General features: G+C 47.5%; 1 protein-coding gene across 2 annotated transcripts; it reads right to left on the reverse strand.

Moving 5' to 3' along the window:
- Positions 1–9,213: 9,213 nt before the first annotated feature.
- Positions 9,214–101,400, reverse strand: VEZF1 (vascular endothelial zinc finger 1). 2 transcript variants are annotated; one of them, XM_075335834.1, is made up of 7 exons: positions 100,832–101,400; positions 69,851–70,575; positions 44,068–44,149; positions 30,394–30,580; positions 17,596–17,646; positions 11,964–12,017; positions 9,214–11,758 (listed from the first exon to the last, which is right to left on the reverse strand). In XM_075335834.1, the coding sequence occupies exons 1-7, from the start codon at positions 100,862–100,864 to the stop codon at positions 11,328–11,330; spliced, it is 1,563 nt and encodes a 520-aa protein (XP_075191949.1). In that variant the 5' UTR covers positions 100,865–101,400; the 3' UTR covers positions 9,214–11,327. The 2 variants fall into 2 exon arrangements, with proteins under 2 accessions (XP_075191949.1, XP_075191950.1); XM_075335835.1 differs by having other exon boundaries at positions 44,086–44,149; positions 100,832–101,399.
- Between the last annotated feature and the right edge of the window lie 42,779 nt (positions 101,401–144,179).

The following is a 144,179-nucleotide window of genomic DNA, read 5'->3' on the forward strand; positions in this document are numbered from 1 at the left end:
CACAGTCGGTCATTGTTTTTCAGGGACAGGGAGGACAAAACCAGTATGGCCCCAGGAACTTGGAGTATGAATTTATCTACCCTGAAAAGCTTAGGTATTCACAGCTCATTCACCCCAATACTTCCCACCAGCCTTAAAACTGCACAATTGCTGTTGTCTGCTCTATTGGATCAAGCACGTAGCCATGATAGTTTGTGTATAGACAAACTATCAGTCTTAACTTAGGGTACCGTCACACTAAACGATGTACCAGCGATTCTGACCACGATACGACCTGGTCAGGATTGGTGGTATGTCGCTACAGGGTTGCTAGTGAGCTGTCAAACAGTCAGATCTTCCCAACGACGCAGCAACGATACGGTGACCCATAACGACCTGTACAACGATATAAGATGCACGCCTACGTGTGTCGTGAACGAAGTCGTTGGGTAAGGTGTCAAACACACCGATGCGTGCTGCCCTGTGGGAGTCCGATGACCAAAAAATGAACCAGAACAGTGTGTAACGATCAGCAATTTCACAGCAGGGGCCAGGTTGCTGCTTTAGTGTCACACACAGCGAGATCGCTGATAAGGTCACTAGTACATCACAAAACCTGTGACTCAGCAGCGATCTCGCTATTTGAGAAGTACTATTTAGTCTGTTGGATTTTTTTTGTTTTTTTTTTTTATCAGACCACCTATGAAGTGTATGATATTGTATTCTTGTTTTACGCTGCAGTCTTTCTATAATTTTACAGGGGTAACCCAGATTTCTGAGATAATGATGAGTGGTAGAACAGGAAATGTAAATGGCTTTGTCTCCTCTAAGTTAAGTAGATGCGAGTAGATCTTTTGTATTAGGAAAGACTGGTAGGAGTTAAGGTACCGTCACACATAACGAGATCGCTAGCGAAATCGCAGCTGAGTTACAATTTCCGTGACGCAGTAGCGATCCCGTTAGCGATCTTGTTATGTGTGACACCTACCAGCGATCAGGCCCCTGCTGTGAGATCTCTAGTCATTGCAGAATGGTCCAGGCCATTTTCTTCAAAGGCGATGTCCTGCTGGGCAGAACACATCGCTGTGTTTGACACTGTGTGACAGGGTCACAGTGACTGCTGAGATCGTTATACAGGTCACTACTGCGACCTGTATTGTTCCTGCATCGCTGGTAAGATCTGACTGTGTGACATCTCACCTGCGACCTCCCAGCGACTTACTGCGATCCCTATCAGGTTGCATCGTTTTCAGGATCGCTGGTAAGTCGTTGTGTGTGACTGGGCCTTTATATATTAGGAAACTTTGTTTTTATGTCTTAACTTCATCAGGAAAATAGAGAATTTTGTTTACTTCCCGTAAATTCTTTTTCTTATAGTTCCGTATTGGGAGACCCAGACCTTGGGTGTTTAGCTTCTGCCTCCAGAGGACAAACAAAGTACTACACTTAAAAGTGTAGCTCCTCCCTCTGAGCTTATACACCCCCTGGTGAGCCAGTCCCAGCCAGTTTAGTGCAAAAGCTGAAGGAGAATAGCCACCCACAAGTAGAACAGAGCAAGAGCCGGAACAACCGGAGACTCTGTCCACGACAACAGCCGGTGATAACACGCGGAACAAGAATTTGCCAACAGGCAACAGGGAGGGTGCTGGGTCTCCCAATACGGAACTATAAGAAAAAGAATTTACAGTAAGTAAACAAAATTCTCTTTTTCTTTATCGTTCCTTTGGGAGACCCAGACCTTGGGACAATCCAAAGCAGTGCCTGGGTGGGAAATAAACAGAAAAACTAAGAAGTAGGCAGAACCTAACTTCACAAATGGGCGACAGCCGCCTGAAGGATGCGTCTGCCCAAGCTCGCATCTGCCGAAGCATGAGCATGCACTTGGTAGTGCTTCGAGAAGGTATGCAGGCTAGTCCAAGTGGCAGCCTGACAGACTTGCTGAGCCGTAGCCTGGTGCCTAAAAGCCCAAGAGGCACCGACAGCTCTGGTCGAGTGTGCCTTGATCCCCGGCGGGGGAGGCACCTGAGTACTCTGGTAGGTGTCCGAAATAGTCGATCTAATCCAACGGGCTAAGGTCGGCTTAGAAGCAGGGAGGCCCTTGCGCCGACCTGAGGTTAGCACAAAAAGAGAGGTGCACCGCCTGAGCGCAGCGGTGCGAGACACATAGATCCGGAGAGCACGCACCAGATCTAGAGTATGCAGCGCTTTTTCAAAGCGATGAACAGGGGCCGGACAGAAGGAAGGTAAGGTAATGTCCTGGTTAAGGTGGAAGGGAGAGACCACCTTAGGAAGAAAGTCCAGAGTCGGACGGAGAACCACCTTGTCTTGATGAAAAACTAAAAAAGGTGACTCAGAGACTCTCCTGAGAGAAGTTATGGCAACCAGAAAGGCCACTTTCTGAGAAAGACGATACAAAGAAACCTCCCTAAGAGGCTCAAAAGGGGGTTTCTGCAATACCGTGAGGACCAAGTTAAGGTCCCAGGGATCCAAGGGCCGCCGATAAGGCGGAATGATGTGAGACGCGCCTTGCATGAAGGTGCGGACCTGAGCCAAGCGAGCGAGACGCCGCTGGAACAGAACTGACAGAGCTGAGACTTGTCCCTTGAGAGAGTTGAGGGACAGTCCTAGCTGCAGACCGGACTGTAGAAAAGACAGAAGGGTCGGCAAAGAGAATGGCCAAGGAGGATGGCCGGTAGAGCGACACCAGGACAGGAAAATTTTCCAAGTCCTGTGATAGATCTTAGCGGAGGAAGACTTACGGGCCCGAGTCATAGTGGAGATGACTTCAGGAGGAATACCAGAAGCCGTCAAAATCCAGGACTCAAGAGCCACGCCGTCAATTTGAGGGCCGCAGAATTCGGGCGGAAAAACGGACCTTGCGAGAGTAGATCTGGACGGTCCGGGAGATGCCACGGCATCTCTACGGACAGTTGGAGCAGGTCCGGATACCAAGCTCGCCTGGGCCAGTCCGGTGCAATGAGGATGAGTCGACGGCCCTCCACTCTGATCTTGCGCAGGACTCTGGGCAAGAGAGCTAGATGGGGAAACACGTAGGACAGACGAAACTGGGACCAGTCTTGAACCAGAGCGTCCGCGGCGAAGGCCTGAGGATCGTGGGAGCGAGCCACGTAAACAGGAACTTTGTTGTTGTGACGGGATGCCATTAGGTCCACGTCCGGAGTGCCCCATTTGCGGCAGATTGACTGAAACACTGCCGGGTGCAGGGACCACTCGCCACCGTCCACGCTTTGACGGCTGAGATAATCTGCCTCACAGTTTTCCACGCCTGGGATGTGGACTGCGGATATGGTGGACTTGGAGTCCTCCGCCCATTGAAGGATGCGTGGTACCTCCATCATTGCCAGGCGGCTGCGTGTCCCGCCTTGGTGATTGATGTAGGCAACCGCTGTCGCGTTGTCTGACTGGACTCGAATGTGCCTGCCCGCCAACAGGTGGTGAAATGCTAGGAGAGCTAGAAGCACGGCTCTGGTTTCCAGCACATTGATTGAAAGGGCTGACTCTGACGGAGTCCAAGTGCCCTGCGCTCTGTGGTGGAGACATACCGCTCCCCAGCCGGATAGACTGGCATCCGTGGTGAGAATCACCCAGGACGGGGCCAGGAAGGAGCGCCCTTGGGACAGGGAGAGGGGCCGAAGCCACCACTGAAGAGAGCTCCTGGTCCGTGGCGACAGAGCCACTAACCTGTGTAAGGAGGAAGGCCGCTTGTCCCAACAGCGGAGAATGTCCAGCTGCAGGGGGCGCAGATGGAACTGGGCAAAGGGAACAGCCTCCATGGACGCCACCATTTGAACCAGCACCTGCATCAAACGCCTGAGGGTATAACGGCAGGGCCTCAGCAGAGAGCGCACCTCTAGCTGGAGTGACTGCTGTTTGATTAAGGGCAACTTCACAAGTGCCGGCAAAGTCTCGAACTGCATCCCTAGGTACGTGAGACTCTGGGTCGGAGTCAGAGTGGATTTGGGAAGATTGACAAGCCACCCGAATTGGGCTAGAGTGGCGAGAGTGAGCGAGACACTCCGCTGACAGTCTGCGCTGGATGGAGCCTTGACTAGAAGGTCGTCCAGGTAAGGGAGCACTGCCAACCCCTGGAGGTGCAGAACCGCAATCACTGCTGCCATGACCTTGGTGAATACCCGAGGGGCCGTGGCTATCCCGAAGGGGAGAGCCACGAATTCGAAATGATCCTCTCCTATTGCAAAACGTAACCAACGCTGGTGTGAAACTGCAATTGGCACATGTAGATAGGCATCTCTGATGTCGATGGACGCCAGGAAATCCCCTTGGGTCATTGAGGCAATGACTGATCGCAGAGACTCCATGCGAAAATGCCGCACCCGAACATGCTTGTTGAGAAGCTTGAGATCCAGGATGGGAGGAGAGCGGGAACTGGAGGGCCATAGAGACCTGCAGGGGAGGAGACACGCCCCAGCAGTGGGGAGTGTCCCTCCCCTGTGCAGGACGGCCGCCGGGAGGAGCAGTGCCTGTCCCTCTGCATGAGTGACATGCGAGGGTAGTTAACAGAAACTAGGCCTCTGGCAAAGCCGGAGCCTAAATTTAAGCGGCGAGGCCGACGCGCAGGCACCATCGGCGCGGTTCTCGGGCGAAAGCTAGAGAACCCGCCGGAAATGCCAAAATAAATACATTCAGCATACTCTCCCCATACAATAAAGAACAGGGACCCCCAACATATAAACGTCTCAGGTACTTAGCTGCTGAGACGCAGGGCCAGGTCCCTGGGGATGAGTGCTCCGGTCCAGCAGAATCCTCAAGGGGCTGTGGATGGAGACCGGTCTCCTGCCAGGCATGGAGACCGTGCTGGCTCCCACTTCAAGCCAGAGCCCAGGAGGGATGGTGAAGGAGCACGGCATGTAAGGCTCCAGCCTTGGAAATCAACCTTACAACACCGCCGACACAGTGGGGTGAGAAGGGACATGCCGGGGGTCCAGACGTGGACCCGCACTTCTTCAATCTCTTCCAAAAAAGGAAAAAAATCATGAGAATGCATGTGTGGATGTATGCCTCCTGAACACAAAGCGATAAACTGGCTGGGGCTGGCTCACCAGGGGGTGTATAAGCTCAGAGGGAGGAGCTACACTTTTAAGTGTAGTACTTTGTGTGTCCTCCGGAGGCAAAAGCTAAACACCCAAGGTCTGGGTCTCCCAAAGGAACGATAAAGAAAATCCCAGTAGCGTATTTTACCCTTCTTGTTTTATGTTGAACATACACTCCTGTGATGCTCCAGAAAATCCTTTGTGGGTTTGGCAATGAACAAAAAACATCTGTCAGATTTCAGCCATGAGGAGGAGACTGGGAATACGGAGTTGGAGACTCGTGCCCCAGCCAACAAGAAGCATGATACAACACACTATAAAGACTCCAGTGTCATGGTAGGAGGGTGGGAGAGTCTGTCCATCTACAGCCCCAAAGACACCTCACTCTTAATATAAATTTATTGATTGTCCTCCTTGTCTTGATCATTAGATACTGGACTGTCTCAGATTTTTATCATTATATACTGGACTGCCTCATTTCAGAAGGACCAAAAGACTGACTACCCAACAGGACAGCAAAAAGAATGAGCATCATAAACTTAGCCAGAGATGGGCACCTTAAGGACAGAAGATGAATCCAGTCCTTTACCCCAGATCCAATATATTTACAGTGGGACTTTGGTTAACGAGAACAATCCGTTCTGGGAGTGTGCTTGCTAACCAAGGTACTCGTTCAGCAAAGCAAGATTTCCCATAGGAAATCATTGCAATGCAGACAATTCGTTCCACAACTTGTTAAATATCCCATCCTGGTCCCCTATTGTGTCATTCCACACATGCACAAACACATACAAACACACACAAACTCACACAAACACACAAGCACATATTATGCTCACCTTATCTTCCGTTCCATCGCTGACCTGCTGGGACTTGCTGTTCGCTAGTACGGGCTGTGTATTGGGTTACCATCACGACGAGGGAGGAACTTCTGCTGCCAAAGCGCTGACGTCAAAAGGCAGGAGCCGCTTGCCTCTGATTGGCCAGCGCGCAGCCTTTGAGTAACGGTGACAAAGGAAGTTCCTGCTTCGTCACTATGGTTGCCGATGCACAGCCTATACCGGCGAACTACAGGACCCAGGAGGCCGGCGACGGAATGGAAGGTACACATATTATGCTCACCTTACCTTCCCGTTCCATCGCCGGCCTCCTGGATCTTGTAGTTCGCAACGAGGATTCTTCCCTCGTCGCGATGTACCGGGGAACTACAAGAACCATGAGGCCTGCGATGGAACGGAAGGTAAGTTGAGCATAATACTGTATGTATGTGTGTTCGTGTTTGTGTGTGTTTGTTCAGACTGCAAGTGCGGCTTAGAGCGCGGTGGATGTACGGAACCAGAAGTGTGTGCGATGAGTATTTTGCTCGTACAGCAAAGCTTTCTCGTAAACAGAGTTACAAATTTACAGAAAGCTTTGCTTGTTAAGCGAAATTCTTGTTAACTGGGTTACTCTAAGCGAGGTTGCACTGAATTTATTTATTTATATACATGAGATTTCATATTATATATATATATGATAATGTTGTTTGTGTTTGGGTACTCCACCCCTACTAAATTCATAAGTGTGCATAGACACTTTAGGTGTAAGTGCAGGTCTGCCTACACATTGACATACTCAGGTCACAGCCTGCGAGTGTGTTCATGTGAAGGTGATCATGCATTTATGATCGGAAGGTAATCCATGGATCAAAAGATATATGCAATTTTAGCTTCAGTCTCTATATGCACTCGTACCAAAAAGGTATATATTTTGTGTAATAAAGCAGTTTGTGTTGTGTGAGTGGGGAAATTAGGGATAGCTCCCCTCATTTCTTAGGTATGTCGCACTTCAACCCTAACAATTGGTGATGTTCATAAAGGATGGATTGAAAGTCGGTTTTATGGACAGTGTTTCTATCCACTAGTCAACTTAGGTATGGTGACATCACGCCCTACCCTAAAAATTTGGACCTGCTGGGCATAAACCTATGTATCTATTCATGGATGAACCTCATCAATGGTAAGACTAGCAGGGTTAGGGATGTACATGGGATAATGTCGTGGGCCGACCTACGGTCTATGAGGGTGCCCTTCGATAGTCTGACCAGGAATACCAGACTTTGGCAATGATGTAGTTCGTACCCACTCACGCCAGGATGGAAAGACTGGAAGGGTGAGGGGGTGTAGACAAGCCATGATTAATGGTACTTCAGAATGAGGGAGGGGCTCCAAGTGGCCAGGCCCAACTACCAGTTGTAAACACCAGGTAGTCCCATCACGCCAGGATGAAGATAGTATTGTTATGATTCAGGGACCGAGGAGGATAAAAAAAAAATACGAAAACCCAAATGGTAAAAGAGTGGCTGGAACCTTAATGGATTGCAGACCTAATCCTGACACACAACTAGAAGTAGCCGTGGGACGAGCCTACGATGACCTAGTCGTCTTGAGACAGCCGGAGAACTAAATTATTCTCACAGATAGAGATATAAGAAAGCTAATCTGCCTCAGATCAGTCCTCAAAGACAGATAGATAGCCCCCCACATGTAAAGGCTACGGTGATATAGAGAAACATAATACAAAGCTAGAAAAGACAGATTCAGCAATGGTGAGGCCCAAACTATCTTTATAGGAAAGGATAGGAAGGAGCAACTGTCTGTAGCCATAAAAAACCCTAATATATACCAGAACTTCTGATATGGAAAAATCCTGAGGTCACACAACCTCTCCCCCACTGTATCAGCACTCTGATGTTACTGGGATCCAAAAATACTAATACAGATGAGGGACTGAATTAATACCAAGCATGACAAACACAATACCTTGCAGAATCATGGAGCTAAGTATACAGACACTCCCAGCAGGGAATGATCCCATTCCACCAAGAACTCCACACAGACAAAATAGGAATCAAGCATTAGTATCAAAGCAGAAAAAACAACCAGAAAGTGGAACACAAACACCAGAGGTACAAAGACCACTTATCTGAGAGTTCTGGTAGTGAGAAGAGCTGGTTACAGAATGTCCTTAACACAAAGGAGACCATTGAACACCGGCAAGTAACAAAAGAAAACTACTCAGTTAAACAGCCCAATCTGACCCTGATTGCCAGTCTTCCACAGGTGTGTAGCTTTCATTCCACACATCAACTGCACCGCCAGCACTGACCACAAGAGGGAGCCCCGAACTGGAAAATGTATTCACAACATGGTATATTCTGTGGATTGACACAGTTACGGTAGGGCAGGGACGTGTTACCAGAAAGTGTGAGGTCTATATACCTATATATAATACTTAATTCCATCCTGAACTATTATCAATTATAGGGTTGAGCATTAATCCCAGTTCAAAACGTACCGCAACTGTATTGTCTTGATCTCAACAACAGAAGCATTGTAGCAGGGAAGTAGTTGTGCATGATCTATACGTGTATAATCTCTCTTGTGCTAGCTGGCTGATCAAACAAAGGAGGCCATGTGGTTTGACTTCTTTATCTTTTTAGATGGGAGGAGTCTTCAACACCTAGCTATACACACGCCTCCATGACATAACATGTTACAGCCAATGACAGGGGAAATTAATCTCCTATATAATGTGATTTCATACCATGTGAGACCCTCTTTCTCTTCTTCTATTGCCTCACAAGGAACAAAATGGCATGTGACCAACATGGCCGAGTATCATCTCAAAAGGATAATGTTAAGTGTAGGGTGGGCTGTGATATGGTGTGTGTGTGTGTGTGTTATAGTCAAAGTGGGTGGTATGTAATTGTGGGTTTAATTGTATATAATCTAGTATATGCTTATATTGATTACATGTGCTTGTATTCTATTGTGTAAGAAGCATAGTCTTGTTAGTGAATAATAATCTGTTATATTTTTTTATTATTATTATAACAAAGTGTTTGGAATCTGCTCGTGTTTGGGATTCACCAGATAGAAAGCAGTAAATCAATAGTAACAGAGGAAATATATCCTTGGAAAAATATACGGTATATCTGTGGTATGGGAATAGCTAGCTCTTATACATAGGCAGTGTGGTATGCCCCTTGGACAATAGAAGGAGGTCGTTTTTATCCCGATATTACAGTACTATTAATTGATGGGGGGACTAAATGAAACTATTGTGTCTATTTACAAATGTTTTGAATGAGGAATCTACTAGTATAAAAATAACCAAAGAAAACGCTCTACATTTTGTTTATTGAGACAAACTAATTAAAAAGGCACAAACATGGGGCATGTGTTTACATGGACAATATAACAAACATATACATTAAAAGTGTAGGAATGTGGCTGCTTTCTGCTACACAGAAAGTACCTAAGCTTTTGTATATACAAAAGATGTACAGTTAATGTCCTACAATACAAAAGATCAGTTATAAAATATTTTTACACTGAATTCTATTTATTGTATATATCAAGCCCCTACACGGTCTGTAGTTTTCTATCCGGTCTTCTCATGTGAGAAGTGTCCTCTTTTTAAAGCATGCCATTTTTCTACTGCAATGGCTGAATAGGCCTTTAGTTTTAGAATACTTGATCTATTTAATCGATTGATCCCATTTATCTGCTAGCATAAAACTATTCATGCAGCAGAAAATAGGTTGAAATGTATAAATAAAAATTACTCTCAATCTGATAAAAAAGTAAATGTAGAGTTTTGTTTTTTGTTTTTTTTTTTTTAGTATCGCTAAACTGAATGGCTGAAACAGTCTGCAACACATTGCTTATAAAATGTGTTCGCTAGTATCTAGAGCAATTTAAGAATTTAATGCATATCTATAATGAAAATAAAAATTCAGTTCACATAATGCTCTAAAAGCAGAAATCTGGTATTCTTTTGGTTTACTACAGTACAGGTAACATTTTGGATGAGGAATAAAATATATATATATAAAAAAAAAATATATAGCTGAGTAATTAAATGGGGTAGCCTTAAAAGTGTGTTCTCTGACCAAAAAAGCAAATGCTATTGGGGACAGACCAGAATAGGCATAATCCCACTGTCATTAAAAGAATACTAGCAAGAACAAGGATCTGAATATAAAAAACGCTAACATATTTACACATTGAACACAGATTTCTACAGCACACACTTAAAAATTCCATAAAAGAAGAGAGGGGGAAAAAAAAAATTAAAAAAAAAATGTAAATAACAAAACAAAAACCACACATACATCTCGATATAATCTTGGCTTGTCTTGTTGGGCTCACTACCTTGTTAGTGGTTAGAAAACAAACTGTATACAATTTTAATAGAAGACAACAGTTCCTTGTTAACTTTCTGACCCATCAGCAATCCAAAGGGGCAAAGAATAACACATTCAGTTCTTGTGCTTCCATACCCGTCATTGATTTTCTTTTCAGCTTTGTTTTTTATGTTTTTTTCATGTGCTGTTTACTGCTATCATTTTCATCACTTAGGCAGCAGTGCTTCAGACAGCATTCCTGAAGGGATTGGATGGAACCGCCAGCTTCAGAAACACTTCTCAAAAGTATGAAAATACTGAACCCAAACATCTTTGCAAATTGAATGCTGACATAAAGATGCCTCCATTTTTGCCGTTCTCTGCCCAGATTCGTGATCACATCAAATATTCCATTCCGGTTATACACTTAAATATATTTACATTCCAAATGCTGAGGATTCAGGAAGTAAAAGGGACAAGCGTCTTGGAAACTGTTAATTGTTCAGAATGGTTTCCGTATAATCCTGGGCATTAGTATTCATTCGCACACATGTGACAGACCATATTTTGATGTGCTTTCCAGCCCAGTATAGGGAATTCTATCTTCCTATGGAATACTGTTTGCAAACTCAATTCATCACTGTTGAATACAAATTCATGTGAAGACATTTTATTATTGTGCAACCTACAGATTTCATTTACTTTGAATATTAACAGTTAAAAAGCACAAAGGATGCCTAATTGAACATCACAAAAAAAGAAAAGAAAAAAAGCGATTTAAAAAAAAATGTATCCCACTTGGCATACAAATTAAGAAAATGAAATACCTTGCTAGTGTTATTAAAATCATTAATAATCATGTAAAATACTAATGCAATTTCATGACATCTGTTATGGAAACAGTCTCCTAGCCTATATCCAGTCTTCGGTTATGGTTTATCCCTCTCCTCCTTTAATAGATGTGGTCCAGGACAAACAATTCCCAAATACTAAAAATGACCAATGAAATTGGATCTCCTTCTTATATCAGAAGCAAGTTGCTTGTAGAGACGTACAAAACAACCCAATAATACTGCTGTAAATTCATGAATAAATCCATTTTTCCTTTACCAAGGTGATGTAGAAGGTAGAGCTTGGGATAAGAATGGCATACTCTCCACTGGTCTCATTGCTATATTTAATGGAGCAGCTAAAGTCATTGGTGTGGGGAGATTCATAGGGCTTGTTATAGTGACTGGGTGTGCTATATTAACAGGAGCAGTAACTGACGTAGGCAAATTAACCGGTGATGTCAAAGACAAAGGTGAAGTCATTGAAATTGGTGTTGTTATGGTCACTGGATGCCCCAAATTCATGGGCGAAGTGATATTAACAGGACTGGAGACATTGACTGGACTTCTCATACTCATGGCTGCTGCCACGGTCACTGGGTTAGTCAGGGTTCCTGATGCTGCCACGGAGGATGTAATATTGAAGGGAGAAGTAAGCGTTACAGACGTCTGAGGTGCAGTCGAAGTTTGGCACATATTGCTTGTATCTGCATTAAGAAAATAAGAAATGGGTCATCCACAGACAGTTCAGAAAAGAGTAACTTATTTTGAAATTGGGAAACAAATAGCTTTCAGACTATGGTTTATACAGTACACTATTTTAGGAAAGCAATAAGCCCTTTGAAATGACTATAGATATTACAGTGCCATTTGTATGGCTTCTGAGTCAACTGCTATGAAGACATAAATCACCTATTGAAAAGGTCCTATGATTCTGATCCACAGCACAAAAGAGTGAGTCTGGAGCTGAAACAAGAGGAAAAGTAACGTGTCAAAGTCCCAACATGAGGCATGACAAATGGTTCAATAATATTTCAATTTGTGTTACATTATCTCACTGTCAGGCCAAGTTCACACAACTGTATTTTTGGTCTTAGTGCGGTCTGTGAAAAAACAGACAGCACTCAGACCAATGTTATTCAATATGGCAGCGAGGACGAGCAATTTTATTCATGGACTGAATCTGCATGTGAACAAAATCACAGCATACTCTGGCTTCTTTCATGTCAGATGAGATACGCCCATTCAAGTATATGGGTGCACAAAGAAAACATGGATTCCATAGAGCAGAGGTCCCCAACTCCAGTCCTCAAGGCCCACCAACAGTGCAGGTTTTTGGGATTTCCTTAGTATTGCACAGGTGTTAATGTAATTACCTGCCCAGGTGCTGGTTCCAACAGCAGTGCAATGCTAAGGAAATCCTGAAAACATGCACTGTTGGTGGGCCTTGAGGACTGGAGTTGGGGAACCCTGCCATAGAGCATATGATTTTTGCACATACATTGCAATTCTTTAACATAGAAAACTATATTTAGTCTTAGTTATTTTTAATAAATGCTGATGTATAAAAACAGATTGCACATGGATGGCAAATAAGAAAAAAAATGGTCTCAGTTTTCTGGATGAAACTCAAACGATATTTTATACAGTCGTGTGAACTGTCGTAGATGGTTTCTAGAACTTGCAACAACAATGTTAAAGGAAAAGCAGGTCATGCACTACAAGCGATCTATGCATAATATGGGTTTCAATAAAAAAAATTACTTCTGAAGAAACAATTCATTGATTGGGTTTATGTTATTGAAGGGAACCTGTCACCTGTAAAAATGCCATTAACCTGCAGATATAGGGTTAATCTACAAGTTAATATTGAATCCTGTCCGACACCTGCATATTGAACCCGGTTGTCGTGAGGAAATGAACTAATCCTCCCAGCTGCGTTACGGTTTCAGTCATGGGGATTGCGCTGGTGCCAGTTGCTACTGCTCTGTGTATGGATAGTGGTGGCTGTAACCATGCCCCTGTACGGCCTGACAGAAGACTCATCATTAGAACCAGCTGTCAGTCAGGTTGGCGAGTGGGCGTGGTTACAGCCACCGCTATCTATACACTGAGCAGTGACTGAACCCACAACGCTGCCAGGAGGATTAAAGTTCAATACTTCCAAGCAGTGGCAGGGTTCAATATGAAGACGCCGGGCAAGAAGACTGAAACACTACTAAAGGGGTGGTTCACCCATATTTTTTATTGTCTAGATCAATATTATATTGAGAAACAATGTTTCTCTCATATACCTTGTGTTGTCAATAGTGCCTGTGAGAGGCGCTATTGCAGACCACTGCTCCCCGTCCAGTGACGTACCCGTCAAATGCTGCCACGTCACATCCGTGCAGCCGGCTACAGTCTTCCAGACTCTGAGCTGTGAGCGGTGTTTCACTGCTGTCACAGCCCATTTGCTCCCCCCTCCTAGCACGGCGCATCTCCTGCTCCCCCCTCCCTCCTCCATCCTAGCACGGCGCATCTCGTGCTCCCCCCTCCCTCCTAGCACAGCACGGCGCGTCTCCTGCTCCCCCCCTCCCCCCTCCTCGCAGAACGCTGCAAGCAAGAGACGTGCTGTGAGGGAGGAGGGAGGAGGAGCAGGGAGCAGATGGGTTCAGAATGTAGCCGGCTGCACGGATGTGACGAGGCAGCATTGGACGGGTACGTCACTGGACGGGGAGCAGCGGTCTGCAATAGCGCCTCTCACAGGCACTATTGACAACACAAGGTATTTGAGAGAAACATTGTTTCTCAATATAATATCGATCTAGACAATAAAAAATATGGGTGAACCACCCCTTTAAATTTGAAGATTACAGATGACTGATTCCTTTTAATATACACTTAACTGCATCACCATTCAGGGAAGGACTAAGTCATTACATTATTACAAGTACCTGGATCAGTGAAACATTTTTTCTTCTTTAAAATGTAATATTTATTTTAAATTGTTTCTTAGGTATTTCCTCTAGATTGGCTGCAGTAGAAGGGTTGCCCTACATAGCTGGACAGCCTGAAACTCTAGGGACCGCAACCACGGCATCTCCTATACTCTGTCATGGCAGTCAGGGGCTGCCATGTTGGTCCCCCTATGTTATGCCGACAGGCACAATACACTGGGGCATTGAACGGTGTTATACAGGCGATCAGGACCATTTAAGTTCAATATGCAAAGAAAGACTAAAATTATAAAAAAAAGCCCTTTTCTCACTTCAGTAATGTAAATATATCATTTGTATCACTATATTTGCAAAATTAAAGAATTGCTATTTTTTAATTCATCCCCTCCCAAAAATTGGAATAAATAACTATCTAAAAACTCATGAATGAGTTGACAAACTCAAAATGATCACCTGAACAAAATTATGAATCCTGCAAAACATAAGCCCTTACACACCCGTTACTGGGAATGTAGAGTTATGGCTTTCAGAATAAGGGGACACAAAGAGAAATTATTTTTTTTAACTGATTTTATACAACAAAAGAAAATAAAAAAATTAAAAAAATTAAAACTATATAAAATGGTATCTCCATAATCATGCTGGCCCACAGACTAAAGTTAATATGCAATTTATCTGTAGAGTGAACAGTGTTTAAAAAAAAAATACAACCAGAAAATTGTTGCTGAAATCCTCCTCACCAAAATAAAAAAAAAAATTATATACATATATATATATATATATATTATATATATATATATATATATATATATATATATATATATATCAATTAACCCCAGTACAGTACCATTAAAAAATAAAACTGAAGAATTAAAGGCAATGTTAGTTTTGGAACTAAAATAAAACATTTTCTGCATCCTCTAGGCCTAAGATACTAAAAGGTTAATATTTTAGTTTCTGGGTTAGGCTATGTTCACACTAGAAAAATGATTTTTCTTAAGAAATTTCTTGAGAGTGAAGGATTAGCGCACCTGCGTTAAAAAACGCACCAATAACGCAGGTGCGTTTTTGGTGCGTTTTTTTCATGTTGGTCCCTGCGTTTTTTAATGCCTTTACAGCAATAAAGCACATTGAAAATGAAAAAAAAAAAAAAAATAGATAATACAGAGATATGATAGATAGATAGATAGATAGATAGATAGATAGATATAGATAGATAATAGATATTTAGGGGAATAGCTAGATAATAGATAGCTAGATAATAGATATTTAGGGGTATAGATAGATAAGATAGAAAGATAGATAATAGATAGATAATATAGAAAGATAGACATATGATAGATCGACAGAAGGATAGATAATATAGAAAGATAGATAATATAGAAAAATAGATAATAGATAGATATTTAGGGGTATAGATAGATAGATAATAGATACATAGTTAATAGAGGGATAGATATTCCAGCTTTATTTATGAGGTTTCCCCCCACACACACTGCACTTCTCGCGGCCGGTGTTCACATCAGCGGCCGTGAGAAATGTCCTGGAGTCACCTCTGCACCTCGCTCAGGAGTGCATTCAGCACTCGCTCCCTGACCCGTGGAGAACTGTCACACGCGGCTGGAGCAGGGCTGGAAGCGCCGTGGGACATCGCTGTGGATTACGTCGGAGCTGTGTTTGGGAGGGGTTAATACACTGGAGAAAGAGGGGCTTTTTGTCTTTTATTCAAAATAAAGGATTTTTCGGTGTGTGAGTGTTTCTTTACTTTCACTTTCAAATTAGTGAAGGCGTGTCATAGACGCTGCCATCACTAATCTTGGACTTTGCGGCAGCTATTATTGCCGTTCACTCCATATTACCTGGATTGCCCCCGCATCACGGCATCTGGAAGAGCCGGTAACACGCCGGGACTGTCGCATAATGGATGCGACAGTCCCGGGGCAGCTGCGGCTGATATTCTCGGAGGGGGAGGGGGCATTAACCCTGTCCCTCGCTCTCCCCAGCCTGAGAATACCGGGCCGCTGCTGTGTGTTTACCCGGCTGGAAGGTAAAAATACAGTGGAGCACATGCTTTTTTTTTTTTTCTCTTCTTCTTCCTCTTCCTGTCCTAGTGACATCACTTCCCTGCAAAACGCAGTGCAGGGAAGTACACTATGTCCTGAAAACGCGAAATAACGCGGGAATAATGCAGGTATAACGCAGGAATAACACAGGAATAACGCACATCACTTGCTACCTGCGTTATTCCTGCGCTATTTCATGATTACATTACAGTCAATGGAGTGAATAACGCAGTTAGCTGCAGAAAAGAAGTGACATGCTCATTCTTTTTCTTAAGAAAATCTACTGAAAGAATTTTCTTAAGAAAAAAATGCAGTGTGCGCACAGCTAATTTTTTTCCTCATAGGTTTTGCTGGGGAATGTCTGCAGAAAGGTTACAAGAATTTCTCAAGAAATTTCTGCAGCAAAAATGGACCAAAAACACAGATAAAAAACGCAGTGTGTGCACATAGCCTTATACTGTATAAGTACTGTATTTTTCCGATTATAAGACACACTTTTCCTCCCAAAAATTTGGGAGGAAAATGAGGTGGAGACTGTTGGAGAGGGGTCGCAGGAGGCCAGGGGAATGCTGCAGCGTGGGCAGTGCTGGATCTGAGGCGTGGGTGGTGAGGACTTCAAATAAATGGCACACTGAGACGGCGCATGCACATATGGAGCTCTCGGAAAAAGAAAAGGCTAGCAAAACGTACGTAGGGGTTAATCTGTTTGCTGGGAAGAAGCCTTTGTTCGTGTGGGAGATATACTTTTTAATGGTCACTTTTTGATAATTTGTATTTGGAAAGAGACGTTTGTTACAAAAGGAAAAAAACCTCTTCTATTTTTACCATTGGATCTGTTTTGTCTATACCCACATATAACAATTTCTCCTTTCCTTTCTAAATATACTGCTTACCATCATCAATTGATTGTATACATGGGGTTAATTTGTTGGTTCATATACATGTGGGAGACCTATTTAACATGGCCTTTCTCCAAGATATTGCACTTGCACTTTGAAAGATAGATTGTTTTAGAAAAAACTTTTTAATCTCTGCTGCTAGATCCGCCTTGTTCATGTCCACATATAATAATTGTTTATCTTATTACCCCTTCTGTTAATACATTTGATACCCCCATCAATTGATTGTATATATGCATAAATGATCAGTCAATATTTATGTTCAACTTCATTGTATTTATATATCTAATTGTATTTACTTGTTGGCTATTAAATAAAATCTTATTTTTTTCATTCTATACTCTAGTTGATTATTAAACTAGCACCTACTATACATATTTCACAGCACTGTACAGATACTGAAGACACTTTCATCAGTTGTTGTTCCCATTCGGTCTCCGAAACTAAATTTACTATCTCAACCACATGTGACACACTGAGAACATACAAAATCCTTGAAGATTTAGGTCTCATTCAGAGGTCTGTATCACAGGTACAGAATATACGGTAATATAATATATACAGCATCTATACACACACACACACACACAACTTTAGTATTTATTGTACGTGCAATGTAATTTATATGTAAGCACTGAAATACCTTCATATTTGATTCTACAATGAACTGGAGTCTGAAGTTCATGAAGTTGTCCTGGAAAAAGACAGACATGTTAGGTTACATCCTGAGAGGAGACCACCACAATCACAATTTCTGTAAACATACACGGCAACGCAACATTATAAATATGGCTTTTAATTAGTTTTCATTCTGAAAACAGAGAGAAATTGAAGACATCAAAAGAACTATATACAAAGTCACAGCTCCAGAGTGACTTTAAAAAAGAATAATTGTCCTTTTAATATTTATTTTATAAATCAGTACTGCACATGAAAATTAGAAGCTTTAATATATCTTGTCAGAGAAATCTGCTTCTTTCTCCAGGGCTGATCATTCTTTATCAAAGAAGGGAATTTTGTTTACTTACCGTAAATTCCTTTTCTTCTAGCTCCAATTGGGAGACCCAGACAATTGGGTGTATAGGCTATGCCTCCGGAGGCCGCACAAAGTATTACACTAAAAGTGTAAAGCCCCTCCCCTTCTGCCTATACAGCCCCCGTGCTCCCACGGGCTCCTCAGTTTTGGTGCAAAAGCAAGAAGGAGGAAAAAATTATAAACTGGTTTAAAGTGAATTCAATCCGAAGGAATATCGGAGAACTGAAACCATTCAACATGAACAACATGTGTACACAAAAAAACAGGGGCGGGTGCTGGGTCTCCCAATTGGAGCTAGAAGAAAAGGAATTTACGGTAAGTAAACAAAATTCCCTTCTTTGTCGCTCCATTGGGAGACCCAGACAATTGGGACGTCCAAAAGCAGTCCCTGGGTGGGTAAAATAATACCTCGTAATGGAGCCGTAAAACGGCCCCTTCCTACAGGTGGGCAACCGCCGCCTGAAGGACTCGTCTACCTAGGCTGGCATCCGCCGAAGCATAGGTATGCACCTGATAGTGTTTCGTGAAAGTGTGCAGGCTCGACCAGGTAGCCGCCTGACACACCTGCTGAGCCGTAGCCTGGTGCCTCAAAGCCCAGGACGCGCCCACGGCTCTGGTAGAATGGGCCTTCAGCCCTGCGGGAACCGGAAGCCCAGCAGAACGGTAAGCTTCGAGAATTGGCTCCTTGATCCACCGAGCCAGGGTTGATTTGGAAGCCTGTGACCCTTTACGCTGGCCAGCGACAAGGACAAAGAGTGCATCCGAGCGGCGCAGGGGCGCCGTACGAGAAATGTAGAGTCTGAGTGCTCTCACCAGGTCTAACAAGTGCAAATCCTTTTCACATTGGTGAACTGGATGAGGACAAAAAGAGGGTAAGGAGATATCCTGATTGAGATGAAAAGGGGATACCACCTTGGGGAGAAATTCCGGAACCGGACGCAGAACCACCTTGTCCTGGTGAAACACCAGGAAAGGGGCTTTGCACGACAACGCTGCTAGCTCAGACACTCTCCGAAGAGAGGTGACTGCTACTAGGAAGACCACTTTCTGCGAAAGGCGTGAGAGAGAAATATCCCTCATTGGCTCGAATGGTGGTTTCTGAAGAGCCACCAGCACCCTGTTCAGATCCCAGGGTTCTAACGGCCGCTTGTAAGGAGGAACGATGTGACAAACCCCCTGCAGGAACGTGCGTACCTGTGGAAGTCTGGCTAGGCGCTTCTGGAAAAACACAGAGAGCGCTGAGACTTGTCCCTTAAGGGAGCCGAGCGACAAACCCTTTTCAAGTCCAGATTGAAGGAAGGACAGAAAAGTGGGCAAGGCAAAAGGCCAGGGAGAAAAACCCTGAGCAGAGCACCATGACAGGAAAATTTTCCACGTCCTGTGGTAGATCTTGGCGGACGTTGGTTTCCTAGCCTGTCTCATAGTGGCAATGACCTCTTGAGATAATCCTGAAGACGCTAGGATCCAGGACTCAATGGCCACACAGTCAGGTTGAGGGCCGCAGAATTCAGATGGAAAAACGGCCCTTGAGACAGCAAGTCTGGTCGGTCTGGTAGTGCCCACGGTTGGCCGACCGTGAGATGCCACAGATCCGGGTACCACGACCTCCTCGGCCAGTCTGGAGCGACGAGGATGACGCGGCGGCAGTCGGCCCTGATCTTGCGTAACACTCTGGGCAACAGTGCCAGCGGAGGAAACACATAAGGGAGCTGAAACTGCGACCAATCCTGAACTAAGGCGTCTGCCGCCATAGCTCTGGGATCTTGAGACCGTGCCATGAACGTCGGTACCTTGTTGTTGTGCCGGGACGCCATGAGGTCGACGTCCGGCACCCCCCAGCGGCAACAGATCTCCTGAAACACGTCCGGGTGAAGGGACCATTCCCCTGCGTCCATGCCCTGGCGACTGAGATAATCTGCTTCCCAGTTTTCCACGCCCGGGATGTGAACTGCAGAGATGGTGGAGGCCGTGGCCTCCACCCACATCAAGATCCGCCGGACTTCCTGGAAGGCTTGCCGGCTGCGTGTGCCGCCTTGGTGGTTGATGTATGCCACCGCTGTGGAATTGTCCGACTGAATTCGGATCTGCTTGCCTTCCAGCCACTGCTGGAACGCTTTCAGGGCAAGGTACACTGCCCGTATTTCCAGAACATTGATCTGAAGTGAGGACTCTTGCCGGGTCCACGTACCCTGAGCCCTGTGGTGGAGAAAAACCGCTCCCCACCCTGACAGACTCGCGTCCGTCGTGACCACCTCCCAGGATGGTGGTAGGAAGGATTTCCCCTTCGATAATGAAGTGGAAGAAGCCACCACCGAAGGGAAGCTTTTGTCGCCTGAGAGAGAGAGACGTTCCTGTCGAGGGACGTCGGCTTCCTGTCCCATTTGCGAAGGATGTCCCATTGAAGAGGACGCAGGTGAAACTGCGCGAAAGGGACTGCCTCCATTGCTGCCACCATCTTCCCCAGGAAGTGCTCTGGGGCTGGGATCCGTGTCAGAGCCCCCAGCCTGGGAACTATGAGATACCCCGGGGGGACATTGTTGGTCCAACTGAGGGGGGCCAGGGAACAATGATTCAACAGAGTCCCGGTGCTGAGATACCGGTCTGGACTGCAAGGCTTCTAGTATCTTAGCCATAGTTTCCGAGAGTTTATCTGTAAAGACTGCAAACTCCGTCCCTGTCACCTGGAGAGTGTCAGCAGGTGGCTCCCCCTGGGCCCCTCTTAGCAGAGGCTCCGGCTGAGCAAGTGCAGTAGGTGCCGAGCAGTGCACACAATGAGGGTCAGTGGAACCTGCCGGTAGCGGCGTCGTACATGCGGCGCATGCAGCATAGTAAGCCTGTGTTTTGGCACCCCTGCCTTTTGTGGGCGCCATGCTATTGTCTTCCCTGAGCAACACAATAGAGTATATAGCCAGAAAACAACTGTGCACTATACAGTGTAAAGTATATACCATAAACATATAATTACACCTCTGCACAATGGGGCTAGCACCACAGGTGCTGCTTACCACCCGCTTAAAGCGGTTGTGAGGCCACCAGAATCCCTGCCTGGGTCTCCCAGAATTTGTCCCCCTCTGCAGCGTCCGAGGAGCTGACAGGAATGGCTGCCGGCGTCCTGAGGAGAGGAGGGAGCCGTGGGCGTGACCCAGAAAGTGCGGGAACTGGTGCCCCACAGTGCACAGTGAGGGGGGTGGAGTATGCAAAGCATTCTCCAGCCCTCATTGCTGCTCGTCTGAACAGCGTCCCGCCCTTCCCCTGCTTGTCAGGGCTGTGGGCGGGAGGAAGAAAGACTAGGCCGCAAAAGCCGGGGACTCGAGTAATAAGCGTGGCCGCCGTAAAAGCGCGGCCGCGCGGAAGTCCCCGGCGCACTACAAGTCCCAGCCGCGCCTCAGTGTTAAACATGGCGGCGGCGGTCAGCGCGGTAGTCCCCCTACATAAACACACTCAGCGACGCTGAGTGTGTAATGGCACATTTAACCCGGTCAGCGCCGCGGTCCCCGGTGCACTAGCACACCCAGCAATGCTGGAGTGTTGCTGTGCTCGGTCCCCACGGGGACACAGAGTACCTCCAAGTAGCAGGGCCATGTCCCTGAACGATACCCGGCTCCTATCCAGCAGGCTCCCAGGAGTTGTGGATGAAGCACGGTCTCAGTGCCTGGAGACCGATAGGATCCCACTTCACCCAGAGTCCTAAGGGGGATGGGGAAGGAAAACAGCATGTGGGCTCCAGCCTCCGTACCCGCAATGGATACCTCAACCTTAACAACACCGCCGACAAGAGTGGGGTGAGAAGGGAGCATGCTGGGGGCCCTATATGGGCCCACTTTTCTTCCATCCGACATAGTCAGCAGCTGCTGCTGACCAATCTATGGAGCTGTGCGTGCATGTCTGCCTCCTTCGCACAAAGCAAAAAAACTGAGGAGCCCGTGGGAGCACGGGGGGTGTATAGGCAGAAGGGGAGGGGCTTTACACTTTTAGTGTAATACTTTGTGCGGCCTCCGGAGGCATAGCCTATACACCCAATTGTCTGGGTCTCCCAATGGAGCGACAAAGAAATTCTTAAATCATGGGAAATTTCTCTATTCAGTGAAGGCAGATTTATGCACTATGAAGATAGGAGATGTTACTGAGAAGATTATACAGTGGAGAAAAAAGCATTGAACATGTCGCCAATTTGCTAAGTAAATATATTTCTAGAGGTACTATTGACATGAATTTCTCACCAGATGTTGGTAACAACCCATCCAATCCACAGGCATAGGAATAAAACCATAGATGTCTATAAATTTAGTGATGTGTAATAATGAGAAATGACACAGGGAAAAAGAATTGCCTACATGAAGAAATAGAGGCGCAAAATCACATCTGAGCAATACATGTGATTAGTTTTATACGACACATGAAATACATTTCAGTAAGCCTGTTCAATACTTTTTCCTTGTGTCATTTCTCATTATTACACATCACTAAATTTAAAGGACAGGTATATTTGATTTCTTTGCCTGTGTGGATCAGATGGATTGTTATTGACATCTGGTGAGAAATTCATGTCAATAGCACCTTTAGAAATATATTTACTTAGAAAATTGCAAATTGGTGATGTGTTCAATACTTATTTCATCCGCTTTATATATAAGAAAGGGGGTAAGAGCTGTGCCTCTAGCTCCTCCTCGCTACATAGAATGTTATAAGTAGTATCTGCCATCTTCTATCTCAATAATGTAACAAATCAGTCTTCACTGAATAGAAATTTTGTCTAGCAATTAAGAATTTTGAGAATAAAGGATCAGTCCTGGTGGAGAGCGAGGCAGATTCCTCTAATCAGATATATTGCAAGGTCTATATTCTAATTTTAAAGAGCACTATTGATTCATAAGATTAAAACAATGGTTAGGCTTTCAGTCTCTTACATGTCCGTGAAATCACTGCATTAACTCTTCAGTGACCAGTTTTGACTTTAACCCCTTCACGACCGTCCGATTTTAAGCTTCCCCTTTTTTTTTCTGCCATTTTTCCAAGAGACGTAACTTTTTTTTATTTTTCAGTCAATATGGTCATGTGAGGGCTCATTTTTTGCAAAACGAGCTGTACTTTTAAATGAAACCATAAGTGTTACCATATAGTGTACTGGAAAACTGCAAAAAAATTTCCAAATGCAGAGAAATTGCAAAAAAAGTGCGATAGCACTATCGTTTTTGAGATATTTTATTCATAGTTCTCATTATATGGTAAAACTGATGTTGCTGTAATGCCTCAGGTCGGTGCGAGTTCGTAGAAACCAAACATGTATAGGTTTACTTTTATTTAAGTGGTTAAAAAAAAAAAATCAGAAGTTTGTACAAAAAAAATGGCGTATGTTTTACGCCATATTCCATGACCCGTAGCGTTCTCATTTTTCTTGATCTGTGGCTCAGTGACGGCTTATTGTTTGCGTCTCAGGCTGATGGTTTTAACTGTATCATTTTTGTGCAGATGCTACGTTTTGATCGCCTGTTATTGCATTTTGCGCAAAATTTGTGGCAACCAAAAAACGTAATTTTGCCGTTTGGAATTTTTTTGCCGCTACGCCATTTACTGATCAGATTAATTGATTTTATATTTTGATAGATCGGGCATTTCTGAACACAGCGATACCAAATGTATGTATATTTTTTACCCTTTAACCCCTTCACCCCTGGCCACTAAAACACCCTAATGACCGGGCCATTTTTTGCAATTCTGACCAGTGTCACTTTGACAGGTTATAACTCTGGAACGCTTCAACGGATCCTGGCGATTCTGACATTGTTTTTTCGTGACATATTGTACTTCATGTCAGTGGTAAATTTAGGCCGATATTTTTTGCGTTTATTTGTGAAAATTTAGGAAATTGTGCGAAAATTTGGAAAATTTCGCAATTTTCAAACTTTGAAAATTTATGGCCATAAATCTGAGAGATATGTCACACAAAATAGTTACTAAATAACATTTCCCACTTGTCAACTTTACACCAGCGCAATTTTCGAAAGAAATTTTTTTTTCGTTAGGAAGTTAGAAGGGGTCAAAGTTCATCAGCAATTTCTAATTTTTCCAACAAAATTTACAAAATATTCTTTTTAGGGACCACATCACATTTGAAGTGACTTTGAGAGGCCGAGGTGACAGAAAATACCCAAAAGTGACTCCATTCTAAAAACTGCACCCCTCACACTGCTCAAAACCACATCCAAGAAGTTTATTAACCCTTTAGGTGCATCACAGGAACCAAAGCAATGTGGAAGGAAAAAATGAAAATTTTACTTTTTAACACAAAAATGTTACTTTAGCCATAAAATTTTCATTTTTACAAGGGAGAAAAGAGAAAGTGCACCCTACAATTTATTATGTATTTTCTCCTGAGTACGCTGATACCCCATATGGGGTAAAAATCAATTGTTTGGGTGCACGGCAGAGGTCGAAAGGCAAGAAGCGCCATTTGAATTTTTGAACACAAAATTAGCTGCACTCATTAGCGGACGCCATGTTGGGTTTGAAGACCTCCTGAGGTGCCTAAACAATGGAGCTCCCCCACAAGTGACCCCATTTTGGAAACTAGAGCCCTCAAATATTTTTTCTAGATGTTTGATGAGCACTTTGAACACCTGGGGGCTTCACAGAAGTTTATAACGTTGAGCCGTGAAAAGAAAAAAATTTTTTTTTACCACAAAACTGTTGCTTCAACTAGGTAGCGTTTTTTTCACAAGGGTATGGGGAAAAAATGCAACATAAAATGTATTGTCCATTTTCTCCTGAGTACGCAGATACCTCATATGTGGTGGAAATCAAATGTTTGGACACACAGCAGTGCTCGGAAGGCAAGGAGCGCCATTTGAATGCAAAATTAGCTGCACTCATTAGCGGACGCCATGTCAGGTTTGAAGACCCCCTGAGGTGCCTAAACAATGGAGCTCCCCCACAAGTGACCCCATTTTGGAAACTAGAGCCCTCAAATAATTTTTCTAGATGTTTGGTGAGCACTTTGAACACCTGGGGGCTTCACAGAAGTTTATAACGTTGAGCCGTGAAAAGAAAAAAATTTTTTTTTACCACAAAACTGTTGCTTCAACTAGGTAGCTTTTTTTTTCACAAGGGTATCAGGAAAAAATGCACCATAAAACGTATTGTCCATTTTCTCCTGAGTACGCAGATACCTCACATATGGTGGAAAGTAATTGTTGGGCTCATGGCGGGGCTCAGAAGAGAAGGGCACCATTTGACAGCAAAATTGATTGGAATCATTAGCGGACGCCATGTCACGTTTTTAGACACCCCCCCCCCATGGTGCCTAAACAGTGGAGCTCCCCCACAAATTACCCCATTTTGGAACTAGACCCCTCAAGGAATTTATCTAGATGTTTAGTGAGCCCCTTGTACCCCCAGGGGCTCCACTGAAAGTTGATAACGTTGAACCGTGAAAATTATTTATTTTTTTTAAATTTTTTTTTTTAATTTTTGCAGCAACAAGGTAGTTTTTTTTTTTCTCTTTTTACAACGGTATCAGGAAAAAATGCACCATAAAACGTATTGTGCAATTTTTCCCGAGTACGCAGATACCTGACATGTGGTGGAAATCAATTGTTTGGGCGCATGGCGGGGCTCAGAAGACAAGGAACGCCATTTGACTTTTCAAACGCACAGACGCAGTGCACTGATCGGCCGCTGCAGGAGGCACGGTCGGATGAGATACAAAAAGCGCTGGGGATACGGAAAAAAAAAAAAAGTCACGCCAAAAATTGAGCAGGGATGTTGATCCGCGCTCAGCGGGACGCACGGACAGATGCGATACTTTTTTTTCCGTATCCCCGACGCTTTTTGTATTGCATCAGTCCGTGCGTCCCGCCGAGCGCTGATCAGGGATGCACATAACGGATCGGCATCCCTGCTCAATTTTTGGCGTGACTTTTTTCTCCGTATCCCCGATGCTTTTTGTCACGCCAAAAATTGAGCAGGGATGCCGATCCGTTATGTGCATCCCTGATCAGCGCTCGGCGGGACGCACGGACAGATGCGATACAAAAAGCGTCGGGAATACGGGAAAAAAAGTCCCGCCGAAAACTGACCACGGATGCAGATACGTTATCTGCATCCCTGATCAGCGCTCGGCGGGACGCACGGACGCATGAGGTGTAAAAATAGAAAGGGGATAGAGGAAAAAAAAGAAAAAAAAAAAGTTATACTCACAGTACCCAGAGGATTAGCAGGAGGAACAGCTTTACAGCAGCAGCCAGCAGGCAGGAAGTTGGACAGCTCAGCAGAAGACCCAGGAAGAAGGACCCAGCGATGGAGGCAGATGTGATCGGCCGGTGAAGACAGGTAAGAGGACGTCGGGGGGACAGCAGAGGGGGACGGGGACAGCAGAGGGAAACGGGGACAGCAGAGGGGGACAGGGACAGCAGAGGGGGACAGCAGAGGGGGAGGGGGAGAGCAGAGGGGGAGAGCAGAGGAGGGAGATACCGGAGGAGCTGCAGAATAGAGATCACGGGGGAGGCCAGCAGATTGGGATGTCGGGGGGCAGACCGGGATGTCTGGGGGCAGACCGGGATGTCTGGGGGCAGACCGGGATGTCTGGGGGCAGACCGGGATGTCTGGGGGCAGACCGGGATGTCTGGGGGCAGATCGGGATGTCTGGGGGGGGCAGATCGGGATGTCTGGGGGGGGCAGATCGGGATGTCGGAGGACAAATGGGGATGTGGGGGGGCAGATCGGGATGTCGGGGGGGCAGATCGGGATGGCGGGGGACAGATCGCAGGGGGGCACGGGCAGGGGCCATTACGGGAGCGCGCAGGAGCAAATCACAAGAGCGCGCAGGGGCTGCAAGAGAGCAGGGGAGGAGGGATACCGGAGGAGCTGCAGAATAGAGATGGCGGGGGGCAGATCGGGATGTCGGGGGGGCAGATCGGGATGTCAGGGGGGCAAATCGGGATGTCGGGGGGGGGGCGGATCGGGATGTCGGGGGGGGCGGGGAGCAGATCGCAGGGGGGCACCCGCAGGGGCTGCAAGGTGAGCACAATACTCACCGCTCCCGCTCCGTGACAGCAGCGGCAGCAGCAGCGGTGGCGTGGTACCACTAGTACCAGCCAGTGCTGCACGCTGCAGACATGTTGGGGGAGGGTCCCCAGACCAACACAGGCCTGGGGAGGGCGGCCACCGGCAGATCAGACCGCCCCACTGCACACTGATTGGAGCGATTGCGCGTCATTGCACGATCGCTCCAATCAGTGCTGCAGGGGGGGGGCCACGGTGTCTGCTTGCTTCCAGCCAATGATCGGAGCTGCTGCAGGCCCGGTCCTAGCTGGATTTTACAAGATCACACTATTTTTGGCATTTTTTTTTGCCGAAAACAGCGTGATCAATGTGATTGGCGGTTCCGATTTGAACAGCCAATCACATCGATCGCCTATGGGGGGTGGCGATGCCACCCCCCCCGGGGTCAAGCAAACGTCCCCTGCTGTAAGAAACAGCAGGGGACATCATTTGAAAGTCGTTGCTATGGCCACGGCAATCAAATGAAGTTTAGGCAGTAAAATTACGTCCCTGGTCGTTAAGTCACGTTAAAATAGGACGTAATTTTACTGCCCGCGGTCGTGAAGGGGTTAATTTTCAATGTGGTGAAAGGGGGGTGATTTGAACTTTTTAGGTGTTTCTTTTTTTTCTTTACTTTTTTTTTATTTTACTAGTCCCCCTAGGGGGCTACATGGATCAGCAATCTGATCGCTCTGCCATATTTGCTGATCACAGCTATACAGCTGTAAACAGCAGATATGCTCATTTTCTGCCTCACCCAGCTATGGGCAGGGTGAAACCGAAAGCAAGTCATCTGAGCTACAGGCATCATCACATGACCCTGTGCTAACATGACAACTACCGGAAGTCACATGATCACGTCACATGACTTCCGGTATCGGCCAGTGAGTAAATGTTTACCGCCGATGCCATTATAATGGCGCTGTCACATATTGACAGCACCATTTAAGGGCTTAAACGGCATGGGCAGATAACGATTCTGCTCGTGCCTAGCAGGCACACATCTCAGCTGTGAAAATCAGCTGAGATGTGCGACCATCACGACAAGCCGCCGGCAGCAGACCACGGGCAGTAACACTATGACCACTAGGACGTAATATTACTGCCCGCGGTCATTAAGGGGTTAAAGGGAAGGTGTCGTAAAAAAAATATTAAATAACTGAAAAATATAAAAAATATTTATGTTTAATGTTATGTTTAAATAATTTATTTTTAATTCAGAAAAGTAAAAAAAAAAAAAAAAAATAAAAAAAGTTTCATATTTTCCATTCTTAAATACTAAGGGGAGCAGACGCTGAAATCCTACTGCAGAGCTATTGTAGAACTAGCTCACATTACAGGTGCAGTAAAAGTGGGCAGAATCTGCTCTCCTGTGTGTGATGTCACCTCCCCCTCCCAATCTGGGTGTTTCCAAAAGGATAAGAGAATGAAGTTTAGGGACACAGTGCGGAGCAATTTTGTTGTTGGCCGCAAAGTGATTATAATATGTCTAAAGTGTCACAGAGGACAGCTGCATAGTGCTCCACTGTCTCCCTATGTCCCTCTGCTGGCTGTCTCCCTCCCTATGCCCCGCTGCTGGCTGTCTCCCTCCCTATGCCTAACTGTACCTCGTGCCCCATATACTGTGCTGCCGGCCGGGATCGGAGGTCCGAGGTGACATGCGGTGAGAAGGGGTGATCCGTAGTGCAGTGCCACTCAGGCTGCAGATCACTGCTCCCAGCCTCATGCACTCACCTCAGACCTGCGCCCCCGGCAGGATGTCCTGTCAGCGATCACAGTACGAGAAACGGACAGAGGCCAGAGGTGAGTACAAGTGGGGAGGAGGGATGAGCGGGGTCAGTGGTGTAAGCGGCGGAGGGGGGCTGAATGGCGGAGCAAAACGGGGGCTGAACGGCAGAGTGGGGGGGAGTAGCACGCCAGGATCAGTAACTGTGCAATCACCGTTGCGTGGCGTCAGTACTTACCCCATTTATCCCGGCGGGTGACGGGGAAAGTGGAGCACACAGTGATAGTGCTGATCTCCTCCCTCTGCTGTGATCTGGACAGCCCACGGGGCGCGCCCATTTCACAGAAGACGCCTTCTCTAATGTTACTAAATGGGGTCGTAATCCGACCACTGTCTTCTATACCCTGGGGGCTTCCATAACTGTTACAAACACCAAATCCAAAGATGGCAGCCCCCAGTGCTTCAGTAAAACTAGAATTACATAAAAAATAAATAAACGGCGATTTTAATTTTGTATTAAAAATAATTTATTTCATAATCACTATTATTAATACAGAAATAAAAAACCGCGACACCTTACCTTTAATTACCAGACCAAATTTTTTAAATCTGCCCAGTGTCACTTTAGGAGGTAACTCTGGAACGCTTCAGTGGATCCCAGTGATTCTGAGATTGATTTGTGTGACATACTGTACTTTATGTTAGTGGTAAATCTAGGTAGATATTTTTTGCGTTTGTGAAAATATCATAATTGTAGCAATGATTCTATGTAGATAGAAAAGTGACGAGGGGGCGGAGCTCTGCCTCTAGCTCCTCCCATAATCAGAATCTCATCAGTAACATCTGCCATCTCCTCTCTCAGTAATGGGAAAGTCTTCACTGAATACAGATTTTACCTCAGAAGTGAGAATTTTGATAATAACTGATCAATTCTGGCAGAGAAAGGAGGAAATCTGTCTGATCAGATACATTACAAAGTTACTTATTTTCACGTGTACTATTGGGTTACAAAATAAAAACTAAAATTGCGATTATGCTTTAAAGGGAACTGGTCACCGGTCATCAGTTTTTCCATATCACACCTGACATGTTGTAGCCCCTGTGCTGCATTCCATATAGGTGTATATTATTCCCTGATCCCTCCGCCCCCCCCCCCCCCCCCCGCAAAAAACCCCCCCAAAATAACCGAAACAAAAACTGCTGATCGCCATCCTCTTTGTTTTGATTGATGTGGATCCACATGGTCGGGCGAACGCTCACATCTGCGCAGAGACCGCCAGGTCACACATGTGCACTTTGCTTTACCCTACTGGGGGCACAGCCTAAAACATAAGTGTGCGAGCCAATTTCGCCCAGCAATGTGGATGATGCAGGAGAACATCCACATCAATCAAAGCAAGAGTAAGGTGATCGACGCCACACCAAAGACGCCCATCAGACTGGACCGTGCCGATTTTCATAGCGTGCAATTGAATTTAAAAAGGTTTTTGAAGATTATACAGGCGGAGTAAGGGGATAATATACACCTTGGAATGCAGCACAGGCGCTGCTGAAGGTGCTAGTCTAAATGATTAGGAAATAAACCCAATTATCAAAAACTTATTACATCCAATGGTAAGAAAAATAAAAGATTTATTTACCTTGAAACTTTTTACCTTGCTTACAAGTATTACAGTTAATACTTTGACTTTGGCCGTGAGTCTTTAGGTGACTGGTGATGTAGGCTGGACTAAGAAGCTTGCCGCATACATTGCATGAGACCTTCCCTTCATGGCGCACCATGTGTGTTCTCAGCCTGTCTTTTGTGGCAAAGGCAGCTGTACATGTCTACAACAAAAAAGAAAAAATGTGTTGTACAGGGACATAAAAGGGGGCAAGAAAACCTGTAACGTTAAAAACATCAGACATAATTGATTAGCATACAAAGTCTCCTTTGAAAACAAATTACTCCTGGCCCGATGAATATCCTCCTCCTCTTTTGAATTTAGTGGATTGGATAGTTAAGGCTAAAGAGACACAGTGAGTAAAATAGAGATAGTGGAATGAGATTTAAAAATCGCACTCCACTCGGACCAATGTTGCGCTATGGGGTCGCTCCCATGTGCGTTTTTCTCAGCCCTAATCGGACCGAGAAAACAATCGCAGCAGAGAAACATCGCACTGCACTCGCATTACACCGAAGTGCAATGCGATATACGCATCAGCTGACAATGGAGGCGATAGGGAAATTAGTCCGTCCCTATCTCTCCTCCGCAGCTGTGCTCCGATCGCAGGATCGCATCACAGCGGCATGACAGGAGCCGGGCTCATGCAATGCACTTGCAGTAATGCTCATGTGGCCCCAGCCTAAAAGGAATAATGACCTCCACTGAACTGAGTGACGTCACTGCTGCCAGCCGGGTCCCACTTGTCAGTGTTTCTTGAAGCCTGGAGAGATCGGACATGTTTTCGGTTTCTCCAGGCTCGGATGTAGCAGAGCTGAATCATCATGGGACCTCATGTGGATTACGTCGGTCTTTCTTCGCATTTTATGACAAATACAGGATTTTGGGGGTGTTTATGTTTATTTATTTTCACTTATAGATTAGTGATGGGGGTGTCTCAGACACCTGCCATTATCAATCTAGGGCTTAGTGTCGGCTGTGAGCTGAGATTAACCCACTACTACCCCGATTGCCACCGCACCAGGGCAATAAGGAAGAGCCGGGTAAAGTGATAGGGTTATCGCATCTAATGGATGTGACAATCCTGGGCGGCTGCAGGCTGATAATTTTAGGTTGACGGGCTCCCAATAACGTAGGTGTCACACTGCACTATGAAGGCTGCTGAAGCTGCCAGCAAAGCAGCCCCAGAGTGAAGTTAGCAGACAGACCACAAGAGGGCAGTAGAATAGTCAGGAATCCGGGTTGGCAGCAGGAGGTCGAGACAAAAGTATTAGTATAGGGAGAGACAAATCGTGGTCAGGCGAGAGGCCGAAGAGTCACAGATCTACCAAAGGTAGAGACTGGAGCTGGAGTCAGGAATGTGGATACAGGTCAGAGTCGGGAAGTTAGTGTGCAGGGGTGGGGTGGAGGACAAACAAGTTAGGACAGGGATCAGATAGATAGGGAAGGATAAACAGTAGGCAGGAACGGGTAGTCAGGGACCGGGACAGACGACGGGAGGTACGGGTCAGAATACGGTAGTGGGGACGCAGGACAGATCGGGAACACTCACAAGAGGCAGTACACGTGCTGCAAGGCAGAACTATCACCGGCTCTGAGACCAAAACAAGGCAGGGGGGAATTAACTTCTCACATGACCAGGCTGACGCTGAGGAACCCCAGAGGCAGATATCGGCGTGGATCATGACAGTGGGTTTCCACAGCCAGAGCTGGCTGGCTTTATTTTGGCTGGTTATCAAAATTTGGAGGGGGAGGAAGGTACCACACGTTTCTTTTTTAATTAATTTATTTTTTACTGTACACTATAGACCCGTAGACCGAGTCTGTGATTATAAGCGTCAGGCAGGCTATCAAACAGGCTGGGGTTGCTGTCTGGCTGCAACTAAATCACAGACGGCGGTGGGCAGTGAATAAAGCCTAACGAGCGGCCCCGGAAGAAGAATGAGTGGCTGCTGGAGCAGTGTAGGTTACTCGGTAAGTAAATTGCACTAGCTTTATTATTATTTTTTTTTAAGTTTTACTTTATTTTTTTTTAAATTTTCCAAGTGTCTGACACCCGCGGGTGCCTTTGAACCCGCAGGAGTCGGACTTCACAGTCTGGTCCACCAATCACTATTTTTTCACAAAAAAGGCATCAAATTCAGAATTCACAAACGCACCAAAAAAATGCACCAAACACATAGAATTACAAGCGTTTTTTTTTTTTTTTTACATTTCCAGGCTTTCTGGGACAAGGTGCAGTTTTGGTTGAAGTTTGAGTGCAGTTAAAACTGCAGCGTGCGCATAAAGCATTACTAGGCTGCTTTCTGTAGTTTTAATTATCAGCAGAAGATGCTCAATACAGTACTACCTTAAAATGTAACTTTTAATAAATATGCGGATAAAAAGTGAGCAGGAGCTCACAGGTTAGAAACATAGGTGGCTCGTATCCACCCAAAATACACAAATATAGGGCTGTTAACAAAGGCCCAAAGCAATATGCCTCAGTCAGGTAACCCAGTGCAACAAATTCCACAAATATGGTATGATAGTCCTATCTGAAGCAAAGACACACAAGAGTACTACAATCAAAGCCCCATCCAGGGGAGGATATATATCTGTGTGTCTAAGGCAAAAACTCCTAAACCATTAGAAACCGTACATCTCATGAATCCCACACCACGTGGGAACGGTCTTACCAGGTCCGGAGATTACACGGGTATTAGAGAAAGGTTATTGGTTCATGCAGGGGGCTGTTTAAACAGCGTATCCAGATCCCTCAGAGACCTAAACCAAGTCAGGCATGTAGTCGCAGTGCCCACTCCCAACGTTTCAAAGAGCAGATCATCAGGGGAGTTCCAATGGGAAACAAGACGCTTTCAAACGGTATCTTCACCGGATGACAATCAAAAGACACTCACCGCATCATGGCGTACATCAGGACCCAAATTCATAAATGCCGCGCTTAGCGTCCGGCTGGCCGCTCCATATATAGCTCGCCGCATGCGAAATGGGTCCGTCATCGGTGACGTTCACTCCCAGAATACCTCCGGGCCGGAAGTGACACGTCATCGATCGACGCTTCGGTGACGCTCACTCCCAGAATGCCTCCAGGCCGGAAGTGACAAGTCATCGATCGCCGCGTCGCCGCAAAGGCGTCACGGCTAATACCCGATGTGACCACATCCGGGTAAATGGAACGCAAGCTAATTCATCATTTAGGATAGATCAGGACGTAGCCATAGTGACATGGGCGCCCTGTATGTTAGCCGCGGACAATCAAATAGTAGAGGGCACGTAGGTACAAGTCCATAAACGTGCCAGTATACATACATAGTGGCGATGGTCAAACTAATACAGCGGATAATTAAAAGAATGAACCTGAGGTGGTCATAGAAGGTGTCCGGATATTTTGAAAAGGGGGGGCGGCGATCGATGACTTGTCACTTCCGGCCCGGAGGCATTCTGGGAGTGAGCGTCACCGACGCGTCGATCGATGACGTGTCACTTCCGGCCCGGAGGTATTCTGGGAGTGAACGTCACCAATGACGGACCCATTTGCGCATGCGCCGAGCTATATATGGAGCGGCCAGCTGGACGCTAAGCGCGGCATTTATGAATTTGGGTCCTGATGTACGCCATGATGCGGTGAGTGTTTAGAACTTATGGGCATAACACATATGGCCTGACTGGCAGCCTTAGGGCTTATTCTATGTATTTTTCTCTATAGTGACCTGGGCATCTTTTTGATTTTCATCTGGTGAAGATACCGTTTGACAGCGTCTTGTTTCCCATTGGAACTCCCCTGATGATCTGCTCTTTGAAACGTTGGGAGTGGGCACTGCGACTACATGCCTGACTTGGTTTAGGTCTCTGAGGGATCTGGATACGCTGTTTAAACAGCCCCCTGCATGAACCAATAACCTTTCTCTAATGCCCGTGTAATCTCCGGACCTGGTAAGACCGTTCCCACGTGGTGTGGGATTCATGAGATGTACGGTTTCTAATGGTTTAGGAGTTTTTGCCTTAGACACACAGATATATATCCTCCCCTGGATGGGGCTTTGATTGTAGTACTCTTGTGTGTCTTTGCTTCAGATAGGACTATCATACCATATTTGTGGAATTTGTTTCACTGGGTTACCTGACTGAGGCATATTGCTTTGGGCCTTTGTTAACAGCCCTATATTTGTGTATTTTGGGTGGATACGAGCCACCTATGTTTCTAACCTGTGAGCTCCTGCTGACTTTTTTATCCGCATATTTATTAAAAGTTACATTTTAAGTTAGTCTTTTTCTTGTTATATGTCTGATCCAGCTAATTAGGTCAATTACTGTGGATCCACTTATTCTGGTATACTGCTAATTACCCCGTTGATTTTAGTGGTCGATGGCGGGCTTCCTATCGTCGGATATTGACACTAGGCAATGGGCCTCTGAGGCCAAGGAAGTGTTTTCGGAAAAAAATCTAGTTCTCAAGAGGTACACACCAACATTGAGTGGGGCTTTCAAGGATCTCACCAAAATATATAAGGAGCGTATTGTATCCTGGTGGGAGGTCCAATCCTTAGAGAGTTATCTAAAGGAGGAAATTGTCCCCAGGCACTTAAGGATAACACTACAGCCAGGGTACCGTCACAAAAACACGGACTTTATAGCCAAGTGGGAAAAAGAGGCCACTGAAAGCTCCCTCAGGCTTATGAAATTACTTCTTGAGGAAGAGAGGAAAAATCTGTCTACTTTAGAGGATTCCCTAAGAGAACATATTGGTATAACACGCAAATTCTCCAGTGAAGGCGAATTTGCAAATAAAGAACTTGTGTTACAAGGTGTTATTGAAAAGTTCCAATATAAATTAAAAGAGAGAAAGCATAAATTTTACATCAGGGATCTTCAGGACTTTAAGGATAATAGGGATTATATCCCATCTGGCAACCGAACGGCCAGACAAAGTGAGACAGATTTTTCCTCAACGGATGCAGAGCTCTCGGACACTGATACGAGAAATAATCAGTTCAGACCACAACAATTTAAAAAACAGAGAGGGAGAGGCCGATCTAATTATAGGGGAGCCAACTTCAATTTTGGCCGGGGGGGGGGGGGGGGGGTTTTGGACAATCAATATCACCTGAGGAGCAAGGGTCAACTAAATCCCCAACAATGTGTGGAGCACCTCAGGTGATAAATTTGTCCTCTAGACCCCTTAGCGATACCGAGCAACGGGTTCTAGATAGAGGTCTGTCCTTTGTCCCCACTACCGACTTCGATGAATTCACAGAGATTAAAGACTTGAATCTTTTTTCTAGACGCCTTAAGTGGAAGAAGTACTTTGGCAGACAGAATGAGAAAGGGGAACTGGGGATTTCAGAAGATCTTTTAGAAGATGTCAGGCTACTTTTCCACTTGAGCGGTATGAACCCTAATGATCTGGGTGAAGGGCCATTCACTAATTTAAAAAACAAGAGTGCAAAAATGCCCCCAACAGCGGCAGAAATTGATGCTATAGACATATTTGTGAACATGGTAACCAAGGATTTAAGAAACAATATGGGCAGACGTAGGGGTCAGTTTAATTTATCAAAGTCTGAAATGCTCAGTTTACAATGTTTGGAAAGGGACTCCAGTATCACCATAAAACCCTCCGACAAAGGGGGCAACGTGGTGATACTGGATTCCAAGGACTATAAAAACATCTGTCTGGATATCCTCAAGGATGAGGCATGCTATGCTAAATTTGATTCAAGCCTAATGATGGGTTTTAAAAACGAATTAAGGAATATGCTGGAGCTAGCCCTGGATAGGAATATTATAGACAGAAATTCGTTCGAATATTTACTACCGACCTTCCCAGTCATGGCGACTTTTTATATTCTACCCAAAATACATAAGGGTTGTAACCCTTTAAAGGGTCGCCCCAATTGTGTCAGGGATAGGTAGCCTAACGGAGAAATTGAGCATTTACGTAGACAGAATCCTGAGACCGTTTGTTCTTTCACTCAACTCCTATCTAAGAGACACTACGGATTTTCTACGGAAAATCGATGATATTTTTTTGGAGGAGGGTATGATATTGTGCAGCATCGACGTTGAGGCTCTATATTCCTCCATCCCCCACACGGCTGGGGGTCGAGGCTGTACAATTTTTCCTTGGTACCAGAGGTAACCAGTTCATTCAACACAACAAATTTGTCATAGAGGCACTCACCTTCTGCCTAACAAAAAATGTTTTCACCTTTGGTGGGAGGTTCTTCCATCAGCTCAAGGGGACTGCGATGGGGACGTGCTGTGCCCCATCGTATGCTAATCTCCTCTTGGGCTGGTGGGAGGAAAAGGTGGTTTTTGGTGGCCTTGTTGATACCGAGGACGTCGTCTTGTGGCTTAGGTACATAGACGACGTCTTCGTTATCTGGAAGGGATCGGAGGTGGACTTCCACTCCTTCATGACCACACTCAATAACAACAACATCGGCCTGCACTTTACCAGTGAAGTAGGCGGGGACAGTCTGGCATTCCTCGATGTGTTGGTTGAAAAGGGTCCGGAGGGTCGCCTTAAAACAACAACCTATAGAAAAGCCACCTCTTCAAAACTCACTTTTGAAGTGGGATAGTGCCCATCCTGGTCCCCCTAAAAAAAAAGGGATCCCCAAGGGACAATTTATCAGGATGCGGAGAAACTGCTCTGAGGAAACGTCTTTTCGTTCACAGTCTTCTGATCTGATGGGACGTCTGAGAGATAGGGGCTATCCGGAGGGGGTGATCTCAAGGGCATACAAGTCCACATGTGATCTGGATCGCAGTAGCCTATTAAACCCCAATCATAAGAATGCTGACACCCCTGACGTCCTTAGATTCATTACAACATTTAAACAATGGTGCAACTGACCTGAGACAGATACTAAGCAAATATTGGTCTATATTGCATATGGATCCTACAATCGACAAACATCTCCTCAGCTACCCGTCGATCACCTTTAGAAAAGCTAAATCTTTAGGTGATAGACTGGTGCACAGTCACTTTGAGGAAAACAGATCAGTGAGGACAGCAATTGGAACGAAAGGCTGTTTCAAATGCCATGACTGCATAAACTGTAAGTTTGTGGAAGAAGGGAAAGATTTCAAGAACTCCAGTGGCACTAAGGTATACTCCCTTAGGTCGTTAATAACATGTAAATCGAAAGGGGTAGTATACAAGGTGACCTGTGGGTGTGGCAAACTGTATGTGGGCAAGACGATCAGGGAACTGAGACGCAGAATATTGGAGCATAAGGGTGACATCCTTAAGAAGAACGACACACCGGTGGCGAGACACTTCAACACCTTTCACAACGGTGACTTGGGAAGTTTCAGAGTAATGGGCATCGACTTGATTCCCCCCCCTCGAAGGGGTGGCAATTGGGATAGGATCATCCTCCAGAAGGAGTGCTTCTGGATTTACAGTTTGGACACGATGGCACCATTAGGACTGAATGAATCCCTGTCTTTTACCCCCTTTTTAGGAGCACCCTAGAAGTAGGGTGGTTTGGAGGAGGGATAGTCGACGCCCGAGTGGGGGCACCACAGGCGGGGGATTACCAGGGTGCCGACCCCCACATGATAGGTAGGGCCTCTTTTAGGTAGGGTCAGAGTTTAGTTTGCACTTTAGTTTTTTTTCTCTTTTGTCCATCCTGACCATGACCATGACTGTCCCCCTATGGTGCTAGCCCTCCGGTTAGTGGGTGTTTCCCTTGCGCGCCCCCTCTGGTTAACCCCCTTTTTTGTGATCTGTTGCTTTGCTCTCAGATAACCCTGGGGGATGCATGGGGCGGCTGCCCCATCCCTTGATCTTGAGACTACCCCCCCCCCCCCCATTTGGCACTACCTTAAGCCTCTTCCCCGACACTAATTCCGTCCCCCCCTCCCTTTTCAAAATATCCGGACACCTTCTATGACCACCTCAGGTTCATCCTTTTAATTATCCGCTGTTTGACCATCGCCACTATGTATGTATACTGGCACGTTTATGGACTTGTACCTACGTGCCCTCTACTATTTGATTGTCCACGGCTAACATACAGGGCGCCCATGTCACTATGGCTACGTCCTGATCTATCCTAAATGATGAATTAGCTTGCGTTCCATTTACCCGGATGTGGTCACATCGGGTATTAGCCGTGACGCCTTTGCGGCGACCCGGCGATCGATGACTTGTCACTTCCGGCCCGGAGGCATTCTGTGAGTGAGCGTCACCGACGCGTCGATCGATGACATGTCACTTACGGCCCGGAGGTATTCTGGGAGTGAACGTCACCGATGACGGACCCACTTGCGCATGCGCCGAGCTATATATGGAGCGGCCAGCCGGACGCTAAGTGCGGCATTTATGAATTTGGGTCCTGATGTACGCCATGATGCGGTGAGTGTTTAGAACTTATGAGCATAACACATATGGCCTGACTGGCAGCCTTAGGGCTTATTCTATGTATTTTTCTCTATAGTGACCTGGGCATCTTTTGATTGTCATCCGGTGAAGATACCGTTTGACAGCGTCTTGTTTCCCATTGGAACTCCCCTGATGATCTGCTCTTTGAAACGTTGGGAGTGGGCACTGCGACTACATGCCTGACTTGGTTTAGGTCTCTGAGGGATCTGGATACGCTGTTTAAACAGCCCCCTGCATGAACCAATAACCTTTCTCTAATGCCCGTGTAATCTCCGGACCTGGTAAGACCGTTCCCACGTGGTGTGGGATTCATGAGATGTACGGTTTCTAATGGTTTAGGAGTTTTTGCCTTAGACACACAGATATATATCCTCCCCTGGATGGGGCTTTGATTGTAGTACTCTTGTGTGTCTTTGCTTCAGATAGGACTATCATACCATATTTGTGGAATTTGTTTCACTGGGTTACCTGACTGAGGCATATTGCTTTGGGCCTTTGTTAACAGCCCTATATTTGTGTATTTTGGGTGGATACGAGCCACCTATGTTTCTAACCTGTGAGCTCCTGCTGACTTTTTATCCGCATATTTATTAAAAGTTACATTTTAAGTTAGTCTTTTTCTTGTTATACGTCTGATCCAGCTAATTAGGTCAATTTACTGTGGATCCACTTATTCTGGTATACTGCTAATTACCCCACCTCAATACAGTACTAGTAAACCTGTTGAATGTAATTCTCCATATTCATGAGCTCTGTATAATCCAACCTCCACCATTCATTGGCAGCTTTCAGAATATGCACATTGTACAGGGAGGACATTTAAGCGAAATTAGGACTGGTCATTAAGAGGTTAAAAATGTTTACTAAATAAAAGGGTTGTACAGGGAAGACAAGTTATAATTTATCCAGTGGATAGATGATATTATAGACCAGTGGCAGTCCAACTGCTGGGACCCATATCGAGTAGCAGAACAAGGAACTTTTATCTCCCTGTTGGAATTAAACAGCAGTATGAATGGTCCGTCCATTATTGAGCTACCAAAGCAGCGCTCAGCAACTTAGTTGGACATGGGGTGACGGTCACGCACTGCTGCTCCATTGTTTCAGTTATAATTTCCTTCTCAGACTGCAAATCACCTGAGTGACGTTGTCACCGCTGATCGCGGGCTCATTCTCTGCCTGAACCTCACAGAGGTCGGTCATGTTCTATGATCGCGCTCTGTGACTTCAGATATGTAACAGAGCTGGAATGGTCGTGGGACCTCGTGTGGATTACATTAGACCTGCAGGGGTGTTTTCGGGGTTAATAAAGTGGTGAAAGAGGGTGGGTTTTTTGTATTTTATTTCAAATAAAGGATTTTTTTCGGTATTTGTGTTTATTTCTTTTCTCTTACAGATTAGTAATGGAGGTGTCTCAGTCACCTACCATTACTAATCTGGGGCTTCATGTCAGCTGAGGGCCGACATTCCCTCCTTATTACCCAGATTGCCACCGCACCAGGGGAAGTCGGGAAGAGCCGAGTAAAGTGCTGGGATTGTCGCATGAACTGGATGCAACAATCCTGGGCAGCTGCAGGCTGATATTTTTAGGCTGGGGGGGCAACAAACATGGATCTCCTCTGCCTGAGAATACCAGCCTCCAGCTGTTGGGCATTATCTTGGCTGGTTATCAAAATTGGGGGGGGGCTGCATGCTGTTGTTTTGGTTTTTTTTTTAAAATGATTTATTTAAATAAAACAGCATAGGGTCTTAATATGATACACAGCCAAGATAAGCACACGGCTGGGTGCTGCAGCTTGTAGCCGTGTACTTTATCTGTGCTGGGTATCATGATATGGGGGGACCCTATGCAAATTTTTTTTTTTATTTATTCTTCCTGTACAAAAGACCTGCAGACCCGGTCTGTTTAGTTGCAGGCAGACGCTGTCACAGGTTGGGGGCACGTCTGACTGCAACCTATCACAGACGCCGGTGGGCGGGGAAAGCAGTGAATATGCAATGAAGGTATTGAGCGGCCTGGAAAGTGAAGGAGCAGTAGCGTACAGCTGCGTCGGTGATTCGCTAAGTATAGCACGCCTGCTCCAATCCCCCTATCCTTCCACCACCATTTTTAAGTGCTGGATTCTGGTCCCCATAGACTTATATGGGGACCGAAGTCTGGTCAGATACTATGGATCAATTTCGGGCTGGAACCGGGCTTTTCATTAACTCTGTTAGACCTGCTGATCCAGGGTATTTGCGAGTCCGCCCATCACTAGGGTGAAAAAAAATTAAGACAAAACCGCTGAAAATAATGGACATGTTCAATCTTTTAGTAATACAGCAAAAACCTAGGCTGTTCACAAAACAGTCGGAAAAACACTGCAGGTGTTTTGTGTGTGCGCATGAGATTTCTGTAATCTCATAGGCTTTGCTGGGACTGTCAGCGTTTTAATAGCATGAATTTGCATAAAACCAAGGCAAAAACGTCCTGTGTGAATATAGCCTTAAAGGGAACCGGTCAGGTCCAATATGCAGCCAGAATCACGGGCAGTTCTGGGTGCATATTGCTAATCTCTGCCTAACTGTTCCTGTATACACTAGCATAGATAAAGAGATGGTTAGAAAAAGTATTTCTAAAGATCTTTTACCGTATGCTAATGAGCGCGGGGACTAGTCTCCTGGACGTTTGTTCCCCGGCTAGTTGCCCCCATTAGCACGTTAGTAGATCCCTTTGGGCGTGCTAACATGCTAATGAATGTGCAGCGTCAGAGGATGATCGCACTCACCTCTCCGCTGTCATCACCGCCCGACGGGGGATTTCGGCTCAGTGCTCATGGCCCCGGACTTTTGGTCATGCGCACTACTTCAGTTTGAAGCCAGGACGCGTACACCCAGCTTCATAGTGTGCATGACCAGAACTCTGGGGTCATGAGCGCTGAGCCGAAATCCAGTGTCGGACGCGATGGCAGCAGAGAGGTGAGTGAGATCATCCTCTAATACTGCGCATTCATTAGCATGATAGTACGCCCCTGTGGATGTACTATCATGCTAATGGGGGCGACTGGAAGGGCAACTAACGCCTAGTGACCTCGCTCATTAGCATACAGTAAAAGATCTTTAGGAATACTTTTTCTAAAGATCTCTTTATCTATGCTAGTGTATACAGGGACGGTTAAGCTGGTGTCACACACAGCGACAACGACGTCGCTGCTACGTCACCATTTTCTGTGACGTTGCAGCGACGTCCTGTCGCTGTCGCTGTGTGCGACATCCAGCAACGACCTGGCCCCTGCTGTGAGGTCGCCGGTCGTTGCTGAATGTCCAGCTTCATTTTTTGGTCGTCACTCTCCTGCTGTGACACACACATCGCTGTGTGTGACAGCGAGAGAGCGACGAAATGAAGCGAGCAGGAGCCGGCACTGGCAGCTGCGGTAAGCTGTAACCAGCGTAAACATCGGGTAACCAAGGGAAGACCTTTCCCTGGTTACCCGATATTTACCTTCGTTACCAGCCTCCGCCCTTGCTGCCAGTGCCGGCTCCTGCACTGTGACATGTGGCTGCAGTACGCATCGGGTAATTAACCCGATGTATACTGTAGCAAGGAGAGCAAGGAGCCAGCGCTAAGCAGTGCGCGCGGCTCCCTGCTCTCTGCACTGTGACATGTAGCTGCAGTACACATCGGGTTAATTAACCCGATGTGTACTGTACCTAGGAGAGCAAGGAGCCAGCGCTAAGCGCGGCTCCCTGCTCTCTGCACATGTAGCACAGCGACGTTATGATCGCTGCTGCGTCGCTGTGTTTAACAGCTAAGCAGCGATCATAACAGCGACTTACAAGGTCGCTGTTACGTCACCGAAAATGGTGACGTAACAGTGACGTCGTTGTCGCTGCCGCTTAGTGTGAACCCAGCTTTAGGCAGGGATTAGCAATATCACCCAGAACTGCTCGTGGTTCTAAGTGCATATTGCACCTGACAGGTACCCTTTCATGTCTGCCATGCGACCTATGGGCCACATCTGACACTTTGGCTGTCCATGTCCTGTTACAATAAAATTACCTGTAACATGTATAACAATAGCAAATAATCAACCATATAATTTACTGATTTTTAAAAAAGCAATACAATTTAGAGCATAATCAGAGAGAATCTGTCAGCTTAATTTTGTAAAGTAAAGCCATGGTTATAATGATGCTACAATTAAGTTACATATAATGAAGAAATCCGCTTTGTTGTTCTTTCTTAATCACCATGTGAAGGTTTCTGCTAATCAGATTTTGGTGCACTGGGGCTGGACTATACAAGGGGCATTTTCCCTGTCTGCGATTTCCCCAGCCCCTCCACCTGCCTCCAATCTGAAGAGCAGATTTCAAACAGAGGAGGCAGGTTACAGAAAAAGCAGTGGACTGTTATTCAAAGACTGGAGACAGGCAAAGGGCTGGGGAATCACAGACAGGGAGGAGGAGAAAACCCAGCTCCTTTGCGCTGAAATCTAATTAAACATTTTTTAAATGGTTATTTTGTCAATTTAATCAGTATTGCAGCGCCATTACAGCTATGTCTTTACATACAAAATCATGGCAACAGGTTATCTTTAAGTTCGGCTTACTGCTTCAGCCCTCTACAACAGTCTTAGGGGTACTTTGCACACTACGACATCGCAAGCCGATGGTAGCGATGCCGAGCACGATAGTCCCCACCCCCGTCGCAGCTGCAATATCTTGTGATAGCTGCCATAGCGAACATTATCGCTACGGCAGCTTCACATGCACTTACCTGCCCTGCGACGTCGCTCTGGCCGGCGAACCACCTCCTTCCTAAGGGGGCGGGTCGTGTGGCGTCACACGGCAGGCGGCCAATAGAAGCAGGGGGGGGCGGAGATGAGCGGGACGTAAACATCCCGCCCACCTCCTTCCTTCCTCATTGCAGCCGGGACACAGGTAAGGAGATGTTCCTCGCTCCTGCGGCTTCACACACAGCGATGTGTGCTGCCACAGGAACGAGGAACAACATCGTAACATCGGTCCTTCCGAAATTATGGAAATGACCGACGCTACACCGATCATACGATTTCAACGCTTTTGCGCTTGTTAATCGTAGTAAAAAGGATTCACATACTCCGATGTTGACAGCGACGCCGGATGTGCGTCACTTTCGATTTGACCCCACCGACATCGCACCTGCGATGTCGTAGTGTGCAAAGTACCCCTTAGTTTCTCATATGGCTTCTCTTTTTTGCCCGCCTCTGTTATAGGAGAAGTAAATTACGTACGGTATCATGTATTCTTACTTGGCATTTGAAGGGTCTTTCAGTAGAATGAACATGCTTCACATGACAGCTTAAATGATCTGGCCTGTCAAAAAAAAAAAATATACACAATCAATATGAATTAAAAAAACAAAACAAGATACACATTTGATATAAAACTCCTTAGAAACAAAACTAGAATACCACGCCAAATACTTAGTACTTAATAGTATAAAATATATACTTTACTGTAATTGCACATGACACATACCCAGGGCCGTAATTGCCACTAGGCACCCGTGGTCCTGTGCCTGGGGCGGCACGTTGCGGGGGGCGGCACTTTCTGACAGCAAAATAAAAAAAAATATATATATATATATATATATTTTTTTTTTTTTAACATCCCCGCCCCCCACCACTCCCTCCGTTACACTCCACTGTATTCTGGGGGGGCGGGGGGTGAGAGGGAGGAGAGGCGCATTTCTGTTTATTTAAATACACAGATGGGTGCCAGGCATAGTGAGCTGATTAACCCCGGAAGTTCCAGTGCCTGCACTTGCGGGGTCAGAGGCGCACGGGCGCGCCAATCAGCTCACTGCCCCGTGCTGCAGCGTCCAATGCTGCAGACGACACACGCCGCGGAGGAGGACGCGACTGAAGCTGGAGCCAGCCAGAAGAGGATAATCACTGGAGCAGTGCAGCGGGCACCGGAGCAGGTATGCGCTAGAGCCTAGAATGTATGGGCACCTTACAGGTTAGTTGATGTTCGTTGCGATGCCTCTTTTTGTCCACTATAATTATGCAAGGGGAGGCTGGGGGGAGAGAGGCTGGGAAAAGAGAGAGGCTGGGGGGAGGCTGGGAAGAGAGAGAGGCTGGGGGGAGGCTGGGAAGAGAGAGAGGCTGGGGGGAGGCTTGGAAGAGAGAGAGGCTGGGGGGAGGCTGGGAAGAGAGAGAGGCTGGGGGAGGCTGGGAAGAGAGAGAGGCTGGGGGGAGGCTGGGAAGAGAGAGAGGCTGAGGCTGGGAAGAGAGAGAGGCTGAGGCTGGGGGGAGGCTGAGAAGAGAGGGAGGCTGAGGCTGGGAAGAGAGAGAGGCTAAGGCTGGGAAGAGAGAGAGGCTGAGGCTGGGAAGAGAGAGCGGCTGAGGCTGGGAAGAGAGAGAGGCTGAGGCTGGGAAGAGAGAGAGGCTGAGGCTGGGAAGAGAGAGAGGCTGAGGCTGGGAAGAGAGGCTGAGGCTGGGGGGAGGCTGGGAAGAGAGAGAGGCTGAGGCTGGGAAGAGAGAGAGGCTGAGGCTGGGGGGGAGGCTGAGGCTGGGGGGGGAGGCTGGGAAGAGAGAGGCTGAGGCTGGGGGGAGGCTGGGAAGAGAGAGGCTGAGGCTGGGGGGGAGGCTGGGAAGAGAGAGAGGCTGAGGCTGGGGGGGAGGCTGGGAAGAGAGAGAGGCTGAGGCTGGGGGGGAGGCTGGGAAGAGAGGCTGAGGCTGGGAAGAGAGAGAGGCTGATGCTGGGAAGAGAGAGAGGCTGATGCTGGGAAGAGAGAGAGGCTGATGCTGGGAAGAGAGAGAGGCTGAGGCTGGGGGGGAGGCTGAGGCTGGGGGGAGGCTGGGAAGAGAGAGAGGCTGAGGCTGGGGGGAGGCGGAGGCTGGGGGGGGAGGCTGGGAAGAGAGAGAGGCTGAGGCTGGGGGGGGAGGCTGGGAAGAGAGAGAGGCTGAGGCTGGGGGGGAGGCTGGGAAGAGAGAGAGGCTGAGGCTGGGGGGGAGGCTGGGAAGAGAGAGAGGCTGAGGCTGGGAAGAGAGGCTGAGGCTGGGAAGAGAGAGAGGCTGAGGCTGGGAAGAGAGAGAGGCTGAAGCTGAGGGGGAGGCTGGGAAGAGAGAGGCTGAGGCTGGGGGGGAGGCTGGGAAGAAAGAGGCTGGGGGGGAGGCTGAGGCTGGGGGGGGAGGCTGAGAGGAGAGAGGCTGAGGGGGAGGCTGGGAGGAGAGAGGCTGAGGCTGGGGGGAGGCTGGGAGAAGAGAGGCTGAGGCTGGGGGAGGCTGGGAGGAGAGAGGCTGAGGCTGGGGGGGAGAGGCTGATGCTGGGGGAGGCTGAAAGGAGGGAGGCTGATGTTGGGGGAGGCTGGGAGGAGAGAGGCTGGTGCTGGGGTCAGAGAGGCTGATGCTGGGGGAGGCTGGGAGGAGAGAGGCTAGTGCTGGGGGAGAGAGGCTGATGCTGGGGGAGGCTGGGGTTATAGAGGCTGATGCTGGGGTCAGAGAGGCTGGTGCTGGGGTCAGAGAGGCTAGTGCTGGGGTCAGAGAGGCTGGTGCTGGGGTCAGAGAGGCTGGTGCTGGGGGAGGCTGGGGGAGAGAGAAGCTGATGCTGGGGGAGAGAGAGGCTGATGCTGGGGGAGGCTGGGGGAGAGAGAGGCTGGTGCTGGGGGAGAGAGAGGCTGATGCTGGGGGAGAGAGAGGCTGATGCTGGGGGAGGCTGGGGGAGAGAGAGGCTGATGCTGGGGAGAGGCTGGGGGAGAGAGAGGCTGATGCTGGGGGAGAGAGAAGCTGATGCTGGGGGAGGCTGGGGGGAGAGAGGCTGATGCTAGGGGAGAGAGAGGCTGATGCTGGGGGAGAGAGAGGCTGATGCTGGGGGAGGCTGGGGGAGAGAGAGGCTGATGCTGGGGGAGAGAGAGGCTGATGCTGGGGGGAGAGAGGCTGATGCTGGGGGGAGAGAGGCTGATGCTGGGGGAGAGAGAGGCTGATGCTGAGGGGAGAGAGGCTGATGCTGAGGGAGGCTGGGGGAGAGAGAGGCTGATGCTGGGGGAGGCTGGGGGAGAGAGAGGCTGATGCTGGGAAGAGAGGCTGAGGCTGGGGGGAGGCTGAGGGGGAGGCTGGGAAGAGAGAGAGGCTGAGGCTGGGGGGGAGGCTGAGGCTGGGGGGGGAGGCTGGGAAGAGAGAGGCTGAGGCTGGGGGGGAGGCTGGGAAGAGAGAGAGGCTGAGAAGAGAGAGAGGCTGAGGCTGGGAAGAGAGGCTGAGGCTGGGGGGAGGCTGAGGGGGAGGCTGGGAAGAGAGAGAGGCTGAGGCTGGGAAGAGAGAGAGGCTGAGGCTGGGGGGGAGGCTGAGGCTGGGGGGGGAGGCTGGGAAGAGAGAGGCTGAGGCTGGGGGGGAGGCTGGGAAGAGAGAGGCTGAGGCTGGGGGGAAGGCTGGGAAGAGAGAGAGGCTGAGGCTGGGGGGGAGGCTGGGAAGAGAGAGAGGCTGAGGCTGGGAAGAGAGAGGCTGATGCTGGGAAGAGAGAGAGGCTGATGCTGGGAAGAGAGAGAGGCTGATGCTGGGAAGAGAGAGAGGCTGATGCTGGGAAGAGAGAGAGGCTGAGGCTGGGGGGGAGGCTGAGGCTGGGGGGAGGCTGGGAAGAGAGAGAGGCTGAGGCTGGGAAGAGAGAGAGGCTGAGGGGAGGCGGAGGCTGGGGGGGGAGGCTGGGAAGAGAGAGAGGCTGAGGCTGGGGGGGAGGCTGGGAAGAGAGAGAGGCTGAGGCTGGGGGGGAGGCTGGGAAGAGAGAGAGGCTGAGGCTGGGGGGGAGGCTGGGAAGAGAGAGAGGCTGAGGCTGGGGGGGAGGCTGGGAAGAGAGAGAGGCTGAGGCTGGGAAGAGAGGCTGAGGCTGGGAAGAGAGAGAGGCTGAGGCTGGGAAGAGAGAGAGGCTGAAGCTGGGGGGGAGGCTGGGAAGAGAGAGGCTGAGGCTGGGGGGGAGGCTGGGAAGAAAGAGCCTGGGAGGGAGGCTGAGGCTGGGGGGGAGGCTGAGAGGAGAGAGGCTGAGGGGGAGGCTGGGAGGAGAGAGGCTGAGGCTGGGGGGAGGCTGGGAGGAGAAAGGCTGAGGCTGGGAGGAGAGAGGCTGAGGCTGGGGGGGAGAGGCTGATGCTGGGGGAGGCTGAAAGGAGGGAGGCTGATGCTGGGGGAGGCTGGGAGGAGAGAGGCTGGTGCTGGGGTCAGAGAGGCTGATGCTGGGGGAGGCTGGGAGGAGAGAGGCTAGTGCTGGGGGAGAGGCTGATGCTGGGGGAGGCTGGGGTTATAGAGGCTGATGCTGGGGTCAGAGAGGCTGGTGCTGGGGTCAGAGAGGCTAGTGCTGGGATCAGAGAGGCTAGTGCTGGGGTCAGAGAGGCTGGTGCTGGGGTCAGAGAGGCTGGTGCTGGGGGAGGCTGGGGGAGAGAGAAGCTGATGCTGGGGGAGGCTGGGGGAGAGAGAGGCTGATGCTGGGGGAGGCTGGGGAAGAGAGACTGGTGCTGGGGGAGAGAGAGGCTGGTGCTGGGGGAGAGAGAGGCTGATGCTGGGGGAGAGAGAGGCTGATGCTGGGGGAGGCTGGGGGAGAGAGAGGCTGATGCTGGGGGGGAAGAGGCTGATGCTGGGGCAGGCTGGGGGAGAGAGAGGCTGATGCTGGGGAGAGGCTGGGGGAGAGAGAGGCTGATGCTGGGGGAGAGAGAAGCTGATGCTGGGGGAGGCTGGGGGGAGAGAGGCTGATGCTGGGGGAGAGGCTGATGCTGGGGGAGAGAGAGGCTGATGCTGGGGGAGGCTGGGGGAGAGAGAGGCTGATGCTGGGGGAGAGAGAGGCTGATGCTGGGGGGAGAGAGGCTGATGCTGGGGGGAGAGAGGCTGATGCTGGGGGAGAGAGAGGCTGATGCTGAGGGGAGAGAGGCTGATGCTGAGGGAGGCTGGGGGAGAGAGAGGCTGATGCTGGGGGAGGCTGGGGAGAGAGAGGCTGATGCTGGGGGAGGCTGGGGAGAGAGAGGCTGATGCTGGGGGAGAGGCTGCTGCTGGAGGCGGGGGGAGAGAGGCTGCTGCTGGGGGAATGGGAGAGAGGGGCCAATGCTAGAGACAGAGGACAAGGGTTGAGGGATAGTGCAGTGACAAAATCGATGGGGGGGAGTGTAAGGACTCAGAATAAGAGGGGGGCAGCATTGGGAGCTCATTATGGAGAAGGGGCAGCATGTGTGGGATCAGTATGGAGTGGAGCAATGTAGGGGAGTCAATATCAAGAGTGGGGTAGTGTGTGTGTGTGTGGGGGGGGGGGTGTCTCAGCATAAGCGCTAGTGTGGTGGTCTTAGTATGATGAGTGGGGCAGCATGGAGGTGTCATTATGGAAAAGAGTAAGGCAGCACTAGGAGCTCATGGAGAGGGGCAGCATGCATGGGACACTGTGAGGAGGGGGCAGCATGCATGGGACACTGTGAGGAGGGGGCAGTATGCATGGGACACTGTGAGGAGGGGGCAGCATGCATGGGACACTGTGAGGAGGGAGCAGCATGCATGGGACACTTGGGACACTGTGAGGAGGGGGCAGCATGCATGGGACACTGAGGAGGGGGCAGCATGCATGGGACATTGGGAGGAGGGGGCAGCATGTATGGGACATTGGGAGGAGGGGGCAGCATTCATGGGACATTGGGAGGAGGGGGCAGAGAGAGAGAGGCTGAGGCTGGGAAGAGAGAGAGGCTGAGGCTGGGAAGAGAGAGAGGCTGAGGCTGGGAAGAGAGAGAGGCTGAGGCTGGGGGGGAGGCTGAGGCTGGGGGGGGAGGCTGGGAAGAGAGAGGCTGAGGCTGGGGGGGAGGCTGGGAAGAGAGAGAGGCTGATGCTGGGGGTGAGGCTGGGAAGAGAGAGAGGCTGAGGCTGGGAAGAGAGAGAGGCTGAGGCTGGGAAGAGAGAGAGGCTGATGCTGGGAAGAGAGAGAGGCTGAGGCTGGGGGAAGAGAGAGAGGCTGATGCTGGGAAGAGAGAGAGGCTGAGGCTGGGGGGGGAGGCTGAGGGGAGGCTGGGAAGAGAGAGAGGCTGAGGCTGGGAAGAGAGGCTGAGGCTGGGAAGAGAGAGAGGCTGAAGCTGGGGGGGAGGCTGGGAAGAGAGAGAGGCTGAGGCTGAGGGGGAGGCTGGGAAGAGAGAGGCTGGGGGGGAGGCTGAGGCTGGGGGGAGGCTGAGAGGAGAGAGGCTGAGGGGGAGGCTGGGAGGAGAGAGGCTGAGGCTGGGGGGAGGCTGGGAGGAGAGAGGCTAGTGCTGGGGGAGGCTGGGGGAGAGAGGCTGATGCTGGGGGAGGCTGGGGTTATAGAGGCTGAGGCTGGGAAGAGAGAGAGGCTGAGGCTGGGGGGGAGGCTGAGGCTGGGGGGGAGGCTGGGAAGAGAGAGGCTGAGGCTGGGGGGGAGGCTGGGAAGAGAGAGAGGCTGAGGCTGGGGGGGGAGGCTGGGAAGAGAGAGAGGCTGAGGCTGGGGGGAGGCTGGGAAGAGAGAGAGGCTGAGGCTGGGAAGAGAGAGAGGCTGAGGCTGGGAAGGAAGAGGGAGAGGCTGATGCTGGGAAGAGAGAGAGGCTGAGGCTGGGAAGAGAGAGAGGCTGATGCTGGGAAGAGAGAGAGGCTGAGGCTGGGGGGGAAGCTGAGGCTGGGGGGAGGCTGGGAAGAGAGAGAGGCTGAGGCTGGGGAAGAGGCTGGGAAGAGAGAGAGGCTGAGGCTGGGGAAGAGGCTGGGAAGAGAGAGAGGCTGAGGCTGGGGAAGAGGCTGGGAAGAGAGAGCCTGGGGGGAGGCTGAGGCTGGGGGGGAGGCTGAGGCTGGGGGGAGGCTGAGAGGAGAGAGGCTGAGGGGGAGGCTGGGAGGAGAGAGGCTGAGGCTGGGGGGAGGCTGGGAGGAGAGAGGCTGAGGCTGGGGGGAGGCTGGGAGGAGAGAGGCTGAGGCTGGGGGGAGGCTGGGAAGAGAGAGGCTGGGGGGGAGGCTGAGGCTGGGGGGGAGGCTGAGAGGAGAGAGGCTGAGGGGGAGGCTGGGAGGAGAGAGGCTGAGGCTGGGGGAGGCTGGGAGGAGTGAGGCTGAGGCTGGGGGGAGGCTGGGAGGAGAGAGGCTGAGGCTGGGAGGAGAGAGGCTGATGCTGGGGGAGGCTGAAAGGAGGGAGGCTGATGCTGGGGGAGGCTGGGAGGAGAGAGGCTGGTGCTGGGGTCAGAGAGGCTGATGCTGGGGGAGGCTGGGAGGAGAGAGGCTAGTGCTGGGGGAGAGAGGCTGATGCTGGGGGAGGCTGGGGTTATAGAGGCTGATGCTGGGGTCAGAGAGGCTGGTGCTGGGGTCAGAGAGGCTAGTGCTGGGGTCAGAGAGGCTAGTGCTGGGGTCAGAGAGGCTAGTGCTGGGGTCAGAGAGGCTAGTGCTGGGGTCAGAGAGGCTGGTGCTGGGGTCAGAGAGGCTGGTGCTGGGGTCAGAGAGGCTGGTGCTGGGGGAGGCTGGGGGAGAGAGAGGCTGATGCTGGGGGAGGCTGGGGGAGAGAGAGGCTGATGCTGGGGGAGGCTGGGGGAGAGAGACTGGTGCTGGGAGAGAGAGGCTGGTGCTGGGGGAGAGAGGCTGATGCTGGGGGAGAGAGAGGCTGATGCTGGGGGAGGCTGGGGGAGAGAGAGGCTGATGCTGGGGGGGAAGAGGCTGATGCTGGGGGAGGCTGGGGGAGAGAGAGGCTGATGCTGGGGAGAGGCTGGGGTAGAGAGGCTGATGCTGGGGGGTAGAGAGGCTGATGCTGGGGGAGGCTGGGGGGAGAGAGGCTGATGCTGGGGGAGAGAGAGGCTGATGCTGGGGGAGAGAGAGGCTGATGCTGGGGGAGGCTGGGGGAGAGAGAGGCTGATGCTGGGGGAGAGAGAGGCTGATGCTGGGGGAGAGAGAGGCTGATGCTGGGGGAGAGAGGCTGATGCTGGGGGGAGAAAGGCTGATGCTGGGGGAGAGAGAGGCTGATGCTGGGGGAGAGAGGCTGATGCTGAGGGGAGAGAGGCTGATGCTGAGGGAGGCTGGGGGAGAGAGAGGCTGATGCTGGGGGAGGCTGGGGAAAGAGAGGCTGATGCTGGGGGAGAGGCTGCTGCTGGAGGCGGGGGGAGAGAGACTGCTGCTGGGGGAATGGGAGAGAGGGGCCAATGCTAGAGACAGAGGACAAGGGTTGAGGGATAGTGCAGTGACAAAATCGATGGGGGGGAGTGTAAGGACTCAGAATAAGAGGGGGGCAGCATTGGGAGCTCATTATGGAGAAGGTGCAGCATGTGTGGGATCAGTATGGAGTGGAGCAATGTAGGGGAGTCAATATCAAGAGTGGGGTAGTGTGTGTGTGTGTGTGTGTGTGTGTGTGTGTGTGGGGGGGGGGGGTCTCAGCATAAGCGCTAGTGTGGTGGTCTTAGTATGATGAGTGGGGCAGCATGGAGGTGTCATTATGGAAAAGAGTAAGGCAGCACTAGGAGCTCATGGAGAGGGGCAGCATGCATGGGACACTGTGAGGAGGGGGCAGCATGCATGGGACACTGTGAGGAGGGGGCAGTATGCATGGGACACTGTGAGGAGGGGGCAGCATGCATGGGACACTGTGAGGAGGGAGCAGCATGCATGGGACACTGTGAGGAGGGGGCAGCATGCATGGGACACTGAGGAGGGGGCAGCATGCATGGGACACTGAGGAGGGGGCAGCATGCATGGGACATTGTGAGGAAAGGGCAGCATGCATGGGACATTGGGAGGAGGGGGCAGCATGTATGGGACATTGGGAGGAGGGGGCAGCATGCATGGGACATTGGGAGGAGGGGGCAGCATTCATGGGACATTGGGAGGAGGGGGCAGCATTCATGGGACATTGTGAGGAGGGGGAAGCATGCATGGGACATTGGGAAAAGGGGGCAGCATGCATGGGACATTGGGAGGAGGGGGCAGCATGCATGGGACATTGGGAGGAGGGGGCAGCATGCATGGGACATTGGGAGGAGGGGGCAGCATGCATGGGACATTGTGAGGAGGGGGCAGCATGCATGGGACATTGGGAGGAGGGGGCAGCATGCATGGGACATTGGGAGGAGGGGGCAGCATGCATGGGACATTGTGAGGAGGGGGAAGCATGCATGGGACATTGGGAAAAGGGGGCAGCATGCATGGGACATTGGGAGGAGGGGGCAGCATGCATGGGACATTGGGAGGAGGGGGCAGCATGATGTGAGGACAGTGTACAGATCATATTTCATAATTGAGCAAGGTGTGGTGGATATAATTTATAAGGGAGGGCAGTGTGTAGTTTATTAGGGGCAGTGTGACAGTCACAGTATATAAGTGGGGACGGTGTGGTGGGAATATTTTATACTCATGCTATGTTTTGATGTGCCTGTGGTGATCCCCATAGGGGGGTTAGTGCCCTTCATTTCTCATTTATACTTTTTCAAGTGTTTTACAGAGTAGATCTGCCTTGTCGTGTGCGAAAACTCAGTTTTACGTTGTCACTAAGGGGCGCGACCACTTAAAGTGCCTAGGGCAGCACGAAGGCAAAATACAGCCCTGCACATACCACACAGTGAAAAATGTAAAATAGATAAAATCTGCTCATTGTGCTCCCCAAACATCAGGTATGTGCACATGTAAATTTTAAGCAGACATTTCTCTACTGTGTCTATCTGCACACGATTTTTGAGTGCATTTTTGGGGTCCCCCCCATTCATTAGCATGGGTGAAAATTGCTGCAAAAACACTAACAAATTTAAATGTTGCAGATTTGTAACTGCTTCAAGCACTTAAGTCAGGGTTTCTGTTGAAATTTGCGAGAAAAAAAAAGAAAAAGTGATTCTGAGGACTATAATGAGGAGATTGAGTCACTTACGGTAAGTTCACCTGGCCTCTTTTCCAGCAATGTCAGTCTTTAAAGGGAACCTGTCAGGTGCAATATGCACCCAGAATCATGGGCAGTTCTGGGTGCATATTCCTAATCCCTGCCTATCCGTCCCTGTATACACTAGCATAGATAAAGAGATCTTTAGAAAAAGTACTTCTAAAGATCCTGCATTATATGCTAATGAGCGAGGGGACTAGTCGCAAGGGCGTTACTTCCCTTGGTTAGTCAGCCCCCTTAGCTGTTAGCACACCCCTGCCTGTGGGCATACTAACATGCTAATGAATATGCAGCGTCAGAGGCATGGTCGATCTCACCGCTCTCTGCTGACACTGCACCCAACGCTGGATTTCTTCGCACTGTACATGATCAGAAGTCCCAGCACTTCCAATCATGCACACTATGAAGTCGGGTGTATGCGTACCGGCTTCAAACTGGTGTAGTGCGCGTAACCGGAAGTCCTGGACGTTCTGATCATGCGCACTGAGCCAAAAACAGTGGTGGTTGCAGAGGTGAGAGCGACCATGCCTCTGATGCTGTGCATTCATTAGCATGTTAGTACGTTATGTACACAGGGGTGTGCTAACATGCTAAAAGGGCTGACTGGTCCCTGGCCTCATTAGCATAAGATAAAACATCTTTAGAAATACTTTTTCTAAAGATCCTTAACTATGCTAGTGTATACAGGGACGGTTAGGCAGGGATTAGTAATATGCACCCAGATCTGCTCGTGGTTCTGGGTGCATATGGCACCTGAAAGGTTCCCTTTAACGCTGGTTTCACATCAGCAGTATTCTGCCGCACTGCCAGATCCGGCACAAGTACAGTACAGTTCAATACAGTTCACAGACAGTGCAGCAAGCCCCGTCACATGCAGTAACATGCTCCGGTCACATGACCGCATGTGCCCGGAGCTTGCCAGTGAACTGTATTGAACTGTACTGTACTTGTGCCGGATCTGGCAGTGCGGCAGGAAAATGCTGATGTGAAACCAGCCTAAGGCTATGTGCGCACGTGTGCGTAATTCATGCAGTTACGCTGCGCTCCTTCCATTTATTGACATCATTAGCATAAGCACACAGCCTTAGGTTATGTGCGCACTAGGCGTTTTTTTCACGCTGCGTTTTTATGTGCGTTTTTGTCTTAAAAACGCACCCGTGGCTAAAAAACGTGACAAAAACACATGCGTTTTTACCGCGATTTGGTGCGTTTTTTTGCTGCGTTTTTGCTCACTGCGTTTTTAATCAGTGTACAATGCCATTAAAGATTGTTGATGAAAAAAAAAAAAAAGGTCTGATGTCATTTCCTTCTTCAAAATGTTCATTGTATGCAGGAGAGCAGACAGCTGCAGAACTAGTTTATGCAGGAGAGCAGACAGCAGCTGCAGGTTCAGCATCCTCCATCCAGGACTGTATGCAGGAGAGCAGACAGCAGATGCAGAACTACAAGGCTCAGCATCCTCCATCCATGACTGTATGCAGGAGAGCAGACAGCTGCAGAACTAGTTTATGCAGGAGAGCAGACAGCAGATGCAGAACTACAAGGCTCAGCATCCTCCATCCAGGACTGTATGTAGGAGTTTTTTGCCTAAAAAGAGAAAAAAAAATGACATGGGCTTTGCTATATTTTTGTTTGCTAGCCAGGTACAGCAGGCAGGTACGGGCTGCCCCCAATCCCCAGCTGCCTATTTGTACCCGGCTGGGAATCAAAAATATAGGGAAGCCCTTTTTTTTTCTATTTCATGAATTTCAAGAAATAATTAAAAAAAAATGACATAGGCTTCACGCAATTTTTGAGTCCAGCCAGGTACAACTAGGCAGCTGGGGATTGGAATCCGCAGTGCAGAGTGCCCAAGCTTTCTGGGCACCCCCGCTGCGAATTGCAGTCCGCAGCCACCCCAGAAAATGGCGCTTTCATAGAAGCGCCATCTTCTGGCGCTGTATCCAACTCTTCCAGCTGCCCTGATGCTGGGTGGCTCGCTGGGTAATAATGGAGTTAGGGCTAGCTGTATATTATCAGCTGGCCCTAAGCCCGAAATTCATGGTGTCACGCCAATATCAGACATGGCCACCATGAATTTCTAGTAATGATAAAAAAAAAACAACACACAGAAAAATATTTTTATTAGAAATAAAACACAACACAATTAGTGACTCCATCTTTATTGAAATAAAGAACCCCCTCCGCAATAATCCTGGGTCAAGGGTCCCGCGACGTCCAATCCGGATCCAATATCATCTGATCGGTTTGCTGGAAGGCAAAGCGATCAGATGATGTGTCAAGTTCAAGGACGTGAATCACATCACACATCAGCTGATTGTATAAAAGCCGATTATACAATCAGCTGATGCATCAGTGCAAAAAAATAAAAATAAATACTCACGTGTGTGCTGATTACCGGCAGCTCCTGGAGCGATGGGATGAGAGTCTGATCCTGTCCCATCGCTGCAGTAGCTGCCGGTAATCAGCTGATGAAGTCCCCTGACGGCAGGATCAGCTGATAGCAGGCTAGGCGCGAAAAAGCCAGCGACACCGTGAGAATTACGATCAGCTGATGCGTCAGGTGACTGCATCAGGTGATCCACCGCCAGGTCCTGCAAGCTTCGTACGTGCCCCGGGGAGACTGCACACAGCCAGAGCGGCGGTACCGGGACAGGAGCGGGCATGGCACCTGGAGTCTGCAGACAGGTGAGTATGACATATTTTTTTTTTTCTACTGTTCACTTTGGTTTTCGCCGCTGCCTCCACCTCCCGCCCAGACATGGCGCCGCACGGAGCTGACATGGCACCGGGCGGGTTGTGGACGCAGCGGTGACGGTACCTGGAGGATTCATGCTTCTGTGTTTACCAACAGAAGGAATCCTCTTCCTGTACACGTCACTTTACTGCCCACCCCTTGCGTTTATAGCTGCGTTTTTAGTCATAGAAACGCAGCTATATGCGTTTTTCATTGCGTTGTTGAACATCTCATTGAACTCAATGGGTGAAAAACGCAGTGAAAAACGCAGAAATAATTGACATGCTGCATTTTTGTGGTCACCACAAAAACACAGCTACAAAAAAACGCTGTGTGCGGACAGCACTTATGAAAACCCATAGACATTGCTGGGGAAGCAATGTCACTGCGTTTTCAGCACAAAAACGCGGTAAAAAACGCCGCTAAAAACGCAGCAAAAACGCCTAGTGCGCACAAGGCCTTAGATGGAAATCCAGTCATCTGTGATCAATAAAGAGCACAGAATAATTGTGACCCAAGTCTTCTGAACAACTTATGTTAATTAAATAATGTCCTGAAAAATAATTCTTCCATTCACTTAAAATGTTGTTGTTTTCTGTCTTGAAGAACAATCTAAAGTTTTTTTGCTCATTGCCAGTCATTAGACAAAGTCTGACAAATTTCTATAAATCCGGAGGAAATGAGAAACTGTAACATATAGAAAAAAATGACATGGAAACAATATGCTTTATTGGCATAGGTTCACCCCTTCACGACATCCACCGTACATGTACAGTGCAAACCAAAGCCAAGAACCCGCCACTAACCATCGTGGGTGGCAGAGAGCTTCACCCACAATTGTTAACCTGTTAAATCCCATGGTATCAGCAAATTTAGAAAAGTCTGATCTATCAAAATATAAAATTAAAAGGGTGGTTCACCCATATTTTTTATTGTCTAGTTCGATATTATATTGAGAAACAATGTTTCTCCCAAATACCTTGTGTTGGCAATAGTGCCTGTGAGTGGTGCTATTGCAGACCGCTGTTCCCCGCTCCGGTGACATCACGTCAAATGCCGCACACGTCACATCCCTGCAGCCGGCTGTTTTCTTCCAGACTCACTGAGCTGAGAGCGGTGTTTCACCGCTTGTCACAGCCCATCTGCTCGCTGCTCCCCCCTCCCTCACACCAGAACACTGCAAGCACGAGATGCGTTGTGCTGTGAGGGAGGAGGGAGCAGATGGGCTATGGCAAGCGGTGAAACACCGCTCCCAGCTTAGCGAGTCTGGAAGCATGCAGCCGGCTGCACGGAGGTGACGTGTGCAGCACTTGACGTGACGTCACCGGACCGGGGAACAGCGGTCTGCAATAGCGCCTCTCACCGGCACTGTTGCCAACACAAGGTACAGTTAGGTCCGGAAATATTTGGACAGTGACACAATTTTCGCGAGTTGGGCTCTACATGCCACCACATTGGATTTGAAATAAAACCTCTACAACAGAATTCAAGTGCAGATTGTAACGTTTAATTTGAAGGTTTGAACAAAAATATCTGATAGAAATTGTAGGAATTGTACACATTTCTTTACAAACACTCCACATTTTAGGAGGTCAAAAGTAATTGGACAAATAAACCAAACCCAAAAAAAAATTTTATTTTCAATATTTTGTTGCGAATCCTTTGGAGGCAATCACTGCCTTAAGTCTGGAACCCATGGACATCCCCAAACGCTGAGTTTCCTCCTTCTTAATGCTTTGCCAGGCCTTTACAGCCGGCCGCAGCCTTCAGATCTTGCTTGTTTGTGGGTCTTTCCGTCTTAAGTCTGGATTTGAGCAAGTGAAATGCATGCTCAAATTGGGTTAAGATCTGGTGATTGACTTGGCCATTGCAGAATGTTCCACTTTTTTGCACTCATGAACTCCTGGGTAGCTTTGGCTGTATGCTTGGGGCCATTGTCCATCTGTACTATGAAGCGCCGTCAGATCAACTTTGCGGCATTTGGCTGAATCTGGGCTGAAAGTATATCCTGGCACACTTCAGAATTCATCCGGCTACTCTTGTCTGCTGTTATGTCATCAATAAACACAAGTGACCCAGTGCCATTGAAAGCCATGCATGCCCATGCCATCACGTTGCCTCCACCATGTTTTACAGAGGATGTGGTGTGCCTTGGATCATGTGCCGTTCCCTTTCTTCTCCAAACTTTTTTCTTCCCATCATTCTGGTACAAGTTGATCTTGGTCTCATCTGTCCATAGAATACTTTTCCAGAACTGAGCTGGCTTCATGAGGTGTTTTTCAGCAAATTTAACTCTGGCCTGTCTATTTTTGGAATTGATGAATGGTTTGCATCTAGATGTGAACCCTTTGTATTTACTTTCATGGAGTCTTCTCTTTACTGTTGACTTAGAGACAGATACACCTACTTCACTGAGAGTGTTCTGGACTTCAGTTGATGTTGTGAACGGGTTCTTCTTTACCAAAGAAAGTATGCGGCGATCATCCACCACTGTTGTCATCCGTGGACGCCCAGGTCTTTTTGAGTGCCCAAGCTCACCAGTCAATTCCTTTTTTCTCAGAATGTACCCGACTGTTGATTTTGCTACTCCAAGCATGTCTGCCATCTCTCTGATGGATTTTTTCTTTTTTTTCAGCCTCAGGATGTTCTGCTTCACCTCAATTGAGAGTTCCTTAGACCGCATGTTGTCTGGTCACAGCAACAGCTTCCAAATGCAAAACCACACACCTGTAATCAACCCCAGACCTTTTAACTACTTCATTGATTACAGGTTAACGAGGGAGACGCCTTCAGAGTTAATTGCAGCCCTTAGAGTCCCTTGTCCAATTACTTTTGGTCCCTTGAAAAAGAGGAGGCTATGCATTACAGAGCTATGATTCCTAAACCCTTTCTCCGATTTGGATGTGAAAACTCTCATATTGCAGCTGGGAGTGTGCACTTTCAGCCCATATTATATATATAATTGTATTTCTGAACATGTTTTTGTAAACAGCTAAAATAACAAAACTTGTGTCACTGTCCAAATATTTCTGGACCTAACTGTATTTGAGAGAAACATTGTTTGGGTGAACAACCCCTTTAACCTGATTGGTAAACACTGTAAAATAAAAAATTCAAGAACGCTAAATTACATTTAAGGTAGTAGAAGTACCACAAAAAATGCGGTAAGATGCGATCAAAATGTCATATCTCTCCCAAATTAATAAAAATGTCTCGTCCTGCATAAAAACAAGCCCTCATATGGCTATGTGGACAGAAAAATAAAGTTATGGTTCTGGTAAGATGGTGAGGAAAAAGGCAAATATGCAAAAATGGAAATCTGTCCCATCGTAAAGAAGTTAAAAAAGACAAATATTACACTATTACCAAATAAAATAGCCAAGAAACAAGGTAGGATAACAGAAAGTAGCATATCACAAATAGGGAGGGACCAGGAAATCCATTAACTAGTTGCTCTCTTTAAAAATTACTCCTTTAGCGAACCCTACCTAACTGCAAAGGTGGGCACTATAATTAAACATATATGCTCCCCCGCTCACAGCCGTATTTCCTTGGGAGACCCTGTTGTATGGATATAATCTAGTTTTACTGCAGCACTGGGGGAAGCCATCTTGGATCTGCTGTGAGTAACGACAGTTATTCACCTCCTTTATGGCAGCCCCCTGTGCATAGAAGACCGTTGTCGGACTCCGACCCTACACTTAACACAGAAAAATGACATTTTTGTGTACTCACCGTAAAATGTCTTCCTTGGAGCCTTTCATTGGGGGACAGACAGTGGGTATTATGGTGTGTCCAGGGGAGGCGTGACACTAGATTTGAAAAAGTGTTAGCTCCTCCCCCCACAGCATATACCCTAGCTAGGCAGGAAACTAGCTCAGTTTGGTGTAAAAGCAGTCGGTGAAGGACAACCAAAACCACAAGGGTGGGAGCTGTGTCCCCCAATGAAAGTCTCCAAGGAAGACATTTTACGGTAAGTACACAAAAATGTAATTTCCTTTCTCACCTTTTTATTGGAGAACACAGACAGTGGGACGTCCCAAAGCAGTCCCTGGGTGGGAACTGAACTATTAATAGTGTGGAACATCAGACTAAGAGCTGACTAACAACGGCAACTGCAGTGAACACGTATCAACACTCAAGAAACCGAGCAGTGGCCACTTATAAATGGGCCACTGCCGCCTGAAGGACTTGTCTTCCAAGAGCAGCATCCGCTGAGGCATGCGTATGCACTCTGTAGAATTGTGTAAACGTGTGCACACTGGACCAGGTAGCGGCCTTGCAAAGTTGGGCTGCCGAAGCCTGATCGCGGATAGCCAGGAAGCACCCACTGCTCGCGTAGAGTGGGCCCGCACAGATTGAGGAGGAACAACACCTCGTGTTTTGTAAGCCTCACAGATGGCAGTCCTAATCCATCAAGAAATCGTGGATTTAGAAGCCGAATTGCCCTTTTTGTGTCCTTGTGAGAGGACGAAGAGGGCATCGGACTTGCGCAACGGCGCTGTTCTGGAGATGTAGATCCGCAGAGCCCTGACGAGATCTAGAGTGTGAAGGACTTTTTCAAAGGAGTAGACCGGGGCCGGGCAGAATTACGGCGACACAATGCCCTCGTTTAAGTGCAAAGAAGATATGACCTTCGGGAGAAAAGCGGGGGAAGGCCGAAGGACCACCTTATGATGATGGAAAATCATGTAAGGTGAGCGAAAGGAAAGGGCCGCCTGTTCGGACACTCGCCTGATAGAGGTAATGGCGACTAAAAAGGCAACTTTCCAGGACAGTCGTTGAAGAGAGATTTCTCTCAGAGGTTCGAAGGGAGGAAGCTGAAGAGCTCCGAGAACCAGATTCAGATCCCAGGGATCTAAAGTACGGACCTGGGGCGAGAAGCCAGCCGCTTCTGGAAAAATAAGCATGGTATGAACTACCTTAGAAGAAAGACCTGATTTTGCTAGAATTAAGGATTCAAGCGCCACGCCGTCAAATGCAGCTGTGCTGTATTCTGGTGGAATATTGGACCTTCCGACAGAAGATCCGGGCGGTCGGGAAGACGCCAGGGAGTGTCGCCGAGCAGTTGGAGAAGCTCCGGGTACCAGGCTCTCCTGGGCCAGTCTGGGGCCACGAGGATCACCGGGATTCCCTCCGCTTTGATTTTTTTGATTACTCTCGGAATGAGAGGAAACGGAGGGAAGATGTAGGGTAGGCGAAACTGCAACCACGGGAAGACTAGAGCGTCGGAGCCGAGCGCTAACGGGTCTCTCGACCGGGATATGAAGGGATGTATTTTGGCGTTCATCCGAGAAGCCATGAGTTCCACATCTGGGAGTCCCCAACGAAGAGTGATCTGATGGAACACTTCGTTGTGGAGGGACCATTCCCCTGCCGCTAGACCTTGCCTGCTGAGAAAGTCTGCGGCCCAGTTGTCTACCCCCGGAATATGGACAGCTGAAATATTTGTAATGTGCATCTCTGCCCAAAGAATCCTGGAAACTTCTTTCATCGCTGCCCTGCTGCGAGTTCCTCCCTGACGGTTGATGTAAGCCACGGCCGTGGCATTGTCTGACTGGATCCGAACAGGGAGGCCCAATAGTAAGGGTTGAAAATTCTGAAGGGCCAAAAATATGGCTCTGATCTCCAGAACATAGATGTGCAGGAAGCGCTCGGAAGGAGACCAGCGTCCGTGAACAGTGTGGTGGAGAAATACCGCCCCCCAGCCTATCAGGCTGGCATCCGTCGTGACTACTTGCCAGTGGACCGGGCGGAAGGACTTCCCTTGAGATAGGGATGAGGCTTGAGTCCACCAGACGAGGGAGCTGAGCGCAGTTCGAGATAGGCGGACTGACCGGTCTAGGGAAGCTGGATTCTTATCCCAGGAGGATAGAAGATCCAGTTGTAGAGGGCGCAGATGGAATTGGGCAAAGGACACGGCTTCTATGACCGCCACCATCTTGCCTAACACTCTCATTCCATTCCGAAGGGATGTGTGACGGCGAGAGAGGAAGGATTGGGCGGCCCGGATCAGGGAAGACCTCTTGTCCTCTGGAAGAAAAACCCGGGACTGAGCCGTGTCTATCAGCATACCGAAAAAGGTGATGCGCTGATGAGGAATGAGGGATGACTTGTTGAAGTTGATAAGCCACCCTAGCCTTGACAGCGTTTCTAGGGAAATCTGCACGCTTTCTGAGCAAACTTGAAGAGAGCTCCCTTTGACAAGAAGGTCGTCCAAATAGGGAACGATCAGGATGCCTTTGGGGTGTAAAATGGACATGACGGCCGCCATGACCTTTGTGAAGACCCGAGGCGCAGTGGCCAGCCCAAAGAGGAGGGCCCTGAATTGGAAATGACGGTGTCCTACGGCAAAGCGAAGGAACCGTTGATGAGAGACACATATGGGAATGTGTAAATAAGCATCTTGAACATCTATGGAAGCTAGGAATTCTCCAGGTTCCATGGCGGCTAGCACTGCTCTTAATGATTCCATTCGGAAAGTTCGAATCCGTACGAATTTGTTCAGCCGTTTGGAGGTCCAAGATAGGGCGGACAGAGCCATCTTTTTTTGGGAACCACAAAAAGGTTTGAATACAAACCTTTGCCGTGATGTTCCAGGGCACTGGAATGATAACATTTGCTTTCTGTAAAGAGGCTATGGCCTGAAATAAGGCCTGGCTTTGCATTTTGGACTTTGGAAGACGAGAACGCAGAAACCTGTTGGCCGGCAGGGAATGGAAATCGATCTTGTAACCTAAGGTGACGATTTCTCGAACCCAAGCATCGTGAGTGTGGTCTAGCCAGATATCCCGAAAAAGCAGAAGCCGCCCTCCAACAGGAGTTGGATCTGAGGGATACCTGGCGTCATGCTGAGGGGGCCTGTACAGAGCGAGGTCCTTTGGGTTTAGGTTGCTTGGAGTGGGAACGCCAAGAAGAGCCCCTTAAGGGAAAGGATCGATCCTTGGGCTGATGGTTTTTGGGGGGCAGGCCGAAAGGACTGCCTGTGCCAAGGAGATTTTTTAAAATTCCTGGATACAGGCCGCTTTTGAGGTAGAATGGTACCTTTACCACCCGTCGTCTCAGATATGAGTTTGTCTAGGGATTCTCCAAACAGATGCAGGCCACGGAAGGGGAGTGTGGACAGGGATTTCTTGGAGGCACTGTCCGCATTCCATATTTTTAGCCAAAGGACTCTGCGGGCAAAGACAGCATTGGCCGCCGATAGGGCTGACAAACTAGCTGCATCTAGGGAGCCGTGAAGAAAATAATTAGAGGCTAGAGAGAACAAATCAAGGATCTCAAAAGCCGCCAGGGGAATATTACAAGAGCGAAGCATCCTGCGTAGGTTCTTGCTCCACACACCCATAGCTCTCGCGACCCATGTTAAGGTAAACAGTGGGCAAAGAGAGGAGCCCGAACCCTGGAAAATAGATTTGACCGCAGCATCAACTGCGCGGTCAGACGAGTCCTTGAGAGACGCGTTGTCTGAAAAGACATGACCGTGTGTTTAGCCAGTCTTGTTACTGGCGGATCAACAACGGGGGATACTGACCAGGGCTTAACCATTTCAGAGGGAAAGGGATAAGCGAATGAAGAGAAGGGTTTTTTATTAAACCTTCTATCAGGGTGATCCCACCGTTTAGATATAATTTGCCGAAAAACCGGATCCTGTGCAAAGGATTTAGGAGGCTTCTTGGCCCGCTTGATTGAGAAGTCGGGTCAGGAGGCTGATCAGAGATCGACAGAGAGTGATTGACAGCCGAAATTAGAGTGTCTTCTATATGCCTAGACTCAGAAAGAACTTCTGAGTCAGAGTCTTGAAAATCGTGACTACTAAAGGTCACGGAACCTCGGTCAGACTGACCATCGTCCGAGTCGGATGAGGCGTAGAGGTCGCAATGGCGCCTTTTGGAAACAGCCTTTTTACGTTCTGGGGAAGAGGGACCAGACGAAGCAGGCGGGCTCCTCTGAGGGAGCTGGGCCGGGGGAAGGCTGTGGGAGCCTGAAGACGGCTGGGATATCTGAGCGGCAAGGTCATCTAACCTTTTAGACATTAGAAGAGCCTATGCAGGCATTACGTCATCAGACGGGAGTGCTGCCTGGCCAGTGGCCGGAGCAGAATCCAGAGACCGCATGGCGTCCTGGTCCGGCAACGGAGTCTTTTGTGACACGGTAGAAGGGGCATCGCAGCCCCGGCATAGTGGATAGCTTCGGCCATTAGAAACGAGCGTCCACAGGTGGTACAGGCATAGTACAGGTCCGTAGAGGAAGCCTTGTAGTTCGACAGCTGCTGTCTGCTCTCCTGCATACACTATTGGATGTAGCATGCTGAGCCTTGTAGGTCTGCTCCCCCTGACTCTCCCTCAAGCATACAGTCCTGGATGGAGCATGCTGAGCCTTGTAGTTCTGCAGCTGCTGTCTGCTCTCCTGCATACACTATTGGATGGAGTATGCTGAGCCTTGTAGTTCTGAAGCTGTCTGCTCTTCTGCATACACTAGTGGAGAATGAAGAACACATTGAAGAAGGAAATGACATCAGACCTTTTTTTTTTTGTTCACTGATAAAAAACGCATGAGGACGCAGTGAGCAAAAACGCAGCAAAACGCAGCAAAAAAACGCACCAAATCGCGGCAAAACGCGTGCGTTTTTTGCCGCGTTTTTTCGACGCAGGTGCGTTTTTGTGCGTTTTTAGCGGCTAAAAACGCACAAAAACGCAGCGTCAAAAAAACGCAGTGTGCGCACATAGCCTAATACCCACTGTCTGTGTCCCCCAATGAAAAGGCGAGAAAGGAAAGCATCTGCTGTCATCTGGACGTGCCCCCTGGGCTGTCCAGATCACAGCAGAGGGAGGAGATCAGCGCCATCTTTGTGGAGCTCACAGCGTATGCTGTGTGCTCCACTTTCCCCGTCACCTGCCGGGGTGGATGGGGTTAGTACCGGTGCCAGGCAGCTGTGATTGCACCGTAATTGATCCTGGCGTGCTGCTCCCCCCCCCCCAGTGTGCTCACCTCGAGCCTGCGCTATTCGCTGCTATGTACGGTGATCGCTAACAGGACAGGTTGCCAGGAGCGCAGGTCTGAGGTGAGTGCATGCGGCATTGGGATACAGTCAGTAGTCAGTGGGGCATTGGGAAACAGTGCGGCACGGGATACAGTGGACCACTATGCAGCTGGCCTTAGTGACACTAGACATATTAGCATCACTTTGCGGTCACCATCAAAATGGCTCTGCACTATGTCCCTAAACTTCATCTTCCCTTATTCTTTTGGAAATACGATTGGGAGGGGGAGCTGTGACATCACACACAGGAGAGCAGATTATGCCAATTTTTACTGCAGCTGTAATGTGAGCTAGTTCTACAGTAGCTCTACAGCAGGATTTCAGCAGCTGCTCCCATGGGGTTTAAGAGTGGAAAATATCAAGCTTAAATTTTTTATTAGATTTTTCTCAATTAAAAACAAATTATATTATTTAAACAAATTATCTCTCCAGGAATGGAGACAAACTCTAGCGCAGCGCCACCTATTGGAAGTAGCGATCCTAAAAGTCAAACATGGATTTTTAACAATCCTTTGCATATGACTTAGGATATATATGCCAGATCAGAATCCCAATTTGCAGACACTGTGTTTCGGGGTGCTTCCCCCTTGTCAGTGCAAAGTATGGGGTGTCTGATCTGGCTTTATTTGTTTATCTGTTTATTTAAACAAAACATTAAAACTTTATATTTTAGTTATTGAAAAACATTTTTTTTTTTTACGACACCTTCCCTTTAAGGGAAGACAAACAACATCCATTTAGTTTGGACAGAAAAGTGACTATTGCACAGTACAAAGTGCCAACCGTGCTACAATAGTCACAAATGTACATAAAGTGCCATGTGTGCTCATTTATCACTAAGTTGTCCGACGATATAGAGTAATCAACAGAACGGATATAACACTTGAAACACATAATCGGAGCCCAAATAGTAGGGATATCACTGAAAAAAAATAGCTAACAATCCATCTCGACCTGGACACATTTCACCATTATCGGTACTAGTTCATTAGGAGGCTACAGAAGTGGATCAACAAATACAAACTGGAGTCATGACGCACGGATATGAGCGACCTTGTTTTTGGAGTATTATTTTTGGGAAGTATAACATCTCTAGTAAGCAGAGACAGGCTTCAGGAAGTGTGTGTGTGTGTGTGTGTGTGTGTGTGTGTGTGTGTGTGTGTGTGTTCTATATCTCAGAATGGGAAACATCTCCAGCCTGTAGCCTGTCTAATCATCTGGCCATATCAAGCAGCATCAGTGCATCCTTGGATCTTAGAGAGGGTAGTATCATTTTGGGGCGCACACTTTATTAAATGCTGTTTATCCTGAATTTTGAGAAACAAAGTTAATATAAAAAAGAAAACCACAATTCTTGAATTATACAACTTACAAGACTTTGATTTCTTCCCATTATCACAATATCTTGCAACAATATAGCATTACAGGATATGACAGGCATATTCACCATACAAAAGTGTTATATCTATCTATATATATAATTGCCTTATTCTGTCTGTCTGTCTGTCTTGCTCCAAAATTGTGTCCTTATGGTGACACAAAGCGGATTGGCCGCTGGGCTCGCCATGGCCCTGCCCCCCGCACGGATTGGCCGCTCGCCCAGGCTCCGCCCCCACACGGATTGGCCGGCCGCTCGCCCAGGGTCCGCCCCCCACTCGGATTGGCCTCTCGCCCCGGCACCTTGCACGTATTGGCAACTCGGCCACGCCCCGCCCCCCCTCCCGCAATGCACGCTGGCTCTGGCCCCGCCCCCCGCACGCATTCCCCGAAGCGACACGGAGCCACGACTCCCAGGTGAGTACTGTACCCCCGGGAGCCCACATCAGCGTACGCCGCTAACCCAGCCGACACATACCCTCGCATTGCTGGGTTTGCCGCCGTATGCTGGTGTGGGCTCCCGTGCGAGCGGGGGGACGGGATACGCTGGTAACCATGGTAGCATAGTTACCAGCGCATCAAGGTCCTGCAGCGGCGGAACATACACACACGCACACACATAACAACAGACACACACACACACATCAGATCACACTCACTCTCACACACACATCACATCGCATCCACATATGGATATGCACGATGGGGGGGTGCGCAGCATGGGGGATGGAGCACGATGGGGAGTGCGTAGCATGGGGGATGGAGCACGATGGGGAGTGCGTAGCATGGGGGATGGAGCACGATGGGGAGTGCGTAGCATGGGGGATGGAGCACGATGGGGAATGCGCAGCATGGGGGATGGAGCACAATGGGGAGTGCGCAGCATGGGGGATGGAGCACGATGGGGGGTGCGCAGCATGGGGGATGGAGCACGATGGGGGGTGCGCAGCATGGGGGATGGAGCACGATGGGGGGTGCGCAGCATGGGGGATGGAGCACGATGGGGGGTGCGCAGCATGGGGGATGGAGCACGATGGGGGGTGCGCAGCATGGGGGATGGAGCACGATGGGGGGTGCGCAGCATGGGGGATGGAGCACGATGGGGGGTGCGCAGCATGGGGGATGGATCACGATGGGGGGTGCGCAGCATGGGGGATGGAGCACGATGGGGGGTGCGCAGCATGGGGGATGGAGCACGATGGGGGGTGCGCAGCATGGGGGATGGAGCACGATGGGGGGTGCGCAGCATGGGGGATGGAGCACGATGGGGGGTGCGCAGCATGGGGGATGGAGCACGATGGGGAGTGCGCAGCATGGGGGATGGAGCACGATGGGGGGTGCGCAGCATGGGGGATGGAGCACGATGGGGGGTGCGCAGCATGGGGGATGGAGCACGATGGGGGGTGCGCAGCATGGGGGATGGAGCACGATGGGGGGTGCGCAGCATGGGGGATGGAGCACGATGGGGGGTGCGCAGCATGGGGGATGGAGCACGATGGGGGGTGCGCAGCATGGGGGATGGAGGACGATGGGGGGTGCGCAGCATGGGGGATGGAGCACGATGGGGAGTGCGCAGCATGGGGGGTGGAGCACGATGGGGGGTGCGCAGCATGGGGGATGGAGCACGATGGGGGGTGCGCAGCATGGGGGATGGAGCACGATGGGGGGTGCGCAGCATGGGGGATGGAGCACGATGGGGGGTGCGCAGCATGGGGGATGGAGCACGAGGGGGGGTGCGCAGCATGGGGGATGGAGCATCATGGGGGGTGCGCAGCATGGGGGATGGAGGACGATGGGGGGTGCACACCTCCCTCCAAAACACACACACCCACACACACACACACACCGCCACACACGCACTGAACAACACACCACACACACACTGGGAACCACAAACACTGCCCTACACAGACACCCACACACACAGAAAACGCCGCACACACAAATATACGCACAAACTGCACAACACACACATTGCACAAAACATACCTCCCCCAAAACACAGACACACCCCACACCCACCGCGCAACACACACACACAACGCTACAGACACACAGCGCTCTACAAACAACGCAACACACAAACAACACCGCTCTCACCCCCCGCCACACCCAGACAACACCCAGAACATGTACAGCGCCCTACCCAAACACTTGGTAACTACACGCAACACCATATATATATATATATATATATATATATATATGTATATATATATATACATACATACATATACATACAAAAATCATATATTAACTACACAATACGTAAATTCTAGAATACCCGATGCGTAGAATCGGGCCACCTTCTAGTATATATATATATATCTATATCTATCGCTATACCTCTATCTCTATAAGTGAATAAATATCATTCTCTCTCTCTACACACACTGTATAGTGTACTGTATTGGAACACACTGTGTTCCAATATATATTGGAAAAAAAAACAAAATCAAACCCACAACATTAAAGTTGAAGGGGTACTCCCTAGAGAAAAAAGTATTCTTATCGACAAATTCAAAAACTATGAAGCTCACACCAGATTAGTACTCATGCTTTCAACTGTCTCAGTATCCGCTATTCAGAACTATTCACTGGAATGCCATGTCACAGATCAGGTAGCATTGTCTGCTACTAACTTCCCTCTGTACTAGTCTGTCTATTGTAAATTGTATATGTATTCTGTATGTAACCCCTTCTCATGTACAGCACCATGGAATCAATGGTGCTCTATAAATAAATAATAAATAATAATAATAATAATAATAATGTAAGCCTGATGACTCCTCCTTCCATACAAAAAAAAAATGAACAGGTAGTGGCTTTCTCATTGCAAGCCAGCTATCTGACCAAGCCTCATGTTTTGTGTGCAGGTGTTTAATATTACTCCATTTGTGCTCTGCCTGGATGATATCAGTGAGATCTATGCCAGCTTCTTCACAGCTTATCTGGGTGCAGGCTCACCTCCTGAGCCGACTGAATGCACTTGCACCGCAAATGTACAGTACATAAAAATGTAACTTCAATAATCATTAAGAAAATAGTAAGTTCAGTGGTGTGGACATACCTTGAAAAACCTTTCCCACAAACACTACATGTGTAGGGCTTGGTAATCCCACCTTCATGAGATCTCACATGATAGGTCATTCGGTCCTTTCTTTTGAAACGTTGATTGCAGACTGGGCACTCAAAAGGTTTCTCATCTGAATGAGACAACTTGTGTCTATTTAGGTGATAAACATCCCTGAAAGCCTTCCCACACATTTCACATGCATGGTTTTTCTTAACAGGTTTGCTCGGCTTCTTCACTGGCTGAGGAACAGGCATTGTTGGGATGCTTGTGCTGGCACTAGGAATTGTAGTTGAAGATGATGTTGTAACAGTCGATAGTATGCCTGCAATTGTTGAAACCAACGATGTTCTGCTATTGTCTCCAGCAATAGTAGATATAAGCGGCACGACCGGAGTAGTCTGCGTTTTCTTTGGCCGTGACACCAGCTTAATTCCTGTATGGCAGGATTCATGGCGTCTTAAATGGTAACTGTCCCTAAATGCTTTGCTGCAATATGTACAAATAAAGGAAGTTTTGTTTTTTTCTTTTTTTATTACAACCGTATCTTTTAGAGGTTCCGATGAAGGCTGGGGCTGAGGTTTCTGTGTTATTGGTATAGGTAGCATAGGCTTTTGATCAACTGGTTCAACTGGTGCTCCCAAAAGTGGCAGCAAGCTATTTTGAGCAGCCTGCTGTTGATGATGGTGATGATGATGATGGTGATGTGAAGCTTCATGAGCCTAAACAAAGAAAGGAAATGCAAAAACAAGTGTTACTAAGTTCAGCAAACATTGGGAAAATAAAAGAATATAAGCATAAATTGAGAGAAGAATTCACAATATATATAGGGTATAATTTTCCAATCTCTGGGGTGCGATTGCTGTGAGCGCCAGTGATTTTGACCATACAAACATTTTATTCACTCTTGGGGCTCATTCAGAAGACTATTTTCGGTCCATTGAAACATCGGACCATACTCGGATCAATGTTATTCAATGAAGTAGGCACCATTCTGTACTGCAGAAGCAGACTAGTAGAAACAATAGAAAAAGTAAGACAATAGATTTGAAAAATAAGAAAAAAAAAAGATTAAATCACCCCACTTTTTGTCCCACTAAAAAAATATTTAAATAAAAAAAAATACATATATTTGGTACTGCCATGTTAAGAAATGTCAGAATCAATGAAAATGACATTTTTGTGTACTCACCGTAAAATGTCTTCCTTGGAGCCTTTCATTGGGGGACACAGACAGTGGGTATTATGGTGTCTCCAGGGAGGCGTGACGTTTGCAAAAGTGTTAGCTCATCAACCACAGCATATACCCTAGGTAGGCAGGAAACTAGCTCAGTTTGGTGTAAAAGCAGTAGGAGAAGGACAACCAAAAACCACAAGGGTGGGAGCTGTGTCCCCCAATGAAAGGCTCCAAGGAAGACATTTTACGGTGAGTACACAAAAATGTCATTTCCTTTCTCGCCTTTTCATTGGGGGACACACACAGTGGGACGTCCCAAAGCAGTCCCTTGGTGGAAACTGAACTATTAACAGTGTATAACATCAGACTAAGAGCTGACTAACGAATGCAACTGCAGTGAACACAAAGCCGAGCAGTGGCCACTTATAAATGGGCCACTGCCGCCTGAAGGACTTGTCTTCCAAGAGCAGCATCAGCGGAGGCATGAGTATGCACTCTGTAGAATTTTGTAAACGTGTGCACACTGGACCAGGTAGCGGCCTTGCAAAGTTGGGTCGCCGAAGCCTGATGGCGAATAGCCCAGGAAGCACCCACTGCTCACGTAGAGTGGGCCCACACAGATTGAGGAGGAACAACACCTCGTGTTTTGCAAGCCTCACAGATGGCAGTTCTAATCCATCGAGAAATCGTGGATTTAGAAGCCGGATTGCCCTTTTTGTGTCCTTGTGAGAGGACGAAGAGGGCATCGGACTTGCGCAACGGCGCTGTTCTGGAGATGTAGATCCGCAGAGCCCTGACGAGATCTAGAGTGTGAAGGGCTTTTTCAAAAGAGTGGACCGGGGCCGGGCAGAATGACGGCAACACAATGTCCTCATTTAAGTGGAAAGAAGATACGACCTTTGGGAGAAAAGCGGGGGAAGGCCGAAGGACCACCTTATCGTGATGGAAAATCAGGTAAGGTGAGCGACAGGAAAGGGCCGCCAGTTCGGACACTCGCCTGATAGAGGTAATGGCGACTAAAAAGGCAACTTTCCAGGACAGTCGTTGAAGAGAGATTTCTCTCAGAGGTTCGAAGGGAGGAAGCTGAAGAGCTCCGTGAAAAAGATTCAGATCCCAGGGATCTAAGGGGTGGCGAAAAGGAGGGACCAAATACGCCACCCCTTGAAGAAAGGTACGGACCTGTGGGCGAGAAGCCAGCCGCTTCTGGAAAAATACTGACAAGGCAGAAACTTGTCCTTTAAGGGTACTGAGATCTAGACCAGAGTCCAGACCGTCTTGCAGAAAGGCAAGAACATTAGGGATTGAAAAGGTAAGGGGCGACCGATTATGACGATCACACCAGGAAAGATAGGTCTTCCAGGTCCTGTGGTAGATACTGGCGGAGAAGGGCTATCGAGCATTAAGCATGGTATGAACTACCTTAGAAGAAAGACCTGATTTTGCTAGAATCAAGGATTCAAGCGCCACGCCGTCAAATGCAGCTGGGCTGTATTCTGGTGGAATATTGGACCTTGCGACAGAAGATCCGGGCGGTCGGGAAGACGCCAGGGAGTGTCGCCGAGCAGTTGGAGAAGCTCTGAGTACCAGGCTCTCCTAAGCCAGTCCAGGGCCACGAGGATCACCGGGATTCCCTCCGCTTTGATTTTCTTGATTACTCTCGGAATGAGAGGAAACGCAGGGAAGATGTAGGGTAGGCGAAACTGCGACCACGGGAAGACTAGAGCGTCGGAGCCGAGCACTAGCGGGTCTCTCGACCGGGAAATAAAGGGATGTATTTTGGCGTTCATCCGAGAAGCCATGAGGTCCACATCTGGGAGTCCCCAACGAAGAGTGATCTGATGGAACACTTCGTCGTGGAGAGACCATTCCCCTGCCGCTAGACCTTGCCTGCTGAGAAAGTCTGCGGCCCAGTTGTCTACCCCCGGAATATGGACAGCTGAAATATTTGTAATGTGCATCTCTGCCCAAAGAATCCTGGAAACTTCTTTCATCGCTGCCCTGCTGCGAGTTCCTCCCTGACGGTTGATGTAAGCCACGGCCGTGGCATTGTCTGACTGGATCCGAACAGGGAGGCCCAATAGTAAGAGTTGAAAATTCTGAAGGGCCAAAAATATGGCTCTGATCTCCAGAACATTGATGTGCAGGGAGCGCTCGGAAGGAAACCAGTGTCCGTGAACAGTGTGGTGGAGAAACACCGCCCCCCAGCCTATCAGGCTGGCATCCGTCGTCACTACTTGCCAGTGGACCGGGCGGAAGGAATTCCCTTGAGATAGGGATGAGGCTTGAGTCCACCAGACGAGGAAGCTGAGTGCAGACCGAGATAGGCGGACTGACCGGTCTAGGGAAGCTGGATTCTTGTCCCAGGAGGATAGAAGATCCAGTTGTAGAGGGCGCAAATGGAATTGGGCAAAGGACACGGCTTCTATGACCGCCACCATCTTGCCTAACACTCTCATTCCATTCCGAAGGGATGTGTGACGGCGAGAGCGGAGGGATTGGGCGGCCCGGATCAGGGAAGACCTCTTGTCCTCTGAAAGAAAAACCCGGGACTGAGCCGTGTCTATCAGCATACCGAAAAAGGTGATGCGCTGATGAGGAATGAGGGATGACTTGTTGAAGTTGATAAGCCACCCTAGCCTTGACAGCGTGTCTAGGCAAATCTGCACGCTTTCTGAGCAAACTTGAAGAGAGCTCCCTTTGACAAGGTGGTCATCAAAATAGGGAACGATCAGGATGCCTTTGGGGTGTAAAATCGACATGACGGCCGCCATGACCTTTGTGAAGACCCGAGGCGCAGTGGCCAGCCCAAAGGGGAGGGCCCTGAATTGGAAATGACGGTGTCCTACGGCAAAGCGAAGGAACCGTTGATGAGAGACACATATGGGAATGTGTAAATAAGCATCTTGAACGTCTATGGAAGCTAGGAATTCTCCAGGTTCCATGGCGGCTAGCACTGCTCTCAATGATTCCATTCGGAAAGTTCGAATCCGTACGAATTTGTTCAGCCGTTTGAGGTCCAAGATAGGGCGGACAGAGCCATCTTTTTTGGAAACGACAAAAAGGTTTGAATAGAAACCTTTCCCGCGCTGTTCCAGGGGCACTGGAATGATAACATTTGCTTTCTGTAAAGAGGCTATGGCCTGAAATAAGGCCTGGCTTTGCGTTTTGGAAGACGAGAACGCAGAAACCTGTTGGCCGGCAGGGAATGGAAATCGATCTTGTAACCTGAGGTGACGATTTCTCGAACCCAAGCATCGAGAGTGTGGTCTAGCCAGATATCCCGAAAAAGCAGAAGCCGCCCTCCAACAGGAGTCGGATCTGAGGGATACCTGGCGTCATGCTGAGGGGGCCTGTACAGAGCGAGGTCCTTTGGGTTTATGTTGCTTGGAGTGGGAACGCCAAGAAGAGCCCCTTGAGGGAAAGGATCCTCGATCTGAGCGTTGGGACGATCCTTGGGCTGATGGTTTTTGGGGGCACGCCGAAAGGACTGCCTGCGCCAAGGAGATTTTTTAAAATTCCTGGATACAGGCCGCTTTTGAGGTAGAATGGTACCTTTACCACCCGTCGTCTCAAGATATGAGTTTGTCTAGGGATTCTCCAAACAGACGCAGGACATGGAAGGGGAGTGTGGACAGGGATTTCTTGGAGGCACTGTCCGCATTCCATATTTTTAGCCAAAGGACTCTGCGGGCAAAGACAGCATTGGCTGATAGGGCTGACAAACTAGCTGCATCTAGGAAGCCGTGAAGAAAATAATTAGAGGCTAGAGAGAACAAATCAAGGATCTCAAAAGCCGCCAGGGGAATATTACAAGAGCGGAGAATCCTGCGTAGGTTCTTGCTCCACACCCCCACAGCTCTCGCGACCCATGTTAAGGCAAACAGAGGGCGTAGAGAGGAGCCCGAAGCCTGGAAAATAGATTTGACCGCAGCATCAACTGCGCGGTCGGACGAGTCCTTGAGAGACGCGTTGTCTGAAACAGACATGACCGTGTGTTTAGCCAGTCTGGATACTGGCGGATCAACAACGGGGGATACTGACCAGGGCTTAACCATTTCAGAGGGAAAGGGATAAGCGAATGAAGAGAAGGGTTTTTTATTAAACCTTCTATCAGGGTGATCCCACCGTTTAGATATAATTTGCCGAAAAACCGGATCCTGAGCAAAGGATTTAGGAGGCTTCTTGGCCCGCTTGATTGCCGACTGAGAAGTCGGGTAAGGAGGCTGATCAGAGATCGACAGAGAGTGATTGACAGCCGAAATTAGTGTGTCTTCTATATGCCTAGACTCAGAAAGGACATCAGATTCAGAGTCTTGAGAATCGTGACTACTAAAGGTCACGGAACCTCGGTCAGACTGACCATCGTCCGAGTCGGATGAGGCGTAGAGGTCGCAATGGCGCCTTTTGGAAACAGCCTTTTTACGTTCTGGGCTGAGCGGCAAGGTCATCTAACCTTTTAGACATTAGAAGAGCCCATGCAGGCATTAAGTCATCAGACGGGGGGTGCTGCCTGGCCGGTGGCCGGAGCAGAATCCAGAGACTGCACGGCATCCTGGTCCGGCAATGGGGTCTGATGTGACACGGTAGAAGGGGCATCGCAGCCCCGGCATAGTGGATAGCTTCGGCCTAGTACAGGTCCGTAGAGGACGCCTGGGAAGCTTTATCACCCTTGCGGTTACGCATGTCAGCAATAGAGTCCTACAGCCCTATAGGGGTAGAGTTATATGAGTGAGGAGCCACTAGCAGTATTATAAAGTGACTGCTATGCACAGCCGGTATATACCGTAGCAAAATGGCATATACTGTCAAACAGCCGGCATATACCTGCAGGCAGGAGAGAGACGGCCCCCGGAGGCTGATTGGTCTCAGGGCTGGGACTAAGCGTTACGGCCAATCGGAAAGGAGCTGCTCCTGAGTGAGGGAGCGGCTTCCAGAGCAGTGAGAGGGGGCGTTGCAAGAATGCAGGCCGAAGCCGGGAGCTAAATTAATGATGCTCCCCGGGATCACGGCCTGCATCGGCCCACCGGCGCCTTTCCAGGCGGTGGTTTGGATGCAGGGGACAGATGACTCGTCGTCTGCCTACCTGCTCCTGACTCCGTCTGAAGACGCGTCGGTGATGGATGCGGGGATCTCAGGGACGCATCTTCGGCTCAAGGCTGAAGCAGGTCCTCCGCTCTGCTCAGCCCTCTGGAGCTACCTTTGTGCGAGGTGCTTCCAGGGAGCCTGGAGGGGTACGCAGACCCGACCACTTGGGCGCGGGGGAAGACTGACGGCTTGTGCACGCCAGGTTTCCTCTGCCCGTACGCGGGGGGAACGAGGGTGGCAAGGCACCCTGGTATTGCCCCATAATCAAAAATAGAATGAAAAGCAAAAACAAAATAAAAAATAAAACAAATAAGCTGGCCAAAGGCACCTGGTAGAGCTCAGGCCAGACATGTCAGCCTCCCTGCTGACACTAGAAAAAACTGAGCTAGTTTCCTGCCTAGCTATGGTATATGCTGTAGGGGGAGGAGCTAACACTTTTGCAAATCTAGTGTCACGCCTCCCTGGAGACAACATAATACCCACTGTCTGTGTCCCCCAATGAAAAGGTGAGAAAGGAAATAGAAAATAAATTAATCTGATCGGTAAACCGTGTAACGAGAAAAAAAAAAAATAAATCAGAACGCCAGAATTACGTATTCTGGTCACTGCAACATTGCAATAAAATGTAATAAGAGGCAATAAAAACATCGCATCTATCCAATAATGGCATTTGTAAAAAGGTCACCACAGTGGACAAAAAATAAGCCAACACTGAGCCCCCGATCCCAAAAAATTGAGAATGGCAACAAAAAGAGGCACTTTTTTTTTTTACAAAATGAAAAAAATAATTAAAACTACACGCTTGAACTCTTACTCACCTGGGGAATCCTGCTACCAGGTCACTTTTATTATATAGTGAACATGATTGATATATATATATATATATATATATATATATAAAAAAAAAAAAAGAAAAATAGAGAAAACAAAAAAAAACAAAACACTGATTTTAGAATTTAACTTTTTTTTCGCAATTCCACTGCACTTTTTCTTCCTGTTTTCCAGGACAATATGGGGCAGAATGTTTAATTTTCACAAAAGGGAAATAGAAAAACATGGACCTCCAAATGTATTATGCCATTTCTCCTGGGTGTGGAAATATCTATAGTTTCTCAAAAGCTGCTGCATGAGCACGACAAGGCGCATTTTGTTCTGATCCAAAAAAATAGAAACATAAAAAAGAAACCAAGACCCAGTATTTTAGTAAATGGGGCCTCTCTGTTTAAATCAGTTATGCAACTGATCTGCTTCCTTAATGCAGATATGAATCCTATTTAAGTTGTACAATTATGTTTATTTTTATGCACTATTTTTTTTATGTGTTTTGATAGGAATATTCCTTTAGACATGATAAGCTCTATCTTCTAGAGCAAGAGTACAATGACTGCTGAGAGAGCGGGCACTCCTACTTGAATGACCGCTCATGCTGGCAGCATTGTTGCGCTGATGGCCGGACTGTCCTCTCTCCATGCACTTATAAGAAGCAGTTTTGACTCTAGCATTGGAAGCATAGTTACTTAGGTTGAAAAAAGACCTAGGTGCATCTAGTTCAACCTTCCTCCACCAGTTCTACATTTTGTCCCCAAGTAATTTATAACCAACAATGTTTTTTTACTGAGGAAATCATCTAGCCCTTTTTTAAAAGCTGTTATAGTATCTGCCATTACTACCTCTTGTGGTAGGGCATTCCACAGTCTGACTGCTCTAACTGTAAAGAACCCTTTCCTATTTAGCTGCCAGAATCGCTTTTCTTCCACTCACAGTGAGTGCCCCCTGGTCCTTAGTATTGTCTTTGGAAGAAATAAGTCATGTGCCAGTCCTTTATATTGACCACACATGTATTTATAGATATAAATGAGATCTCCTCTGAGACGTCTTTTTTCTAAGCTAAACATATCTAACATTTTCAACCTCTCATCATATTGGAGGCCTTCCATTCCTTGTAGTAGTCTAGTTAGCCGCCTTTGAACTGACTCTAACTTCTGAATGTCCTTTTTAAAATGTGGAGCCCAAAACTGGATCTCGTATTGCAGATGTGGCCTTACAAGTGATTTATAGAGGGGTAACAATACGTTGGGATCACGGGATCTAATCTCTCTTTTTATACACCCTAAAATCTTGTTTGCTTTTGCAGCTGCTGCTTGACATTGAGTGCTGCTGCTCAGCTTATTTGTAATAAGAATACCCAAGTCCTTCTCCTGTTCTGTAGTCCCGAGTTTACTTCCTTTTAATGTATACACAGCTATAGGATTACTCTGTCCTAGGTGCCTTAATTTACATCAACATTAAATCTCATTTGCCAAGTATCTGCCCATTCTGACATCTTATCCAGATCTTTTTGTAATATTGTACTATCAAGGTCAGTTTTTAATATCCTACATAGTTTTGTGTCATCAGCAAAGACTGACACTTTACTATCAATCCCATCCACAAGGTCATTAATAAAGAGATTAAAAAGAATCGGTCCTAGCACAGATCCCTGTGGCACCCCACTGCTGACTATAGCCCATTTAGAGAATGTTCCATTTATGACTACTCTTTGTTTCCTATCTTTTAGCCAATTCCTTACCCAGTTGCATATTGTGTCCCCTGGTCCTTGCTTCTGGAGCTTTAGTATAAGGCTATTACGTGGTACAGTATCAAATGCCTTTGCAAAGTCCAAATAAATCACATCAGCTGCATTACCAATATCCAGGTTTGCACTTACCCCCTCATAGAACCCCAACAGGTTGGTTAGACACGACTTATCTTTCATGAATTCATGCTGTCAGTTATATTATTTTCTGCAACTTATTTTTGCATGTCATCCCTTAAAATGCCCTCAAAAACTTTCCATACTACTGATGTCAGGCTTACTGGACGGTAGTTGCCTGGTTCCACCCTCTTACCTTTCTTAAATATCGGTACCACATCAGCAATCCTCCAATCCTGAGGCAGCAACCCTGTTACAAGTGAGTCTAAAAAGATGAGATACAGTAGTCTGTTGATTACGGAGCTCAATTCCCTCAATATTCATTGAAGAATGCCATTTGGCCTATGGATTTGTCAATGTTTAAATTTACTCAGACGTATGCGTACTTCTTGTGTTAAATTAATTATATCGGGTGGTGAACTTTGATTTTTCACTTGTTGAATGATCCCTGGTACAGTCAGTTCCTTGGTGAACACTGATGAGAAGTGCCTGTTTAATATTTCAGTCTTTTGTTTGTCCTCTATAACTAACTTGTTCTTATATTTTAAGTGACCGATACTATCCTTTGTTTTCCTTTTGGCATTAATGTATTTATAAAAGATTTTGGGATTTATTTTAATGTCCTTGGCAATTTTTGTTTCAGTAGCTAATTTTGCTTGCTTGATTTCTTTTTTGCATTTCCTATTGATATCTTTATACTTCTGAAATGCTATTTCTGTATTCTCAGCTTTCAAGATTTTAAACGCCCTTTGTTTTTGTTTTATTATACTTTGTACAGTCTTATTTATCCATAGTGCTTTCTTTTTATTCGTGGACATTTTATTACCAGAGGGTACACGTTTTTTTACAGGACTCTAGCAGTATATCATTAAACTAAAACCCCATTTATGTTCGGTATCCTCAGTTACCATAACATTGTCCCAATCTACACATTTAGCTTCTTCCCTTAATTTGTTAAAATCAGCTTTCCTAAAATTCCAGGTTTTAGCATTTCCCCTTTCTGGAAATGTTTTATTGAATATTACTTTGAAGCTTACCATATTATGATCGCTGGTGCCCAAGTGCTCCCGGACCTGTAGATATGAAATTGTATCCGGTCTATATGACAGGACCAGATCTAGCAAATTATCTCCCCTTGTGGGTTCATCTACCATCTGAGAGAGGAAATTGTCTTGAATAGTAGATACGAACTTACAGCTTTTAGCACTACCAGAAGATTCTATGTCCCACTGAATGTCTGGATAGTTGAAATCCCGCATAATAAGAACCTATTATTAGCTGCCTTTACAATTTGTTCCAGCATTTCACCCTCTATTTGTTCAGGTATGTTAGGAGGCTTATTGCAAACTCCAATTAGCATTTTTCCATTATTCCCCTCCCCATGTACATTTACCCCTACTGACTCTACATTGTTGAAGTTCCCCCCAATGTCATCAGTCAACACAGGTTTTAGGTTAGATTTAATAAATATACACACCCAACCAACTTTTTTGTCTTTTCTGTCCTTCCTGAATGTAGTATAACTTTGTATGCTTGTCACCCAGTCAGGTTTCTGTAATGCCCACCACATCATAATCTATGGTTGACATAAGAGTCTACAATTCATTCATTTTGTTTGCAAGACTTCTTGCATTTGCCAGTAGACATTTAATACTATTAACACATTTATTACTGCTAGCCTCCCTACGTTCCTTGCATGTCCCATCCCGCCCTAATCCTTCATTGACCCCTACCGTCTCACTGTCTCCATTTGCTCTATCACCTTATTTGCTACACTAGCCTCCCTCCCCCAGATCCTAGTTTAAAAGCTTCTCCATCCGTTTGATTATTTTCTCCCCAGCACAGCTGCACCCTCCCCATTGAGGTGCAGCCCGTCCCTACCGTAGAGCCTGTAGCCGACTGAGAAGTCGGCCCAGTTCTCCATGAACCCGAACCCTTCCTTCCTGCACCAATTTCTAAGCCACGTATTTATCTTCCTAAGCTCCCGCTGTCTTTCTAGTGACGCTCGTGGCACCGGTAGTATTTCTGAAAACACCACGTTGGAGGTCCTGGACTTCAGCTTCTCTCCTAGTTCCGTGTAATAATCTTTAAGGACCTTCCATCTGCCTCTAACTTTGTCATTAGTACCAATGTGCACCATGACCGCTGGGTTTTTCCCAGCCCCACCCAGCAATCTGTCTATCCGATCCGCAATACGGCGAACCCGAGCACCCGGGAGACAACACAATGTTTGGCATTCACAGTCTCGGCGACAGATGACCCACCTAATTATAGAGTCCCCTACCACCAACATCTGTCTGGGCTTTGCTGCACTCCTATTTTCCTCCTTCCTACAGCAGTCATTTTCCTGGTTGCTAGGAGCAACGTCCTGCTGTAGTGACCCTAGTCCTGGCCCTGCATTCCTAATATCAGCCAAACAGGCATATTTACTAGGTTGTGCCAGGTCAGGACTAGGCTCCCTGACACTTTTCCCCCAACCTCTTCTTCTAACTGTTACCCGGCTACTTACCCCTGGGTCCTGATCTTCCCCACCTCCACCCTCCTCCATATCACTGACCCCAGCCAGAGAAATCTCAGTGAGCTTTAAACTCCTCTCCAGGTTTGCAATGCCCCTGAGTGTTGCAAGCTGCTTATTTAGATCAGTTAGCTGGGCTTCCAAATATGCAACATGCTTGTTGCATCGAGGGCAGATATATTCACCCTCGAACGGCTGCTCAAGGCATGGATACATCTGACAATATACACACCTGGCAGCATTGTCCATGGAGCACCTACACTGTTTAAAATTATGCAAAAAATATTTTTTTATATTTTTCTAAAGTAACTTTATGAATTGCAGTCATTGTTATTTTCCAGTCATCTACTATTCGAGTATAATTGAAATGTTTTTGATCAAACTGCCTATGAAAACAGTATATTTTTAAAAATAATAAACACTCAAAATGCACTTAAAATGCATGTTCCAAATTATTATGCACAGCAGAGTTTTCAACCTTTTTATTTTTATTTTGAAAAACAAAATGGTCAATTGTGAAATTATAAGCATTATCAGCTTATTTCAAAATGAAATCAAACAGTTTTCAAGTCAAAACTTAATTCTAGGTGATGTTACATTTGCACATAGGACCCCTTGTTTGAAAGAAGCTTCTGAACTCTCGTACATTGAATGTCAGGTTTTGGATGGTTTGTGCTTCAATTGTTTTGCATGTGGACAGAATACCCTCCCAGAGCTGTTGCTTAGATGTGCACTGATCGTTTCCAATGGGTATTTGAAGTAAATACACAAAAAAATTGATTTCAGTTCCTTTTCATTTATTAGTGCAAATAATCGTGAAAAAGTGCTGTACAGAATAATGTCCGCCAGGTAATGACGTTTCGGCCTGAAGGGCCTTCCTCAGGTCGGACAGACTGGATTCAGCAGGTTGGTGAAGATGATCTCAGATGGTGTATGCAAATCGCGCACGTTCTGGTACCACGTGGGAGATGGAGGTCTCCAAGGATGTGTTGCCGTGTTAAAGAGCACAGAGAGTATGTCACCTCAGCGGAAAGTGTCCCAAGCAAACTAATATGTAGATGGGTAGGCAGATGTAAGTCTCTTGATGGCTCTGTTTAGGGAGCACAGGGAGTGTGCTAAATCAGCAGGGGAAGTGTCCCAAGCAGGCTGATGTAAATCTCTGGATGGCTGTGACTTCAAGGGATTAACCTGGGAAAGGGGTCCATGGATTACGTTGGGCAAGAAGTCCAGAGACTACCAGGCTGCAGGTGCCTGTGGTGTGGTGGTGGAGGTCGACCGACGTACAGGACGCTCCCTAGATCATCTTCACCAACCGCGAAGATATCCTCCTTCATGTCTTCAATTTCTAGTCCCGATACAGAAGCATCCACCTGACCGCTGGATTTGACCGGTCCCCTCTTTATATAGTTTAGTGTTACAAATACTCATCTTGAGTCAAACTATCCGGCACACCAGAACTGCTTCGACCTTGTGACCATATATGTGGTTGATTATGCACATACATACCCCACATATTACCTGATGAATCCAGTCTGTCCGACCTGAGGAAGGCCCTTCAGGCCGAAACGTCGTTACCTGGCGGACATTATTCTGTACAGCACTTTTTTACGATTTTTTGCACTAATAAATGAAAAGGAACTGAAATCAATTTTTTCGTGTATTTACTTCAAATACCCATTGGAAACGATCAGTGTGCCTGAGTTATCCTTTTCTATTAACGTTTTTTTCTACTGGCACCTGAGTGAGGTGATGCGAGGTCTTTTTTCTACAGTTGCTTAGATGTGAACTGCCTCCTGCCATCATAGACACTCCTTTTGATGATGCTCCAGAGGTACTCAATGGGATTGAGGTAAGGGGAACATGGTGGCCACACCGTACGTTTGTCCTCTTTTATGCCCATAACAGGCATAAATGCAGATGTATTATTTGCAGCATGAGACGGTGCATTATCATGCATGAAAATGATCTTGCTGCGGAATGCACGGTTCTTCCTCCTTAACCATGGCATGAAGTGCTGTTTTAGAAACTCCACAGATTATGGAGTTCATCTTTACCCCTTCTGGGATCCTAAAGGGGCCGACAATCTCTCTCCCCATGATTCCAGCCCAAAACATTACTCCACCTCCTCCTTGTTGGCGCCTTAGCCATGTTTTCATGTGGTGTCCATCAACCAGCCATCCTCCACTCCATCCATCTGGACCATCGACCGTTGCACGGCACTCATTGGTGAACAAAACAGTTTGGAAGTCAGTCTTCATGTATCGTTTGGCCCACTGGAGCCGTTTCTGCTTGTGTGCAGTGGATAGAGGTGGTCGACAGGATGGCTTACGCACAGCTGCAAACCTCTGAAGGACCCTGCATCTTGTTGTTCGGGGGACGTTGGAGCCACCAGCAGCTTCAAAAACCTGTCTGCTGCTATGACAAGGCATTTTAGCAGCTGCTCTTTTAACCTGACGCAATTGCCTGTTGGAAAGAGTCCTCAATTTCTCCTTAGCAGCACGCACGTGTGTGCTGTGAATCAGCTACATACTTCTTGATTGTGCGATGATCACGATGAAGTGTCTTGGAAATATTGATTGTAGTCATGCCTTGACGTAAATACTCCACAATTTGTTGCTTCTAAGCAGCCGACACATCCTTTTTCGTTCCCATTTTGGCAAAAAATGTAGGCTGCTTAATAATGTGGAACAGCCTTCTTAAGTAGTCTTGCCTTTATTTGGACACACCTTCCAAACTAATTTGCACAGGTATCTGCAATTGCTTTCAGTGATATAAAGAGCCCTGACACACATCACCATCAATGAGTTTAAATGACAAACAAAAAATTTCTGACCTTATCACTCCTAAACTCTTTTTGCATAATTTGGAACACAGTGTATTAAATGGGGATAAACAGTAAAGTAGAAAAACAAAGAAAAAACAAAAAACAATGGGAAACGTATAAAAGGAAAAGGATAAATTCTACTATGTTCTTGTGTCAAACTATGAGATTGTGTTTAAACTATGCACTTAGCTGAAATCACCGTGAGAGAAAGATTGCACTGCACTCCCGGTATACTGGTGTACCGCGAGTGCAGAGCAAAAATGGCTATAGCCAGCAACGGAGGAGAGAGATAAATCCCTCCCCTCCTCAATGCCGGCACATCTCCCGCAGCTGAGGTCCAATCGCATGATCGGACCTCAGTCGCAGTGACACTCGGCTCCTGCTGTGGATCGAGGATAGCATTAGTCCCCGTGTGGCCCCAGCCTAAACATTGCAGATGCTCGGTGGAGGCTGCTCCTCCAGGCAACAGGAAATAACAAAAATTGTTAATATCAGGAAAGTGGGGCAAAAATGTCATCAACCTTTTCCTGACGGTAAATGTTAGAGCTTGATGGCCTTTGTGTAGTGCCAACGTTTCTTTATAGTCGGCAGTCTTCCTGGGATCAGGACCCCCAGAGTCCTGAAAGCACCAGAATTCCTGTGCAGAACGCTAAGGCTGCTTTCACACATCCGGTTTTTGCTGTGCGGCACAATCCGGCTCTTTGCAGAAAAAACGCAACCGTTTTTTTTTGCCGCCGGTTGCGTTTTTTCCGCATAGACTTTCATTAGTGCCGGATTGTGCCGCATGGCCTTGTGTTCGGTCCAGTTTTTACCGGATGCGGCATATTTAGCCCATGCGGCAACCGGATGGAACGTTGCCTGACACGTTTTTTTGTCCGGCGAAAAAAAACACATCGCGTCACATCCGGCCGATGCGGCGCCTTTTCCAATGCATGCCTATGGACGCCAGATGCGGCAAAAAACGCATCCAGCCGCCGCATGCGGTTTTTTGCACTGCACATGCTCAGTAGAGTGCCACAACCGGAAAAAAACGGATGGACCGCATGTAAAAACTTATGCAAAGGATGCGTTTTTTTCGCCGCATCTGTTGCATAGGTTTTAGAGCCGAATTTAGCCGCACTGCTAAAACCGGATGTGTAAAAGCAGCTTAACCCTGACTGGAGATATCATCGAGACCTGAATGGCTTAGGTCCAGATGAGGTTATCTTTGCGTCATGTTCTAGATGTTGCAATCAATAGCGATTGTGGGAATTAGAAGGAGAGCCCACCATATTACAAACTTCTCTCACCCCTCCAGCACCACTGTTGCGTGATCACGGGGAGCCGAGGTTTGTCATGGCAGCCGGAGGTCAAATGATGATCTCCAGGTCTGCCAGGTAAGGTGGCCTGTTAGACCCTACCAGAACCGGTCTAAGATGCGATCAGCCAGTGTCACACTGACAGAAGTAATACTTCTGAATGGCAATACATTATACCAGTGCTCAGAGTAATAAACGTTAAAGTCTCATAAAAGGACTAAGAAAAAAAAAAAGTAAAAAAAATAGCTTAAAAAAATTATCACAAAATAAAGAAGAAAATGAAGATAGTATACCAAAAAATGTCTATGTAAAAACAAAAAAAAAAGTATACATATTTAGTATTCCCGCATCCAAAATGACCTGCTCTATAAAACTGTCACACTATTTAATCCCATCAGTGAACGTAAAAAAATAAAAAAAATCACAACAAAGTTGAAGTATGCTTTTTCATTGTATACCTGAAAAAAGTGGAATAAAACATGATCAAAAAGTCGAATGTAAATAAAAATAGTTAGCTGGAAACATCTTGTCTCGCACAAAAAGAAGCCGCCAAATAGCTGTCAGTAGAATAATAAAAAGCTATAGCTATCAGAATACAGCAATGCATAAGCAATTCTTTGCTCTAAAGTTGTTTTTATTGTGTTAAATCGGCAAAACGAAAAAAACAAAAAAACAAAACAGTGATATCACTGTAATTGTATTGAGTCGTATTACTTCTAACAGGTGGTGAATAGTGTACAAAACAGCAAACAAAAACAAAATAAATTCCTGAATAGCTGTTTTTTGTTGATTCTGACTCACAAAAATTGGAATAGAAAGCCAAAAAACGTCAGCTCCTCCCAAAAAAATAAGCCCTTACATGACTGGAAACTAAATATTTTTGAACTGCTGCTGATTTTTTCATTCTGCCATTCCCTATAATCAGTCACATAGGACAGTGTCTGGTCTATGATACAGCGTTGTCCGTCTTAAGCGTGCATAAAATCGTGGTTAACCACAGTTTGTGCACTTTTGAAAAGACACTGCCAATCAGCCGTCATGGTCCAAAGTATCTCTGCCTGCCTCATAGTGAACAAATCCGTTGTGGGCTTCATCTGAATCACCTTATTTATAGAGCACAGGATAGGATCCAAAATGTCATGTAGAAAGTTCCCAGTAAAAGCTTCAACTCATTCCACAAAAGAAAAAAAAAAAAAGTGTCTCCATTATGTCATCTGTTAACAAAATTACAGTGGGTTTCCACGGTACAGGTAGCATCTGGAAGAGTGTCATGGCTTCTTTTCCTCCAACCCCCATTAGAAATAATGTCAAATCTACGCTCTCAAATACAAAGTGTCCCCTCCATTCTGAGCTGCACACAGTGTCCTTAAAATGTGGTTAGCGTCAACATGTTTCTCAGTACAGTAGGAGACCATTTAATTACTGGGTGCATGTCTCCAGAAGCACAAGCTGGGGAAAATATATAGGCATTACAATATTTGGGCACTGCAATGTATTGGAAGAAGAAAAATAAGATAAACAGGGTCTTAAGATTATTTTTAGGGCTTATTTTCAGGGGATGTCTGGTACCTCTTTGATAAAGGGTCCTGCTTTATCCTTTAAAGGGAATCTGTCAGGTTATTCTTGCGTACCATACTAATACCTAGTATTCTGAAATAGGGCTTGGGCAGCCCTTTCAGGATATGTAACCATTATTGCCGTTAGGTGCCCCATTGTGTTGCTGTAAGCCCTGGAAAATGTAAAGTCGTGTGCTGGCTGTTAATGCAAAGTGCATATTCATCCTTTCCCCAGCTCATAACCTTGCCGACCACTCTGCACCAGCATCAGTGATTGTGTGCAGTCAGACTGCTGTACTACTTGCCTGGGGAATCACATCAAAATCCTTGGATTGGCCATCTGCTTTTGCAACAACCCATGCTCATTTATGGAAGTCCCCCATAATCAAAATTGTCATTATACCAGTAGATGAATTCCCCGTTTTGTGTCACTTGAGAGGGGATTCTTCTCTTGTTGCACTTATAGGCTCTGCAAATGGAGACTGCAAAATATTCTAGGAAAATCTGCACTGCAAAAGTCAAATAGCACCCCATCCCTCCCAAGCCACGCCGTGTGGCCAAACAGTATTGGATTGACAGGTCTTTGTTCAGTGGCCTGCTTCTCCTGCCCAAAATCTGGTACCAGCACTATCCCCAGTAATGTCCAACTGGGAAAAAGAAAAAAAAAAAAAGTTTGCAGAGCAAGTCACTCACAGTCCTCATCAGGACCTTACCGGGGAATGTTGGAACTTGCACAATTTCTTGGTGATATACGGTAATTAAATAAAAAATATAAACTGCTTAAATCAGGGGCCATAGATTTAATAACGCTGGACTCACACGAATGTATGAATGTATAAAAAAACGGTCCAATTCTCATCCAGGAGAGTAGGATGATTTTTTTCTCACTTGTCATCCGTGTGCTGTCAGTGTGCAATCCGTTTATTTCTCAGCAATTATTGATTTACAGTCATGTGCAGGATCATTTACAGTGTTCTGTGCTACGATAGTAATGTATCCATAAAAACGGACGTCACTAGGATGGTCCGTATAGGCGTCCGTTTTTTTTCTCTCGCACCCATTGACTTGTATTGGCGAGTCTCGGACGTTCTCAGGATACGACTGCAGCATGTTGCGACTTTTTTCTCATCCAGAATCTGGATGAGAAAAAAAAAACTGACCACCTGCTCTCCCTCATTGACTAACATTGGTCCGAGTGTAATGCTAGATTTTCTAGCATTGCACTTGTCCGATTCATACGCTTTGCTTTTTTTTTTTTTTTTTTTTTAATGGTGCTCAATAATGTTTTGGCACCAAGTTGTTTAAAATGGTGCAAGCAGTTCATCAATTTTGTGCGAAGGAAAAATGTAATAAACATTATTCAATAATGCATGCAGAACTCTCCTTGCAGACAGAAAAAGATGCATCTCTTGATCAAAAGTTGGGTCTAAACTTGAAGGTTGTAGTGTCCCAGCCGTGCATGCAGGTATCCCCGTTTGAGATATAATGATACAGGCAGTGCGCATTTCTTCAAAATGCAAGGGCCAGGGTCCTTTCCCTACTGCAACTAGACCGTTTTATAGTTTCTTTTAAATATTAATATATATTTAGGTTAGAATTAGCTAGATATTTTTATAATAAAAATGAGGGCATAGGTCTATGATAGGTACTCTTTAAAATTTTATTAACCCCTTAGCAACAATATGTGCAACAGCTGTGGGCAGCAACTGTACGGAACATATGATATCTGGAAGCCATACATAAATATGTAGGGGTACTTTTCTGATGGCATTATGGGAAATGTATACAGAATTGAAGGTATGCACTTTGTTGTGATTGAAATGTAAATGATCGCTTAACGTAGACTTTATTTTGTGTGCATTTTCCACATTTTAGTGCTTCTTTAAAAACATTTTTGACTTCTTGGTCTAGGGCTGACTGTAGCTATTCCGATACAGCCTGTGGCAGCCAAAGGACTGGATACACTGGCGTCCCACACCACAAAGCCACCCTCGGCTTAGTCTTAGGCCCCTTTCACACGTCAGGGATTCTGGGACGTTTGTGCTTTTTTTTAAACGTACCAGAATCACTGACATACGCAGACCCATTATAATGAATGGGTCTGCTCACACGTCAGTGATTTGTCTCTGCACGTGTCTCCGTGCGGCGTACCCGCGTATGCGTAATTGCCGCACGGAGACATGTCCATTTTTTTCTGGCATCCCTGATGTCCCACGGACCACGCAGTGGTGTGGTCCGTGAAACACGTGCCAGAAAAAACGTGCATTTAAAATAATAAACATTTTTACTCACCCGGCTTCAGCCGCGCTCCCTGCAGCCCGTGCAGTTTGCTGCTTCTGAGCCGGCTCATTACTGTCGCGCATATTAATTATGCACGACACAGCCGACCCGGAAGCAGCTGCTGCAGGGGTCACCGCCGGCCGGATGCTGCATCGCAGGAGGATTCAGCACCACGGAGAGCAGGAGCGGGCGCAGGTGAGTTGTTTTCTAAGTGCAATCACGGGCCATGGAGAACGGAGCCCGGATTGCACTTAGACAACCCACGTGTGCCGTGATTCACGGCACACGCAGGGACATGTGCGTGTTTTACACACCAGTGAAAAACGTCTGTGTTTTTCACTGACGTGTGAAACGGGCCTTAAGGGTACTTCTCACATAGCGAGATCGCTGCTGAGTCACAGGTTTTGTGACCTTATCAGCGATCTTGCTATGTGCGACACTAAGCAGCGACCTGGCCCTTGCTGTGAAATTGCTGATCGATACACACTGTTCTGGTTCATTTTTTGGTCGTCTGGCTCCCGCAGGGCAACACACATCGCTGTGTTTGACGCTGTGTGACAGTGTCCCAATGACCGCCGAGGTCGTTATACAGGTCGCTACTGCAACCTCTATCGTTACTGCGTCGTTGGTAAGGTCTGACTGTGCAACATCTCACCAGCGACCTCGTCCTATCAGGTCGTATTGTTGTCGGGATCGCTGGTACGTCGTTTAGTGTGACGGTACCCTTACTTTCTCTGGTATGTGCAGCTCCCTGTTCTATCATTAAGCCTGTGCAGAGCACAGCAGGTGAGATAACATCAGATAGAGCCAGCAGTGCTTCAATACACAGCAGACTTGAGCAGTGGGGAACAAGGTTAGGTGATTAATATTTTTTTTTTAGATGATACTGCATGGGGACACCATACAGTGTGAGGGAACACCATACAGTGTGAGAGGATCTTCTGGAAAAATGCTCAAGTTTCCCCACTAACTTCCATTATGTTCGGTACTCAAGTCAAGCCGATACGAGCAACCGATCTGCTTGTTTTGAGTACCACGCACCCGAGCATAGTGATGCTTGCTCATCAGAAGAGGCTTCCCATTTTTACAACTTATGCAATATCCATTAAATAGGTGATAACTTGATTGCTGGGACCATGACAGCTAGGATACCTACTGAAACCCTTAAAAAAGCTACACTCTGAAATGCGCGTACGCCACTAGTCTATGTCTATGGGACTGCTAGAGTTAACCAAGCACTGTAAATTCTATAACAGGATAGTAGTGATCCCAGTCATCAGATCATCTAATTCATTTATATTGTTTATAGGTGTTAAATTGACAAAATAGAAATGACCCCTTAAAGTTCTCCTCGTTTTCAACCTTTTGTGATATTTGATACAAGTAAAATATGTATCGCTACTTTTATAATTCATGCAAGGCCATACATTATTTGTCAATAGGTCTTCAAAACTATTTGATTTATAGCCACATTTATAGTTACAGTATGAAAAAAGTACTTTAACTGCAATTAGGCCCTGTGCGCACTTACCGTTTTTTCCCGCGGATTTCCTGCAGTTTTGCTGCATGTTTCGCTGCAGAAAATGTTCATAACATCTCTGCAGTGATTCACCAGCAAATCCTATGGGGGGGAAAAAAAAACCTGCTGTGCACACTATGCGGAATTTGACAGCTGCATGTTTTGCTGCAGGATTCCCACAGCAAAAACAATTGCATGTCACTTCTTTTCTGCGGGTCCCTGCGGGATTTCACTCCATTGACTGCAATGTAATCGTGAAATCCCGCAGGGAAGTGATGTCATTACAGGAAGAGGAAGCGGAGCAGAGAGTAAACACACACATCACACTCACACACAGACATATAGAATACACATACAAATCAAACGGAAATATAGGGGGGGGGAAAAAAAAAAAAAAGTCGGCTCCGCCGTATTTTTACCTTCCAGCCGAGGTAAGCACACAGCGGCGGCCCGGTATTCTCAGGCTGGGGAGGGCGGGGGACAGGGTTAATGTCCCCCCCCTCCCTCCCTCCCACAGCCAAGAACATCAGTCCGCAGCTGCCCCGGGACAGTCCCGGAGTATCCTCGGCTCTTCCAGATAATAACGAGTTAATGGCAGCGCATCGCCGCCATTAACTCCAGGCTTGATCATGGCAGCGTCTATGACAGCTGACCTGATCAACCCGTAAAGTGAATAAACACACACACACCGAAAAATCCTTTATTTTAAATAAAACACAAAAAAGCCTCCTCTTTAACCCCTTTATTAACCCCTCCAAAACACACAGCTCCGGCGTAATCCACATCTTGCACTGCTTGCATCCAGAAGCGACTGACACACTGCTGAATGCAGCCTCACAGCGAGACAGCAGAGGTAACCACAGGGCATTTCCCACGGCCGGTAATGTGAACTCACAGGGCATTTCCCACGGCCGGTAATGTGAACTCACATTACCGCTCGGGAGAAATGTAGCGTGTGATCACAGGGACTCTATCCTATCTATTCTTCTATCTAGTCTTCTGTCTATTTATCTATCTATCTGCTATCTATCTCAGAAGGAAATGACCTTTTTTTTTTTTTTTTCAATGTGCTTTATTGCATTGAATGCATTAAAGCACACGTACCAACCCGCACGCGGCAAAACCGTGGCAATTCCGCGGTAAGACCGCGGCAAACCGCATGCAGTTTTCGGGTGCGGTTTGCCGCGGTTTTTTTACCGCGGGTGCGGTAATCTTTCAGACCCTGCGGAATTTTCTTAAGAAAATTCCGTTTTCCAGTGCGCACAGGGCCTAAATCTTCTTGTATCTCTAAAACACCTGTCTGCTGAATTTTTGTTATGTAAGAAAGTAAATCGAATACAGTAGTGTAAGAGTACATTGAACACAGCAAGGGAAAGGACATTTCTTTCAAACCACTGCTCTTCCAGTATACCTTATCGCCTCAATGGAGTAGGAGTGACAGTTTTCGACTCATGGAGGCAAGTGTTTACTTTTAGCCCAGGTCTTAGTAGGATAGGGCATCCAATGCAAGAGCATCGGATGCAATGTGCTAGTGATACTAGGTTAAAGCTCTGCTGCAAGTGTGAGCTAAGTGTCATAGTACTGCGATCAGATTCTCTCTCATGAGAGTCGGATCACAAGTGCGAAGAAGATTGCGTTTAATCTCTACATCTCCATTTCCTATCTTAGCGAATATTGCACTACACTCAGATGTCATCCAAATGCAGTACACGTACCCATAGACTTGTATGGGTGCATGTGATCCAATATAAGCTACCAAACACAGCATGCGATGTTTCACACGCACGCACCTATAGACTTGGCTGCATTTGATCCAATATAGGCACCAAACGCAGCATGCTGCTATTTTTGACTCATGCCGTTTCGGATGAACACTTCATAATTGTTTAAAGGCCCCGTCACACACAGAGATAAATCTTTGGCAGATCTGTGGTTGCAGTGAAATCATGGACATATTGTTCCATTTGTACACAGCCACAAACCTGGCACTGATTGTCCACAATTTGACTGCAACCACAGATCTGCTGCAGATTTATCTGTGTGTGAGACAGGGCCAGTGACAGTGGTGTGAGTGCAATCTGATTTCTTATCTGAACGGCAGGCTGCTACAGCCTGCTCGTGCCGCCAATGACCCGCTCCTCCGCAGCACCCCCATTCCCCGCAGCCCTACATTCAGACTATAAGACGCATCCCCCACTTTCACCCAACATTTGGGGGGAAAAAAGTGCGTCTTATAGTCCGAAACACCAATCATGCAGCCATACGATGAGTGCATAGTGGTAGATACTAGTCCTGCAGAACATATCATAGTACAGTATATATCTATCTAATATATAAAGCTGAATGTGTGTATGTATGTATGTGTATGTGTGTATGTATGTATGTATGGGATTGGCATCTGCACCGTCGCAGCTACAGCCACAAAATTTTGCACACTCACACTTCTGGGCCCGAGAGCGTCATAGGCTATGTTTTGAGGGGAAATTTTAACCCCGCGCTTTACAGTTATTCGCCAAAAAACCTGCCTCCATTAAAGCGAATGGAGCTGGGAGCCAAAGTGCAGCCAGAACGTCAGAAGAATGCGCAGCCAAGCCCTTATATGGAATGTTGGCATGTCACAGTGCAGCCAGGGTAAGAGACAGGGTAAGAGACAGGGTAAGAGACAGGGTAAGAGACAGGGTAAGAGACAGGGTAAGAGACAGGGTAAGAGACAGGGTAAGAGACAGGGTAAGAGACAGGGTAAGAGACAGACAGAGAATGGGAGAGAAACAGAGAGACAGTTACTATCCCAGGCAGCGCTGGGTGCTTATGTTGTGAGGCGAAATTTTAATCCCACGCATTCCAATTTACCAATCAATTTTGCCCCTAAACGAAAAGTCTTGGGGGCAAATTGACAGCTGCCAGATGTGAACAAGGGGGATTTAAAGAATGAGAGCGATGGAGCCAAAGAGTACCGTATTTTTCGCTTTATAAGACGCACCTGATTATAAGACGCACCCCCAAATTTGGTGAAGGAAAAGAGTTTTTTTTTTAATGTTAAATGGGGTCCATCTTATAATGCCAGTGTCCGTCTAACAAATCATATAGGGTATATGTCCCTTATAGCCCCCCATCCTAAAATTAGCCCCCCTTAATCTGGATATGGCCCCCTTATATTGAATATAGCCCCCTTGTGCTGGGACACATCCCCCTGTGGTGCCCATGGCCCCTATAGATGGCACATCTCCCCTGTGTTTGATATGGCCCCCATACAGCTGCCCATGGTCACTATAGATGGCACATCTCCCCTGTGTTAGATATGCCCCCATGCTGCTGCCCATAATAAAATAAAACACTCTTTCCTTACCTCCTCAGCGCTGTCCCTCCTCATGTCTCCCACCTCGCAGTTGAGCTCCGGCTTCCTTACTTCCTGGATCCTGCTGCCGGTCATGTGATCGGCAGGGCAGAGTGATATCATCTCTGCCTGCCTTAGCACAGACAGCAGCAGCAGGAGACCGGAGATCAACTCTGGAGGTAAGTAAAGCTTTTTTATTTTACTATGGGCAGCGGCACGGGGGCCGTATCTAGGGGGGGATCATGTGCGATCAAAGGAGGGCGCAGGCAGATCTAATATGCCCCGCTGCCCCAGCCCCTCAGAGTGATGCAATTTCAGCACCACACTGATTGACAGCGTCTGTGCATATTATATGAGCGGGAGCAGGAGATCTAACGCTGCCGCTCCCAGCTTTCCCTGCCCCCAGCAGTGCTCCAGAGCGGACCCTGATGCTAAGGTGGTGCCCCGACATGGGATACTCACCACAGTCGGGAATATGAACACACACAAAATGCGCCACACACTACCACGTACTTGAACACATATACCACCCTCAGCACACATTTCCCCATGTGAAACTATTTAATAATTACATTTCTATCTATTCGTTTTGTGTTTTTTGTGTGCAGAACATTTTTGTTAATACATTCTACTTTAACAGCAGTTATTAACCGGGCGAAGCTGGGTAGTACAGCGTGTGTGTGTGTGTACACACATATATATATATATATATATATATATATATATATATATATATATATATATATATATATATATATATATATATATATATATATACACACATACATACATACATACATACATACACATTTAATATGTACGCCCATCAGCTCTCAGAGCTGAAGCCGGCGCTGACAGGTGGGCAGGGTGATGGGCGGGGAATGCACGTATATTAAACAGCCTGCCTGCAAGATCACCCCTGGCAACCACAGCCTGGTGTGATCATGTGCGGCTGTATTCACTGCCCCCCGCACATCATCAGCGCGGGGTGCAGTGAATCAGTATAACTCACCGACCATGATCCCTGCAGCACCACGATGTCCTCCTGTCTGTGCCGGCGGCTGTGTGGAAACTAGCGGTGCGCACAGCGATGACATCATCGCTGTGCGCACGTGTCCACACGTAGCCGGCACAGACAGGAGGGCATCGCGATTCTGCAGGGATAGTGGCCGGCTCCACACTCCAGCGCTGCTGCTGACACAGACGGAGGAGGAGCGATGCTGCAGGGAGTGAGGTAACGTTTATTTTTTTTTTTATGTGCCACAGGATGCGGGCGTATACCAGGATGGAGGTATATAGCAGGATGGGAGTATATTATGAGCAGGATGGGAGTACATGAGGAGGAAGGGGGTATATGAGCAGGAAGGGGGTATATGCCAGTATGACAGTATATAGCAGGATGGGGGCTATACCAGGATGAGGGACATATACTGTATATATAAGGCAGGAGGATCATTACCAGGCTGGGGTACCTTAGTAGAGCATTTGGGGACATTACCCCCATAACAGTGTCAGCAACCGATCCTCGCCCTATAACAGTGTCATGACCACATTTTTTGTTTAAAATTTTATTTTCCCCCTCTAAAATCAGGGTGTGTCTTAAGGTTCCCCTATACCTATGATTAGGCTGAACCATAGTCATACACATGGTTACTTTGTTAGGCACCCACTCAGATGTTTCACCCCTCTCTGAGCTGAGCCCCTTGGCTTCGCCTTGCCTTGGCCCTTATACTTTGGGTTTCTAAAATGGAATACCTACAGTGCAGAATAGGTTAATAAAAGCGAAGAAGAGGGGAAAAACAAAAAACACAATGAAGCCAATTAAAAACTGATGTCACAATTTAATTTGCACTTTTGCTCCGAACAAAAATTTAATTATGAAGTATTGTATTCAACCAAATAGGCTTTTTGGCATGTGTAAAAAGATATCAAAAAGGCTTTTGAAAAGTTCAGAAAAGTTCACATTTACTAGATACAAGTCACATAGAAACCTATGCATGTAGGTTGGTCTAGGTTAGTAAAAAAAAAATCTGTATCGCTACTATTTACTAGAATACTATGTAATTCATCCAATTTCCTTTTTCTTTTAGCATACTAATGCCAACGTAGCCTATGGACACTTGTGACCACACAGTAAAGTCTCCTTACTCACAAGCTAATTGTAATGTAAATGGAGCCTTAAGGTGGAGTCACACACAGCGACAACGACGTCGCTGCTACGTCACCATTTTCTGTGACGTTGCAGCGACGTCCCGTCGCTGTGTGTGACATCCAGCAACGAGCTGGCCCCTGTTGTGAGGTCGCCGCTCGTTGCTGAATGTCCAGCTTCATTTTTTGGTCGTCGCTCTCCCGCTGTGACGCACACATCGCTGTGTGTGACAGCGAGAGAGCGACAAAATGAAGCGAGCAGGGAGCAGGAGCCGGCATCTGCGGTAAGCTGTAACCACGGTAAACATCGGGTAACCAAGGTGGTTACCCGATATTTACCTTCGTTACCAGCCTCCGCCGCTCTCACGCTGCCAGCGCCGGCTCCTGCTCTCTGCACATGTAGCTGCAGTACACATCGTGTAATTAACCCGATGTGTACTGTAGCTAGGAGAGCAAGGAGCCAGTGCTAAGCAGTGTGCACGGCTCCCTGCTCTCTGCACATGTAGCTGCAGTACACATCGTGTAATTAACCCGATGTGTACTGTAGCTAGGAGAGCAGGGAGCCAGCGCTCAGTGTGCGCAGCTCCCTGCTCTCTGCACATGTTGCAGCACAGCGACGCGTGTCGTTATGATCGCTGCTTCGGCTGCTGTGTTTGACAGCTAAGCAGCGATCATAACAGCGACTTACAAGGTCGCTGCTACGTCACAGAAAATGGTGACGTAACAGCGACGTCGTTGTCGCTGTCGTTTAGTGTGACCCCAGCTTTACAGATTGTTCAGTACAGTTGTATCAAGTCTATGCAACTCTTGAAAAACGGAACTCACACAATCACGTTTCTGGTCCAACTTGGATTTATAGTTTCCCATGTTAAAGGGTCCCTACAGCATATACATGCTGCCTGATCAGCAGACATGTATCAAACCCTGATTTCAGCCAAGCATGTTTAAGGCTATGTGCGCACGTTGCGTACAGTCACTGCAGAAATTTCTGCAGCGATCTGAAGAGCACATGTGCGCTTTAAATCGCTGCAGAAATGTCCGTAATGAAAAAAAAAAGCCGATTCCATGCGCTCTGCCTGCAGCTCCTGCCATAGACAGAGCGGGGACTGCCGGCAAAGCGCAGGAACAAAGTGACATGTCACTTCTTAGGCTATGTGCGCACTTTCCGTCGTCCTACATGCAGTTGTAAACGCAAGTTTTAGCCTTAATTGATTTAGCCAAAGTTGCCTTTTCCAGAAATTTAGCGCAGAAAAAGCATGCGTATTTACCGCGTTTTAGATGCGTTTTTAGCGCTTTTTCCATGCGTTTCCACATGCGTTTTCACAGATGCATTTTGTACATCAAGACACTGCTAAATAAAGATTAAATAGTCAAACAGAATGAAAAAAGAGAAAAAAAAAAAAAGGGACAAATCTATATTAATGGGAAAAATAATGGAAAAATACGTAATTAATAAAATTATAGCGTTAATATACATTTTATCGGTAAAATAGCAATAAATGCATATTATTCTTAAATTAAATTGTCGGATTATGTGTGTGTGTAAAGGGACATATCAAATCATTTTGATGTTCAAAAAGCATGCATTTTGGTAGTCCAAAACGCATGTTTTCTGCAATGAAAGCAGGTAAAACGCAGGAATTTTGATATTTCTTGCTTTTTGCTACTTCTCATTGACTTCAATGTTAACAAAACGCACCACAAATGGCAAAAACAATTGACAGGGTCCTTTTCTGAACGCATGGTTTTTGACCAAACTTATGCAAATTTTGAGATGCGTTTGGAAACGCAAAGTGCGGACAAGAAATCACGGATTCTCATTGTCTTTAATGGTAAACCAAAACGTATGCATTTGGGCACAAAAACGCTGCAGTTCAAAACTGATCCTAAACGCACCTGAAACGCAGGTGAAAACTGAAAGTGCGCACATAGCCTTAGAAAGCAGCGCTTCGGTAGTAGCCGAAGCGCTGCGCTCAAAAAACACCACGTGTGCACGGCCCCTGCACAATCTCCATAGATTGTGCAGGGGACGCAGGACGCATGCAGTTACGCGCAGAGTAACTGCATGTATTTACGCAATGTGCGCACATAGCCTTAAGAGAACCTGTCACCAGATTTTTACCTATTCAACTAAAAGAATCTCCTTCTGCAGCTCCTGGGCTGTATTCTATGAAGGTGCACCTTGGCCCCGACTCCTCTTCCAGATCCCAAAAATAACTTTATAAAACTTGGCCCTTAGGTATGCCAATTACCTTGGTTGGCCAGATGGGCGGGCTCATTTTTTGCTCCTTTATCCCCCTCCTGCCGCTGATCGCTGTCCTCCTTTCTGGATTGACGGGATGACACCTCCATCATCCTCACATTTTCAAATCTCGCGCCTGTGCAGTTAGGTCGGATCACGCAGGCATAGTGCGCTCTGCCATATCGCGGGCAGAGCAGAAAACATAGCTGCCTTCACTCACACCGGTGAGCTAAATGCGCAGGCGCAAGATTATGGGCGGGTAAGAGCATGGCGCAAGTGAGGTCATGCACAGAACCGACCATAATCTCGTGCCTTCGCATTTAGCTCACCGACGCGAGCAAGGGCAGCTATGTTTTCTGCTCTGCCCGCGATATGGCAGAGTGAACTGCGCCTGCGCAAGCTGACCTAACTACACAGGCGCGAGATTTGAAAATGCGATTATGAAAGCGTCATCCCGTCAATTAAGAAAGGAGGACTGCGATCAGCGGCAGGAGGGGGGAACGGAGCAGAAAATGAACCCGCCCATCTGGCCAACCAAGATAATTAGTATACCTAACGGCCAAGTTTTATAAAGATATTTTTGGGATCTGGAAGGTGAGTCAGGGCCAAGGTGCACCCTCATAGAATGCAGCCCAGGAGCTGCAGTAGGAGATTATTATTATTTATTGTTATAGCGCCATTTATTCCATGGCACTTTACAGTGAAAGAGGGTATACACACAACAATCATTAACAGTACATAACAGACAGGTATAGGAGGAGAGAAGACCCTGCCCGTGAGGGCTCACAGTCTATAGTTTAATAGGTAAAAATCTGGTGACAAGTTCCCTTTAACTCAATTAGCTCTGGAGGTAAATTCTGTAAGATCTGTGTCCAGACCATCACCTGGAACAGCTCATAAGAAAAACGTGTCTCTGGAATAAGACAACGGATCACAGATATCAAGGTATCATTTTATCCAACATGCCCATATACACAGCTTCGGATTGTTGATTCTATGGACAGATTCCCTAAAAAGGCAGTGCAGGGAACAAGCCGCATGGGTGACCTGTCAAAAAAGCAGGTCCTTGTGGCTTCTCCCTGCACACTCTCCTTGAGGGACAAGTTTCTCCCTGTACATTATAGCGTCAGTCAGGATTTCAAGGGGAGATGCCACCGGGAACCATTTTTTTGCGACTAGTCACTCATTCCTTTTACTCCTCCGGCTGCTGCACTTTTGGCCAGTTACCCATGTGGACTGCTCCCCTTTGTGAATCAGGCAGCATATATCAGCTGTCAGGTTACTTTTGAGAATAGCAAAGTACCTGTAAAAATCAGATGCCAAGAAGCTGAAAAACGTAGGCAGACACTTGTTCCGTGGAAAGAAGAAACCCACTCCACTAAACAGCCCTATATAATAACATTGATCCGAGTCTTAGCGCTCTACAGATCGCACTCGTATGGTCGTATTTATAGAGCCCATTGTTATACAATCCTCTTCAGTTACCAGTCCCAAAAAATGGTCACATTTTGGGTGGACATTTGTCTGGTCGAGTACAATTAAAACATTTCGCCAACTTTTCTCCTTTGTGTGAAGTTCAGGACGCAGCAGCCTCAGGTGGAAGCCTCCAGAGAGCCGCTTTATTGCCCTCTGCAGACTGCATGGCCATATGGTTGCCTCACACTATTGCTTCCATTTCTCCAGAAATCACTGCCTACAGCACAAATCCTGGAGGTGATAACATGGAAGGACGGCGGAGCGATAACACCATGACTTCAGGCCTCGGAGCTGCTCAGATTTACAGAGATCCCGCCTCCCCGGCTACAAGCATCCAAGTGAGAGGGAAAAGGAGGCAGAAAATAGCCGCCGCCGCAGCCCGCCATAATCCGGTGTGGGGGAGGGGCGGGCCAGCCCGGGGTCTCGGGAATGACACAGCACTGGGGGCTCTACCTCAGAACACCGGCCGGACGGCGTCACACCGGGCCAGCCTCATTATTACCGAGCTGACAGAACCGGGGGACAATGGCGGCTCCCACACCGGAGCCCTCCGCCGCGGCCCGCTCCGCAGCTGTGCCGCTCTGCACACTGATAACCCGGCCAGTGCCGCTCTGTGAGCGGCTGTGCTGGAGCTGCGCGGCCGGGAAAGGAGGAGGATGTGGAAGGAGGAGGAGGTGGTGAAGGAGGGGGGATGTTTGCTCCCGGGTGTCCCCGCTTCCCGGGGAGGGGAGAGGAGGGAGGCGGCTGCTGTACTTCGAGGGAGGGGGAGGTCACCGCTGCCCTGCTTATCCCGGGCACGGAGAGAGACGTTCCATCGTGTGCTAGTCCTTACCTGGAACAAGAAAGCCGTCCAGTTGGCCTCCATGGCGATCCCAGGGAGGAAGGGAAAGGAGGAGGGAGGAGGAAAGCGCCTGTTGTAGAACAAGGGGGGGGACAAAAAAAAAAAAGGAAGGGAAAAAAAAAAAGAAAAAAAAAAGCGCAGGATCCTACATGAAACCTACAACAAAGCAGCTAAAAACATGGCAGCGCCGCACAACTTCCGGTAACCTCTGGGAGAGACCATTCGGAAGGAGGAGGGGGAATGGGCAGCGGGATAGTGCGGCTTCTGCACCCTCTGTCATTGGTGACGGTGGAGGGGGGCTGTGGGTGGAAACCATAGCTCTACATCCCCCTTCTCCCGCCTTCGTGGATGTTGTGTACCAGACAAGTGGCAGGCGAGGAGCTGCTAATAATACTTGCGGTAAATAAACTTCCCTAATGAGCGGCGGTTATTCCGCCGCGGGCTCCGTCCACCTGAGCTCTGGCGGCTGAGGCAGCCCCTGAAGGAGACGGTGAGCCGGGCGGGCGCGGAGTTACCTCACGCAGCTGCCGCCTCCGACACAAAGCACCACACGTCTGCGCCGCGGCTCTCCCGCGCTATTAATAGGGTGCCATTTTCTAGACGCCTATTGTCTTAATGTGTTCCCCGCCTTCTCCTCCTCCCACCCGACATGTCGTGCCCTGCGGGCAGGTTCTCTCACCCCGAGTCTGCTGTGGGTTATGGTAATGGCTGGAAGAGAAAGTGAGAAGGAAGCGACGAGGCTCCGTGTGCGTGAAGAAAGCTCGGCACTGGCTGCATCCTATTTGTATATATACTGTATAGAAAACATTTCATAAAATGTATGAGTAAAAGACCCTATATACCGTATGTGTGTATATATATATATATATATATATATATATATACTATATATATATATATATATATATATACTAGAAGGTGGCCCGATTCTACGCATCGGGTATTCTAGAATTTACGTGTGGCGGGGGTTGAGAGCGGTGTTGTTTGTGTGTTGCGTTTGTGGGGCGCTGTGTGTGTGTGTTGCGCGGTTTGTGTGGGTGTGGGGTGTGTGTGTGTTTTGGTGGGAGGTATGTTTTGTGCAATGTGTGTGTTGTGCAGTATGTGAGCATATTTGTGTGTGCCGCGCTGTTTGTGTGTTGTGTGTGTGCAGCGTTGTCTGTGTGTGTGGGTGTCTGTGTAGAGCGGTGTTTGTGGTTCCCATTGTGTGTGTGGTGTGTTGTGCAGTGCGTGTGTGGCGGTGTGTGTGTGTGTTTTGGGGGCGGTGTGCACCCCCCATCGTGCTCCATCCCCCATGCTGCGCACATGCCATCGTGCTCCATCCCCCATGCTGCGCACTCCCCATCGTGCTCCATCCCCCATGCTGCGCACTCCCCATCGTGCTCCATCCCCCATGCTGCGCACTCCCCATCGTGCTCCATCCCCCATGCTGCGCACTCCCCATCGTGCTCTATCCCCCATGCTGCGCACCCCCCATCGTGCTCCACAGTCACACATCAGACAGTAAAGACGCACACATCTGATTGCATACACTCTCACACACACCCCACTTCTCCCTGTGCCCACCGGTGGGCGGTCCCAGCAGCTGTGCTGCACGCCATGCTCCTCTGCAGACACTCACAGATCCGATCGCATACACTCACACACACACACTCACACATCAGAACACACTCACACACATCCGATCGCATACACTCACACTGACGATATCGCACATACGCGCTGACACAATCACAACATCCGGAGATACCACATGCTTCCGGCCATGTGATCCTCCGGCAGGTCCTGGAAGGTCACTGCACAGTATCGCCGCCGAGAAGCAAGCGATATCACGGGATGTTGTGAGTTTGTGGATGCGATCTGATGTGTGTGTGAGGTGTGTGTGAGAGTGAGTGTGATCTGATGTGTGTCTGTTCTTATGTGTGTGCGTGTGTGTGTGTTCCGCCGCTGCAGGACCTTGATGCGCTCACCTCAGGGCGAGAGGCCATTCCGTGTGGGGGGCGGAGCCTGGGCGAGCGGCAAATCCGTGCGGGGGGCGGAGGCGAGCGGCCAATCCGTGTGTGGGGGAGGAGCCGAGGCGAGCGGCCAATCCGTGAGGCCGAGCGGCCAATCCGTGCGGGGGGCGAGGCCATGGCGAGCCCAGCGGCCAATCCGCTGTTTGTCACCGTAAGGACATGGCCAATCCGTGCGGGAGGCGGACCCGAGGCGAGGCGAGCGGCCAATCCGTGCGGGGGGAGGAGCCAAGGCAAGCGGCCAATCCGTGCGGGGGGGGCAGGGCCATGGCGAGGCCAGCGGCCAATCCGCTGTTTGTCACCGTAAGGACATGTCACGGTAAGGACACAATTTTGGAGCAAGACAGACAGACAGAATAAGGCAATTATATATATAGATATATGTAATATATAAAGCTCAGTGTATGTATGTGTGTATAGATGTCTACTAAAGGAATCCGCACCGTCGCATTTACAATCATGAAATTTTGCACAGACGCTTCATGTGACTCATGTAACCCCGCACTTTACAGTTACTCTCCAAAAAAACTGCCTCCATTAAAGTCAATGGAGCTGGAAGCCACAGGTTATTAATAGCAACTGGGATTGGTTGCTATAGGAACGAAAGACATTCATAGTATAAGAAGCTTATGTGTGAGGTAATATGATATCGGTGGGGAGACGGATAGAGACAGACAGACAAAGAGGCAGACAGGGAAAGAGACAGACAGAGACAGATGGGGAAAGAGACAGGCAGACAAGGAAAGAGAGACTGGGAAAGAGACCCAGAGATAGAGACAATTCGAGTAATAAAGTGTTTTTTAGTTCACCACCACAGGGTAAATTCCATGAGGAGAATCCGGACGGTGCTCGCTGGACAAGAAAGGCTGAGGACAATCAAACAAAGGCGGATCCCGGCACAAGACGTCCATAAAAATTGCAGACGTGTAGATAAAACTTCACATTTATTTTAAAATTAAAAAGAGTAAAACAAAACTCCGATCAACGCGTTTCAGACGCGATCGTCCTTAGTCATGATCATCAGGAGATACAACTTAAAAGCATTTAAATAGTACAAAGCAAAGGGAAATGACGACGTTAATTAATTATGCAAAGATTGTGCGAAGAATGATAATATATATTGTCTTGAAAATACATTCATTAATAAAAATACAATAGATCAGTCCTTTTATTTAATCCCAAATGAAAGGATGTATTCATTTGAAAAATTAGTAAAGCTTCCTGGTAATGAAGTAAACAGATTCTGTCTCCACCTCTTGCATTACCTTAAACTTTCTTGAGAGCATGAACCTCAAGGTGATTTGTATTACCCTGATGTATGGATCTAAGGCCCGTTTCACACGTCAGTGAAAAACACAGACGTTTTTCACTGGCGTGTAAAACACGCACATGTCCCTGCGTGTGCCGAAAATCACGGCACACGTGGGTTGTCTAAGTGCAATCCGGGCTCCGTTCTCCGTGGCCCGTGATTGCACTTAGAGATTCACTCACCTGCGCCCGCTGTCCATGGTGCTGATCGCTCCCGCGACGCAGCATCCGGCCGGCGGTGACCCCTGCAGCAGCTGCTTCCGGGTCGGCTGTGTCGCGCATAATGAATATGCGCGACAGTAATCAGCCGGCACAGAAGGAGCAGGGAGGACGGGCTGCAGAGGACATCGCTGGATGCCGGGTGAGTTAAAATGTTTATTATTTTAAAAGCACGTTTTTTTCTGGCACGTGTTTCACGGACCACACCACTGCGTAGTCCATAGAACATCAGTGATGCCAGAAAACAATGGACATGTCTCCGTGCAGCAATCACGCACACGCGGGTACGCTGCACGGAGACACGTGCAGTGACAAATCACTGACGTGTGAGCAGACCCATTCATTAGAATGGGTCTGCGTATGTCAGTGATTCTGGTACGTTTAAAAAAAAGCACAAACGTACCAGAATCACTGACATGTGAAAGGGGCCTTACTTGTTGAGAAACACTGATGGAGTGCGGGTAGAAATGTGTTTGGCATCATACAGATGCTTTACGATCCTGGTGCGTAAAGCACGATTCGTGCATCCAATATATTGGAGCTGGCAGGTTTTACAGGTAATGGCATAAATGACAAATTCGTCTCCACAATTAAGAAATTGTTCATTAACATATGTTTTATTGATAGCAGTGGCCACAATAGTTTTTCATTTGACATAAAAGGACATAGTCCACAGGATTTACTGCCACATCGGTAAGAACCTGTGGTAGAAAGCCAGCTACGATATGTGGATTTTTTGGAAACATTTTTTGTATAATCTGTGGGAGAAATAGCTGCTCCTAAAGTGGAACCCCATTTGGAGACAAAATTAACTCCAGGGCCAAGTATTTTTCTGGTGATGTCATCTGCAAATAAAACACCTTTTGACTATTCTGACAATTTGTTGGTAATTAATGCTATAATTAGCAGAAAAAGTCACCTGAGAAGAAGTAGAAAAATTATCAGAATTAACATGGTAGGCAAGATATTTTTGTCTATCATGTAAATTAACTTTCGTTTTGGCTCGCTCTATGGTGGCAGTGAACTGATTCCTTCTTTCATTGATTATTTAAAGGGAACCAAACATCAGGATTTTCGTATATAAGGTAAAGCCAGTGCAGTACTGGAACTATCAGGCACAGGATGTACATACCATTAGTGGCAGCTCGGATGTTTAGGCTGTGAAATCCAAGTTTATGAAGTTTGAAAATTCATCCACTTTTTGACTGACTTTTGCACTTCTCCAGATAATATCCGGGCTGGTTATGCACATGATTCCCGCACCCCGCCGCCTGTTCCTCCCTCTCTCTGGCTGTATGCAAATTTGTAACTCAGTTTACGAGCCAGCTTTGCTGTACGAGCAAATACCGCACACACTTCCGGTTCCGTACTTTCACCACACTCTGACCCGCTCTTGCAGTCCGCACAAATACACACACATATTATGCTTCTCAAAGGCAGCGCGCTGACCAATCAGAGGCAAGCGGCTCATGCCTTTGACGTCAGCGCGCTGGCAGCGGAAGCTCCGCGATCTGTTGCGATGGTTACCCGATACACATCCTGTACCTGCGGACTACAAAAACCAGGAGGCTGGCGATGGAAGGTAAGGTGAGCATAATATGTGTGCGTGCGTGTGTGTTTATGCGTGTGTGGAATGGCACAATAGGGGACCAGGATGGGACATTGAACAAGTTGGGGAACGAATTGTCTGAGCTTGCATTATTTCCTATGGGAAATTTTGCTTTGCTAGACGAGTAACTTGGTTTACAAGAACACTCCCAGTACGGATTGTTCTCGTAAACCAAGGTTCCTGTTACGAACCGGCGCTGCCATAGCCGCAAGCAGCCTGCTGCGGTTCCTGTTGCGCCCAGGCGCCGGCTGCCGTTCTTGGCCGTGCCTCGGGTCGTCCAGTTGGCTGTTCCTTCCACCACGTCTAAGTGTGGAGAGGCGGCTAGTGCGCATGCGTGCGCCGATTTACCCCAGCCAGAGTTTAAGCCCGGTGTTTTGCCTAGTGAGCATGCTCAGCCTGATTGTGTTATGTCTGAGACTAAGTCCTTAGTTCAGGCTACTGAGCATGCTCCCACAATTAACCCTAACAGCCTCTTTGCACAGGTACTTGGACTTCGTGCTGTGTCTAAGTGCTGGGATGTGCCTACTGAGCATGCTCAAACTGATAGTCTGCTTTCTGAGCCTGTTGCTCAGGCTACTGGGCATGCTCAGGCACTTAGTGCACCAGAGGCTAGGTCCGGTAAGTACCTCACTGAGCATGTCCGTGAGGTGGCAGGCCCTGATAGGGCAGAGGGTGTCAGGTGTCCCGATGACGTGGCAACTCCGGACTGGCTCGCAGAGGCCTGCCCCTATGATCTGGCACCTCAGTATTGGTCGTCATACGATGACTGGTGAAGTGTTTGGGGCGTGGCTGCCATGAAGTCATCAATGACGTGTCGGTTCCGGATAGGTCGCATGTGACGTCACTGATGACATGGCACTCTACTATTGGACCTTGGTGGTTCCACCCTGGGTTTGGGGCGGACCCAGGTTATAAAAGGGGCTGGAGACAACATGGAGGTGCGCAGTCTTCACTTTTGCTCAGCCAGAGCACACCTCCATGTTAGAGCCTCATTGCGGCATAAGCCTATGTTGGGAAGCGGTAGGTAGGGTTAGGCGAACGGTGCCTGTCACGCCAAGATTCGTGGCTCGGCACATCAGGGTCAGGCGCCATGCTTCCCTCCTGCCGTTCCAGTCTTGCTATAGCAGCCCAGTGGCGTTAACTGGGCTGCGGCTGCTGTGCTTCCTGTCCGATTGTGCCCCCTACGCACACGGACAACGCACCTGCTGCGCCACCTGTCCGATTGTGCCTCCTACGCACACGGACAACGCACCTGCTGCGCCACCTGTCCGATTGTGCCCCCTACGCACACTGACAACGCACCTGCTGTGCCACCTGTCCGGTTGTGCCCCCTACGCGCACGGACAGCGTACCCCAGGACCCCTGTGGAGTTAACAGGGTGTTCCTTATCCTCCTCGGCTTCCCGGTCAACGCTACTGGTGTACCCATCCGGTCTGACGTGTCCCAACACACGTGACCGGTTCCCAGAGTTCCTGGGTTATCTCAGAGCCATCCAGCTCTATAGTCTCTGCCTAACCCTCAGGTGCCAGCAGCTCTTTTGTCATCTGGAGCACGGTGGGCCCCGACTGGCGATTAGGATATATACCCCCTGGTCCTAATCTGCCGGTCCCCCCGTAACAGTTCCACTGTATATAATTTGATACCTTTTGATGTTTACTGAAAAGGCGATAACACATATGTCTTAGACTAATGAAAGTGGTAGTCCTCAGTCTGATGGACCTCTATACAAAATGTGGACCTGGCCCTCCCCGCATGTTGGTCAGCTGTATGGGACCTTGTGGCATTCCAAATCTTATAAAAGCATAACTGTTGCACCCTTCCCCCTTCATTATGTAGTATCTACCTATTGAACCCGTTCTACATCTGGGTGTCATTGATTTAACATTAGGGTGGAACTTTGTGGATGAGTCTTTTTTATCTTTTCTTCCCTTTTATTTAAATTTTGGGTCGTGGCCACCCCCATCATCCCTATGGCAGCTGTGTGTGCGCAGTGCTATGTTCACGTTGTAGTTGAAATCTTCAATAAAATGGCACTGGGTTCAGTGCATGCACCTATTACAAACACTGGCACCATTTTATTGAAGACACTGTGTCTGCGAATATCATTGTACATAATTTTTGTCTGTGACTACCATCTGAAACAATTAAGAAATAACGTCTGGAACACCATTCTAAGTCTGAACTGGGTGCAAAAACTTAACATAAGACTTATAATGGTGTTCCAGATGTTATTTCTTAATTGATTTGTAGTCTTTTGTTTGTGAATCCGACCCCACCCTCACCTATCGCCAGTCCACATTATACATATATAGCCTTGGTCTCATCTTCCCACACATGGTAAGTTTTTTAACTGCAAGAGAGGACACACATTAGGTAGGGACCCCAATGTAAGAGAATACCGTGACGAGGTGTTGGGACTCTATTGTATTGATCAATTCAATAGCTAAATTTCTCTTTATTCTTAAGTTCATGGCAGTTATGCAAATTCCATTGTCATATTTTCATTCTCACATATAACTATTGTATTTTTCATGCCAGTATGCATACAGCAGTTTCTGCTTTACATTTATTCCCCTTCCACTGTCACTGGTGTGCAGCCCTTTTCTTTATATAGTGAAGTTTTTTAGGGTTTTTGCACCCAGTTCATACTTAGGCTGGTTTCACATCAGCGTTTTTCTGCCGGATCCGGCACAAATGCGGTACAGTTCAATACAGTTCACTGGCATCGCGGCAAGCTCCGGTCACAAGCGGTCACATGCTCTAGTCCCATGACCGCATGTGACTGGAGCTTGCCACGATGCCTGTGAACTGTATTGAACTGTACCGCATTTGTGCCGGATCCGGCAGTGCGGCAGAAAAACACTGTGAAACTAGCTTTAGAATGGTGTTCCAGATGTTATTTCTTAATTGGTTTGTAGTCTTTTGTTTGTGAACCCAACCCCATCCACCCCTATCGCCAGTCAACATTATACATATATAGCCTGGGTCTCAGCTTCCCACACACGGTAAGTTTTTTAACTGCATGAGAGGACACACATTAGCTAGGGACCCCAATGTAAGAGAATACCGTGACGAGATGTTGGGACTCTGTTGTATTGATCAATTTAATACCTAAACTTCTCTTTATTCTTAAGTTCATGGCAGTTATGCATATTCCATTGTCATATTTTCATTCTCACATATAACTATTGTATTTTTCATGCCAGTATTCATACAGCAGTTTCTGCTTTACATTTATTCCCCTTGCACTGTCACTGGTGTGCAGCCCTTCTCTCTATATACCATCTGAAACAAACTGGTGATATTCACAGAGACAATGTCTTCAATAAAATGGCGCCAAGGTTGGCTGTATGCACACGTGCTGACTGCAACGCCATGTTATTGAAGAATTCAACTACAATGTGAACATAGCACTGCACAGCGTACACGCCCGTCGAACACTTCAGTCCTGAATTAGGACAGAAGGACACTTTCAACATTTTATAGTGAATGAATAAATACTGTATATATGTGTGTATGCATCGGCAGATAACAGAGCAGCAGCGTGCGGTGGTCAGCGCAGGTGACGTCAGTGAATCAGCCATGTGTGTGTGTGTATTGGCAGATAGAAGCAGCATGCAGTGGTCAGCCCAGGCGATGTCAGTGAATTGGCCGCATGTGTGTATGTATTGGCAGATAACAGAGCAGCAGCGCACACCCTTGTGGTCAGTGCAGAGATGTCAGTGACCTCGACCAGCCCCGGCAGTGCTGTACCTACTTCAGCAGCTCCTCTACCTCCTGCTGCACTGTACGGATGTCCTGCTTTGAGAGACCACTACTAGCTTCTTTAAACACACAGCACCGTGCAGCCTCCACAGAGATGTTTAGATCATCTTATTTTGTGCTCATCATCAAGAAAGTGGCTGAAGATGGCCTATTCAAGTGTCCGCAATCATCCTTCTAGGTAATATAGGGTGATTACTTGAATAGGCTGCATCCCATTGTAGGTTATTGCGGAATCTGGAGGGTGGGACACAGCCTATTCAATTAAAGGGAATCTGTCACTACTTTTTCAGCCCATAAGCTGCGGCCACCACCACTGGGCTCTTGTATACAGCATTCTTACATGCTGTATATAAGAGCCAAGGCCGCTGTGTAGAACATAAAAACACTTTATAATACTCACCTAGAAGGTCGCTCTGGTGTACACCAGTCGGATGGGTGGCGCCGTTCTCCGGGACCGGCACCTCCCCTTTCGGCCATCTTGGTCTTCCTTATTCTGAAGCCGCGGTGTATGACACGTTGTACATCATACACACTCGCCGGTCCTGCATCATGCACCATGGCTTCAGAATAAGGAAGACCAAGATGGCTGAAAGTGGAGGCGTCGGCCCCAGAGAAAATGTTTTTTATGTTCTACAGAGCGGCTTGGGCTCTTATCCACATTAGAATGCTGTATATAAGAGCCCAGTAGTGGTGGCCGCAGCTTATAGGCCGAAAAAGTGGTGACAGGTTCCCTTTAAGCGCCCTATATCATATTACCTAGAAGGATGATTGTGGACACCTGAATGGGTCATCAGCCACTTTCAGGATGGTGAGCGCAAAATAAGATGGCCTAAACATTTATGGACCTATTTACAGCCCATCTAGTATCCCCTGATGAACCCCCTGTACCAAAAAAAGGGGGAAAACCCATCGGGATCTCTTCTATGATGACCCCAGCAGATAAGTAAATCTTTTTGGCTGTGGTACTGGTGTATAGGCCTTGAATCATAACACTGGGGAACAAAATTTTTGTTGCATTCACAAAAACATTTGTTCTTACTTAATTCAAGTGTGCTGATCTCAAATATGAGATTAGTTTTTCTCTGTAAGCTACAGGTTTTTTGGCAATTCAAGATTTTAGGTTTTCATCTTATTGTACAAATTTCAACATTTAGTTTAACATAATGAAGTAGAATGTCTTTTTCGGCATCATCTTTGTGAAAATGTAATAATGTAATGCAGTAAGTACACTAATACACTAAAAGATATGATTGAATCAGAATTTGTCTACAATTTCGAAATAGAACATATTAAAACACTTATTTTGACTTCCGGTTCCTGTCCTGGCTGAGGTGGAAGCATAGAGGAGAAGCTCCTGCCACCCCTCACAGAAACCGACTAAAAACAGACCCCCCGGACGAGCCACCAAACAGAGAGCAGCACAGGAGGTTACCTAAAGCAGACAGCTATGGAATGGTACCTCCTGAGAAGCTCTGGGAGCGGTGAGTCAGCCTGGAGAAGCTTTGATATGGACAGGGGAGAAGATAAGATAATGGCGCCGAGCCTGATGGGGGAGGAGCCTGAACGCATGGTGAGAGACTCAGAAAAGCAAACACAGAGCTGGAAGGGGAGAGATAAGGGAGATATGAGCGAGGAGACAGGAGATAAGGAAGATATGAGCAAGGAGTCACAGGAGGACACAGCAGGAGAGAGGTGGATGCAGGGGACTGATGACAGTGGATCGCAATGGGAGGATGAAGGGGATATGGAGGCAGAGGGGAGAGAAGATGCAGACAAAGCAGGGCAGCTCAAAGACACAGCAGTGTTGGAGGATGAAACTGACAAACAGCACAGGGAGATTAATCCCACTCAGACTCACAGGAAGTCAAATGCAAGAATCCATAGTACCCCTTCCAAAGGAAACAAAAAGCAGCTTACTACACCAACATCACAAGCCTGCAAGCTATTGGGGGATGAAGGTGGTGGCCCAGTCCAGACAAAGAGAACTAAGAAAACAGCACCACCTGCAGGCCAAGACAAGTACACACAAAAGCTTAATGTGGACTATAAAAAACTGGCTGAAGAAGTGACATCACACTTGTCAAAAGAGGTTAAAGTGGCTATTGAGGCAGCCATACAAACATCATTAGCTAATATGCAAAAACAGATAAATGCCCATGCCTCTAGACTGGCAGAATCAGAGCAGAGAATATCTGACTCCGAGGAGACAATACTGGCTATGCAAGCACAAATAGCAGCTCTAGCAAAATCTAATGAATACTTGAAGGATAAAGCGGACGATTTGGAAAACAGATCGAGACGAAACAACCTACGTATAGTCGGGTTGCCAGAGTCTGTGTCGATTGGACAGTTGGATAATATATGCGAGTTGGAGCTACCGCAGGCCCTGGGCATAAAGGCGAAATTCAGAGTTGAAAGAGCCCACAGAGTGGGTCCACTGAGACACCAGGAGGCGAATAAGGGAGAGGGCCAAAACTCAAACAAGAATACCCCGATAAGAGCCAGGCAGGTGATTGTCAAATACCTTGATTATAAGCATAAGGAGGAAATATTGAGGGCCTTTAGAGAACGAAAGCGTCCACTACAATATCAAGGCAACAGACTGCTAATTTTTGGGGATTATTCAGCGGAAGTATCCAGAAGGAGAAAAGAATTTACCAAAATTTGCTCATTTCTGTACAACAAAAAAGTAAAGTGCCAGCTATTATACCCTGCTACACTGAAAGTTAGAAACCCCAATGGCTCGTTTGTATACTACAAGGACTACAAAGAAGCAGAAAACATTCTCATGGCAGAGCTCAACAAGACTAGGTCAGAAAGGCAAGAAAAAGGAGCTAGTGGAGAAGGGAATAATAGAAGAGGATCCCCCACAAGCTCAGGAAGAGATGTGGGACGTCTTGGGGGACAAAAGCAAGTCGAGACCAGGGAGGAAAGGAGGCCAAGCCCGGGTCGACAGCATAATTCTCGCCTGGAACACAGGAACCAACCCTTGGAGAGAAACCATGATACCTGAACTGGAACTCGCTCATTGTTTTTCCTTTTTTTGCCTGTTTTTTTTTTTTTTTTTCTCTTCCCAAACAGGGAGAGGCGTTGAGGAGGATGCATTACGGAGAGAGGGTTGGGGAGGTGAGAGGAGGAGGGGGAAGGGAGAAAAGAGAGGAAAACATCCCAAAGTCTGGGTCCTCTTCCCCCCCCTCTCCTCTTTTTTTTTTTTTTTTTTTTTTTTTTTTTTCTTTTTTTCTTTCTTTCTCCATCTTCTCTCCCCTTGGTCTTTTTTTCTTTTTTTCTTTTTCTCCTTTGTCCAGGAACATCATCCAAATTCAAATGAAGTGGGCCTGTTCTGGGCGGACTGATGGCTACCTGGAGTCAGAGATAAGTAGGACTGGAGAATCTTGCTGAGGTTTTGACATACTGTGCTAATTTTTGCATAATTTTCAAAGGCTTATTCCAGTTAGTCCGGGGATAGAACATATATTTTTTGGGGGGTGATTAGGGAGCTACATATTTTGGCTAGGAATAGGGGAGCTCACCAACGTGGCGGGAAGCGCCGTGGATTTCTCGGAAGGGAAAATATGTTTTACAGTTACATGCTTTTTGTTGTATTTGTTATATTTGCAAGGTGGGGAAAGGGAGTGTCGATTTTGTGGTACCAACTGTGATTCTAGTGTCGAACATCTCGTCTTCCTTGATGCAGGGGCCCATAGGGGAGGGAGTAGTAAAAGCAGAATACACAGGTTAACATGATACAGATAACTACGTGGAATGTTAAAGGGCTGAGATCACCTAACAAACGAGCAATGATATTGAGACATCTGAAAAGACTAAAGACAGACATTGCCTTATTACAGGAAACCCACTTGGGGGGGAGGACTTTTTCCGCATGAAGAAACATTGGGTGGGCACCGTTTACGGGGCAGCGGCACAAGGTAGAAAAGCGGGCACTATGATTCTAATAAATAAACAATTCAGTCATGAGGTAGTGGCACATGAGGCAGACGACCATGGAAGGTGGCAGCACTTAACAATCGTTAGTCCAGCGGGTAAACTCAGTATTTATAATGTCTATGGCCCAAATTCACAACAAATCACATTTCATGATGACATAAAGGCCACCATATTAGCAGATGGGGAGGCTAACATTATAGTGGGAGGCGATTTTAACACCGTCCCAGACTCAGCTGAAGATAGGAGGAGGGGCGAGGAGGGGACAGCTAATGTGGGCAGGAGTTTAGACAATAGGGATGTAACATTAGAAGACGTAGGACTGAAAGACATCTGGAGACTAACTCACCCACATGACAGAGAGTATACACACTTCTCTCACCCTCATGATAGCTGGTCACATATTGATCAGTTCTGGATCTCGCAGGATTTACTGAGTGGAACGCAAGATTGTGTGATAGAGAATATGGTGATCTCTGATCATAGTCCGGTGAGATTGGGCATTAGAGAGAAATTCAGGAGAGGTACCGATATCATATGGAGATTCCCATCGTTCCTTCTCAGGCAAGATAATTTCCATAAGGTGCTACAGGAGTGGTGGGGAGAATTTGCAGAGGACAATAAGGAACATAGAGAGTCCCCAGTGATATTTTGGGAAACGGCAAAAGCGGTCCTAAGGGGCCGTCTGGTGGGGTACGCAGCCATGATCAAACGGAAAACCAATGAGAATTATAATTTCCATAGTGAAGCAGTACGGGTAGCATATACAAATTATGTGACAAATAGATCTCCCATGACAAAAGGCAGATGGCTGGAGGCAAAAGAGGGATTTGACGAATGGGCCAAAAAAAAGGAACAACTATTCTGGTCGCACAAGGAGGTTGACTTACATAGGTTTGGCAACAAGGCGGGAAGGATGTTGGCCAATCTGGCAAGGGGCAGCAGAAAGATGACAGTGATCTCTAAACTGAAAACAAAGGGGGGAGAGGTGACTACGGATCCTAAGGACATTAATAAACTGTTGGGAGATTACTATAGAAAACTATATGGGTCAGGGAATAACGACATGACTGATGAGGCAGAGTGGCTAAGACAAGCCCAAATGCCTAGCTTGACGGAGGAAGATTTGAGTGCCTTAAACGCAGATATCACAGTAGAGGAGGTGACGAGAACAATTGGGGAGCTTAACACCAACAAGGCACCGGGACCTGACGGTTTCAATAGTGAATTCTATAAGGCTCTGAAGGATCTGATCTCGCCGGATCTAACCTCAGTCTTTAATGCTTTCCTGGGAGGGGCGGAAATACCCAAAAATTCCAACATAGCATATATTAAATTACTCCCCAAGGGAACCAAGGACCTGGATGATCCCTCTAGTTATAGACCTATATCGCTCATAAATCAGGATTTAAAAATTATGTCCAAGATCATGGCTAATAGACTGGCCGAGATCTTACCTAGGATCATTACGAATCACCAGGTGGGGTTTATTAAGGGGAGAAATGCCGTTACCAATATCCGAAAGACAATTCTAGTGGTAGACGCGGTTAGACTGGGTCTCACTGAGGGAGGGGCTAGACCTGCCCTAGTTACACTTGACGCAGAAAAAGCGTTTGATAATGTAAATTGGGGGTGGTTAGACAGGGTAATGGAGGCCATAGGGATTGTAGGCAAGATGAGACTTTACATTAGAAACCTTTATGCCAACTCGGGAGCTAGGGTACACACTCCGGGCTTTCTATCAGACGTGTTCCCTTTGATGAAGGGAACAAGACAGGGCTGCCCATTATCTCCTCTTTTATTCAACCTGGCAATCGAGCCGTTGTCAAGAATACTACAGGGACAAAATAGCTTTAAAGGAATCAAGATAAGGGGTTCAGAAGTAAAGACAGCGCTTTTTGCTGATGACATCATACTTTATATGGGGGACCCTGGTGCGGATTTGCCACAGACTCTTGCCTTGATTGAAAAATTTGGTTCATTCTCCGGTTTCAAACTGAACAAAAAAAAATGCGAGATCATGTTCCTAAAGGGGCATCATGGGACAATGGGGGGACAAATAAGGGATGGCTGTCTATGTGGAATTCCTATAGCACAATCTTCAATTAAATACCTGGGAGTGCATATAGGAAGATCGGTGGAAACAATCTATAACTTGAATTATGGACCGCTAATCAGGAAAATTACAGTTCAATTAAAGGGATGGAAAGGTCTGCCACTTCCATTACTGGCAAGATGCCACCTGATAAAAATGATGAGCTTTCCTAGGCTGCTGTATCCCTTCCAGACAATCCCGCTATTGCTAAAACTAAAGGATGTGAATAAGCTCAACTCCGCGTATACAGAATTTCTGTGGAGGGGAAGGAAACCCAGAATAAAGCTGCGTACGCTGATGAAGTCAGCAGAGGAGGGAGGTCTAAACTTTCCAGATGTCCAAGGGTATAATCTTGTATGTATAATGAGGCATGTAATTGATTGGGTGAGAGGAACGAGTAGGCACTCAGATCATGCGATGGAAACTAAATATGCGTCACCGTGGGATCTGACGTCCATTCTGCACTCCCCACTATCCAGGGTTGAAGGGCACATAAGGAACTCAATTATATTCCGAGACACCATGCTAACATGGAAGTCGGTAAGGAAAAAACTGGGGCTCTCATGGAAAGTGTCCAAGTACTTGAACCCCTGGGCATTCCCAAATTTTCCCCTGGGACGAGAAAACAAGCTATTTACTAGATGGAAAGAGAGGGGAGTCAGGAGAATGATAGATGTTATGAATGTGGAGGACAGGAGGTGGATGACAGGTCGGGAAGTGTTGGATAAGTACAACCTTAATAGCTCACATGTCATCCAGTATGAACAATTGAAACATGGAATAATAGGAGACCTGGGTGTGGTTGGAAGAGAGCTGAACAGAAGTTCGATTGATGAGTTACTGGAATGTGATGTAACAAGTATAAATGTCTCTAAAATTTATCGATCGCTAAGGGGGGTGCTTATCTCACGGGAGGATAGTCGGACTTTAAAAGCGTGGGGGAAACAATTGGGAAGGGAAGAAGTGGTGGATGATATACTGAGAGGATGGGTACAAGTGCGGAAACATATTACCAATGAGAGATGGAGAGACACTCAATTCAGAATTCTACATAGGGCCATTATAGGTTTCAACATACCAGGTAGGGATAGGTGGTGTCCTAAGTGTCAAAAAGAGAAAACGGATATGCTGCATGGGCTATGGGAATGTGAGACAATCGCTAGGTTCTGGAACCAAGTCAGACTATTTGCCCAGTCAACATGGGGAATTTTCAGCAAACTAGACTTAATGGTGTGGATTTTCCACTCCTTTGAGGGAGGAGTAGGAGGAGGACCGAGCACGCAGGAAAAGAGGAAATACGCAATAACGCATGACATAGCCATGATAGCTAAGCGTTGCATCTTAAAACACTGGATTCAAAGGGAGGGCCCATCCATAAAGGAGGTTGTGGGCGAACTACACAACCTTCTGAAGTGGGAAAAACTAGAAGCGGAGAGGGATAAAGATGGGTTGACAGCCAAGTTTTTTGTGAGATGGAGACATTTTATTGAAAGCCAATTCACACAGGGAGAAATAATTAACCTGATGGCACCTTTTGTTCACTCGGAGTGGTATATCCTGAGCGATATCCAGGACAGCCTGGGTAAACTGAGAATCACCTAGGAGGGGGCTCTGGCGGGAGGGGGAGACGAGACGGTTGGGAATACCAAGACACGCTAGCAAAATTGAAATCATTCAGGGACGACACAGAGATTTAACGAATTGTATTGCATATGTTATATTATATTTCATTACCTATGTTTTGGTTTAATGTTACTGTATACTATCTTAAATCGAACAGCAACATGGAACTCCAAATTGGGGTATCACCCACCTCTATGTCACATTTTGTCAGACGAATGTTCTTCTTTTGCAATGATACTTGTCATGTTTTTACAAATTTGAAAAATCAATAAAAAACGTTTTTGAAAAAAAAAAAAAAAACACTTATTTTAATCACAAAATTTGCGTAAAACTTATTTAAATTCTATGCAGGCAAAAATTTGCATTTGTAGCTCTTGCGTTTGTGTACTTGTTGAGGACAATCTCGTTTGTTGCTCCTGCAGTAGTCTGCCATCATATTTTTGTCCCATCACCCCTGTTAACGCTCTTCCATCATCTTCAGATCTTAATGAAAGCGTTCTCTCTGCTCATCACTAACAGCTCCAAGATTTTTGGGAAACTTATCAAGGTGACTGTTCAGGAAGTGAATCTTAACGCTTATGTTACATCCAATGTCATGGAAAGCCAACAGCATCCTTTGAACCAGAAGTTCTTTGTAACTGCCACAAAAGACTGCCATGCTGCTTTCTCCTCCTTATTCATCTTTTTGGCAAATTCTTTGTCACGTATGAGGGTTAAAATTTGAGGTCCATCGAATACACCTTCTTTTATCTCCTGGAAAGACAATGCAGGAAAAGCAGAAATAATATGTTGAAAGCATTCACTTTCTCTATTCAAAGCCCGAACAAACTGCTTCATTAAGCCAAGTTTGATGTGAAGTGAGGGGAAGATGATCCTATCTCAATCAACAACAGGTTCATTCACAATATTTTGCATCCCTACTTCCAGAGCTTCACGTTTCGGCCACTCCTATTTCCAGTGTTTCTCCCGAGCTCGGCTGTCCCTCAAACACAGAAAACAAGGATACTTCGTGAAACCTCTCTGTTGTCCTAGCAGGAGAGTTACCATTTTAAGATCCACACAAATGATCCAATTATGCTCCTCATACTTCAGTAAGTCGAGGACAATTTCTATGTCATTATAATCTTCACGCAGATCAGTTGAATGACCAATTGGAACTGCTGCATAAACATTACCGTTATGTAGGAGAACACATTTCAGACTCCGTTTAGAGATGTCAAGAAATAACCGCTATTCTGTTGGACTGTAAGTGGTAACACCTTGCTGGCTGAGAAGACTACTGATATCATGACAGAAAAAAAAGTGTTTGTCTTCAGAATAATAGTCCACAAAACTTTTTCACGCTTCCTGAAATGGGATACTTTAGCTGACCAGTGAAGTACATTCTTTTTTTGAAGCCTGGAGGCTAATGTGGGTGATGATTGCCAATCAGTGGCCATAGGTAGTGTGACGTATCAACCGGCTGTATTACAAACGGCCAGTATGTTTTGGAGAAGCATAGGTGCTCTGCAATGTGAAGTTGGCTGGGACCTGTGGTTCGACAGGATTGCATTACATGCAGAGCCATGGAAGGGTGTGTGATGCTGATTACACACTCCTTACCACCTGTGGGTGTGGCTCCAGGGGTTAAAGCAATCCTGTCTCTGAACCTTGGTGGAGTGTGTCTAGGGCAGTCTAGATAGAGACTAGCTCCAGACGTCCAGTGTGTGGACTGGAAACAAGTGAGAGCAGGGAGCTCTGAGAGTGTGTCTAGGGCAGTCTACATAGAGACTAGCTCCAGACGTCCAGTGTGTGGACTGGAAACAAGTGAGAGCAGAGCCGGGAGCTCTGGGTGTATCAGCCTGTGTGGAGGCTGAACACAAGGCTCTGATATTGAGTCTGAGGTGAGTGCAGCCAAGCCAGGGCTGTAGGGCCGACTCTCTCCAGGAGGAGAGACAGACAGCGGTCTGCAGAGGGCCCTGGGTGCTGGAAGGAACCTTGGTTAGAGTGGTACGCTGGTAGGAGCCAGAGAGTGGGGAAGTTGCTAAAACTTCCATTATGGACTTATTGTTTATGTTTGAGGGCAGTTTATGCTGAGTGTTTTTAAATAAACTGCCGGAATTTCTATGAAGAGACTATGTACATGTGTTGCTGAAGCTACCTCACACCGCTGCAAGCGAGTGGAACCCCCACGTTGCAGGGCACAACGTTACATATGGTGGAGGTAGCGGGCATGCGGTCTGGTTGCTAGGGGCAACGCAGCCTGGTTGCTGAGAGTAACGGTCTAGGACGTATTCCTCTGGATACAAGTGGTTTGCGGTGGATCGGCGGGTCCACGAAAATTTTGTCTGCGCACTCAAGCAGCTGGCGGTGGATCGGCGGGTCCACGAACAGTGACAGCGCTCTCAAGCACCTGACGGTGAATCAGTGGGTCTGCAGGGTTCCGTGCTGCAGTGGCGAGAGTCCAGCGACTGGAGGTTCCAGGCCAGCCCGGAATTGCGGGGCCCTGTTTGGTGAGCAGTGATACACCACAGGCTGGAGATCCTGGTTGTACGGGCGGTACAACCCGGAAAGGTTAGTGGTTCTCTAACACCCCCCCCTGTCTTTGACCACCGGGTATTACCCATTGGAGCACCCCTCCTGTTCCTCTTCTCGTTGCAGCATGGAGGGGCTCCTGAACCAGCTGCTGCAGAGCCAGCAGCACCAACAGCATGTGCCAGGAGGTCCAGTGACAGCAGTGGGGGCTGAAAGCCAAAAAGAGGGAATGGTCCCTGCTGACGTGGAGGAGCTGTCCGGGGACAGCAGGAGCTATCAGTGTGTAGCGATGTCGCAGCCATGGACCAGTTTGAGCATTCCCTTCGGGGGCCAGTATGGACACTGGGTGCCCAGGGAGATAAGGGTGAACAGTGTGAACTGGGGGCTGAGGACATTGCATAGAAACCGCAAAAGGGGGCGGAGTCCCAGAAGGGGGTGGTTACCCAAAAGGGGGCGGAGTCCCAGAAGGGGGTGGTTACCCAACAGGGGGCGGCGCCTCAGAAAGCACTGATAACCCACAAAGGGGTGGAGCATTCACAAGCCGAACAGGTGGACTATGGCAAGGGGCAATGGGGTTCGCCTTACCTATGTCCTACCTGCGGTATAGGCTATCCAGCCGATGTGAGGCCACAGAAGTTCTCCGTGGACTTGAATGGGCTACATGTGTCTGGTCTGTTGGACCCGGGGAGCCGGCTGACCTTAATGAGACCCATGCCCAATCTTCATTTTATGGATGGTAGGACAATAGAAGGAAGCTGTGTGCATGGAACCACTAAAGAATATCCTCTGGCCAGAGTGATGATTCAGACGCCCGACCGTATGGGGCGCCCAGACGTGGGTGTGGTTCGGGATTTGATCTATCCCGTTATCATAGGACAGGACTGTGAGTTGTTTAAGGACTTATGGAAGACAGAGGCCGGGACCGATTGCATGGGAATGAGTCGGCAACCCCCTAAGAAAGCCTCTTTACCGTATGAGGTTAAAAGGGGTCCTTGTTGTGCAGTTATGTGTGGTAAGGAGGAGATAGCACCTCCTAAAATTGACTGTCCTAAGTTAGGGGTGACCAAAGAAAATGATGGACGGACCCAAGTTAGTGACGTGACGTCTCCAAAGGGAAGTGACAGTCTGACCACTAAAACCCAAGTAGTTTCAGCGAAGGAGACTGACACCTGGTTAAGCGGGGACATGTTAGTCCAGGACACCAGGGGGAGTGATGATGACTCCAGTAAAGACACTGACTCTAGAAAGGGGACAAACGAGTACAGTGATGTACAGATGTGCGAGAAGGGTAAAACATCCTCTCGACGCCGAAGATGTAATAAGCGCCGAGAGGGGCACAGTGTATGCCGTCTGACGATGCAGAGAAAGTGACATGCCTAGTTAATGAAGACATGGTGCCAGTAACAACTGCTACGGTAGAGTCAGACGGTGATATCCTACAAGAGAAAGAGGAATCAGAAACTGACCTGACACATTGTGACGTCAGAAATCAGCAGGCTGCAATTGCAGGGAAGGAGCCCACCAAGGCCGTAATGGTGGTGGTCTGTATGATTTCCAAGTGTGAAGCTGATTGTCTGTCAAGTGAGAGTGGTATAGGAAATGGAATCCTAGAGAGTGAGGGAGAAGGAATAATCCACAACAGTCACGGTGAGCAGACTGATGAACTACCTGGTGCTGGAGAGGATGACAGCGAATTCAGCCCCAAATCTCTAAAAGGAACAGAGCGCCATGTTGAAGGGTGTGACACCCAGGCTGAGGGTGACACGGCAGAGACCCCAGAGGAAGTTGAAGGTAATGCAGTGAAGACCCAAGAAACAGCTGACGCTGAAGTGAAGAGAGCCTCTGAGGAGGTGAAGTCTGGACCAGAGGTCCCATCCAGGACTGAGAGCCTGCCTGACCTGCTTGGTAAAACCAAGATGGAGGATATAGAGAAGGTCGTGGGTAAGAAGAGTAAGAAACCCAAAGGTTCTGCAGCTGAGGCGGGTACACTGGTAAGCGTTGACATGCTGCCAGAGAAACCGATACATTGGGACAACAGTGGTCCGTGCGATGAAGCCATGGAGAAGGAGTCGACCCCAGAGTTGAAAGCCGAATTCTCTCCCGCTTCTGAGCAAGCTAACGAGCCACCTATCTGTGATGCGGCTGAAGAGGAAGCAGCTGAGACCCAAGAGAGGGGTGACTATGACAAAGTTGAACCCCACGAAAAAGCCAGAGGTGTAGAGGTGGAAGAAGTCTCGGAAAGAGGGTGTCATAGACCAGAGAGGTCCGCAAGTGAAGAGTCATTCAAGAGGATGAGCAAAGATCATCTGCAACAAGAGATACTTCTTAGGCAGGCTACTGAGAGTCGAGTAAGGGAGCTGGAGAAAGAAGTGGCTGAGCTCCGAAGTCACTTGGCAGAGTACCAGTCCAGGTCCCAGGTAGCCTTGGAACAGATGGAGCAGCGAGTGTCGATCCTGACCAAACTTGTTGAAGCAGGGAAGGCCCAAAGAGAGATGACTCTGGAAGCGAAACTGGACAAGCATGTGGAAGCGGCAGGGATGAATAAGACTTCTGTAGTCAAGTGCATGGTGGATATACCTGAGGACTTAAGAGAAGCGTGTGCCATCGAGTGCATGCATGACTACTTTAAGAGAGCTGTGGAAACGTGTGAGGTCTATTGTACCCCAGAGGCTGAACAGTTAGTGATATTGTCCACCACTGCAATTACTGGGCAGCGGGTGGCTATTCTAAAGGACATGCACTTCAGATGTGTTCATATGAAGTGGCAGGTCCAACTGCGAAATGAGGAAGCCACTAGACAGAGTATAAAAGGAAAGCGCAGAGTCTGGCGGAAGATAGCGTCCAAGTACTCTGGGCTCTGGTGGGGAGAGTCATTGAAAAAAACGGACGAGTCATGCAAGACATGGTGAATAAGTCGGGATTAGTGAGATTAAGAATCCCTGCTGCTAACGAGAGCAAGATACCCAGGGAAGCTGGTATGGTTCCGTTCGTCTGTGTCGGAACTGTAGAGAGTCTTGTAAACATTCAAAGCCTTCTTGGATATCGGGTACACCATGTACGTGACATGGAGCGGTTGAGGCAAGAAAACCTGAAAATTGAGGAGCAGCTTCGCCAACTGGGTGGGGGACAGCAGCCATCTCCCACCCGTTGTTCAGGGGATAAAAAGTGGAAGATGGCGTGTCGGTCCAGTAGTTAAGACACGCGATAAAAGGAATCGCCGACCGAGAAGAAACCTACGATGTACTGTAGATAGTGGCCGCTATCAGCTTAGAGTTCCCGACAGTAGTCCTGGGGGTACACGAGTAAGCCTAGGTTCGGACAAGACTAGGTTTGACTGAGGACGTGTCTCTCTACTACGGTGACCCTGGGAGGGGGTCGGGGAGTGAACGGTCCGGAAATGGGACGTCCTTTAACCCTAGGTTGACACGACAGGGTTTGGTGACAGTGTCGGGCGATGTCTCAGGGACTTATGCTCTTGGGCACCTTGGACGGCCCTCTCGACTGGTGGGGCATGGCGGCGGGGATACCCTGTCTCGTGGCCCCAGGTCGTTGGCAAGTGTTCTCCCCTACGGGTTTGAACAGAGGGGGAGGGTATGTGACGTATCAACCGGCTGTATTACAAAGGGCCGGTATGTTTTTCAGAAGCATGGGTGCTCTGCAATGTGAAGTTGGCTGGGACCTGTGGTTCCACAGGATTGCATTACATGCAGAGCCATGGAAGGGTGTGTGATGCTGATTACACACTCCTTACCACCTGTGGGTGTGGCTCCAGGGGTTAAAGCAATCCTGTCTCTGAACCTAGGTGGAGTGTGTCTAGGGCAGTCTAGATAGAGACTAGCTCCAGACGTCCAGTGTGTGGACTGGAAACAAGTGAGAGCAGGGAGCTCTGAGAGTGTGTCTAGGGCAGTCTAGATAGAGACTAGCTCCAGACGTCCAGTGTGTGGACTGGAAACAAGTGAGAGCAGGGAGCTCTGAGTGTGTGTCTAGGGCAGTCTAGATAGAGACTAGCTCCAGACGTCCAGTGTGTGGACTGGAAACAAGTGAGAGCAGAGCCGGGAGCTCTGGGTGTATCAGCCTGTGTGGAGGCTGAACACAAGGCTCTGATATTGAGTCTGAGGTGAGTGAAGCCAGGCCAGGACTGTAGGGCCGAATCTCTCCAGGAGGAGAGACAGACAGGGATCTGCAGAGAGCCCTGGGTGCTGGAAGGAACCTTGGTTAGAGTGGTACGCTGGCAGGAGCCAGAGAGTGGGGAAGTTGCTAAAACTTCCATTATGGACTTATTGTTTATGTTTGACCATACAAAATGGAGTCGAGAAGGGGTTAAAGCCGCGCATCAGCCGAAATGAAGATGTAACGTGTTGATGAAGATAAACTTTCTTTTATTCCATAGGTCTACGCGTTTCGAGGTAAAACCTCTTCTGATTGTAGAATTTTCAGCGGGGATGCAGTGATTCCTCCCCTATGTAGGCTCCTGCGTTCCTGTAGTGGAGATACCACCAAGGCTTTTAGTTTGCAGCCAGTTTATGCTGAGTGTTTTTAAATAAACTGCCGGAATTTCTATGAAGAGACTGTGTACGTGTGTTGCTGAAGCTACCTCACACCGCTACAAGCGAGTGGAACCCCCACGTTGCAGGGCGCAACGTTACAGTGGTTAAAAGCGATAGACCAGGGTGAGTCGAAATTGAGCGGGTGTGCCCAAAAATTAGGGTGCATTCATCTCCTTTGCCAGACAGGGAGAAGCACAGGGAAATTTAGCCCTATTCCTTAAACTTATTAACTAGCCGCGGTTATTATACCGCCAAACAGGCTTATACCCAGCTATCCCTCACCACTGTTAGTTTAATTTGTGTGTTCACCCCAACACGACATGTGTCTGTTTTCTGACTGGGTAAGCTATACGTTCTACATGGCTTTTACAAAATATTTTTAACCTAATGATAATAAAGTATTGTTATTAGAAGTTTCTTTTTGGTCTAAAGCGATTTATCCTCTTTATCCAACGATTGGTTGAAGGTCCCAACAATTTTATTCATCCCACTTTTGGAGTTTTGTGTGAAACTTTGGTCAATGTACCTTTTTTTTTCTCTGTTTTTTTTTTTTGTGCTGTTCCAATACCCACAAAGGAAATCAACATGTGTATAACAAAACATGTGTAATTGTAATATTTTTCTCTAAGAAATACTTTATTTTCTGGAATAATTCCAAGGGTACCAACAATTTTGGCAATGACTGCATGTCTGCATCCTGGTTTATAGGTCCCCATTTTTCTATATATGTCCACCATTCTGTTATATATCTCCTTATCCTGGGCTCCTTCTTAGTAAATATGTTCACCACCCTGGTATATCCGTTTCCCGTCCTGGGCCCGTTTCTGGTAAATATGTTCCATTTCCTGGTATATATGCCCTATGCCCCCCACCCAAGTATATATGTGCCCCATCCTGGTAAATATGTCCCCCATTCTGGTATATGTCTCCCATCCTGGACCCCTCCTTGATCACTGAGGATGATCAAGTCTTGTGACTTCCGATGAGGTTGAGTAAGTTATGCTAATGGCAGTGTGCTGATACATCTCACTGTCAGATTTTAGCAGCGAGATGTAAAGAGTTAATAGACACGGGTGGAACGCGATTCCGCTCACGCCTGGCAGACACACATCTCAGCTGTTGAAATCAGCTGAGATGTGCACAGATCGCCGTGGAGTGCCCACGACAGCCAGTGGGGATTAACCTCACGCAATCCATGACGTACCCAGTACGTCATGTGTTGTGAAGAGGTTAAGGGCAATGATAGCAAATAATGGAATTTATGTAAACTTTTGATTTTGCAGAAAGTAGTAAAAATGCCTTAAACCATCTCTTGTCTCTCATTATTCTGGCACTTGGCAAATATAAATAATTTTGGTAATCCTAATTGACCTAAAACGAGAAGGGTTTATTCTGATTTCATGTCAGATACTGAGAAAAACAGGCATATGTGTCCTTTTAGATAGTGTATGTATTTAAACGTCTGATTTCAACTGTATATACACTGATCAAAAAATTAACACTCAAATAACACATCCTAGATCTGAATGAATGAATGAAATTTTCTCATTGAATACTTTGTTCTGTACAAATTTGAATGTGCTGACAACAAAATCACAAAAAACATGAATGAAAATCAAATATTTTAACCAATGGAGGCCTAGATTTGAAGACACACAAAATTTATGTGGAAACAAGTGAAAATGAAAATCAAAACAAGACAAAATTAAAGTGGAAGCAAGTCAAAATGAGGCACAGTGTGAGGCCTCCACATGCCTGTATGATCTCTCTACAACGCCTGGGCATGCTCCTGATGAGGTTGCGGATGGTCTCCTGAGGGATCTCCTCCCAGACCTTGACTAAAGCATCCGCCAACTTCTGAACAGTCTGTTGTGCAACGTGACGTTGGTGGATGGAGCGAGACATGATGTCCCAGATGTGCTCAATTGGATTAAGGTCTGGTTAACGGGCGGGCCAGTCCATAGCTTCAATGCTTTCATCTTGCAGGAACTGCTGACACACTACAGCCACATGAGGTCTGGCATTGTCCTGCATTAAGAAGAACACAGGGCCAACCGCATCAGCATATGGTCTCACAAGGGGTCTGAGGATCTCATCTCGGTACCTAATGGCAGTCAGGCTACCTTTGGCGATCACATGGAGGTCTGTGCAGCCCTCCAAAGAAATGCCACTCAACACCATTACTGACCCACTGCCAAACCTGTCATGCTGAAGGATGTTGCAGGCAGCAGATCACTCTCCATGGCTTCTCCAGACTCTGTCACATGTGCTCAGTGTGAACCCCGCTTTCATCTGTGAAAAGCACAAGGCGCCAGTGGCGAATTTGCCAATCCTGGTGTTCTGTGGCAAATGCCAAGCATCCTGCACAGGGTTGGGCAGTGAGCACAACTCCCATCTGTGGATGTCAAGCCCTCATTCCATGCTCATGGAGTCGGTTTCTAAACGTTTGTGCAGACACATGCACATTTGTAGCCTGCTGGAGGTCATTTTGCAGGGCTCTGGCAGTACTCCTCCTTTTCCTCCTTGCACAAAGGCGGTCCTGCTGCTGGGTTGTTGCCCTCCTATAGCCCCCTCCACGTCTCCTGGTGTACTGGCCTGTCTCCTGGAAGCGCCTCTATCCGCTGGACACTACGCTGACAGACACAGCAAACCTTATTGCCACAGCTCGCATTGTTGTGGCATCCTGGATGAGCTGCACTACCTGTGCCATTTGTGTGGGTTGTAGAGTCCGTCTCTTGCTACCACAAGTGTGAGAGCACAACCAACATTCAAAAGTGACCAAAACATCAGCCAGAAAGCATTGCTACTGAGATGTGGTCTGTGGTCCGCACCTGCAGAAACACTCCTTTATTGAGTGTGACTTAATAATTGCCAATAATTTCCATCTGATGTCTATTCCATTTACACAACAGCATGTGAAATTGATTGTCAATCAGTGTTGCTTCCTAAGTGGACAGTTTGATTTCACAGAAGTTTGATTACCTTGGAGTTATATTCGGTTGGTTAAGTGTCCCCTTTAATTTTTTGAGCAGTGTATATATACACACACTATTGTGCCAAAGTGTTAAGTAGGTATATAAAAAATCCTTCAAAGTAAGAATAAAAAAATAATAATTGTTAATAGTTTATATCAAATAAAAAAAATGCAAACTGAAAGAACAAAAGAGAAAACTAAATCAAATCACTATTTGGTGTTACCACGCTCTGCCTTGACTCAGGTAAAATTTTCCCTGGTACACTTGTAGATTGTTGGCCCAGTAATCTGCCAAAGACCAAGGAAACAGTTCACCAGATAAAAGACACATTATGGTTACTTCTCTTTGAAATTGGAATATGAGTAGCAGTGCCATTATAGCGCTTCACGGGGCAGGAGTTTTAACCTACTCGTTGCCGGGCCGGGGAACAGATCCTCTGCATCGTCACGGGGTGGGCACGGTTCTGTTGCCCCGAGGCGTACAGGAAGGAGGATTGAAGGGTGGCTGGGAGGATGCAGGTAGTAGTTGGAGGTTTAGGAAAGTCTTTTAAGGTGATCGTGACTCCACCTGTGGTTTCTCACCGGGGCAGATGTTAAATGCAGCCGGGATGGTGTCGCTCCCCACAGGCGGAGCGGGATTACCCTGGGGAGGATGGCGGGGGTAGTGGTAGTCCCCATTTGCGCCGCAGCCCTGAGCAATGGCGCCGGTAAAGGAGAGGTAGAGATAGGGGCTGCGGGTACAGGTGTTTTTCAAGCGTTGCCCAGGGTGCCGTTCTCTGCCACGATGGGCTCTAGCCAATCCCAGATCCGTGAAAGGTCAAGTCCGGTGTGTGTGTGTCAGCTTGTGAGCTCTTTCCTCCTTTGATGCACTAAGTATTGGACCCCCGTGGCGTGAAGCACTTGAGGGTCCCGGTGTCAGTAAAAGTGTCCCATTCTGTATGCTGACAGCGCAGTTCCGTTATGGGGCCTGTCCTCAACCCCGGATCCTATGTGCTTTTTGCTGCAGACTCGTGGGACGGATCCGGTGACTTTTCGTAGCCGTTCCCAGCGACCCTTGCAGAGTTGGTAGACAAAGTGAAGTATACCTGCCCTAGGATTCTGTATCCCGACAGCGGCAGTCCTGTGGAAGCAGCTGTCCTTTTTCTCCCCAGCAACTGTGTTGTACGCCTTGGCCCACAAAGCTGCGCGCTGTCCGCTCTGCTCTGTGTCTGAAGCTGAACACCTCTGTTGTAGTTGTGTTGTGTGTTCTGAGCTGTTGCCCCCAGCCGCTGCCACCGGCTGGTTCACTACTCTCACTAGGTTAACCTGCTATTCCCACTGTGTGCGCCTGACTCTCCCTGGTGGTTGCTTCTCTCTGACCCTGAGTCACCAGTCCAGTGGATCTGGGGAGCCCCTGGTGCGGTGGTGTCCTGTAAACCCACCACTGTAGTGACCCCCTACTGTGATCCGACCCTGACCCGGTCCCCATTGGGGAGGGCAACTCAGTGACTGTATGTTTGTGTATGTGTAAACCGACCTCGACCTTCCTCGGACCCAGGATGTGTACTACACTCTAATGGGGGTGCAGTACCCTGTGGCGCCTGATGCCGTAGGGGCGCCACACCATCAGCTCACAATTTTCAGAATCCTGTGGGACCCAGACTCTACAGACATCTACTGTTAGGAGGAGTCTGACCAAAAGTGGTCATCATGGAAGAATTGCAGCCAAAAAGCGATACCTTCAACATGTAAACAAGGCCATGCAACTCAACTATGTAGAAAAACGTCAGCAGGTTTTCTGGACCAATGTGGCAAATTTTTAAATATATAGCTGTAAAAGAAGGCAGTTTGTTCTCTGAAAGAGCTTGAGAGACCAGTACAATAATGAGTGTTGCAGGCAACAGTGAAGCATGGTCGAGGTTCATATGCAGCTTTGGGGCAAATAGAATTTTGGATTTGGTCAGGATTAATTATGTTCTGAGTGCATATATATACATTTCAGACAGTAGTGAAAAGAATTATCAGAAGGCTCATCCAAGAACCACCTGTGGAGAGCTACAGAAAGACCTGGAATCAGCACGTACAATTGTTTAAAATAAAGCATCATCTAGACCAGGGGTCTGAAACACACGGTCCGCAAATCGCATGCAGTCCTTGAGGCTGCTTCTTGTGGCCCGCAGGCATGTAGACACTTTGACGATAAAGGTCGCTGCCGTCAGTGCTTTATTTCAGTTGACTGTATTGGCGGTGCTGTGCAGTGAAGCTCTCTGCACAGGTATACCAATGGCAGCCACCAGCCAATTGTTATATGACATCAGCTGCTGGCCTCTGATTGACCAGCGGCTGCCATTGGTATAGCTGTGCAGAGAGTCTGTGTCTGCATGGTGCCAGCAATACATTCAACTGAAATAAAGCTCTGACGGCAGCGGCCCCCTGCAGCGGCTGCGATGGTCAAGGGGTCTATATGCCTGTGGGCCGCAAGAAGCAGAAAAGAGGACACAGCAGGAACGGAACTGACAGGTGAGAAGAATCTTTTTTTTTTAATATGTAAGTGAAGAATGGCACAATAGGGAACATTACAACAACATGGGACATTGCTATAAGAAAAGGACCATGAAAAGGGACATTAATACAGAATGGGGACATTAGTACAAGATGGGGACAAAACTGGGAACATTACTACTAGAAGGGTACATTATTGCAGGATGTGTAGTTTACTACAGGATGGGGACAAGGATGAGCACATTACTGCTGGGTTGGGAACAGGATGGGCACAATACTAAAGAATGGGGCATTACTACAGGATGGACACATTACTACAGAATGGAGCATTACTATAGGATGGGCGTATTACTACAGAATGGGGTATTACTACAGAATGGGCACATTACTACAGAATGGGAACAAAGATGGGCACATTACTACAGGATAGGGACCAGGATGGGCACATTACTACAGGATGGGGACCATGTCGGGCACATTACTACAGAATGGGGCATTACTACTGGATGGACACAAGGAGTGGCACATTACTACAGGATCGGGACAAGGATAGGCACATTACTACAGAATGGGAACCAGGATGGGCACATTACTACATGATGGGCACATTACTACAGGATGGTGACCAGGCTGGGCACATTACTTCGGGATGCGGAACAGGATGGTCACATTACTATAGAATGGGGCATTACTACAGAATGGGCACATTACTAAAGAATGGGGACCACTATGGGCAACACACTACTAAATGGGACATTACTACAGTATGGGCACATTACTACAGGATGGGGACACGGATGGGCTCATTACAACAAGGAGACAAGGATGGGCACATTACTACAGGATGAGAACTAAGATGGAGATGGACACATTACTACAGGATGGGGACAATGATGGGAACATTACTGCAAGATGAGAACCAGGATGGGAACATTACTACAGGATGAGCGTATTAAGAAGACTAGAATGGGGAATTACTACAGGATGGGCACATTACTACAGGATGAAGACAAGGATGGGCACATTACTACAAGATGCACACATTACTACAGGATGGGCACATTACTACAAGGGGACCAGAATGGGGCATTACTAAACAATGGGCACATTATTACAGGATGGTATCATTATTACAGGATGAGGACAATGATGGGCACATTACTACAGGTTGAGGACAAGGATCGGGCACATTACTACAGGATGGGGACAAGGATGGGCACATTACTACAAAATGGGGACAATGATGGGCACATTACTACAGGATGGGCACATTACTACAGGTTGAGGACAATGATCGAGCACATTACTACAGGATGAGGACAAAGATGGGTACATTACTACAGAATGGAGACAAGGATGGGCACATTACTACAGGATGAGGACAAGGATAGGCATATTACTACAGGATGATGACAATATTGGATACATTACAACAGGATAGGGACAAGAATGGGCACATTACTACCAGAAGGGCACATTACTAAAGGATGGGGACAAGGATGGGAACATTACAACTAGTTGTAGTCGGACCCGAAGATACCCGGGATTGGCGGGTCCAAGCGTGTTTTTTTAAAAATGGTTAAGGCCTGGAATTGATCCCAGATATCTGGTCGGATGCTGATCCCCCATATAAGTCTATGGGACCCACATCAGGCACCTTAAAACTGGTGGTAGAAGGGATCCAGGGATTGGAGCAAGTGCTTCATACTTACCGGTCTTTGCACAGCTGTAATGCTATTTCCGGGTCTGGTCACTGATCTTCCGAGGCCGTTCATTAGCTTCATGCATATGCATTGCTTTCCCACCCACCAGCAGTCACCGTGTCTCTGATTCATTATAGTCACACACCCCCCTAACCTGTGTAACAGTGTGTCTGGCTGTAACCAATCAGTGGCGCTGTCTGCGTCTAGATTGCTGTAAAAACAAATACAAAAATAGGCATGGGGAGGTCTCCCCATATAATGATACCCATCACAGATAAAGCATATGGCTACAGGCTGCAGCCCCCGCCGTGTGCGTTATCTTGGCTGTGTATCAAAATTAGAGGAACCACATGCGGCTTTTTTTTATTATTAGTTAAGCAAATAACTTTTAAAAAACGGCATACCCCCCCTCCCCCCCATTTTGATACCCAACCATGATAAAGCCCAACAGCTGCGGTCTGGTATTCTCAGGCTGCTGAGACTCATGGTTATTGGGGCCCCCCGGCCTTAAGAAAGCAACCTGCAGCCGCTTAGGATTGTCGCATCCTTTAGTTTCCCAAAAGTCCAAATCCCGAAACTTTACCCGGCTCATCCTGATTGCCCTGGTGCGGTGGCAATTGGGGTAATAAGGGGTTAATAACTCACAGATGCCACTAAGCCCTAGATTAGTGATGGGAGGCATCTATGAAACCCCCATTGCTAAAATGTAAATGAAAAGAAAAATACATAAACACCGAAAAAAATCCTTTATTTGAAATATAATACAAAAAACTCCACCCTCTTTCCCCACTTCTTATCCTCGAAAACACTCATTACACAATCGACACAACGTCCCACGACAATTCTAGCTCTGCTACATCTAAAGTGACAACACGCGGACATAGAACATGACAGACAGAGAATGAGCCGCAGCGATGAATGGTAACGTCACTCAGGTTATTTGCGGTCACAGCTGGAGTTTCCCATGGTCCTCCATCTGTGATCGCAGGTTACCTGACCTCAGGAGACCTCATTGAAATGAGTAACCTCACCTGAGGTAAGGTCACTGAGTTCACAGACCTTCATCTACTGACAGTAAACCGCTGTTTTTGCCAATACAGATTTGGTGCTCACATTTCTATGCCATATTCTTGCATCCAATCTACACCTCCTGGCAAAAAAAATGCGTCAAAACACCTTGCGGTTTTGATGCCATTTTTTGCCATGAGGTGTACACTGTGTGCAGAATTATTAGGCAAATGAGTATTTTGATCACATGATACTTTTTATACATGTTGTCCTACTCCAAGCTGTATAGGCTTGAGAGCCAACTACCAATTAAGTAAATCAGGTGATGTGCATCTCTGTAATGAGGAGGGGTGTGGTGTAATGACATCAACACCCTATATAAGATGTGCTTAATTATTAGGCAACTCCCTTTCCTTTGGCAAAATGGGCCAGAAGAGAGATTTGACGGGCTCTGAAAAGTCCAAAATTGTGAGATGTCTTGCAGAGGGATGCAGCAGTCTTGAAATTGCCAAACCTTTGAAGTGCAATCACCGAACAATCAAGCGTTTCATGGCAAATAGCCAACAGAGTCGCAAGAAGCGTCTTGGGCAAAAAAGGTGCAAAATAACCACATGAATTGAGGAAAATCAAGCGTGAAGCTGCCAAGATGCCATTTGCCACCAGTTTGGCCATATTTCAGAGCTGCAACGTTGCTGGAGTATCAAAAAGCACAAGGTGTGCCATACTCAGGGACATTGGCAAGGTAAGGAAGGCTGAAAAACGACCACCTTTGAATAAGAAACATAAGATAAACCGTCAAGACTGGGCCAAGAAATATCTTAAGACTCATTTTTCAAAAGTTTTATGAACTGATGAAATGAGAGTGACTCTTGATGGGCCAGATGGATAGGCCAGATGGATGGGCCAGAGACTGGATCAGTAAAGGGAAGAGAGCACAACTCCGACTCAGACGCCAGCAAGGTGAAGGTGGGATACTGGTATGGGCTTGTATCATCAAAGATGAACTTGTGGGACCTTTTCGGGTTGAGGATGGAGTGAAGCTCAACTCCCAGGCCTACTGCCAGTTTCTGGAAGACAACTTCTTCAAGCAGTGGTACAGGAAGAAGTCGGTATCGTTCAAGAAAAACATGATTTTCATGCAGGACAATGCTCCATCACATGCATCCAACTACTCCACAGCGTGGCTGGCCAGTAAAGGTCTAGAAGATGAAAAAATAATGACATGGCCCCCTTGTTCACCTGATCTGAACCCCATAGAGAACCTGTGGTCCCTCATAAAATGTGAGATCTACAGGGAGGGAAAACAGTACACCTCTCGGAACAGTGTCTGGGAGGCTGTGGTGGCTGCTGCATGCAATGTTGATCGTAAACAGATCAAGCAACTGACAAAATCTATGGATGGTAGGCTGTTGAGTATCATCATAAAGAAAGGTGGCTATGTCAGAAATGTTTATTTCTAAATTTTGTGCAGTTATATTGGTTTACATGGTGAAAGTAAACAAGTGAGATGGGAATATATTTGGTTTTTATTAAGTTGCTTAATAATTCTGTACAGTAATAGTTACCTGCAAAAACAGATATCCTCCTAAAATAGCCAAATCTAAAAAAAAACACTCCAACTTCCAAAAATATTAAGCTTTGATATTTATGAGTCTTTTGGGTTGATTGAGAACTTAGTTGTTGATCAATAATAAAGAAAACTCCTCTAAAATACAACTTGCCTAATAATTCTGCACACGGTGTAAATTTAGTGCAGAAATATGGTGTAAAAATTTCAGCACTAAATCTGCATCTCTTGGCCCAAAAATTATTTTTATTATTTTTTTTCACTTACAGATTAGTAATGGGGAGGTCTCATAGACACCACCTATTACTAATCTAAGGCTTAGTGGCAGCTGTGGGCAACTATTGGATGCGACAATCCTGGGTGGCTGCTGGTTGCTTTTTTAGGTTGGGGATAAGCATGGGTCTCCCCAGCCTGAGAATACCAGCTTCCAGCTGTCGGCTTTATCATAGCTGGATATCAAAATTGGAGGGACTGCTTGTCATTTTTAAAATTTATTTAGTTAAATATTTTTTTAAAAAAGCCACTTGCGGTTCCTCTTATTTTGATACACTGCCAGGATAACATGCACAGCTGGGGGCTGCAGCCTGTAGCCATGTGCCTTATCTGTGATGGGTATCATAAGACAATATAATATAATTTCTTTCTCTCTTTATTTTTACACCAATCTAGATGCACAGTGCCTGTGATTGATTGCAGTCAGACACACTATCACACAGGCAGTGGGCGCTGTCTGGCTCGAACCAATCAGAGACACCAGGACTGTCGATGGGTGGGGAAAGCAGTGCTTATGCATGGAGCTAATGAGCGGCCCGAAAGTATTGTAAGCGGACCCAGAAGCAGTATACAGCCACCTGGAGACCGGTAAGTATAAAGGGCTTGCTTTATTCTTAAAGGGGTTATCCGGCTTATTTTGACTTTTTTTTATTATTTCGCTATTGGGCTACATTGGGGCAGGTAAGTAGATAGAGACCACTTACCTGCCCTGCTGTCAGCCCCTCTCCCCCGGCTCAGAGTGATCATGTGACCGCTCCTGCCGCGATTTTGCTGCTTCCGGTCATTTCATGTCAACATGGGCAGGACCATGTTGACATGCAAATCTGGGAACAGCTTGTTGCCGCCCTGCTAGGCGGGTACAGTGCGTTGAGTCCCCGCCCTCTTCCCTGCACTCTCCCACACATTCCTCCGCACCTGTACTCTCCCTGCAACCTCCCCCGGCACTGCTGTGGGACTCGTGAGCTGAGGGGAGGGGCCTGGTAGCGACTGCCCACGCAGGCCCCCTGCTCAGGATCGCACATTCAAATGTACCGGCATAACAGATCACAGATGCCGATATATTTGAAAGCACTAATGAGAGGGAGCGCAGGCGCGCAGCGCTTCTTCTCATCACTGCCCCGCTGTCTGTGTCTGACAGTTCAGGACAGCGGTGACGTCACTACTGTGCCGATATGTCCAGACCAGACAGCGGACGAACGTGCAGGAGCGGCGGGGACCGAGGAGGGGTAAGTATGTACTCCCTATATGTGTTCCCTATGGGGGTGGGGGCGGTTGGTGCAGAACGATGGTTAGAGGGTCGGTACAGAGCACCGTGTGTGTGTGGGGGGGAGGGTTGCAGAGCCCGATGTGTATGTGGGGTGCAGAGCCCGATGTGTGTGTGGGGTGCAGAGCCTGATGTGTATATGCTGTGCAGAGCCATATGTGTGTGAGCAGTGCAGAGCCATATGTGTGTGTGCGGTGCAGAGCCCAATGTGTGTGTGCGGTGCAGAGCCCAATGTGTGTGTGTGGTGCAGAGCGATATGTGTGTGTGCAGTGCAGAGCCCTATGTGTGTATGCGGTGCAGAGCCCTATGTGTGTGTGCAGTGCAGAGCCCTATGCATGTGTGCAGTGCAGAGCCCTATGTGTGTGTGCGGTGCAGAGCCCTATGTGTGTGTGTGGTGCAGAGCCTTATGTGTGTGCAGTGCAGAGCCGTATGTATGTGTGGTGCAGAGCCATATGTGTGTGTGCGGTGCAGAGCCATATGTGTGTGTGCGGTGCAGAGCCCAATGTGTGTGTGTGGTGCAGAGCGATATGTGTGTGTGCAGTGCAGAGCCCTATGTGTGTATGCGGTGCAGAGCCCTATGTGTGTGTGCAGTGCAGAGCCCTATGCATGTGTGCAGTGCAGAGCCCTATGTGTGTGTGCGGTGCAGAGCCCTATGTGTGTGTGCGGTGCAGAGCCCTATGTGTGTGCAGTGCAGAGCCGTATGTATGTGCGGTGCAGAGCCATATGTGTGTGTGCGGTGCAGAGCCATATGTGTGTGTGCGGTGCAGAGCCCAATGAGTGTGTGTGGTGCAGAGCCCAATGTGTGTGTGCGGTGCAGAACGTGCGGTGCAGAGTCCGATGTGTGTGCGATGCAGAGCCATATATGTGTGTGCCGGGCAGACCCCTATGTGTGTGCGGTGCAGAGCCATATGTGTGTGTGCGGTGCAGAGCCATATGTGTGTGTGTGGTGCAGAGCCCAATGTGTGTGCGTGGTGCAGAGCCCAATGTGTGTGTGCGGTGCAGAGCCATATGTGTGTGTACGGTGCAGAGCCATATGTGTGTGTGCGGTGCAGAGCCCTGTGTGTGTGTGGTGTGCAGAGCCCTATGTGTGTGTGGTGTGCAGAGCCCTATGTGTGTGTGTGGTGCAGAGCCCTATGTGTGTGTGTGGTGTGCAGAGTCCGATGTGTGTGTGCGGTGCAAAGTCCGATGTGTGTGTGGTGCAGAGCCATATGTGTGTGTGTGGTGCAGAGCCATATGTGTGTGTGTGTTGCAGAGCCATATGTGTGTGTGCGGTTCAGAGCCATATGTGTGTGTGGTGTGCAGAGCCTGATGTGTGTGTGGGGAGCAGAGCCCGATGTGTGTGTGGGGGGCAGAGCCCGATGTGTGTGTGGGGGGCAGAGCCCGATGTGTGTGTGTGGTGTGCAGAGCCCAATGTGTGTGTGGTGTGCAGAGCCAGATGTGTGTGTGCGGAGCAGAGTCCGATGTGTGTGTGCGCGGTGCAGAGCCCGATGTGGTGGGGGATGCAGAGCCCGATGTGGGGCTGTTATTTCCAATGCTGTAGTGATGACAGGTCAATGCTGGGGCAGAATACTGACAGGGAATGTGTGTGCAGGGGGCGGGGCTGGCAGGGGGCGGGGCCGGACACTGTGGCTGGGCGGTGCCAGCTCTGACTGGGAGGATTAGCACAGGAAGTTATCATGTTTGCTGGAGCTGAATGTAAACAGAGAGCCGCAGAGAATAAAGTCATAATTCAAGAGGAACAAAAGTTAGAAAACAAAAAAACAACAACGTAGGGGTGTTTTATATGACAATACAGCACAGATTAGCTTAACAAAAATGTTTGAGTTTATGTCGGACAACTCCTTTAATTTCTTATTTTTATTACCTGGGTGGTTGGATCTGGATCATTATCCATAGTTCCCTGAGAACAATCCGAGTCCGCCCATCACTAATTACTATAGGATGGAGCACATTACTACAGGGTGGGGACAAGGATGGGCACATTACTACAGGATGGGGACAAGGATGAGCACATTACTACAGGATGGGGACAAGGATGAGCACATTACTACAGGATGGGGACAAGGATGAGCACATTACTACAGGATGGGGACAAGGATGAGCACATTACTACAGGATGGGAACAAGGATGAGCACATTACTACAGGATGGGGACAAGGATGAGCACATTACTACAGGATGGGGACAAGGATGAGCACTTAACTACAAGATGAGGACCAAGATGGGAACGTTACTACAGGATGTTGGCCAAAATTACTATATGGTGCTAATAGTAAGAGAAAATTACTTACAAGAAGCTGATAAAATGTAAAAAAAAAATCAAAATAAATCATGACTTTTTTACCATTTGTTGTCGCCACATCCGTAATGACCCAAGATATAAAACAGTACCATAATGTTGTGAGGAAAGAGTTAACTTTTTTAATGGTTAGAAAAATCACAGAAATTCATTCTCCTTTGCAAAGAGCATGATCAGACCTGTTTACGTAACAGACTGAGAGCGCATTCCAGGACTCTAGTCGCTGAGACCCAAGGACAGAGCGATAGGACCTGCAGCCTGGTTTAAGACAATAAGAGTTGTGTTTTACGCTTACACCAGAAATCGAAACTCATTTATGCTTTTACTGAGAAATGGAAACTTATGTTTATGATGAGAAATGAAACTAATGCATTTTGTACACGACACAGTTACGCCCCTTTTAGTTTGATAAACTCTGTCTGTGTGAAAATAAATTAGTCTTCTTTGGAGCGCACAGCCCTTGCCTTCTGTGTGGATATCAGCGTCTGTCTGTATCTCATTGGGGCTGAGGAAACCTGAGGGGGGGCCCCGGGACTCCCTCCGCATTTGGTCATCGCTGGCAACTGTTGTGACCTATTTGTCAACCAAACATTTCTGGCGCCCGGAATAGGGACCAGTGTCTATAACCCAGGATCCAGTGGACCATCTTGCCATACCGAGGAGGGGACCAGACGTGGGGACCAAAAACACCTGGCCAGGTAAGAGCTGAACCTTCTTCTGCTCTTTTTCTCCCCATCTCTGTTCTTCTCTCTCCTCACCACTGCAAGAGGGACACTGTGAGTAGAAAACTGGGTAATTGGCGGGTCACTACTGAACTCTGAGAGAACTTTTGCCAGTAGATGTTTTTTCTGTTTTCAGTCTCTGTGTCTGTTTTTTTTCGGTGCTTTGTCTCTGTGTGTCTGCTTTTCTGCATTTTGCCTCTGTGCTCTGTCCTGTCTAAATGGATCTGATATTCACTGCCCTAGTGTTAGTTGGAGGTGCCCTGTTTGCCATTTTTCTTGGATATAGAGTATATCTCTGGTACAAGAAGGGTAACCCACCACCATTCAACGTACTCAGCCCCCTCTGAACAAAGTTAGGACACCACCTTAAAGTAGGAATACAGATAAGGAGTCAGTCTCCGGGTAGTTTTAGGATAGGTGGTTCTAGACCTCACCTTAGGTAGGAATACAGATAAGGAGTCAGTCTCAGGGTACTTCCAGGATAGGTAGGGCTAGTCCAAGGGACGTACAAGGGTCTAAAAGCTGAAGAAAATAGACGAAGAATGAGACAGGGAATATCAAAGGACAGAGATGGATGCACCTTGCAGCATCTCATTACGTGTTACCATGGAAAAAGAACAGCCAGTCAGTCCAAGGAAGTTTTTAAGACATTTGGATTGAAAGGGAAGGATCAACTAGACCCCAACAAATGGGACAAAATAATAACTACCAGAGCAGGAGTAATAGCAGATAAATCATGGACTGTGGCATCTGGCCAAACCTTCATGATAGCACTCTTTTTTTCTGCGCCCAGGAGCAAAGAACTAGGGGAACAATGGGACCAGTGCATCAAGGTCCTGTGGAGAATGTCAGCTCATTTTACTACAGATTGATGCAGTCATTTGCAGATGAAGGGCTGGACTTACAAGCAGGTGCAATACGTCGCCTGATGGTAAGATCCTTCATGGATGGAATACATGCACCTCTGGTAGATAGGTTAAAAGCGTGCTGCCTCGAATGGAGAAACATGGAAGACATAGATCTTCTAGTCAACAAAGCAAGTGGCTTAGAAACCGATGCAAAGGACCAAGAAAGTCGTCATAGCGGCAGTGGACGGTCAGCCAGAAGTCACAAGAAAAAAGGGACCGACCTGCTACTATTGTGAGATAAAAGGACACGTGATCAGAGACTGTAGAAAGAAAAAAAGGGAAACTCAAAACCAACCCGAGAGTTGAAAAGACTGCCTGACTTGCGGCAGCATGGGATAGGGATGCCAGAGGTCCATTTATACACGTCCCCCTTCAAATTGGCAACAAGGATCTAAGGGCAGTAAACTCAATACTGGACCCCTCACTCCCGTTGTTCCCAATCCACATACACTGCTCACACAGGTACCGGCTACATCTACCCATTATACGGTCATAGACCTTGCTAATGCCTTTTTCTCGGTACCACTGGACCCAGCATGTCAAGATCTCTTTGCATTCACGCACAAGCAAAATCAATACACGTGGACAAGGCTGCCACAAGGGATGCAGCATTCCCCTACACTGTATACTCAGGCTGTGAGTAGTGTCCTTCAAGGCTGGCAGCCACCTGACCTCTGTGTCCTCCTCCAGTACGTGGATGATTTACTACTGTGCTGCCCAAGCGAAGAAGAATATAAAACGGCTTCAACAAGTCTTCTTATCTTCCTAGCAGAATCAGGATGCAAAGCAAGTAAAGACAAGCTACAATTCTGCAAGACAAAGGTCACATTCCTGGGTCACTGTCTCTCTGCAGGACAAAAACATCTCAGCCCGGACAGACAAGAAGTGATCAGGAAAGCAAGCATTCCTAGAAACCTCAAGCAGCTCAGAGGATTATTGGGACTAATTTCATTCTGCAGACAATGGATTCCTAATGCGTCACTACTCATGCAACCATTATATGATTGCACGAAGAATATTCCATTCTCTCTCACAGAAGAAGCTCGACAAAACTTCCAGCGTCTCAAGGAACTAGTGATTGATGCTCCGGCTTTGGCACTACCAAACTATGATCTCACCTTCTATCTGTTCGTAGCAGAGCTTCAAGGATTTGCAGTGGGAGTACTCACCCAGAAGACGGGCAAACATCATATAATCGGGTACTACTCCTCTCAACTCGACAATGTTACCAAAGCAGCACCAACCTGTGTCCGTGCTGTCACAGCAGTTTCAAACATACTGCAAAAAGCATCTGAAATCTCACTCGATTTCCCGACCACCATCCTTACCAGCCATGACAACTACGCAGTTCTCAACCAAGTGCAGCTGAAACACCTCTCCATGGCAAGACAAGTCAGACTTCAGTGCACGCTGTTGCTACCCCCAAACATCTCATTCGCTCGAGTAACCAGTCTAAACCTTGCTGATCTTCTGATCTTCACAAGTTTAGAAGGGGGGGACAAAGGAAGAGAGTGACAAACGTACCAGCGCACCATTTGACCACGATTCTCAAGAACTCATCCAACATGAGACAAAGCCCCTGCACAATATTCAGGCAACACCGCTTACAAATCCAGACTTTGAACTTTTTGTGAATGGTAGCAGATATGCCGATGACACAGGCAAGTTCCACACCAGATTTGCGGTAGTGACTTTACATGAAGTCTTAGCCAAACAACTGCTAACTCTGCGCATATCTGCCCAAGAAGCAGAACTTCTCGCCCTCATCTGGGCAATTGAGTTTCTGGAAGAACGAACAGCGAACATCTACACGGACTCAGCTTATGCACACGGCATTGTGCACGATTTTGGCACTATCTGGCAGACTAGAGGATTCCTCACAGCGACAGAAAATCCCATCAGGCATTGAGCCTCATTGAAGAAACTAATAGAAGTAGCCTTGAAGCCAAAGCTGCTAGCTTACTCCCTTTGAAGAGATGGAAACAGTGTCAACGATGGAGGAAAGACGAAGAACCTCTCTGAGACACAGGAAAACACCTCTGAGGAAGAAAAGGCCGGATGGCGGGCCAAGGGGGGCAAAAAAAGTGGAGGGGATTTGGCGCCTAAACGGACTTTCCGTCCTGCCACGCAGTTGGTTCCCTGCCATTTTCCAAATACTCCATTACCCTAGGCACGGTAGCACAAATTCAATCATGAACCAGATGCAACCTCATTGGGTAGCCCCCGGCTTCAGACAATACGCCTCCCAGAGAATAAAAGCTTGTCACATCTGTCAACAGCATAATCCAGGCCAGCTAACAAAAACCCACAAAGACACATGCCAAAGACGTTTGCCCCCATTTGAAAGAGTACAAATAGACTATATCCAGCTGCCAAGACATGGCATCTTCGAATTTGTACTTGTCTGTGTAGACCTTTTCTCAGGATGGCCAGAGGCCTACCCTGTCAGCTCAGCCACGGCCAAAATCACAGCAAAGAAATTGGCTTGTGAGCTGGTATCCTGGTTTGGACTCCCTGAAGTCATAGAGTCAGACCGAGGTACCCATTTCACTGGACAAGTTTTCCAGAATACCTGTTCCCTGTTAGGCATTCAGTCAGCCTTACACACACCTTACCACCCACAGTTGTCAGGGAAACTGGAAAGGTTAAATGGAACTCTAAAGCTCAAACTAGCCAAGGCAGTGGAGGAGACTGGTAGACCATGCACAGAATGTCTCCCCATAGCTCTTTACTCTATAAGGACCACCCCGCAGGGAAAGCAAAGGCTCTCACCCTTTTAAATACTCTTTGGTAGTGCACCCAGATTAGGATGCTATTTCCCGCAGGAGTTACACCTGCAATGTGATAGCCTAACGTCTTATGTTGTCTCCCTGCAGAAGAGACTAACTGAAACCCACCAAAGGGTGTATTCTTCTCTACCTGATCCTGATGCCGTTCCAAGAACCCACTCCCTAAAGCCTGCTGACCGGGTCTACCTAAAGAAGCACGATAGAAAGACCCTCGAGCCACGATTTGAAGGACCTTTGACTGTCCAGCTGACCACACCGACCTCCGTCAAATTAGAGGGGAGATCGACATGGGTCCATGCCAGCCACTGCAAGAAGGCCTAATACTGCTGATATGATAAGTATTTCTATGTGTAATTCCTTTCTGGGGCCTTCTACACCACGGCAGAATTCATTTGAGACCCACCATGAAGTGTTAGCAGAAAAACTTGAGGTCACAGACTGTTGGGTATGTACACACGCACCTGTGACAGCCTCCTCCATGCCTTACTTAGCTATACCAGCCCCAAATTTCGAGGTTCTCCAAGCAGTAAATAGTACTATTGCCATACAGAGACAATTAATCATTGTAACCAAGCAACATATTTTGGTACTGGATTACCTCACAGCTGCCCAAGGGGGCATGTGCCAAATAATAGGCCCTAGCTGTTGTCACTACATATACCCAAAGGGAACCTTAAAAGCCCAAGCCAGTTTAACTGAGATACAAAGCTGAGGAAAAAACATGATGGGGAGGTACTCAGAAGCTCAGATGCTTGGTGGAGCAATACCTTTTCAATGTTCAACCCTGCAAACTGGTTTAAGGGAATAGGAGGATGGTTAATGGGGATACTACAATCAGTATTCCAAGTGCTATTATGTTGATTAGTTGCCTATGTAGTGTTTAAGTTGCTAATGGCTCTGTTTTTCCGCTGCTTGAAGAGATGATTCAGCACCAATTTGAAATCACTAAAATACTTTTTTCTCTCTGCCCTTTCCTCTAGAAATCACCTTGGCGTATTATGATGTGACTTGTCGGGAGGTATGCAGGCAGTTTCTGGAGGATGGATGTGGACGACACGTCCCTGAGCAACCCGTGGCTTGGATAGTATCTGGTGGCTAGCCTGCTGTACAGCTTCTCGATGGGCCCCCGTCCATCACTCACACCAAAAGGGGGGATTGTGAGCAAAGAGTTAACTTTTTTAATGGTTAGAAAAATCATAGAAATTCATTCTCCTTTGCAAAGAGCATGACCAGACTTGTTTAAGTAACAGACTCTGAGAGCGCATTCCAGGACTCTAGTCGCTGAGACCCAAGGACAGAGCGATAAGACCTGCAGCCTGGTTTAAGACAATAAAGGTCCAGTCACACATAACGAGATCGTGAACGAGATCGCTACTACGTCACACTTTCTGGATCGTTTATGAGTCGTTGAAATCGCATGTTGGGTCTCACACATAACGAGTTTATGAACGAGCATGCGTCCCGTATAACGATCTTTCAAATCGCTGGGACCCTGTCACACAGCAACTATGTTAACGATTCCAATCCCATTAGGGGCGTAGTAAAATGCAGTGAGTCACGTAGGCGTGCATTTGCGTCGCCTTTTCCATACCCCCCTCCGCTTTCATTGGCGGCCAATACTGCGTTCTGTCACGCTCCCCGGGTCCTCGGCTCCCCTCCCCGGGTCCTCTGCTCCGCTCCCCGGGACCTCAGCTCCGCTCCCCGGCTCACCTGCCACGCT

The sequence above is a fragment of the Anomaloglossus baeobatrachus genome, chromosome 2 (genome assembly GCF_048569485.1).
Source record: "Anomaloglossus baeobatrachus isolate aAnoBae1 chromosome 2, aAnoBae1.hap1, whole genome shotgun sequence".
Taxonomy (NCBI): Eukaryota; Metazoa; Chordata; class Amphibia; order Anura; family Aromobatidae; genus Anomaloglossus; species Anomaloglossus baeobatrachus.

Excerpts from the sequence above, each read along its gene's own strand:
- VEZF1 (XM_075335834.1), bottom strand. The coding sequence starts at position 100,864 with ATGGAGGCCAACTGGACGGCTTTCTTGTTCCAG. Across the intron at positions 17,647-30,393 it reads GCAAGGTAAAAAGTTTCAAG|GACAACTTCATGAACTTCAG; the intron begins GTAAATAAATCT and ends GTCTTTTTCCAG. Across the intron at positions 12,018-17,595 it reads TTGTAGAATCAAATATGAAG|CTCCAGACTCACTCTTTTGT; the intron begins GTATTTCAGTGC and ends CTCTTGTTTCAG.